Raw genomic sequence first — 121,896 nt, 5'->3', positions numbered from 1 at the left:
TTTATTTGCTGTTAATGAAAATACATAAAAATAATTGCTGTATAAAAGGTTTCTCGACCTGTCTAATCTACAATATATCCATGGAGGGGGGCAGGGTCACTTCTTAGGACATGCTCTCTCTGCCAGCTTGCTATAAGCATTCTGCACGTGTCGTGTCCCTTCAGCAGCCGATAGAAGGCGCTCTGCTAAGCGTCCTCTATGTGTTCTCTCCAGCAGCCGCCAGAGGGCGCTCCTGTAACGCAGCGCGGCAGTAGAGTGCTCAGTGCGCATGGCTTGTTGGGAACTTCCGGTGTAGAGAAAGATGGCGGCTTACAGGAGGAAACGTGGCTTTAATGCAGAGCCGTCTAAACCGGGCAAAAAGGCGAAATTGGGGGCGAGTGAGGAGGATGTGGCGGGGGAGGAGTACACAGTGCCGGCCCCGGTGTCAGAGGTGAGATTTGTAGGAGTGGGATCCAGCAGAGTGACTATCCTCAGCTCTCCATATCCTATCCTTGTCTGTGTGATTGGGGGGAGGGGGTCAGACTGGAGAATGACTTTTATAGTTACAGGGAAATTAGATCTTTTGGTAAAATGAATACATAGACACGTATTGCATTAGGAAAAGTATACATGTATTATTTCAGAGCATTAGATCTGTGATCAGGGGGGTGCAATGCTCAGGCTCCTGCAGACTATTCCTCCAGCCACAGGCTGTGAATAGGTACAGACCTTCTGTTCTGGTGCTGTGGTGGCGGATGGCATTTTTAGTTCTTTTCACAAATCCTGAATGAATAATGTAGCCGTGTGGAGTTCAAGTCTGATAGAAGAGAGAAGAAGAAACGACAGTGGCTGTGGACATGAGCTGGGCATGTTTGGACCGGGTCCACCAAGAAGCCGTTACGTATACTGGCCAATCTTCTGTGGCTGGAGCATTCCTGGCAGCTGTACATATACACCCCCTGTATACTTGTGGCTGCAGAGCAGGGGAATGTCCCAGCCACAGATGATTGGCCAGTACAGGTGACAGCATCCTGGTGGTCTCGCACACATGGGTTCAGGTCCTGATCCAAACCTGCCCAACCCATCACTGACTCTGACCATGTTTCATGTATACCCTAAATAAAATGAGTGTAACGTGAAACCTAGTCCGAAAGGTGGAGTTATCTTTTATAGAGGACCCGCTGTCCCTACACTATAAATCTGGCAGTAATCAATAGAGAGAAATAATAATCATTCTTCTCTATATCCTTGTGACTTTTTTTCTTCTTACCTATGTCTATCCTGCCTTTGTGCTTCCTGGGTCCCAGTTCACACACCACCCGTTTAAAGCAGAACTCAGGAATGGGACCTGGGACCCAGGAAGCACAGAGGCAGGATAGACATAGGTAAGAAGAAAAAAATCACAAGGATATAGAGAATGATTGTTATTTCTCTCTATTGATTACTGCCAGATTTATAGTGTAGGGACAGCGGGTCCTCTACAAAAAGTTGTGCCTTGGCCACATGCTCCAGCGGGCCTGTGCAGCCCCCCTGTACACCTAGATAGGAGGGGTGGCATATAGAGAAACCGACCCTCCCCCAATTCCCCCCTGCAGCCGCTGAAAGCCTGCTTCTCCTCCTCCCTCCCTCAGGCATTCAGTGGCTGCAGGAGGAAAATGGAGGGGATCGGTTTCTCTTTATGCCACCCCTACTATCCAGGTCCTGCTTTCCGTCCCCCCGCAGCGCTGCGGTCTCCCCCCCCCCCCCCCCCCCCCGGCTGCTGCAGGGGATGCTGTCAGGATGGAGAGCACTGGCCCCTTCATTTTCTGAATGAACAGAGTCAGTTATCACTGACTATTCATACCTGAAGCATAGTACAGTGTTTACTATACTTTAGATTGTGAATGAGAGGGAAGCTCTGTACAGAGCTATTACTGTCCATTCATTCTGTGCAGCTGAGGCTGCAAAGATGATTGAGAGATGTGTCCTCAATCTTTTTTCTCCTTCTCAATGGTGAAATATTTTTAGACCCCTGATATTTAACCAAAGCCCTCCTAAACAAAATTGTTTTTAAAAAAAAAAAAAAAGCTAAAATCCAATGGTAAAAAAAAATTCCGACACCAATGGCAGAACTACCAGGGTTGTAAAGGTCGCTCTAGCGACTGGGTCCTGGCGTTCCACCACTGGGCTCAGAGGGAAGGGCCCCAGCTGAGGATTGGGGGCCCCCTCATGGTTTCTTGCACTGGCGCTCTGAAAGTTCTACTTACAACTCTGGTGGAACTTCATCTCCCCCCGCTCTTTCTCTTCTCACAAGCTCAGTACACACTATAATAATATCAGATGAATGATCGTCCGGTTTTCCTCAATGCTTCCCAGCAGGTCGAAACCAAGAGTGGTACTAATTGTAAGATAACAGTACACGGTAAACAAAAATCATTAGCTCTGCTCACGTACGAGAAAGTGTTTGCCGCTTCGAAAATTTTGTTTGGAGAGTCTAAGTGGGATGTCGAAATGTGTGTACACACTATATGAATATCGAACCATTGTGTTTCGTACGGAATTTTACACCACTTTAGCATTGCAAAATGTTTTTTTCTCTGAGTGTACCTATTTCTGACAGGTACCCACTCTTCTTGCCAAGTCGCTTCATCTGCTCATGCGTAGTACAACACTACAGGCATCTGTTGGGGAAAAATAAACCCTTGGTATTTCAGGGAGAAGCTTTTTTTCCACCCAGCAATTTGAATTCTGGGCTTGCGAGAGCTTGCAGTTTAGGTATGGGACATCCCCAAAGGCATTGGTGACGTTCCCCTGCTATGCCATCACTGCCTTAAAGGAGATGTACAGCCAAAGCTGGTTTGGCTGTACATCTCCTATGGATCACCGGAGTATATTCGTTCTGCACTCCTGTGACCCCTTTTCAGCAGAGAGCGGGCTGATGTCTGCTCTCTGCTGACGTGACAGAAGTGGGCCCAAGCACCGTGTCATCAAGACAATGTAGGTCAGGATCCGCCAGGTGCCTTTACTGACATCCGGCTCAGTATCTCAGCGAGCCGCTGAGTCTGAGGCCGCTGCTCCCTGCTCCTCCACAGCTCAGCGCTCCAATGAGTGAGGAGGAGACAGAGCGGTGACTGAGAGTGAGCTGCTCTCTGCTCGGGGAGCTGTCAGAACCGAGCGATCGGCTGTGTTCCATTGCTCAGTTCTCGGTGCAGAGGTGCCAGGGGACAGATGCTGCATCCAACTAGGTAAGTATAAATTAAAATAAAAAAAAAAAAAAAAAAAACCTTCTCTTTTTTTAAAGGAAAACGGGAAGTGCAGAAGAAAAAAGATAAGTAAAGCAGAAAAACATTAAAAGTGTTAGGCGATTTTCACATCAACATCAGCTGAAAAGCAGATTCCTACATAACCAACTTTCTGATGAGCATAACACTAGAAAACAAGCATGCATGCACCTCAATCTAGATTAGTGGTTCTCAACTTTTGTCCTCAGGACCCGCTAACAGGCCAGATTTTAACTATCACCTTGGGGAGATGCAGACTAGAGTACTGCAATCGCTGAGCAGAAAAATATATCACCTGTGATGTATTTCAGTTATCTTGCAAACCTGGCCTGTTAGTGGGTCCCGAGGCCCGGAGTTGAGAACCACTGGTCTAGATGGAGGTCACTGTAATGTAACTCCCCCTGAAACTCCATCCCAACTTTACCTAGTGTATCCTCCCATCCCCAAGGAACCAACTTCAATGTTATCACAAAAACCAACACTTAGCCCTCCTAAAATGGATTGTATTATATCAGACATCTTTATCAATTAAGTAAATGTTATTATGTACCCCCAGGTTTACCCCATTTTGTGCTCTTTTCCTTTTTCCAAATTTTTTGCCTGGGCGTTTTATTATTATTATTATTATTATTATTCTTATAAAACATTTAATAAAAAGTAAAAAAAAAAAAAAAACTGAGTGTAACAGGGACATCCATGTAGTACATTAAAAAACTCTTTAATAATTTACTAGTCATCGCCCTCCCCTGAGCAATATCCTGCAATGCAGATGTCCAGTTAATGAATTCAATAATTGATCCTTTATAAAATCTAATAGTACATGTATTATTTTTTTTTCAGGGCAAATGGAAAAATAAGGAGAGGGTGTTGATATTTTCCTCGAGAGGCATCAACTTCCGCACCCGACATCTGATGCAAGACTTGAGAAAATTGATGCCACATTCTAAAGCGGGTGAGTGTATTTGATGGGTATACTTCAGCTAGAAGTGGCTCCTGTTGGAAAGACCTTCAGGACCGCTTACATTTGGCCACTCATAGGGATACATTGCAGTCTGTTTTTGACCCATGTAATCGCAGGTCGAAAATGCACTGATGGGGGCCACCTATGTGAACGGATATTGTATGGGAAAAATGGGAAGAGAGCCTGATCAAGTAACCTAGCAGTCACATGACCATCTGTCCTCCATTCACAAAGTTCTCTCTGCTGCATTAAGCAGAGAGAACTTCATAGGATACCGCATGTTACATAGTGCGGCCCACAATTTATGAATGGGTAGGCCGCGGTGTGCAGCTTTGCCTGTGTTTAGGGCCATAGCCCTGCTGATAGGTGAACCTTTGTGTCTATTTCAGATATGTTACATAATGAGACAGGTTTTACTTTAGAATTCCCCTGTTCCTTGGACAGTAACTGGGAAAGAGATTTTGTCCACAAGGGAAGAATGGATTGGCAGTTAGGCACTGCTTTTAAAAGGGCTAAATATTTAAAATTAATCTAGCTTATTAAAGCTCTAGAAAGATCTTATATTTACATTTTAAAGCCCCACTTTAGGCAAAATCTATCTTAAGTGTGGTAGGCATATGTACATATTATAAATCTTTGATCCATTTACTTTTGAAAAAGAATCCTCCTTGGCAGATAAAGATTGCTGCTGTGTTTTCAAGTCCAGAGGACCAGAAATTAGAGGGGTCTCTCTCATGTCAGGATGACCAGTCCCCCCCACTGCCCTTGCTTAGTTCCAGGGCTCCTAAGCTGATTTCATCTGGTCAACATGGATTACGCTGTGTGGGTATTATGGGCGATGTCAGAGTGCAGGATTAGTCCCAACAGACCTGCCTGGATACCATCCGCAGACCTGCCTGGATACCATCCGCAGACCTGCCTGGATACCATCCGCAGACCTGCCTGGATACCATCCGCAGACCTGCCTGGATACCATCCGCAGACCTGCCTGGATACCATCCGCAGACCTGCCTGGATACCATCCGCAGACCTGCCTGGATACCATCCGCAGACCTGCCTGGATACCATCCGCAGACCTGCCTGGATACCATCCGCAGACCTGCTCAACCAGGAGTTAACATCCAAATGCATGATGAGATGTGTGGCTTCCTTTGGGCCAAGCAGAGATTAAATGAGGCGCAGTACCACTGTATGCTGCCCAGGAAGACCATATTTAAAAGGGCTGAGTGAGAGGCAGTGTCACCCCCTTTTTTTTTTTTTACTTAATTACTACCAAAGATTCATTGTTGGCATCGGTGGGTATTTGCATAGAATATTTGTTGAAGTTATCCCAGAGTGGGGCTTTAAATCTTTTTTTTTTTTTTTTCCCATTTCACAGATACCAAAATGGACCGTAAAGACAAGCTGTTTGTTATAAATGAGGTATGTGGTATTATGTTGGACAATATAGCTCCAGAATGAGTGGTGTGCGTGTGCTGGGCTGGGTGCATTCATGTTACAGGGATTGTGTGTAGGAAACGTGAACCGGTTATACTAATGATGATGTTGCAAAAAAAGTGAAGTTGGTTAGGATGTGTATTCCCTGGCAGAAGATTAGGGCAGAGAGCAACACCCTACCCGAAGGTCCCTCTTGCATGAACCCTAGCACTAAACTTCCCTGTAACACAAACTGTCCCTTTAACCACTTAAGCCCCGGAGGATTTGGCTGCTAAAGGACCAGGGGTTTTTTTGCGCTTTTTTACTGCGTGACTTTAACAGACAATTGCGCGGTCGTGCGACGCTGTACCTAAACGAATTTGACGCCCTTTTTTTCCCACAAACAGAGCTTTCTTTTGGTGGTATTTGATCACCTGTGCGATTTTTTTGATCACGCGCTATAAACAAAAAAAGAGCGTAAATTTTGCAAAAATAACAATATTTTTCACATTTTTTTTATATGAAATTCCCCAAAAAAAAAAGTAAAAATCAAAATTTTTTAACATTTTTCGGCCAATTTGTTTTATGCTACCTATGTTTGGTAAAAAAAATCGCAAAAAGCGTATTTTGATTGGTTTGCGCAAAAGTTATCGCGTTTACTAACAAAGGGAAAGATTTTTGTCTTTTTTTTTTTTTTTAACGCGTAATGGCGGCGATCTGCGATTTTTTTTTTCGGTACTGCGACATTGCGGCGGACAGATCGGACCCTTGACTGACATTTTTGACACTTTTGGGGTTACCAGTGACATTACTACAGTAATCAGTGCTATACATATGCACTGTTACTGTAATAATGACACTGGCAGGGAAGGGGTTAACTTTATTGGACAGGGAGGGGTTAAGTGTGTCCTAGGGGCGTGATTCTAACTGTGTAGGGACATTCCTATTGGTGTAAAAGCAAAGATCAACCGTTCTACATAGTAGAACGGTCAGATCTCCACTTTTACACAGGGAGAACTGACAGGCAGCTTGTTTACACAAGCTGCTCTGTCTTTCTCCCTCCACAGGAGCGATCGCAGTGTGACTGGCGGACATCGAGTCCGTCGGTCACACGCACTGACTTGCCTGTGAACGAGCCGCGGCGGGCGCGCGCCCGCCCGCGATAGGCTCGCAAGTCAGTGACAGGCGAGTGACGTACCGATACGTCACTCTGCCTGGCCGGGGCTGACCGCCGCAGTATATAGTCGTGCGGCGGTCGGCAACCGGTTAAAGGGATAAGTGCTTTTTGTTTTTAAAAAAAAAAAAGCCCAGATCCTCCTCTTCTCTGTCCCTCTTCTGTGCTCCTGCCGAGTGCTCCGCAGCTTGCTATAGGGACTTCCAAGCCGCTGATGTGTCCATTCAGACAGGCCCCGCCCCATCCCCTCTCTCTCCTCATTGGCTACTGACTTTAAATGACAGCAGCGGGAGCCAGTGGCGCCTGGTGTTTGTCTCAGCCAATGAGGAGGGGGAGTCCTGGACAGCCGAGTCTCGTGTAACATCGCTGGATCGAGATGGGGCTCAGGTAAGTATTAGGGGGGCTGCTGCACACAGAATAAATGCATTAAGATGAAAAACCTTCTGCCTTTAGAACCACTCAAGCTAGACTGACCCAGCGATCTGTATGAATGCTCACCTCTCTTGCTCTGAGATTAAAAGATGCTGCCAAAAAAAGTCCAAGTGCTGGAAACTCCTACTATAACAAACTGACAACTGTTTAGCAGACATGTTAGTACTTGTATAGTCCTTTTCGAAGACAGGGTGCAGCAATAGGATTCCAACTTAGCCAAATGGTTTTATCAATGTATTTATCCAAGTGCAACTGTGTGATAAATGTAAAATTAATGTAATGGAACCCGGGAACGAGTACTGCTCATGATGAAACCACTGCGAATAGATTAGACTTCCTAATGGATTTTAGCAAAGCCACAGTTGCCTTAAATTACTGTTCAAAAGCTGTAGGACTAAATCGGTAAGCCATATATCCCCACTGGGAATAAAGGTGATGCTTTTTTTAACCTAAAAAAGGTTTTCTTGAAAGGATTTACTTTTAGAGAGAATGTCACTTTTTCTGTTAAAGCTGAACTCCAGCCATGAAAAATACTGACCTTTTTAGCAAGCTACTTGCTTACCGTGTGCCAAAATGCTCTCCTTTTTTACCATTTGTTTTTACACTATTTATTCCCCCCCCCAAACCAAGTTTTTTTTGTCCTTTTACCTCTTATTATCCAGGTAGCTAGACTTGGCACAAATGGACAAATGGCTGTCAGTCGTGTTTCCTCTTCTGTACTTTTACAGGAGGAGATCAGTGACATGCTTGCTGTGGATGGCTACTATTGCAGAGCACCAGGTCACAAGCTGCCCTCCTCAATTGATTACAATAGAGCAGCCCTGCGCTCTGCCAATACAAACCCATCATATTGGAGCTCTCCCGCTATGGTGCACCTGCACAGATCCTTTCTCTGGCACCATTGTATATTCTGAGGACGTTGCAAAGAATAAAAACATCCTTCAAAAGTAAAGCATTAACTGTATACATTTAAGAGCAGTTTTCATGTACCTGGAAAAAATAGGACCCCACAGTGGCAGGATCCCAGAGGTCAGCTTTAGAAGCATAGTATGGGCTTTTAAAAAAAAAATAAACCCACATACTCACCTCCCATGATGCAGCATTTGTCCCACATCAGCTCTATGACTGAGAACTGAGCAATCACATGACGGCTCATTGCTCAACTCTTGGTCAGTGGAGAGTAGTGACTGTTAAGCCCCGTACACATGTACCGATCGTCGTCATACAAACGTTCGTCTTTTGTCCCCGGGATGTCGATGTCTGTTGAAAAGTGCAAAGACTGCCCAAGAATTTTGTCCGCCGACTACAGCCGACTGCAGAAGTGATGTCATGTGATGGTTAACTTTCCCTGTGTTTTTTCTTTTCTGAGCATGCCCAGTCTTGCAATTCTGCGGTCTGTCGGCAGAATTCTGTACTGACTGGCGAACAATCGTCCGTTCTGGTGTCGGCATACAAATATTTTTATGTTTGCAAGAAAGACTCTTGTCCGCAGAATGTGCGCAGGCAGCTGTCGGAGGCACCATACTAACAAGCGTACAATCGGCAGATCTTTTTCGTCCGCAGACGTTTGTATGCCGACGATCGGTACGTGTGTACAGGCCTTTAGTCTCCGCTCCCTGCTCTGATCCTCCAGTGCTCACTGAAGCACTGGGCTTTGGAGTGAGTTGGCATAGCTGTCTGTCTCTCAGCAGCATACTGAGAGGTGGAGCCAGCTCTAAATTAAGCAGCCAGGTAGTGGATCCCGACAATATCCTTCCAGAGCCTGGAGTGCCTCTGCCTGTCAACTGATAGCGGGTAATAGCTTGCTATTGGCTGACTCTGGGTCACAGGAGAGAAAAAGTAAGTGTTCTGTGACCCACGAGTAATATGGCCAAAAAAGCTTTGGCAATACTTTTCTTTTAAGCACAAAGTTGGAGTGCCTCCTGATAGCCCACCATTCACCAGCAAGGTTTATTCCCCCTGAGCCTCTCTGTTGAAGCTCTTGTTTCATTGCAGTAATCAAGCAGGGCAGTGGTGTGGCCATGCTCAGCCTGAGCACCCAATCACCCTGTGCTGTGGAGCATCCAGTGACGTTATCGATTAAGCTCCCATTCTAAAGCTTATTTGTTGTGGACCTGTGCAGGCTGGAGATGGCAAGGGAGCACAGATGGAAGAATATACCATTCTGAATGGTCCAGCGATCATGCAGCACTTTTACTTTACCCTGAATAGGCAAGTGACAGTGTCCATTTAAATGTATTCATAGATTGGTGCAATTCTTTCCATTATTGCAGTTTGAATGTCTGGGGCTGGCAACTCGGTGAAGGCAGCATGTTGGCCATTAGCTGGCAAAGCCCCACCATGATGTATGCTAGAACTTGCAGTCCAATCCGGTGGTTTCTTAGTCCAAATGTAGAGTTTTGAAAGTACTTTTTTTTTACTTTCAAATGGGCAAGATGATCTGCAGATTATTCATATACAGATTGAATATACAATAAGGTGAATATTTCCTTTTACATGGACATTGTTTTCTATGCAGGTCTGTGAAATGAAAAACTGCAATAAATGTATATATTTTGAAGCAAAGAAAAAACAAGACCTTTACATGTGGTAAGTTGGCACTCTTGGATTTGTACACAATATTATTTTAAACCTCTATTTAGAAATATGTGAAGGGTTGGTATATTTTAGCAAAATAAAAAAGTAGTTTTATAGACTCTTGTTTGCAGAGGTCAAGAAATAATTTTGCAAATAGCAAGTGGGTTTGGATTCCTCATTGATGGACCAGGGCCCTGGACCTAACTACATGCATTGCACAAAGTGCCATGGGGATCACCCATTCAGAATCCAGTGCCTAAAGCAACATTACAGGCGGTCCCCACAATGTGGGGTCTTGGAACAGCTCTCAGGGTTATACCGAGGTTGCAACAATCCTAATTCACTGCTTCAGTTGTATTAGAACACACTGAGGAGGTTGATTCGATGAAATAATAAGCTAGGAAGAAGAGGTCCATTACCTTAGGGTGCTCGTAAAAAAAAACGAAGGACTCGTGAGGGGGAGGGGGGGTTATTGGAACGCCCAGGGAGCATGTCCTCAAAAGCTTGCTGGTGTCCAATCACCTAAAGGTATCAACCTATAACCCAAGGTCTATGAATCCTATACTATTTGATTAATATAAAATGTTTTTAACACATTCCCTATTTAAATTCTTGGTTATTTGAAAAGCATTTAACTTAATTTTTCTTTACTTTAGGGTAGCCAATTCCCCTGGGGGACCTTCTGCAAAGTTTCTGGTTCAAAACCGTGAGTGTTATATGTGCGGATAATCAATGTTTAACTATTTTGCTGCCAGAGCTGTTTTTACATCTTTTTTGGCAGGTGATTTTATGCGCTTGGGTGTAACTTTTTTCTTTTTTTTTTTTTTTTATCATAGGGAAATTTTTTTTTTTTTTTTTTTAATTTTCAGGTGACAGATTCCTGCATGTCTCCTCTGGTCTCCACTGAATGTATTACAATGCAGATCGAATTCCTAGCTGGGGAAAGTGACAGGGTGACTTGGAAGTGACATCATACATGGCGCTTTCCGGTTCACAGCATGAAGGGGAGAAGAGCGGACGTGTGTCCGCTCTTCTGTCTCCCCTACACCTGCCAAGTCAGTCCTGGGCCCGCAGTTGGGCAAGCGGAGCCCAAAATACATGGCAGGGCAACCCCCCCCCGCACTGTTAGGTCCGTATGATGTACAGACCTGGCAGCGAAAGGGTTAATTTTTTTTTTTTTTTTTTTTTTTTTTTTTTTTATTTTAAGGGTCCCTTATCTGGAAGCTGGCACACCAGTCCATGGATACAAATTATTCGTTTGTAAGTCCAGCAAAGTCCTCGGTTTCCCTTCATTTTTTTTCCCCTGTTCTTGGTCTTGGTATACATATTGATTGGTCTCTTCTATGTTTGAGAAGTTGGTTTTATGCAAATTAATGTTAGAAATCAGACAGCAGCTTTAGGAACATGCCGTGTTCTTCATACTGGTGCGTTGATATTTCCTAGAGACCGGCCTGACCATATTGTCATTGTTGTGTTTCATTGTTGCAGTTCACACACTGGCGGAGCTGAAGATGACTGGGAACTGCCTGAAAGGATCACGTCCTTTGCTCTCTTTTGATCCTGTGAGTATTTAAAATTACTATACTACACCTTATTGGCTGTTTGTTAATCCTGCCAATCGGGGCGGACGCTTCTCAGGGGGAAATCAGTCTGCAATAATACAGCCACTTTCATTGCAGTCAACGGAAATTTATCCTCTGGTTATTGGCTTTGACTGGCAAATTTTGTTTTCTGCAGTACCGTTCCATCGTTGCCATGCCCTGTTGGTTTTTCTTTTATCTATTTGGCATATTTTATTTTCCTGGCTTAATATTCATCTTTTCTTTTAATATGAGCTGAATTCTGATCAGATATAAGCTGTGGGGAGTCTGTTGACAAGTAGGAAGAAAGTCAGTTTTGTGTAAATCTTGTGCTTATCGTGAGATTAGCATCAGAGAGCCCGCTTTTATTCTTTGGCAGTAGTAGAAATTCTTCCTACATAGAGTGATATATCCAGCACTACACAAAAGGCAGCTTATAAATCGAAGCCACCCAGCTAGCTTTCCCTCCAGTTCTTCCGCTCAAATCAACCAGACGAGACTTCTCTGGCCCCAACCCTGCTGCTGGACTAACTTCTTTTTTTTGTTACTGCGTTAAAGTGACACTAAGCAATTTCCTTATTCTCCAAAAATAATTATGCAAATCAGATGCTTAATGGACCTATAATTGTTTTTCTTGAAGTTTTCTTCCTGTGCTTTTCTGCTTATTTGTAATGTCCTCTGGGCTTCTGAACTGATGTTAGTTGCGGCCAGGTGCACTTCTATATGCACCCTACGAATCCCATAGTGCATAGCTGCTATCGCATCCCATAGTGCATAGCTGCTAGTACATTTTGGGAGCAAACAAGGGTGGCCATCCACTTAGGTGGAATTCCCATCACAGCAACAATAAATTGGAAGAGGCTAAGAGCAATAAGCAGATACGGTTATGTGTGAAAAAATACTACCTGAATAACATTTTTTTATTTTTTTTATCTCAAAGTTGTATTAAACAGGTTGTGTAAGCTTTACAAAATGCACCACAGTAAAACCTAGTATTTTGGAATCCTAAATGCAACTCAGCAGTAAATGACCGAGTATAATGGTCAACCTACAAAAAAGAAAAAACAAAGAACATGTACATGGTAAATCGGATATACCCCATTGCCCATAAACGCCAGCACACCAGAAACATCATCCCCGGGCAATTATCAGGCGATCTATAATAAAGTTTACCAGTGTGTCCAGCCAGGGAGCCCACAGCTTATCAAATTTACCCAAGCTACCCCTATGCTAAAAAAAAATATTTTTTCTTCCAGTTGAAGGGTGTCTCCCTTTTGGGCTATCCATTCCTTCAGAGTGGGGGGGGGGGGGGGTGTCAGTGGAAGTCGTGTCGTGGTATTATCTCACAGGCCTGGAACAATGACCTAGCTTTGGCCTGTTTCGGGATATCACCTGGAATACATAGTCCTGGAACACCTGTTTTATAGTGATAACACCCTTCCAATATCGGTGTAGCGGACAGCGCCACACAGATCATATCTCACAGCGCACCCCCATCCCTGTCCCTGCTGCATGTAGTACACGTAGGACTTTCCCTCATGCCCATGTGAAACAGCCTTGCTGGTGTGTAGTGCACTCGCATATGCAAATAAAGCTGCGAGGGGCATTGAGCGACATTCAGGGAGCATTGTTTGACCGCTAAGAGAGCCTCCTCCCATTGCTCCTACGTCCTTCCACCTGGATATCACACTAATTGGGTGATCCCGTACAAAGCTGTTCAATAACCTAGAGTAACATTGAGACCACCTCAAACATGTAATTGAATATCTGGGTGGGTTATTGTCCATAGATCAGGCCCTCTTTGCTTTTACCACATGCTGGAGCTGTACATAAAACAATAGCATCTAATCAGAGAAAAAAACATCTCTTGTAAGTCTGAAAAAAAGCACAGCCTCCCATTGGCAAGAATATGGTGCAAATGAGTGACCATAAAGAGTTTCCATATTTTAGCTTAGCCAATTCTGGGATCTTCTTCTTCTTCCTTTTTTTTAAATGCCAGAGTTTAGTGTCACTTTAATTTCCTATTTTACCTGGTGCTAACATTTGGTACTTCATGTCTGGAGGTGACCTGTTGTATTCCTCAGTATTGAGTTAATGTTATGTTCCTTATTACTTTGCAGGCCTTTGATCGGGATCCGTACCTTGCTCTGTTGAAAGAGCTCTTTATACAGGTAATTAATTTTTATTTTTCACATTTAATTTTTATTTTTTGTTTGTATGAATTTTCTCTAGATAATTTCACCTGAATGGGAAAGGCCTGCTTATCCTCCTTCTACCCCCTCCTCTCTCCTCATTGTACACTTAGTCTAGTTTTCGTCTAGGCAAGCAGAGCAGAAGTTGGCACCTACTTTCCCCCCTCCCCCAACCTTCTGGGACATGTCACAGGTCCCAGGAGGCTGTGGGACCATTCAGCTAGTGCAGAGCATCTCCCACATGCACAGCGGGGATCAGACTGTGAGCCAGCAGGATGTCACAGCTGGTTTCCTACAGTCAGCATGGCGGTGCCAGGGACTCACTGACAAACTTGAAGCAAAGTTGAACTGGCCCAGTTGAAGACAGTGCTGGATCTCTGGGCTGGTGTCTGTTAAAAATTAGCATCTACAGTATTTTGTACACTATACATTTGTAGGAATGAGCAGTCACAGAATGATTGCTATTCTAAATGCTGCTATTGTAATAGGTTTGGGATAGATACCACAGCTACATTTATAATCCATTATGGTTTTATGCCCATTTCTGAATGCAGATTTTTGGAACCCCAAGATACCACCCAAAGAGTCAGCCATTTGTGGACCATGTATTCACATTCTCTGTAGCAGACAAGAGGATCTGGTTTAGAAATTTTCAGGTAAGTCTTCATTTCATTTTTCCACAAATAGAATTTGATGTCGGGGATTTGCTATGTTGAGAGGTGTAGCATGAACATCAATGTAGTACTTCTGTGAAGTTTAGGCTATTTAGTTATTAGTGGCCCACAAGACCAGGAAAAAAAAACCTTTGTACTCTATGACCAATCTCTAGGATGCTGTTACATTGTAATACTAGGGTTTAACAAATCTTGTTACATGACCGTTTTATGCATGTATCACTCCATATACAGCGCTGTGAAAAGTGTTAGCCCCTTACTGATTTTATTGTTTTGCATATTTGTAAACTCTGCATTCCTTATCGTGATTTTAATCTCATGTGATATGAAAATGTATTTGCAATCCTTGCACAGTATAATGTATACATAATCGTTGCTTGCTTAATGTTTGTTAGTAGTTTGTAAAAATGTGAATATCGGCCCCCAATAATATGTCGGTCCTACCACACACCAAGGAACTCTCATACATGGCATGCTGTGGATGGGGAGATGGCACACAGAGCGTGCTGTGAGTCACAGAGAAAGGAGCGCGTGTGCCAGTGACATAATCAAACTTTACGGGACTGATTGCAAGCAGATAAAACAGGCAGCGATCAATAGGTTCATTTATGAGAAGTGCAATGTGCTGGAGTTGCGTTGGAGAGTTTAGAACCACTTTAACCACTTAAAAGGTTGTAAACCTCAGGGGGAAAAAAAAACCTGAAAGATAAATGCATAATGAGCTAGTATGCATAGAACAAAGCCCCCGCAACGCCGTCCGCTCACCCATGACATGGCCGCCATGTTCAGCCATCGTCCTTCCGGGTTCGCGTCCTCCGGCCATTTGATTGGCCAGAGCCGCGATGACATCACTCCCATGCATGCGGGAGCAGCTGTTCATGGCACAGGGCTCTGAAGGAACGGCATGGGCAGCCATTCCTTCAGAGCGCATGAGTCAGTGATGTCACTAACTGCATTCAAAGTAAATATCTCCTAAACTGCATGTTTAGGAGATATTTACAGTACAGCTTTTTTCCTCTTAACCACTTCCCTACTGGCCTATTGTGGAATGACGTCCGCAAGGTGGCTCAGTTGGCGTCATATGACGTACAGCAGGATAAGCCGCTTGTGCGCGCCTCACTCTGACACACCGCATCGCCGATCTTGGTAACCAGGAAGTGCCGGAGTGGGCGCGAGCAGAGGAGAGCCGACCGGTGGCTCTCCTGACAGGGCAGTGTCTGCGCTGATAATCAGCACATTATCAGCTCAGCCCCCATCAGGGGTGCCAATCTGAAATCAATCAGTGGCCATCAGTAATGCCTGTCGGTGCCTCCTCCTCATTGCTGCATATCAGTGCCCATCGGTGAAGGAGAAAACAATTTTATAATGGAAACGAAAAAAGATTTTCGAAACTTTCGGTCTTTTTTTAATTTGTTTAGCAAAAAAATAAATTGAAAAAAAAAAAAACAGTGGTGATTAAATACCACCAAAAGAAAGCTCTATTTGTGGGGAAAAATAATTCTAAAAAAAAATGTTTGGGTGTTGCATGACTGTGCAATTGCCATTCAAAGTGTGACAGCACTAAAAGCTGAAAATTGGTCTGGGCAGGAAGGGAGTGAAAGTGCCCTGTATTGAAGTGGTTAATAATAAATTAATTTAAAAACTGCATTTTGCATTCACTGGGGATATCTTTGGGAATAGTAAAATTTGTTTGAATTGTTTAAGTGTGACAATTATGCAAAAATACTTTTTCACAGTATTGTATCTGTAGAATCCGGTCTGTATACCTTTTCACTTTCACTGTTCTTCTGTCACGATATTCTCGGAATTTACATTACTTTACTTTACTTTGGGAGGAATTGAAGAGAAACCTTTGTATTTGTCAAAGATTTATTAGATTGTTGGGTCCACTGTACTTTTTATGTTAGAGTGGAAAGGTTTTCTTTGAGAAATAAAGATCATCGTTACCTTTTTTAGATTATAGAAGAAGATGCATCTCTGGTAGAAATTGGACCTCGATTTGTACTGAACCTCATCAAGATTTTCCAGGGAAGTTTTGGAGGACCAACCTTGTATGAGAATCCTCACTACCAGTCTCCTAACATGGTAATTTTTCTATTATTTTGTCCTTGTCATGTCGCTGAGATATGTCAGTAAATATTTCTAGAATTTATCCAGAATATCAGCTTTGCTACATCAACATACTACTAGATAATTCTCAGTTTGTCTGATAAACCTATGTAGCCCATAGTCTGCATTTTTGCCAGCCCTCTGCACCCAACATAAATGGCATTAAAAAGCATTTGTAAACAAACTCTGCAAAAAAAAAAAAAAAAGCTGACTGTCCACCCCAATATCGCAGATCCGCTATAAGTCGCTGATTGCCGCCATTACTGGTAAAGAAAAAAAAAATCCCATAGTTTGTAGATGCTTATTTTTGTTTTTACCAAAAATATGTATTTATTGGCTTAAATTGATGAAGGAATTCGATTTTTTTTTTTTTTTTCAAAATCTTCTGTCTTTTTTTTTTTTTTGTTTATTGCACAGAAAATAACCACAGAGGGATTAAATACCACCAAAAGAAAGCTCTATTTGTGGGGAAAAAGAGCAAATTTTTTTTTTACAGCATCGCACGAATTCAGTTAAAGCAACAGCGTTGTATCACAAAAAAAAATGGCCTGGTCATGAAGGGGAGGGGGGGGGGTAAATCTTTTGGAAATCAAGTGGTTAAGACCCCTTTCAGACAGGACGGATCCCTCGCAGAGCAGGCAGATGACAGGTCGGTGTCCACTCCGCTATGCAGAGCAGACCTCTCGCTCTCCTCTATAGGGCGGTTGGAAGGAAACAGACTGCATGTCTGTTTCCCTCCAATTGTCATCCTATCCGCCAGACAGATGGTGAACATATCACCATCCATCTTTTGTTAGGGTCCTAGATCGAATCCCAGTGGACACTGCTGATATCTGCCGCCCCATAGAGATCAATAGGTGGCCCGATCAGGTCCGCCTAAAAAAACAGACAGACCAACCCGATCGGTCCACTGGTTTGAAAGGGGACATATGCTCACAGAAGTTCCTGCAGAGCTGGCAGCTTGAAGGAAAAGCTCACCTTTTTATAAAAAATAAAATAATAAATGCACATTTTTTGCAGGCAAAAAAAAGTGCATTTATTAATTTTACATTCTGTTGTCTCTGGGATAAGAGGTGAGGAAATCTCCCCTGTGGGGACACAGCAAAAAAAGAGATTTTAACCCTCTAAAATTCAATTTTTGGATTTATCTTTGTAGTGGTTGTTCCCTCATTGTGTTAATGTTTTTGTTTCAGCACCGGCGGATGATCCGGTTGGCCACAGCTGCCAAAGTCAAGGAAAAGCAGCAAGTGAAGGAACTGCAGAAACTGAAAATGTCGGAGAACAAGGAAACCATTTCAAAAGACCCCACGGAGGACGTCTTTCACATCCCAGCTGAGAAGAAGCCAGAGACCATTGAGACAAAACCACCTTTACCAAAACCACGTATTAAGCGGAAGGACAAGCAGTTCAAACGGCAGAGGATGGCTAAAAAACGTGTCTGAACTCTGGGGAGGGGTGCGCTTTCTATACAGGGCTTGTGTGCAAACTGTCTGTTTTATACAATAAAACAAAAAAAAATCTGTTCCAGACCCTCCATCTCAGTAGATTTGGATACCAGTCAGTAGAGGCTCTTGGAGCTGTTTTGGTTTAACTGAATATTTGCTTTGTTTTTGACTGGTGATATGCAGACCCATGGCTAGTGGCTTTCCCTCTATACTGACACTTATGGTCCATACACACTAAGATTTTCTGAAGACTTTTCCTTTAGATTTACCAAAACCAGATAATATAAAGGTTAAACCTAAACACTTTCAATTTGTATGCAATCTGGCAGGCCCTTGCACTACATAGAAAAGGTAAATCTGAAGGAAAAAGTCTTCAGAAAATCTTATAGTGTGTATGGCCCTTTAGGGCCAGTTCACACCACATGCAATCCAGTGCATTTTTTTCTGCCTCAAAAATGCATGGGAAGTAGGTTATATGGATTCCAATGGCATAGTTCACACCAGTGCTTGCAGTTCCAGGGAAAAAAAATTTCCTGCACTGGACTATACTGGAATGCACCAAAAGTGCCCTGGAACACAAATGTCCTTTAAAGTTAAGAAAAAAGAGGGGAAACAAATGCACTGGAACGCATCAAAAATGCACATGCAGAAAAGCATCTGAAACTTATCCGGACTTGGAGGATGCTTCACTTAATGCGGTAGTAAACTCTGTAAGAGAAAAAAGTTTCCACCTGCAAGGCAATGTCATATTATGCTTGTATGCAACGCATACTAACACAGTCTGAAAGACTTTGCTTCAAACCGAGCCCTCCAGCGCTGTTACCACAGCAGAGGCTTCCATGTTCACCCAGTCTTCCTTCCGGGTTTGGGGGCTCCAGATGTTTTATTGGCCAAGCCGCTTTGACGTCACTCCTGCATGTGGGAGTCTAGTATGTGTTCCTTCAGAATGCATGCGTCGGTGACATCACTGGCTACTGCTAGCTAGAATATCTACTAAACGGTGCACATTTAACCACTTAAGCCCCGGAGGATTTGGCTGCTCAAAGACCAGGGCCTATTTTGCGATTCGGCACTGTGTGACTTTAACGGACAATTGCACGGTCGTGCGATGCTGTCAAAATTAAATTGACATCCTTTTTTTCCCACAAACAGAGCTTTCTTTTGGTGGTATTTGATCACCTATGCGATTTTTACTTTTTGCGCTATAAACAAAAAAAAGAGCAACAATTTTGAAAATAATATTTTTTACATTTTTTTATATGAAGTTCTCAAAAAAAAAAAATTTAAAAATCAAAATTTTTTAACATTTTAAGCCAATTTGTTTTCTGCTACATATTTTTGGTAAAAAAAATCGCAATAAGCGGATTTTGATTGATTTGCGCAAAAGTTATTGCGTTTACTAACTACGCAAAAGATTTGTCTTTTTTTTTTTAACTAGTAATGGCGGCGATCTGCGATTTCACTTTTTTTTTTTTTTTTTTTTTCTTCGCGGGACTGCAACATTGCAGCGGACAGATCGGACCCCTGACTAACATTTTTGACACTTATGGGGGTATCAGTGACATTACTACAGTAATCAGTGCTATAAATATGCACTGTTACTGTGAAAATGACACTGGGAGGGAAGGGGTTAACTTAGTGATCAAGGGGTTAAGTGTGTCCCTAGAGGTGTGCTTCTGTCAAGGGGCGTGGCTTGTGATGTAACCACAGAGACATACAATCCTACATAGCAGGATCGTATGATCTCTGCAGTTACATCAGGGAGAATGACAGGAGGCTTTGTTTACATTAGCCGCCTGCCTTTCTCCCTCTCCAGCGGGAGATAGCGGGGGAACGAGCGGGGGCGGGAGCGCGCCTCCGGGGGCGCATGCTCGCCCCCTATAGGCTCGTGGGCGAGTGACGTACCAGGAGGGGCTGACCGCTGCAGTATATGTACTTGCAAGTGGTTAAAAGATATTCATTTTTCCTACAGGTAAGTTTACCTGTTCACAAAAATAACGTTTTCTACCACTTTAAGAATTTGATTGTTCCAGAGTTCTCATTGCCAGTTCCAGATACTTCTGAAGTGAAATTTCATTTTGATCTGTCCCCTTTGAGGGATCTCCCTCCCCACTTTAATTTTTGGATAGTTGGTGGAGCCATGCAAATCTTTTTTTTGGATGTTCATTTGGTGATCTACAGCCTAATATAAAACCGTTTATTCCAAATTGCATACAGCTGTTTCAGGCTAGTTAGCCTTCGTCAGTGCAGTGGATGAAAATCATGGCTTCTATAGGAAAGGATCTATGGGCCGACAAGACAGTACAATCAGACCAGGTTATGGTGGGGTGGGCCTAAAAGAACCAAAAAGCCACCAAAATAATCAGTGGAGTCTTCAGTGTTTTTATAATTTTTTATTTTGTTCAGTAAGTATTAAAGTCAACATTTGTGTGAAATATAAGTTATATTTCATATTTGCTAGGGATGCACTGTTATATCGGCCAAAAATAGGGTTAGCTAATAAAGGTGCCAATGATAGCCGAAACTAAATTTTATATTTATTTAAATTGATATTAATTAACAAGTCGATTATAATACAATTATATCTAAATATACACTGAACAAAATTATAAATACAACACTTTTTGTTTTTGCCCTCATTTTTCATGAGCTGAACTCAAAGATCGAAGACTTTTTCTATGTACACAAAAGGCCGATTTCTCTCAAATATTCACAAATCTGTCTAAATCTGTGTTAGGCTGGCCATACACTATACAATGTTCTTGTTCAACTTTCCTTTAGATTTACCAAATCCATGTAATATAGGGTCAAACCTAAACACCTTCAATTTGTACGCAATCAGGTAGGCCCTTGCACTAAATAGTTTAAGGCAAATCTAAAGGAAATTGAATAAGAAAATTGTATAGTGTATGGCCAGCCTAAGTGAGCATTTCTCCCTTCCCGAGATAATCCATCCACCTCACAGGGGTGGCATATCAAGATGCTGATTAGACAGCATGATTATTGCACAGGTGTGCCTTAGGTTGGCCACAATAAAAGGCCACTCTAAAATGTGCAGTTTTATCACACAGCACAATGCCACAGATGTTACAAGTTTTGAGGGAGCGTTGTTCTGTGTGTGTGTGTGTGTGTGTGTGTGTGTGTATATATATATATATATATATATACACACAATTTTTTTTTTTTTTTTTGGTTTTGGTCCAGAATTTTTATTTCAATGCACCCCTTATATTCGCAGGTGCTGTGCAATAAATAGAGCTTAACACCAGACACACCCTCTAGAGCAGGGCTGCTGTTGTAAAGCCATCATGTCCATTAAAAAGAAATAATGTGGCTGCCATTGCTGATCACCTGAAAATGCTAACTGCCTGGGTGTAATGCTAAACATTAGGCCTTAGTGCCCAAAGATAAGCAACCAGGAGAGTTCTCATTTGCACACTTAAGCCTCGTACACACGTACCGATCGTCGGCCGAACGATCGGCCATCTTTTGTCCAGGGCTGTCGTGTCTGTTGAAAACTGCAAAAGGCTGCAGACGAATTTTGTCGGCCAACAACAGCCGACTGCAGAAGTGATGCCATGTGATGGTTAACTTTCCTTGTCTTTTTTCTTTTCTGAGCATGCCCAGTCTTGCTAATCTGCTGTCTGTCGGCCGAAATCTGTACTGACTGGCGAACAATCGGCCGCTCTGGTGTTGGCCAACAAAAATTTTAATGCTTGCATGACAGATTCTCTTCGGCTGAAAATGCGCTGTCGGCTGTCGGAAGCATCATACTAACAAGCCTACAATCGGTTGTCGGCCGAATATTTACAGCCGACAATCGGTACGTGTGTATGGGGCATTAGTCTGGAATAATGACTCAAAGAGGTTGATTTACTAAAACTGGAGAGTGCAGAATCTGGTGAAGCTCTGCATAGAAACAAACCAGATTCCAGGTTTTATTGTCAAAGCATAATTAAACAAGCTGAAGGTCGCAGCTGATTGGCTACCTTGCTCAGCTGTGCCATAGTTTGCGCTCTCCAAATTTAATTAATCCCCCCCCCCCCCCCCCCCCAATATATTGATGTCAGAAGGTTCAGCATTAGAGCAAGTCGGCAGTGGCAGCCTTCTGTTTCCCAGCAGTTTTTCTTTAGGAAGCTGAACAGTTAAAACTCTTAGCAATTTCTATGCATCTCTGCGGTGAGTTCCCAGCTCTATGCTCCTGCTGTTTGAGTATCCAAGGTATAAAAAATGTCAGGGGCCGACTTCTCCATTATCCAGACGCAGCCAGGCAATTTTCATACTGGGAAGGGAAGGATTTGAGCAAAAATCTAATGAGGCTGGTGAGGTTGTTCTGAGCATCAAGATGTGAGCTTTCCATCTCCAGTCCAGCCTATATATTATGAGTCTAAAGTGTTACACACAGTGATGATCTGTAAGGATCAGTCCCCAACGGCTCCAGACCTGCAAGAATTAAATGAGGGTTAGAGCGTACTGCAATGACTTTTTGATTGGTGATTATGGACTGAACTTTTAAGCGCTTCCATAAGATAAAAGCAGGAGAACGGCTTCATACCACAGTTAGTGTAGTAAAGAAAGTGATAAAACTTACTTCTGTAATGCGCTTAGCAGGTTCTGAGTTTCTCTGCTTTTGCTGTGCTGAGACCCGAATGCTACCACCTGAATTTCTAAACACTGCAAGAAAATGGAGCTCATGATAATTAGATTGTCATAAACCAGGAGCTTATTACATAGTTAATCTGGCTGAAAAAAAAAAAAACTCAAGTCCATCTAATAGAGGGGAAAAATAAATTACACACACACACACACATATATATATATATATATATATACACACACACACACACCCACAGTTGATCCAGAGGAAGGCAAAAAAATAAACCCCCAGCAAAGCATGATCCAATTTTCTCCAGAGGGAGAAAAGTTCCTTCTGTATCCCCCAAAGGCAATCAGATATTCCCTGAATCAACTTTACCTATAAATATTAGTAGCCATTTATATTATGTACACCTAGGAAAGAATCCAGGCCTTTCTTAAAACAATCTACAGAGCTGGTCAGAACCAGCACTTGAGGGAGTCTATTCCATATTTTTACAGATCTTACTGTGAAGAAACCTTTCTGTATTTGGAGATAAAATCACTTTTCTTCCAGACGTAAAGAGTGTCCCCTTTTCCTCTGTGATGACCTTACAGTGAATAACTCAACACCAAGTTCACTATATGGACCCCTTATGTATTTATACATGGTGATCATATCCCTCCTTAATCTCCTCTTCTAAAGAGAGAATAAATTCGGTTCCTCTAATCTTTCCTCATAGCTGAGCTCCTCCATGCCTCTTATCAGTTTGGTTGCCCTTCTCTGTACTTTCTCCAGTTCCCGATATCCTTTTTGTGAACTGGTGCCCAAAACTGAACTGCATATTTCAGATGAGGTCTTACTAATGATTTGTACAGGGGCAAAATGATATCTCTCTCTCTGGAGTCCATGCCTCTCCAAATACAAGAATGGATTTTGCCTGCTTTGGAAACTGCAGCTTGGCATTGCATGCTATTATTAAGCTTAGGATCTACCAGAACACCCAGATCCTTCTCCACCATTGATTGCCCCAGTTGTACCCCCCTAGTATATATGATGCAAGCATATTATTTGCCCCCAAATGCATAACTTTACATTTATCAACATTAAACCTCATTTGCCACATAGTTGCCCAATTAAACAGTGCATTGAGGTCGTATTGTATATAGAAGACATCCTGTAAGGACGTTATTCGCACCATGTTTGTTAGGCTGTGTTTTTCTGCACACCACCGAGCATGTATGATGAGAATAATTGTTTTTTCATGTGCTCTGTTCACACCATACATTTGCAGTGGTCTGGCACAACTCTCAGTAAGTCAGAGCTCTTCTTCCAAAATGACCTAGAAGTATGAGCTTTGCTAATTGCAGAGTTATAGGTCTGATTTAGCAGGGGGTGTTGTGCTACTGCGGAGAGACCACTGCTTCCACACACAAATCAAGCCTACTTTCTACTGCAATGCTGGCAGTTGACAGACTTTTGTACTCCTGCTGGGAATGAATTCACAGACACTAGTTCCCTATCAGGTTCACTCCACTTTAATTAGCAGCAGGCAGTGGGCTGATCCTTAGCCAATAGACAGCCTGACTGCAAATATGCCACTCTGCCACACTGTGTACAGTGATAGGCACACTCTTCCTGTCTCTGTATGCCAAGTTAGAGTTGGTCTTTATTACTTCCAGTTTCATCATCAATGAACTGGAGGTAATTCTTTTTTTATTTGGGGCAAGAACTGCCTGAGTCTGCCACAGGAGTTGGTAAAATTAAAATGTGAGGTATGGACTTTTGAGTCTGGCGCTGGACATTTTAGAGGACCCTATAACTAGAAAACTGTCTGTAATATTTTATTGATATCCCTAGATAGTCTATAATGGTATAGCAGATAGATGACACAGAAATCAGCAAAGCTGGAACCAGAAATAGTGGTATCACCTGTGTGACAGTGCTAGGGATGATGATTTTATTTTACATATTTCCGTATCCAACATAATTCTTCTGGACTCTTAGAAAAACAAAAAGTTACCTTTTTCAGCAATCGGTAGCCCTTGGAAATGTTCCCTTCAGCCAGACATATGCTTCCCATAATGTTCAGCATCTCGGCCACAGTTTCGTTGTACTCTACCTCTAAGCCTACTGCCTTGTGTAACAGCTTGTACGCCTCCTAGTGGGGAACAATACACAATGCAAGACACCAGTCTCAGAAGGGGTCAACATTGAATTCTAAATCAGCCTTTAGACAATTTACTAGTCAGGTGACCAATCCAAGCATTCATAACAATAATATACCCAGATAATTCCAGTCTGTACAATGCTAGTGTTATCCTGGAAGCATTAAAGTAGAAGTTCAGCCTAAAATCTCTAATTTTACATGCAGCCAAAATCTAAAACTAACCTATCTAGCTGTGTAAAGCAAAAATTGCTATACATACCTTTTCTAAAGTAGATCTGGTTCTGTCCCACGCTGAGCTGTCAGCGTCGGCTTCTCTGTGTAGGCGGGTGCAGAAGAGGCAACCAGCAATGGAAGCCCCATAGTAAGTCCATCGGCGATATCACTTTCCAGGCATTATTGGCTGTCTCCTGCACATCCGCCGCTGGAAACCAGACTGGAGTGGCTTCAGAAAAGGTATGTATAGCTATCTTTGCTTTACGGGGCTAGACAGGTTAGTATTAGGTTGTGGCTGTAAGTAGATTTAGAGATTTTAGTATTAGGCTGAACTTCCAATTTAAAACTGAAGTAGAAAGTAAAATTTTCCAGGTATGGATATTTTATACATAGTTATATTGGGCCAGCTTGGACCAATTTAACTTTACATATACCATACCTGGCCAATGCCCCGGAAGCTGAAAATCACTGCAGTAGATAATGCTACTGAGCAGCTGGCCTGCTGCATTCTAAACACAGGAGGTCTGCCGCCTAGCTAGTGTGTCTTCAAAGAATGCTTCGCAATTTGTTTATAAATACAAAGTGTTCTGTGTTTGGATGGGGTGGAAAGGGTGATGTCATCGCCCTGCCTCTACACCTCGACCAATCAGAGAATTCTTTGCATTCACTTACAAAATGCAAAGCATTCTCTGAATGGCACCTGGGCTGAGCGACTGACTTCTTATGTTTGCAATACAGCCAGCCTCTCAGCACGGGACCCAGAAGCATGTGGAGATCAGAGGAGTAGTGGTAATTTCCAGCTTCCAGGGGCATTGACCCAGTATGCTATATACACAGTTACATCGGTCCAAGCTGGTCCAATGTAACTGTATAAAATATTCATACCTGGAATTTCTCTGTAATTTAAAGAGAACTCATCCCCAACTAGCCTTATGCAAGATTCTGAAAACTTCATCTCCAATATTTAGAACTTCACAATTTTGCCTATGAACGATTTCTATTTCCCCCTTATTTAAAGAGGTTGCAAACCTCAGAAAAAATTAATGTTGAAGAAATACCTGAAAGACAAAGGCATTATGAGCTAATATGCATCGCATACTAGCTCATTATCAAATACTTACCTTAGAGCGAAGCCCCCGCAATGCCGCCCGCTCACCGTAACACGGCAGACATTTTCAGCTGTCCTTCTTCCTGGTTCGCGTCCTCTGGCCATCTGATTACAAGCACGTGGGAGCCGCCGTTCACGGCACAGGGCTCTGGAGGAACGGCATTGGTGCCCGTTCCTTCAGAGCGAATGCGCCAATGACGTCATCGGCTGCAAGCAATGTGAATATCTCCTAAACGGTGAAAGTTTAGGAGATATTTACAGTACCTATAGGCAGTGGCGTAGCGTGGGGGGTGCAGGGGGGGCAGGCCGCACCGGGCGCAACATCTGGGGGGGCGCATCCGCAGTGTCACTCTGTCTGTCTGACTCTGACATACACAGTTCACACATTGTCTTCGGCTGCCTCCATCTTTAGGCTGGGATAAGTCCAGCGCGGCCGCCCTATGGCTGAAAATGGCGGGTCGGGGCGGGGCTGGACTGTGCCTCACCTATCCATTGGTGTAGGGTGGGGTGGCGTTGCAAGCCAAGCCTCGCCTATGCCATCTCACGCTGGTCATTCTGCATTGAAAGGGGGCACGCTGATCATTCTGCATTGAAAGGGGGCACGCTGGTCATTCTGCATTAAAAGGGGGCACGCTGGTCATTCTGCATTGAAAGGGCGCACAATGGTCTCTCTGCATTGAAAGGGGGCACGCTGGTCATTCTGCATTAAAAGGGGGCACGCTGGTCATTCTGCATTGAAAGGGGGCACGATGGTCATTCTGCATTGAAAGGGGGCACGATGGTCTCTCTGCATTGAAAGGGGGCACGCTGGTCACTCTGCATTGAAAGGGGGCACACTATACCTTGATTACTGAAGGCCCCTTTCACACTTTTGTGACTTCAAAGTCAGGTTAGGGGGTGCAAATTACTTGCCTTGCCCCGGGTGCTGACAACCCACGCTACGCCACTGCCTATAGGTAAGCCTTATTATAGGCTTACCTATAGGCAAAAGTCATTAAGGGGAGTTTACAACCTTTTTAAAGTATTCATTACACTTACCTCCATACTCCATATCCTTCTGAGCTATGGCTCTTCTACAAAGGCTAAATATCAAAAGACATTTTGCTGCCTGCTTTTGATTGGTGGCTGGGTCTAGGAGATTGCTGTGTTCAACAGACTTTTGGCCAATTAAGTTTTTTTTTAGGCTTGGAAAAGGAGACAAATCAACAGCCATTCAACTTCAATGGGTTGAATGTTTGGTGTACAGGAGAGGTCCCAGTAAGCAACCATGTTTTTTTTTTATTGGAAAATCCTGTTGCCAGACACATAGAGGCCCTTCACTAATGGGAAGTTCATTGTGTTGGAGACTCAGCTCACTCCTGTCACCATCTATAAACCTATGTGAGAGTCTAGGGTAAACGGATAAGAGTGGGGACATGTGTGCAGATGAGATGTAACAGTTGGAAACTACTGTAGAATATTCTGTATATTACTAAAAGTAATTAGGTCTGTCTTCTAATTTGAAAAGGTCTTCCCCAGAGGAAGTTTGAGGAGCTATTAGTAAGAATGGTCCCCAAAAGTGATATGTAGACCAGGAGAGGGGAAGACCTGTCCCCTGAGAACAGATACATACAGTGCATCTGAAAAGTATTCACAGCGCTTCATTTCTTCCACATTTTGTTATGTTACAGCCTTTTTCCAAAATGGATTAAAATATTTATCTTAAAATTCTACAAACAATACCCCATAATGACAATGTGAAAGAAGTTTGTTTGAAATCTTTGCAAATTTATTAAAAAAAGAAAAACTAAAAAAAAAAATCGCATGTACGGTACATAAGTATTCACAGCTTTTGCATTGACACTCAAAACTGAGCTCAGGTGCATCCTGTTTCCGCAGATCATCTTTGAGATGTTTCTAGAACTTGATTGAAGTCCACAGGTGGTAAATACAGTTGATTGGACATGATTTGGAAAGGCACACACCTGTCTAGATAAGGTTCCATAGTTAACAGTGCATGTCAGAACACAAACCAAGCCATTAAGTCCAAGGAATTGTCTGTAGACCTCCGAGACAGGATTGTATGGAGGCACAGATCTGGGGAAGGGTACAGAATTTTTTTTGCAGCATTGAAGGTCCCAAGAGGCACAGTGGGCCCCATCATCCATAAATGGAAGAAGTTTGAAACCACCAGGACTCTTCCTAGAGCAGGCTGCCCTGCCAAACTGAGCGATCGAGGGAGAAGGGCCTTAGGGAGATGACCCTGAAGAACCCGATGGTCACTGTGACAGAGCTCCACCATTTCTCTGTAGATAGAGGAGAACCTTCCAGAAGAACAACCATGTCTGCAGTACTCCACCAATCGGGGCTGCATGGTATTGTGGCTAGACGGAAGCCACTCCTCAGTAAAAGGCACATGACAGTCTGCCTTGAGTTTGCTAAAAGGCACCTAAAGAACTGTCAGACCATGAAAAACAAAATTCTCTGGTCTGATGAAACAAAGATTAAACTCTTTGGCCGGAATGGCAAGCGTCATGTCTGGAGGAAACCAGGCACTGCTCTTCACCTGACCAATAACATCCCTACAGTGAAACATGGCGGTGGCAGCATCATGCTGAGGGAATGTTTTTTAACGGCAGGTGCTGGGAGACTAGTCAGGATTGAGGGAAAGATGAATACAGCAATGTACAGAGACATCCTTGATGAAAACCTGCTCCAGAGCACTCTGGATCTCAGACAGGGGCGAAGGTTCATCTTCCAACAGGACAACAACCCTAAGCACACAGCCAAGATAACAAAGGAGTGGCTATAGGACAACTCTGTGAATGTCTTTGATTGGCCCAGACTTGAACCCGATTGAACCTCTCTGGTGAGATCTGAAAATGGCTGTGCACCGACGCTCCCCATCAAACTTAACCACTTTACCACCGGAAGATTTTGCTGTCTTACGTCTGGGCCACTTTTTGCGATTAGGCGCTGTGCGACTTTAACTGACAATTGCGCGGTCGTGCGACGTCATACCCAAACAAAATTTATGTCCTTTTTTTCCCACAAACAGAGCTTTCTTTTGGTGGTATTTGATCACCTGTGCGATTTTTTCTTTTTGCGCTATAAACAAAAAAAGAGCGTAAATTTTGAAAAAACAACAATATTTTTCACATTTTTTTATATGAAATTCCCCCCCAAAAAATGTAAAAATCAAAATTTTTTTAAATTTTTGGCCAATTTGTTTTCTGCTACCTATGTTTGGTAAAAAAATTCACAATAAGCGTATTTTGATTGGTTTGCGCAAAAGTTATTGCGTTTACTAACAAAGGGAAAGATTTCTGTCATTTTTGTTTTTTTTTTTTTTTAACGAGTAATGGCGGCGATCTGCGATTTTTTTTTGCGGGACTGCAACATTGCGGCGGACAGATCGGACCCTTGACTGACATTTTTGACACTTTTGGCGGTACCAGTGACATTACTGCAGTAATCAGTGCTATATATATGCACTGTTACTGTAAAAATGACACTGGCAGGGATGGGGTTAATTTTATTGGAGAGGGAGGGGTTAATGTATGCCTGGTGCTTACTGACGTGTGTGGGGGGAGGTGACTGAGTGACACAGGGACAGATCCAGGGTTCAGCTATGCTGAATCCTGCAATCTGACCCTGCCTGTCACTTAGGAGATCCGCCCGCTTTGTTTACACAAGCGGGCGGATCTCCACACTAGATCCCCGGCGATCGGGGAAGAGCAGCGGTGATCACCGCCGCTCCTCCCCTGGCCCGACTCCCGCTGTGACTGAATACAGCGGGAGCGAGCCTCCGGCGGCGCGCGCGCGCCGCCGAGAAGGGGGAGTGTCTGAGGAAGTAGTACTACGTCGTCAGACGATAACGAGCCACTCTGCCGCAGTAATATTACTGCAGGCAGACGTAAAGTGGTTAATAGAGCTTAAGACGTCCTGCAAAGAAGAATGGGAGAAACTGCCCAAAAATAGGTGTGCCAAGTTTGTAGCATCTTACTCAAAAAGACTTGAGGCTGTAATTGGTACCAAAGGTGCTTCACCAAAGTATTGAGCAAAGGCTGTGAATACTTATGTACATGTAAATGTTTTTTATTTTTAATAAATTTGCAGATTTCAAACAAACTTCTTTCACGATGTCATTATAGGGTATTGTTTGTTGAATTCTGAGGAAATTAATTAATTTAATCCATTTTGGAATAAGGCTGTAACATAACAAAATGTGGAAAAAGTGAAGCGCTATGAATACTTTCCAGATGCACTGTATATATGGAGACAGAGTCCTTGCAAAGGGGCCTCATCACTTGTCAATGACAGGTAATAAAAAGAAACCTCACCGGCTGCTCAATGTAGTCACCATGTGTACTGTACTTCACTCCTTGCACTGGCTACTGAATAAAGATCATGGCTGTATAGAGGGCTTCAATTAATTGTCAAGATGTTTTAACAAGTTGAAGTTAATTAGATGTGATTCACGTAAATAATGCAAAAACGAGGTCCTAGTAAAAAGATACCCAAATGTAGAATTACACATAGACCGGGTATGAAAAATATCTCTACTCATTGGCCTCTTCAGTTTTTTTTTTTTTAAGCCAGTCCTGGCATTGTGAGTTTGTAAAGTATAAATCCTCCCTCATCTCTTACTTGTGTGTTTCCAGTTTGTATGAGCCATTTGCTAAACGCCAAACAAGCGGTCAGTGTCTGCGGGTCATTAGGTCCCAGCACCGCCCGGTACACATTGAGACTCTCCATAAAATACTTTTCCACCATTTCTACAAAGACAAAAATACATCAAAAGAACAACTTATTAGCCAGGTTCAAATGTCTTACTGCAAGTAAGTGGGGAAACAAATATTTAATCTATCTCTCTGCTTATGTGAAAGCAAGCACTTTACAGATCTGTCACTTATGTGTAATGCCTGTCACACAGGGTTCAGCTTGTATAAGAGCAGTGTAAACAGCAAACTTTGACAAAGCATTTGCAGAACTTTCAGCAAGCTTTAGTGAATCTTTTAAAGTACCATTCAGCTCCAGTTTGTAAATGTTGAATACAGATCCCAATGGAAGTGCTGATTGCCACTTTAAGCAAGCTGCTAGCGCGCTTCAGCACTTCCTGAAGCTTGTTGAAAGCCTGCTAGTAGCTTGCTTAATGTGGCATTCAGCACTCCCATTAAGATTACAGTAAACCCCCCTCCATTGCGGGGGTTACGTTCCGGACCCAGCCGCGAAAAGTGAAATTCCGCGAAATAGAAAAACCCTATTAAAATGCATTGTAGGCATGATTTTTTTACTGTCACTGTACGTGTAAAAGCATTTTAAGGTCTTTAAACACACTTTTAAAACAATAGAAACTCATTTAAACACATAAAAGATACTTAGAGACAGAGCAAGAGCTATGAAAAACACAAAAATCTTTCATTTTTAATGATTTATATAGTAAAATAACATTACAAAAAAAACCGCGAATTACCGGGACCGCAAAAACTGAACCGCGATGTAGCGGGGGATTACTGTACCTGTGCCCCATCTCGATCCAGCGATGTTGCACAAGAGCCTCAAAGTCCGGGGACTCTCCCTCCTCATTGGCTGAGACAACAGCGGGGTCCCATTGGCTCCCGTTGCTGTCAAAGTCATTGAGCCAATGAGGAGAAAGAGGGGATGAGGCTGAGCCGTGGCTCTGTGTCTGAACAGCGGCTCGAGTGTTAAAAAATTACAGTTTAAGGTGCATGCTTCAGTATTTAGGCTACAAACAAGTACAATATGCAATCAGCAATGTGATTTAACCACTTCCCGCAAACTGACGTACCTGTACGTCGGCTTGAAGAAGTGGTTGTACCTGGGTGATGCCTGCAGCAAGAGGCATCACCCTGGTACCGTTTTTTAGAGCCCGCGGTCGGCTTTCTGATGATAACAACTGATGCGGCTCAGCAGCCGCTCGGGCGTTATCCCAGCGAGCGGGAGGGGAAGACGCCCCTCCCGCCGGCTTCGGCCGCTCTGACTGGGGCTCCTGTCCCACCATGAGACACCAGCAACCACCTGGCACGTCTTCCGGCTGGTTAGAGTCCCTAATGAAGCCGAATTCGGGTTTGATTGGGTCTCAGATCATGTAACCCGGAAGCAACGTCACAACATAATTTCCAGTTTACTCGACTGCCAACGGCGCCGATATAAAAAAAACTCTCATTATTCAAGAATGCAGATTTCGGCGTTTTGAATACTTTGAAGTGCAGTGGAGGGCTCTGGGGTCTTTTAGACCCCAGATCCCTCCATAAAGAGTACCTGTCACTACCTATTACTGTCACAAGGGATGTTTACATTCCTTGTGACAGCAATAAAAGTGATAAGATTTATTTATTTTTTTAAAAAACAGTGTTAAAAATAACAAATAAAAGAAAATAAATAGGAAAAAAGAAAAAAAATGTTTAAAGTGCCCCTGTCCCTGTGAGCGTGTGCACCAAAGAAAACACACAAGTAAGTCGCGCCCGCAAATGTAAACAGTGTTCAAATCACACATGTGAGGTATCCCTGCAATTGTCAGAGCGAGAGCAATTAAATTATTCTAGTAAAATACCTCCTCTGTAACTTTAAATTGGTAAATGTTAAAATTTTTTAAAGTGTCGCCTATAGAGATTTTTAAGTACCGAAATTTGTCGCCAATCCACAAGTGTGGGCAATTTTAAACCGTAACATGTTAGGTATCTATTTGAAATCATCTTTCACAATATAGAAAAAAATTGGGCTAACTTTACTGTTTATTTATTTTTTTTATTTAGTGAAGTGTATTTATTCCAAAAAAAGTGTGTTTGAAAGACCGCTGTGCAAATACAGCGTGACAAAAAAGATTGCAAGGACCGCCATTTTATTCTCCAGAGTCTTTGCTAAAAAAAAGTATATATATATGATGTTTAGGGGTTCTAAGTAATTTTCTAGCAAAAAATACTGATTTTAACTTGTAAACAACATGTGTCAGATATAGGCCTGGTCCTTAAAGCGGAGTTCCACCTGTTTTGGTGTTTATTAAAAGTCAGCAGCTACAAACAGTGTAGGTGCTGACTTTTAATAAACACACACTCCCCTGTCTCACGGTCAAGCGATGCGGCTGGCAGGAGTCTCGGATCCCTCCCTCTTTTCCCCGCGGGGGCCGGCATCTCTAGTGTGGGCACCCGGCTGTGACAGCTTGCGGCTTTACAGCCGGGTGCGCAATGCACATGCGTGAGTCGTACTGCGTGTCCTGAGTGGACGGGCAATCTTCTGGGACCTGTGATGTGTCCCAGAAGATTGCAGGGAGGGAGGGGGAGAGGAGAACTTCCGCTCTAGCTGCCAGGGATTTAACCACTTCCCACAAACTCACATACCTGTACGTCGGCTTGAAGAAGTGATTGTACCGGGGTGATGCCTGCATGCGGGATGGACGCCCCCCCCCCCCCCCCTGCCGGCTAACCGGTGGTTAAATCCTGTTCCACTAGGGGACCCGAGCGGAAGTGGGTACCTGTCAAATCTATGTACCCACTCCCCTCCAAAAAAATGACATGCCAAATGTGGTATGTCAGGGGGTCAGGAGGCCTTAAAGCGGAAGTTCCATTTTTGGGTGGAACTCCACTTTAAGTGGGTAAGGTAAATATTAAGGCAAAAAACATTTCTTATTTTATTTTCATTATAGTAAGTAAGTAGTTCAGGACAGGACTCAGGAGGGTAGGACATTTGAATTGGCGGCACACACACAAAAAATTGGCTCTCACAGTGACACTGACAGCAGTGTGCAGCAGCACAGATGATGATGACGCCTCACCGACACGACACGTCCCCTCCTGAGTCACAGTGACAGTCTTTCCACACCAGGTGGTCCCTTCAGTCTACTCCAGTTCAAACAACACTGAGAGTCCCGCTCCCGGCATGCCTTGCTCCCATCCCGCTGACCCGCACACGAGGCTCCAGCCTCCTACCTCGGCCCTCTTGGACCATATTATATGACCCGCTCAGGCACCGCCTCCACCAAACCTGCCACCCGCCGGCACCCGTAGCAGGTACTTTGATGGTCTTGGCCAGCTCTAGACTTATTATGTGGTGGCCCAACCCACTCTGCATCTCACTTGTCCTCGCCCTGAGTGCGGGGCAGGCAGGGGTCGGTGAGAGCCGGTGACTGTCCTTGTAAGCAAAGAATGTTTCTGTGATTACAAGTGACAGTGGGTCGGATTCAGCCTGCGGGCCTTGTGTTTAACACATGTGCTCCAGGGTAAAAAGGTTGAGAAAGGTTGATCTACATTAAATTGGAATGTTTCCCTGGGTTTTCTTCTCAATATCTCAGTAAGCAGGTCTAATAGTCTGTAGCATATATAAAACAGATCTCACCATTGTAGTCGGAGTTCCCCGGTGCTGCATATGCTTTAGCCAATAACAGAGCAGTCTGCGCAGACTCCACACTGAGGGGTTTATATATCGACTGACAGATAGAATGAGCCTGGAAGATAAAAGAACAATGTCACTGCACGGAATTAATATTCTATTTTTGCCTTTAAACATTTCAGCCCCGGAAGGTTTACCCCCCTTCTTGACCAGACCATTTTTTGCAATACGGCACTGCGTTACTTTAACACATACATAAGGGGTCCATATACTGAACTTGGTGTTAAGTTATCCAATTTAAGGTCATCACAGAAGACAAGGGGGCACTCTTTACGTCGAGAGGAAAACAGATTTAGTCTCCAAAAATGGAAAGGTTTCTTCACAGTAAGAGCTGTGAAAATGTAGAATAGACTCCCTCCAGAGGTGGTTCTGGCCAGCTCAATAGATTCCATTAAAAAAGGCCTGGATTCTTTCCTGGGTGTAAGTAATATAACTGGGTACTAATATTTATAAGTTGATCCAGGGAATATCCGATTGCCTCTCGGGGTATCAGGAAGGGATTTTTTCCCCCTGCTGTAGCAAATTGGATCATGCTTTGCTGGGGTTTTTCGCCTTCCTCTGGATCAACTGCGGGTATAGGATTGTATATATGGGATTGTATGGTTGTGTTTTCAATACTGGTTTTTGTTTTTATTGGTTGAGCCTGATGGACTTGTGAGTCTTTTTTCAACCTAACTATGTAACTGATAATTGCGCAGGTGTGCGACGCTGTACCCAAATAAAATTGATGTCCTTTTTTTTAACCACAAATAGAGCTTTCTTTTGGTGGTATTTGATCACCACTGCGGTTTTTATTTTTTGCTTTCTGCTATAAAACATATCCAATACAAAAAGTTTAAAAAAATCAAATATCCTTAGCAATTTAGGCCAATATGTATTCTGCTATAAATTTTTGGTAAAACAAATCCCAATAAGCGTATATTGATTGGTTTGCACAAAAGTTGCGTCTACAAACTATGGGATATATTTATTGGATTTTTATTTATTTATTTTTTACTAGTAATGATCAGCGATTATTAGCAGGACTGCGACATTGCGGCGGACAAATCTGACTGTAAGTGACACTTTTTGGGGACCAGTGACACTAATACAGTGATCAGTGCTAAATAATATGCACGGTCATTGTACTAATACCACTGGCAGGAAAGGGGTTGATTCGCCCATGCAATCAGTGTGGCTGAGTTTGTGTCGCACAGACTTTGCGTGTGATTGTAGGAGCGGTGCGCTCCGAGTCGCATGCGGTGTCTGTCATCGCATAAGTGTGGACTGGCATTTAATGTTTGTTTTCCTATGGGACACCTTCCTTGATCCTTGATCGACTTGAACACACCACCCCTCCCCTGGTGTTATGTATTGATGTTAATTGCAATTAAGTATGCACCGCCCCTAGTTTTAGGAGCAGTTTTCACATTATAGAAGATTGATTTTATTGTAAATGTACATGCTATGAGGAAGGTGTAAAGCCGAAACGCGTCAGAATTTGTCATGTTGTCACCGCTATCCATGTTAGAATAAAGCATTTTACTTGGAAGAAGACTTTTCGTGTGCCGGCTTTATTCATATAACATCTGGCGGTATGATTGTTTCTGATTTTAGGTGCTGAAAGCGGTACCATTATTTTGCATGTAATTCTTAAGGACGAGCAGCCCAAACCAACTATTTACATATGATTTTTTTTTTACTGTGCGTTCTTCTTTATAACATCAAAATCATAAATTATAATATAATAAATAACTATAAATAAGTTAAGTATGTGTATACGTGTATATATGTGTGTGTGTGTGTGTATATATATATATATATATATATATATATACACAAACCCAATTTCAAAAAAGTTGGGACACTGTACAAATTGTGAGTAAAAAAGGAATGGACTAATTTAAAAATCTCATAAACTTATATTTTGTTCACAATATAATATAGATAACATATCAAATGTTGAAAGTGAGACATTTTGAAATGTCATGCCAAATATTGGCACATTTTGGATTTCATGAGAGCTACACATTCCAAAAAATTTGGGACGGGTAGCAATAAGAGGCCGGAAAAGTTAAATGTACATATATGGTAGCGCTGGAGGACCAATTTGCAACTTATTAGGTCAATTGGCAACATGATTGGGTATAAAAAGAGCCTCTCAGAGTGGCAGTGTCTCTCAGAAGTCAAGATGGGCAGAGGATCACCAATTCCCCCAATGCTGCGGCGAAAAATAGTGGATCAATATCAGAAAGGTGTTTCTCAGAGAAAAATTGCAAAGAGTTTGGAGTTATCATCATGTACAGTGCAAAATATCATCCAAAGATTCCGAGAATCTGGAACAATCTCTGTGCGTAAGGGTCAAGGCCGAAAAACCATACTGGATGGCGGTGATCTTCGGGCCCTTAGCCGGCATTGCATCACATACAGGAATGCTAATGTAATGGAAATCACAACATGGGCTCAGGAATACTTCCAGAAAACATTGTCGGTGAACACAGTCCACCAGGCCATTCGCCGCTGCCGGCTAAAACTCGATAGGCCAAAAAAGAAGCCAAATCTAAACATGATCCAGAAGCGCAGGCATTTTCTCTGGGCCAAGGCTCATTTAAAATGGTCTGTGGCAAAGTGGAAAACTTCTGTGGTCAGACCAATTTAAAATGTGAAGTTCTTTTTGGAAAACTGGGACGCCATGTCATCCGGACTAAGGAGGACAAGGACAACCCAAGTTGTTATCAGCGCTCAGTTCAGAAGCCTGCATCTCTGATGGTATGGGGTTGCATGAGTGCGTGTGGCATGGGCAGCTTACACATCTGGAAAGGCACCATCAATGCTGAAAGGTATATCCAAGTTCTAGAACAACATATGCTCCCATCCAGACATCGTCTCTTTCAGGGAAGACCTTGCATTTTACAACATGACAATGCCAGACCACATGCTGCATCAATTACAACATCATGGCTGCGTAGAAGAAGGATCCGGGTACTGAAATGGCCAGCCTGCAGTCCAGACCCATAGAATATATGTGGCGCATCATAAAGAGGAAGATGTGACAAAGAAGACCTAAGACAGTTGAGCAACTATAAGCCTGTATTAGACAAGAATGGGACAACATTCCTATTCCTAAACTTCAGCAACTTGTCTCCTCAGTCCCCAGACGTTTGCAGACTGTTATAAAAAGAAGAGGGGATGCCACACAGTGGTAAACATGGCCTTGTCCCAACTTTTTTGAGATGTGTTGATGCCATGAAATTTAAAATCAACTTATTTTCCCTTAAAATTATACATTTTCTCAGTTTAAACATTTGATATGTCATCTATGTTGTATTCTGAATAAAATATTGAAATTTGAGACTTCCACATCATTGCATTCTGTTTTTATACACAATTTGTACAGTGTCCGAACTTTTTTGGAATCGGGTTTGTATATATATATATATATATATATATATATACACACACATATATAACTAAATGTCAATTTATTTTATTTAGTAATATAATCCAATAGGATTACAATATATCAGTGTGTTTGTGTGTTTTACTTTTTGAATTTGCCGCCGGTTCCACCCCCCTGCGACGCGAGGGAACGGAAGCCGGGGCACACAGCATCAGGCGGAAGATCCGTCCGCCGTACACTGCCGGAATACATTGCCGGATCCCGGGGACGAGGTAAGTAACCTCTTCCAGAATCCAGCGATGCTCCCTGGCGGTACCTTAAGTGTGGCTCGGGGTTACCGCTAATGCCACTGAAATTCCACCCCGAGCCACACTCAGGAATACCGCCAGGGAGGTTAAACAAAATGACTTGTGATTTTTCTCTCAGTAATATCCATAGTAAAGATCAAAGGACAAAAAAAGAGAAAGGAGATGGACAGGAGATGGACAGCACATACAAGTAAGAGAGTAAAAGAAATAAAGCAAACCAAATTACTCAAACAGCTATACAACCCACACACTCACTCTATCGGAAATTGTAGGCGTGCTGCTCTCCTCAGATGGGAAAACTCCAAATACTAAAAGCAAAAAAGAAAGGAGGCACAAACACCTAGTGCATTACCCTTTGACACCTTTGGAAAATTTATTATAATGCCCAAAACATACTCACAAACATGAAGAGTAAAATCGCATAAAACAAATCCACCTCAATGTGGAAAATCACATGTCCCTGTGCTAGGACCGCTGACGTGTTTCAGGAGACACGCTCCCTTCCTCAGAGCTCTTCATGTTTGTGAGTATGTTTTTGGCATTATAATACATTTTCCAAAGGTGTCAAAGTTTAATGCACTAGGTGTTTGCACCTTCTTTCTTTTTTGCTTAAACCAAATTACTACTAGAAGGCAGTCTGAGGAATATCTACCTTCACCGAGGTCAGTGATGGCGAACCTTGGCACCCCAACTGTTTTGGAACTACATTTCTCATGATGCTCATGTACTCTGCAGTGTAGTTGAGCATCATGGGAAATGTAGTTCCAAAACATCTGGGGTGCCAAGGTTCGCCATCACTGACCTAGGTAAAGCACTTACTGTAGGTAACGAAAACACTGACTACTGTATATAGGGGCTCAGAGGGCCACTCAACAAGTGCCAAAGGGCTGTATATGGCCCTCCGGCTGCAGATTGGGCACTGGGGCTTTAACCCTTTGCCTGTTCTATCCAAATCTAAAAGAAAAAATAACTGTGCTGGGGTTTGCCCTTACATTGACATGACTATTACAAACCCACCTGCAGTAGGTGTTGAATGGCCTGGTCGTGTTTCTTCCTCTTCTGCTCCGTTTTGGCCATATCCCGGTAAATGGCGATAAGCTCAGAAGAGCTGTCCCCTTCACAAGACACAACAAGCTCCGCACTCCGCTCAAAGTAATTCATGGCGGAACTAAATTTGTTCTGGAGCATGCAAGCCCTGCAATATAATGATTGAAAGAAACATAGCGAACATTATATAATAATCATACCAGAACAAGCTAAAAGCATAGATGGGAGCTGTTTTACTTGTCTAAAAAATTCTGTCTATCCAGTCCTGAGATTTTCACAGCAGTACCACACAGTACAGCCCAGTCTGGCAGTGCAGGAGGTCTGATTTTTCTCTGCTGCAGTTAAAGTGAATGGAAACGGTCAACTTGTAAATCTACCCATTTAGTTTAACATAGAAATGAAAGACAAAACATTTGTGTATAGATATAATGAGAAGATTATAAATAAATTTTTCCCCTTTTTTATAAGTGATCGCATTTCCTCTGTTCTCAGTTGCATAAGAGCTGGGGGAGGAGAAGCAGCAGCACACTGATCTACCCAGTGAATGGCTGTGTAGCATGGGCCTGTCAGGACAAATCCATAGCTGTCCCTGATTTTGAGGGACTGTCCCTGATTTGCAACAAAGTCCCTCTGTCCCTCTTTTCTCCTTATTTGTCCCTCATTTGGGTCTGATCTATATAGTTGTATATAAAATGCATTTTTATCTTTCATAAAAGTGTTTCCCATTCTAAATTGCTGCATTTCTAAATTGCAAAAGCCAGTATAAAGGAATAGCAGTGGTAATAAAAACATTTGTGGGTTTAACTAGTTTTTTTGTATAATTCTTCTATAAGGGGGCGTGGCAGGGGCGTGTCCTATGCCTACACACTTTTGATTATAGATGTTCCTTGTTCCCATCACAAAAAGTTGTGAGGTATGCAAGTCTGATCATTAAAGGAGAGCAGGCTGAGTTTCCAGCACAGCTAGAGAACTGACCACGGTGTGTTTTCCTGCTTAGTGTGGTCAGTATCTAATAGGAAAGCAGAGGGACTGGCAGGAACACCAGGGATTTCACATAAAGGAAGCAATACAAAAAGAACCAGATACTTTCTCATCCAAGTACTGTACATGGTACAACAGGCATATATCAGGAATATGAAATGTTGGGGTAACAAATGCTTTAAGTAACACTTAGTTCACATGTTCCCCCCCACCAAAAAAAAAAAAAAAAAACATTGAGCACTTATCTGCATGCTCACTCACTCACCTGAATTGCCCCTCCTCTCCGTGCAAATCCACACCCTGCTGAAATCCCTCCTCCCAGCACAAAACTTTGCACCCCCCCCATTCCCCCACAACTCAAATCCTCTATCTCCCCATTTGCCCCAGCACAAATCCTCCCAAAAAAATTTCTCCCTCCTAGCACAGATCCTCTACCCCTTAAATTTCCCCTCCAAGCACAAATCGTCCGCTCTCACTCCAAATCCCCCCCCCCTTCCAGCATAAATTCCCCTCCCCAATCCCCCATTCCCCCATCCTAGCATATTTCCCCCCTCCCCCCAAATTTCCCCTCCTAGCACAAATCCCTCCCCCCCCCAAAAAAAATATTTCCCCTCCAGCATATTACTTTTGTAGCACAAATCCCCCCTCCTAGCACAAATCCTCTTCCCCCATCCCCCCCTCCCAACATAAATCCCCCAAAAACACCACTACTAGCACACCTTCCTAAAAATGCCCTCCTAGAACCATTTTTACTACCGCCGCTCCCTTCTCAACACAAATCCCCTCCCTCCAATCTCCTTGAGGTTCCCCCCCCCCCACCTCACATGATACCATAGTGCCCAGGGCAGCCACCCCTTGTCCCAGCTTTGATATCAACCTTCCTAATGCCAAGGCAATGTCTTTCTCCGATATTTTCCCAATAACAGAGTTTTTTTCCTGAAGCTCTTCTAGCTCCTCCACGATTTTCTCCACCTTCTGTAAGCTGGTGTACGCCTCGCTGCCAGTGTGACTGTTCAGGAAATAATCTTTATATGCACAATAATTACACATTTCCGTTATAATATCATACAAAAATTACCAATGAAAAGAATAATCTCTTTAATAGGAACATTTAGTGAATTTCTACTGAGTTTTTAGGGCGGCCATTCACAGTGCAATTAAATTGGGATTTAAAAAAAGGCCGAAATGGAAATTGATCAAGCAAAGCAAAAAATTGCACAGCCGAGCGATAAGTGATAGATAGTGATGGCTTCAATTGACACAAATTGATCAGTTGTAGAAAAAAATGATTGTACCTAATCAATCGATGGTGTTTTTTGCATCTTAAACGTATATTGATCATAAGCAGTTCACAAGGGCATGAAAAGAAAACTAACTTGAGTCAATTAAAACCTTATCTATCAGTTGCTCATCGCTTGGTCATGCCCTTTTTTTGTCATGCTTGATCGATATCCGTTTTGACAATTTTGTTAAATTTGGATGTCAGTTGTTCAGTCTTATCGCACCGTGTATGACCACTATTACTTTGTTTATCTCAGGGCTCTTCCATACCAGTGGCCGTGTGTTATGCTGCATATAACACATGCCCGCTAATGTGTGTTACAAAGGGACGGTATGATGCAGGCCAGTCAAGTTCCTTTGCTTGTTACTGCCTGTTACCGGCTCTCCTATTTGCTATTCGGGAAGTGCCCCAGCCCTCCACTGGGTTTTCACCTTTTTAGTTGGTATATGGGCAGAGACCTCGTGGATTGCTTGACTTTGTTAAAGAGGAATGGGAAAGTGAACCTATTCAGCATAAGAGTGTTTTTGAATATGTCTCCCAAATGTAGGAAAGGATCATAAGTGTGATGCCACCGGTCAAGGAATATTTGCAAAATGCCCAGGAGGTATATAATAGGTCCGCTAAAATAAGGCACTTCCAAGTGGGGGATCGAGTGGCGTTACTGATTTCCACTGTGGGATGTAAGTTCTTGGCCAGATGGCAAGGTCCCTTTGAAATTGTGGAAAAAATGGGGGGAAGTAAATTATAAAGTCCACCAACCAGGCAAGAGGAAGCTGTATCAGATATATCACGTAAACTTGTTAAAACCCTGGACGGACAGGGAACCGGTGACCTCCCTGACTGGTGCAAGACTTGAGCCTCAGGTTGGGGTGGAAAGTTTCCAGGAAGCAAATACCCTGTCTAAAATCCAAAGTTAGAAAACAAGGGAGTTCCTGCAGAGAAATAAAGAACAATTTTCAGACTTGCCAGGTCTTACTAATGTCATCGAGCATGATATTATCACAGAAGCAGTAGTCAAAGTTTGTGTCCGACCTTACCATATCCCAGAGGCTCAGAGAAAGGCCATTTCAGAGGAAGTGAAGAAGATGTTAGACCTGGAGATTATTGAAGAATCACAGAGTGAGTGGTCAAGTCCAATTGTGTTGGTACCGAAGCCCAACGGGACTCTGCGGTTCTGCAATGATTTTCTGAAACTTAATGAAGTTTCAAGATTTGACGCCTACCCCATTCCCCGGGTAGATGAGCTTATTGAGAGACTAGGTCCAGCCAGGTATATTACTACATTAGACCTTACTAAGGGGTATTGGAAAATCGCCCTGACTAAGGCTGCTAGAGAGAAAACTGCTTTTTCTACCCCAGAGTGGAGTTTTCAGTACAAAACAAACTGCCCCAGCCACGTTCCAGCAAGCAATTGGATAATATTTTACAACCTCACTGAGACTATGCCCCTGTATATTTCGACGACATAGGAATGTTTAGTAGAGACTGGGAATCACACTTGCCCAAGTCCAGGCAGTGCTGGACTCCCTTTGGAAGGAGGGGTTCACAGTGAATCCTGAAACATGTGCATAGGGAATGGAGGAGGTGAAATATCTGGGGTATATCGTAGGTAGAGGGCTCGTAAAACCTCAGGTCAACAAGGTAGAGGCGATACAGAACTGGCTTTGCCCCCTCACAAAGAAGCAGGTACGTGTATTCCTGGGCATGGTGGGATACTACAGGAGGTTTGTACCCAACTTTGCCACTTTTGGAGCTTCGTTGACCGATCTGACTAAGGGTCAGAAGTCGGTCATGGCTGAGTGGAATGCAGATGCTGAAAATACTTTTCTGGAGCTCAAGTCAGCACCGTGCCAACACCCTGTACTAATAGCACCAAACTTTTCAACAGAATTCATTGTCCAGACTGATGCTTCAGATGTGGGGTTAGGAGCAGTCCTGTCACAGGTTGTTCATGGTGAGGAGCACCCGGTAGTTTTCCTTAATAGTAAGTTGACAGCAGCGGAGAAAAACTATGCTATAGTTGAGCGAGAGTGTCTAGCCATTAAGTGGGCCTTAGAGTCCCTCAGGTATTATCTCTTGGGGAGGTAATTTAGGCTGATTTCGGACCATGCTCCTTTAACCACTTTACCACCGGAGGATTTTGCTGTCTTACGTCCAGGCCACTTTTTGTGATTCGGCACTGTGCGACTTTAACTGACAATTGCGCGGTCGTGCGATGCCGTACCCAAACTAAATTTACGTCCTTTTTTTTCCACAAACAGAGCTTTTCTTTTGTATTTGATCACCTGTGTGATTTTTACTTTTTGCGCTATAAACAAAAAAAGAGCGTAAATTTTGAAAAAATAACAATATTTTTCACATATTTTTATATGAAATTCCCCCCCAAAAAAATTTAAAAATCAAAATTTTTTAAAATATTTGGCCAATTTGTTTTCTGCTACATATGTTTGGTAAAAAAATCACAAAAAGAGTATTTTGATTGGTTTGCGCAAAAGTTATTGCGTTTATTAACTAAGGGAAAGATTTCTGTCATTTTTGGTGTTTTTTTTTTTAAACGAGTAATGGCGGCGATCTGCGATTTTTTTTGCGGGACTGCGACATTGCAGCGGACAGATCGGACCCTTGACTGACATTTTTGACACTTTTGGGGGTACCAGTGACATTACTACAGTAATCAGTGCTATAAATATGCACTGTTACTGTAAAAATGACACTGGCAGGGAAGGGGTTAATTTTATTGGAGAGGGAGGGGTTAATGTATGCCTGGTGCTTACTGACGTGTGTGGGGGGAGGTGACTGAGTGACACAGGGACAGATCACAGGTTCAGCTATGCTGAACCCTGCAATCTGTCACTGTCTGTCACTTAGGAGATCCGCCCGCTTTGTTTAGCGGATCTCCAGACTCGATTCCCCGACGATCGGGGAAGAGCAGCGCTCCTCCCCTGGCCCGACTCCCGCTGTGACTGAATACAGCGGGAGCGAGCCTCCGGCGGCGCGCGTGCGCCGCCCACAAGGGAAGGAGTCCAACGACGTAGGTCTACATTGCTGGACGGGAACGAGCCACTTTGCCGCAGTAGAGCTCCAGTGAGCGGTTGGCAAGTGGTTAACGTGGATGAGACAAGGTATTGTTCATTGTCCAGACTGATGCTTCAGATGTGGGGTTAGGAGAAGTCCTGTCACAGGTTGTTCATGGTGAGGAGCACCCGGTAGTTTTCCTCAGTAGGAAGTTGACAGCAGCGGAGAAAAACTATGCTACAGTTGAGCAAGAGTGTCTAGCCATTAAGTGGGCCTTTAGAGTCCCTCAGGTATTATCTCTTGGGGAGGAAATTTAGGCTGATTTTGGACCATGCTCCTTTAACGTGGTTGAGACAAGGTAAAGGGACTAATGCGGGGATTAACCATTTGTAGTGGAGCACAGGTCCAGGAGACAGCATCAAAATTCAGATGCCCTCTCACAAGCCCATTGTCTTAGCTCCACTGTAGCCTCCACCTCCTTGGCAATGGGGCAGAGAGGGGGGAGATATGTACAGGACGCCGAGGCTGGGTACTGGAAGGACGCTATATTTTCCCTCTGTATGAACTGTGGTCTCTTTAAGGGAACAAAAGGGTTAGCTCACTGGTCAGAGGAAGTGGGTTTAAAAAAAGACAGGAAGTTGTAGGTGTGGTGAAGAGGAGTATGGAGGAGACTGTGGATGGTGGATTATTGTACAGCTGTGAGGGTGCATGTTAGTATCCTTCCTGCAAACCTGTTGGCAGGGGAAGTTACCGTCTCCAAATGTTGGGGACTGTTTAACTGAAACAGCAGTTCTGCACTCTTCAAGTTGGTGAGACTGTTATCCTTTGTTTTTTTTGCTGCTGTGAAGCTATTTAAGTTAATAAACGTTCCTTTGATAGCAATGCCTGTGTTCTGCGATCCAGCTGATTTTATGAACATTGCAATATATATATATGTATATATATATATATATATATATATATATATATATAGATATTTAGATATTTATATATATACAACAAGGAGTGTTCAAGTCAAACTGGGACTTCAAGGAGTGAAGGAGGAATTTGCATTTATCTTTTCACATACTCCCCTACTACATTTATACAGTTATCCCAGCGTTTACCTCATAATAATGCCAATGCCTGGAAAGCTTCGGCATAGAAAGATTTGTCAGTTCGCCTGAACCATCGTTGGACAGCCTGCTTCATTTGTGTTCACTGTTCCTACAGAAACATTAGTCTCTTGTACAATTTCACGATAGGTTATGTGTTGATTATCCAGGATTAGGTGTTGCAGGCGCTGAATCTTCACAGGAATGACTGCTGTGGGCTTGGAACCACTACACCTGGGATCATCACTGATGGACATACGGCCATCTTTGAAAATTTTACACCATTCATATACCTTACTGCAGATGAGCGTTTCATCACCGTACTGTGCTTGAAGTCTTCTGTAGGTATCCATGGGCTTTACGCCTTCATTCACAAGAAACTTTATCGCCACACACTGTTCCATGCACACACTAACACTGTTGACTGTCACAGTCTCTGGACTGGCCTGCGACATGTGCGCAACCTATCAGTAATAGGACATACTTGCCACTGACTACTGCATGTAGTACCACCACGCTAGCATCCCTTTTTATACCTCTAAATTTAAAAGTCCCGGTTTGACTTGAAGGCCCCTCGTAATATCATCACACTTCTGATCTCAGTATAAAAGGATATTTGTTTTGCAGCAGGTGCGCCATGCCCAGTGTATAGTAAATAGTCACTAGAGTTCCTAGGATTCCTCTTTTTTCCTCCAAAGATTTCGTCATGTCGACGCCACCAAGTAGGATGTTTTTGGCTGATTCGGCATGTTGTTTGGCCTGAGCAGCTAGCCCTACAAAAAAAATAAAATAAATCAGACACAAACAAGATGCCATTCAATTGATACTTCCAGTTAGTGTATTGGCCAACATTATTTTGTAGAAAGATGGACACTGAAACATGGGTCATCACTGAGGGCCTATTCACACCATGCATTGTGTTATCGTAAGTTATGGAAGTTCATTTACTGCGCTGTGTTGTGATGCTGGCACACTGCTTACTACTGTAGTTGCGTTCCTAAATGAATGGTATGTTAGCATGTTTTAACCTCTTGCCGACCGCCCACAGTACATATACTGCGGCAAGGCGGCCGCTCTGTGCCAGATCTTGTACCTAGTATGTAATCTGACACTTCCCGGTCTGGGGTGCACACGCGTGCCACCGGCGACCCATTCCTGCTGTGATCACACACAGTGAGAGCTGATCTGCAGGTACCACAGACTTAATGTCTGCCCGCACCCACTGTTCATTCGTTGTACAGGCAGAACGGCAGTCTGCCTATGTAAACAGAGCAGATTGTCGTTCTACCAGAAGGGAAGGTAAAGCAGGAACACAGATCCATGCCTTCCCCTCGTCAAAGCACCTCCCACACAGTGAGAACGCACAGTCCAGGAACACAGTTAACCCTATGATCGCCCCCGATGTTAACCCCTTCCCAGTCAGTGCCATTAGTACAGTGACAGTGCATATTTTTAGCACTGATCACTGTATTAGTGTCACTGGTTGCTGAAAAGTATCAAAAGTGTTAGTTAGGTGTCCGATTTTTCCACCACAATATCGCAGTCCTGCTATAAGTTGCTGATGGCCACCATTACTAGCAAAAAAAAAAAAAGAAAAATATCCCATAGTTTGTAGATGCTATAACTTTTGCAAAAGCCAATCAATATACGCTTATTGGGATTTTTTTTTTTACCAAAAATACTGTATATAGCAGAATACATATTAGCCTAAATTGATGTAGAAATTTGATGTTTCAAATTTTTTTTATTGAAAAAGGAATACCCTCCTTGTTTAGAGGACTATTGGAAGTGGCAGTACAGACAAGTAAGCTCCAATCTAATACAGAAAAATATTTACAAATCTTTATTACATCAAAAATGAACCACTTAAATGAGAAGCATGGGGTTTGGGGTTATTGCATATTTATACTTGCCTAGTTGGATGCTGCATCTGTCCCCCGGCGCCTCTACACTGAGAACCGAGCGATCGAACACTGCCGCTTGGTTCTGACAGCTCCCCAAGCAGAGAGCTGCTGACTGTCAGTCACCACTCTCTGCTCTGCCCCCTCCTCCCTCACTGGAGCGATGGGCGGTGGAGGGATGGGGATTTGGCGGATCCTGACTCCGTGGTCGTGATGACGCGGAGCCTGGACCGACTACTGTGACCACTTCAGCCCGTTCTCTGCTGAAAACGGGTCACAGGAGTGCAAAACCAACTGCACTCTTGTGATCCATAGGAGATGTAGAGCCAAATGAGCTTTGGCTGAACTTCTCCTTTAAGGACTGGAAGGATTTACCCCCTTAATGACCAGGCCATTTTTTTGCAATTTGGCACTGCACCCCTTTAACTGGTAATTGCGCAGTCATGCAATGCTGTACCAAAACAAAATTTATGTCCTTTTTTCCCACAAATTTGGTTGTATTTGATCACCACTGGGATTTTTATTTTTTGCGATATAAACAAAAAAAGACAGAAAATTTTGGGGAAAAAATTATATTTTCTACTTTTCCTTATAAAAAATATCCAATAAACGAAATTTTTGTCATACATTTAGGCCAAAATGTATTTAGCTACATGTCTTTGGTAAAAAAAAATCTTAATAAGCGTATATTTATTGGTTTGCGCAAAAGTTATAGCGTCTACAAACTATGGTGTATGTGCTGGAATTTACACAGCTATTACTTTCTGACTGCCTATCTCATTTCTTGAAGTACTAAAATGGCAGGGCAGTACAACCCCCCCCCCCCCCAAATTACCTCTTTTTAGGAAGTAGACACCCAAAGGAATTTTCTGAGAGGCATGTTGAGCTCATTGAACATTTAATTTTTGTCACAAGTGTTTTTTTTTACATAAAGTGGTTATTGAAATGATATATTGCTCACACATGCCATGGATATATGTGGAATAACACCCTAAAATACATTCTGCTGCAAGGACATTACACGTGTGAGACTTTTTGGAAAACTAGTCATGTACGGGTGCCGAAAACCAATCACCGCTTTTGGATTTCAAAGGGCGTAAATTTCTCATTTCACTTCCCCACTACCTATCAAAGTTTCGGAGGCCCTGAAATGCCAAAATAGCACAACCCCCTCCTCCAAATGACCCCTTTTTGAAAAGTAGACACCCCAAGCTATTTGTTGAGAGACATGTTGAGTCCATGGAATATTTTATGTTTTGCCACAACTAACCAAACTAAGCATGCAGTAACTATCCTATTGAATAGTTACTGCATGTGCCCAAAGAATGAGGTCAGCTGACCACCCGAATATACTAAACGACCAGGGTCCGGTCTCCCTCTCCTATACTGGGTGGCTCATGGATCTGTGACACTACTTCAGGTAGTGCTTTTCCCAAATTTACCTTCATTACAATTTTTATATTATATAAGTTCATTCTCATGATGTATATTTTCATTCTTAGACACACAAACTTACATTCAAGCTCCTGATGAGTGGACGGAGGTCCACGAAACACGTCGAGCCTACAAATTGCTCAAACATACCATTGTAATGTGACATATTTCAATTCATGAACACACAGAGATTATGATGTCTTATTGTATCCATTTTTTTTGAGAGATCCTGGTTTGATCCTAGAAATGATGTATGTGTATTTTTTGTTGATTCAATATGTACTATGCAATTCATTGTATACTATATCTCTGTATGTGTTCATGTTACCAATATTTTTATGTGTACAGTTATTTATTCAATAAATTCTTTATGTCTAGTTTACCTCACTTAAAGTCCCACACTCTTGTTCTTATCCTTGTTTATATATACATATAGGGATGGAGGAAACTAGACAATACGTGTGGCAAATCATAGACAAATTTCTCTATTTTCTGCATATAATTTGGGTGGAAGACACCCGCCTTTTTGTCTATATGTTTGCCACATCCCCCCTTTTTTTAGGGAGATCTTTTATTATACATAGTCTAATTATTTCTATTATATTTTTATCAATTTTTCTCCATATCATTATAGTGTATGATTTCAACTGATCGAGCCTCCTTTACATCCAGTCTGGAGAGGGCTCCTTTGGAGTCGCTCTGGGCCTCCTCACCCGGGGCTGCGATGGTCGGCCGGCCACCTCCCTCTCTCACCCGTCTCTGCCTAGGCATCCGGGCCGGAGACGGGGTATCACGCCCTCCATCGGCGCCATGCTTGGTGTGCTTGGTACGTGGCGCCTACCGGCGTCACGTTGCCATGCCTACACTCTCTCCTTCTGACGCCAGGGGCGGCCCGCTCCTACCCATTTCTGGTCTGAGTGACCGGATGTGGGAGTTACCATGGCAGTCCATATATACTGACGTCAGCATGGCGCTGGCGTGGATTCACTCGCGCACCTCGGGACTAGCAGCTTGGATTGGATCAGCAATCTCTTCCATTTTTTATGTTTTGGTAATCTTATTATCACTACTTCACTCTATCTACTTGCTTTACCCCTCTTTCACGGTTTGTTGTTACTTGGGTACCGTTTTCACTAAGTACATGCCTAGTTGGCGCCATTCACTATTGCACCTTATTTTCATCTTTATTTTCACCACTATACTTTTCTTTTCTTCAACACTCACTCCTTTCATTGGGGAGATATTTTCTCTTTTTCTTACTTCCCCCCTTGGTCACCCCTAGGGTCTTCATTAACTTTCACAGGCACTTCATCACATTACCAACTGGTCCCTTTCAATTTGATACTATCCTGGTGTTTTTTCTGCCCTGGCACTTTCTCTGAGTCCACTTTTTTGAGCATATATATTTCTATAACTATTATACATTTTTTGAGATGGAGGTTTTCCATTTATATTTTTTCCTTTTTTGATATATATACAATTTCAGACTCCATTGTGGTCCCAGTGTGCCCTCACTGCTTCTCTCTCTCTAAAGTATCATTCTGAAGCTCTCAAAGCCGCATTCCACCCTGCCTATGGCCCCTTTTTCTATGCAGCCCTGATGTGCTGGAGATCATCCATGCCTCAGCCCCGGGTCAGGCGTCCCCTGGAGTTGCTCCGGTCTCCCTCTCCTATACTGGGTGGCTCATGGATCTGTGACACTACTTCAGGTAGTGCTTTTCCCACATTACCCTTCATTACAATTTTTTATATTATATAAGTTCATTCTCATTATGTATATTTTCATTCTTAGACACACAAACTTACATTCAAGCTCCTGATGAGTGGACGGAGGTCCACGAAACGCATCGAGCCTACAAATTGCTCAAACATACCATTGTAATGTGACATATTTCAATTCGTGAACACACAGAGATTATGATGTCTTATTGTATCCATTTTTTCTTGAGAGATCCTGGTTTGATCCTAGAAATGATGTATGTGTATTTTTTGTTGATTCAATATGTACTATGCAATTCATTGTATACTATATCTCTGTATGTGTTCATGTTACCAATATTTTTATGTGTACAGTTATTTATTCAATAAATTCTTTATGTCTAGTTTACCTTACTTAAAGTCCCACACTCTTGTTCTTATCCTTGTTTATATATACATATAGGGATGGAGGAAACTAGACAATACGTGTGGCAAATCATAGACAAATTTCTCTATTTTCAGGGTATTTGATCAATGGATTTTTTCTTCCCTGATGGCACGGGCATATTCCAAGATGACAATGTCAGGATTCATCAGGCTCAAATTGTGAAAGAGTGGTTCAGGGAGCTTGAGACATCATTTTCACACATGGATTGGCCACCACAGAGTCCAGAACTTAACCTCACAACCCTTGATAACGTCCTATTGGAAGAAACGCGCTGATGGCTTGGCTGTTGAACGCCAGGTGCTGAAGGATGGAGGTTTATCTGAGTCGGTAATTCCTACTCTGTTGAAAGCTAGGAAATCTACTTCTAGGAAGATCTACCATCGTACGTAGAAGATGTACATTGCGTGGTGTGAGTCTCTTGGCATTCATCCTCGCTCCGTCACGGTGGCTTGGATCTTGACCTTCCTTCGGGGGGGGGGGGGGGTAGTTGTTGAACAGAAATTGGCCTTGAGTACCATCAAGGGCCAGATATCGGCTTTGGCAGTCTTCTTCCAATGACCTTTGGCCACACACTCCCTGGTGCGTACCTTTCTTTCAGGGTGTCCGACATTGGTTCCTCCAGTGCGGGCTCCGTTGCCGCCTTGGGATCTCAATTTGGTGTTTTCAGTTCTCCAGAAGCCTCCCTTTGAGAATCTTCAGGAGATTCCCCTGCTTACGCTGTCCCAGAAGGTGGCCTTTTTAGTGGCTGTCACCTCTGCGCCCAGGGTGTCGGAACTGGCGGCTTAATCCTGTTGTTCACCTTACCTGGTGATTTATAGGGATAAGGTGGTTCTTCGCCCCTGTCTGTCATTCCTTCCAAAGGTTGTCTCTGTTTTTCATTTGAATGAAGACATTGTGTTGCCTTCCCTGTGTCCCAAGCCTAAACATCCAAAGGATATTGCATATGGTGGATGTGGTCCGGGCAATTAGGGTGTACCTGGCAGCTACGGAGTCTTTTAGGAAGTCAGCCTCTCTATTTGTTCTCACGGATGGACCTCGTAAAGGGTTGTCAGCTCCCTCTGTGACCATTTCCAGATGGATTGTGATTCAGGCCTATTCTATCAGGGGTCATGTTCCTCCTTTACCTGTCGAGGCGCACTCTACTAGGGCGCTTAGTACCTCCTAGGCTTTCCGTCATCAGGCGTCAGTGACGCAGGTTTGCAAGGCAACCACCTGGTCATCAGTGCACACAAAGTTCTATAAAATTGATGTTTTGGCATCTGCGGATGCTTCTTTTGGCTGCAAGGTTTTGCAGGCTGCTGTTTAAGAGGATCTGATCCTCTTTGGGGCTGTATTATTTTTTTTCAGGTGGGCTCCAGTTGGTTTGGTTGAGCTCCTGTTTACCTGGTTGGCTATAGTTTAGATTGGGATTTTCTTTTTCGCTGTTCCCACCCCTTGTGTTTTACACTGCTTTGAGACCTCCCAAATGGACCCTTTAAAGCCGGAGGGTGTAAGTAACGTTTGACGTCGCTCCGGTCCTCCAAGGGCATAGAGTCAAGCGGGGGTCATCTTGCCCTCACTCGACTTTCTGCCCATCCGCACAGAGAATTGGATCATTTTCCCTGCTACCAATGGCTCCTGTAAGCATGGAAATTGACCAGGAAGTAGCGGGAGGGGGAACCTTCTCTGCCGACCATAAAAAGTGATCCCGCGGCGAAGCCGCCACTGGGACCACTTTTATGTTAAAGTGGACCCCCCACCATTTAAAAATAAAATATACTGGGGTTATGGTAGCTATCTGCTGCCATAACCCCAGTATTTAACATCAAAGTAGTGATGTAAAAACATGGTGGGCGGTCCGGAAGTCATTAAAAGTAACGCAGTGCCGTATCGCAAAAAATCGCCTGGTCATGAAGGGGGGGGGGTAAATCTTTTGGAGGTCAAGTGGTTAAAGTATTATGCAGTAAAACATGCATTTCACAGTGTGTCACCACAATGCACAGATATAACTGGGCCCCAAAGGGTATTTGATTGATGAACTACACTCCTGCAAGACCGTGTGAGTGTATATACGCTGCTCAAAAAAATTAAAGGAACACTTTTTACTCAGAGTATAGCATCAAGTCAATTAAAATCCTGGGATATTAATCAGGTCAGTTAGGTAGCAGAAGGGGTTGTTAATCCAAAACAGGAGTGGTATTACAGCTGGAGGCAACTGACCTTTTTTTCCCTACTCATCTTTTCTAAATGTTTTTCACTAGTTTTGCATTTGACTAGGGTCATTGTCACTACTGGTAGCATGAAGTGATACCTGGACCCTCCAGAGGTTGCAACTCCTCCAGGATGGCACATCAATTTGTGCCATTGCCAGAAGGTTTTCTGTGTCTCCCAGCACAGTCTCAAGAGCATGAAGGAGATTCCAGGAGACAGGCTGTTACTCTAGGAGAGCTGGACAGGGCCACAGAAGGTCCTTACCTTAACCCATCAGCAGGACCGGTATCTGCTCTTTTGTACAAGGAACAGGATGAGCACTGCCAGAGCCCTACAAAATAACCTCCAGCAGACCACTGGTGTGAATGTTTCTAACCAATCAGAAACAGACTTCATGAGGGTGGCCTGAGGGCCCAACGTCCTCTAGTGGGCCCTGAGCTCACTACCCAGCACTGTGGAGCTTGATTGGCATTTGCCATTGAACACCAGAATTGGGAGGTCCACCACTGCCCCCTGTGCTTTTCACAGATGAGAGCAGGTTCACCCTGAGCACATGTGACAGACATGAAAGGGTCTGGCATACCTGCCAACTGTCCCGTTTTTGCCGGGACAATACCGGCAGATAGGAGCCTGTCCCATTTTCCTTGTCCTGACCTGTTAATCAGGCTGCCCGTTACCGTTTAAAAAAAAAAAATTTTTTTTTCTTGTATTTTGTTCCACAGTGTCGCTCTCACCCCAGCTGGGAGTTGTAGTTCTGGCAGCAGGTTGTCTCTTCCCCTCTCCCGGTGCTCCCCTCCCCCTCTCACCCTCTCTCGGTGCCCGCTCACTCTTCCCGCCTGTTGCAAATTTAATGCGTCACCGGAGGCAGGGCGTCAGCATGGTGCACTTTCCGAAATCTGCCAGCAGGGGGAGGCAGAGCACCTTCCGACAAGCTGGAGGCCTCACATTCCTCCACGGCCTCTGTGCCTGTGGTCTGGAACCCAGCGCCATCTTTTGGCAAAGTGAGGGTATGACTATTACCTTATTTTCCTTTGTTTAAAAAAAAAAAAAAAAGTTACAGAGAAAGTTACAAGAGAAAAGTAACAAAGGAAGAGGAGCTGTTATGCTGGAGATGCATGATATGCTGTTCTCATACTGACCCTTCCTTCTCTACATGGCATGCAATATTATTACATTATTATTATTACTACTATTAACCACTTTAGCCCCAGCCCTATTTCGGACACTTTTTGTTCACAAGTTAAAACCAGTATTTTTTCCTAGAAAACTACTTAGAACCCCCAAACATTATATATATTTTTTTAGCAAAGACTCTGGAGAATAAAATGTCGGTCATTGCAAAATTTTTTGTCACGCGGTATTTGCGCAGCGGTCTTTAAAACGCCATTTTTTTGGAAAAAATTTGAAAAATCACATTTCACTGCATTTAAAAAATACTAAACAGTAAAGTTAGCCCATTTTTTTTGTATATTGTGAAAGATGATGTCACGCCGAGTAAATAGATACCAAACATGTTACGGTTTAAAATTGCGCCCCCCCGTGGGATGGCGACAAACTACGGTCAATAGAGATCTCAATCTGCGACGCTTTAAATTTATTTAACGGTTACCAGTTTAGAGTTAGAGTGTAGCTCTTTTTTTTTAATTATTGCCCACGCTCTGGCGATCGCGGCGATACCTCACATGTGTGGTTTGAACAGCGATTTCATTTGCGGCTCGACTTGCGTATACGTTTTTTTTTGTGCGCGAGCTAACGGTGACGGGGACGGCTAAATTTTTTTTTTTTTTTTTTTTCCTATTTATTTTTTCTTTTTTTTTAAACTTTATTACAGGTTTTTAAAAAAAAAAAAATCTGATCACTTTTATTGCTGTCACAAGCAATGTAAACATCCCTGGTGACAGCAATATGTCGTGACAGGTACTCTTTATGGAGGGATCGAGGGTCTAAAAGACCCTCGACCCCTCCACTACACTTCCCTGTATGCAAAACGCCGAAAACGGCATTTTTGCATACAGCCGTTTTTCAAATCTGCCGCCTTTTGCAGCACAGTAACCCGGACGTGACGTCATGGACGCCGCCTCCGGGTTACGTCATCGGAGACCCGATCGATGCCGTTTCCGGCATTCATCGGGACTCCATCCAGCCGGCGGACGTGCCGGCTGGGTGCTCGGGGCTCCCGGTGGGACGGTAGCCCCGAGCAAAGCCGCGGAAGGCGGCGGGAGGGGGGGGACGTCCCCTCCCGCCCCCCCGGGTAACGATCGAGCGGCTCCCGAGCCGCATCGATCGTTACCGACGGAAAGCCGACCGTCGGCTTCAAACAACGGTACCGGGATGATGCCTCTAGCTAGAGGCATCATCCCGGTATAACCCCGCAAAGTCTGATGACGTAGAGGTTACGTGACTGGTAGTAAAGTGGTTAATAATGTTTTTTATAGATATAATTTTTTTAGCTCTAGATAAATGTATGTACACATCCATGTATGTGTGTATGTATAATATATATATATATATATATATATATATATATATATATATATTATGTGTTTATGTATAATATATATAATATATATATATATCTCAAAAAAATGAAGGGAACACTTTGAAAACAGACCTCAATCCTCAATGGGGAAAATCTCATGCTGGATATCTATACTGATATGGACTCAGTAATGTGTTTGGATGATATGGACTGGGTAATGTGTTAGGATCTATACTGGTGTGGACTGGGTAATGTGTTAGGATCTATACTGGTATGGACTGGGTAATGTGTTAGGATCTATACTGGTATGGACTGGGTAATGTGTTAGGATCTATACTGGTGTGGACTGGGTAATGTGTTAGGATCTATACTGGTATGGACTGGGTAATGCGTTATGATTTATACTGGTATGGGCTGGGTAATGTGTTAGGATGGTATGGACTGGGTAATGTGTTAGGATCTATACTGGTATGGGCTGGGTAATGTGTTAGGATGGTATGGACTGGGTAATGTGTTTGGATCTATACTGGTATGGGCTGGGTAATGTGTTAGGATGGTATGGACTGGGTAATGTGTTAGGATCTATACTGGTATGGACTGGGTAATGTGTTAGGATGGTATGGACTGGGTAATGTGTTAGGATCTATATTGGTATGGACTGGGTAATGTGTTAGGATCTATACTGGTATGGACTGGGTAATGTGTTAGGATGGTATGGACTGGGTAATGTGTTAGGATCTATACTGGTATGGACTGGGAATGTGTTAGGATGGTATGGACTGGGTAATGTGTTAGGATCTATACTGGTATGGACTGGGTAATGTGTTAGGATCTATACTGGTATGGACTGGGTAATGTGTTAGGATGGTATGGACTGGGTAATGTGTTAGGATCTATACTGGTATGGACTGGGTAATGTGTTAGGATGGTATGGACTGGGTAATGTGTTAGGATCTATATTGGTATGGACTGGGTAATGTGTTAGGATCTATACTGGTATGGACTGGGTAATGTGTTAGGATCTATACTGGTATGGACTGGGTAATGTGTTAGGATCTATACTGGTATGGACTGGGTAATGTGTTAGGAAAGAAAGGATGCCACATTCTTTTATGTAAATTAAAATTATCACCCTACATAGGGCTGAATTTCAAGACAGGTGAATAAAGTGTGAAATGTGCTCAGGTGTGACCATACAAAAAATGTAATATTTAAATATAAATAAAGTGCGAGGTGTAAATAAGTACAATAAAACCTAATTATACCAGATAGTAGAATCCTACTTATTTACACCTTGCACTTTATTTATATTTACATATTCCATTTTTTGTATGGTCACACCTGAGCACATTTGACACTTTAGAATTGCAGGGAATTGTGATGAGAATTTTAAACTTTAGGCAGAAGTAGTGCAGCTGAATGGGAGAATTATTCCAACTCTGCTATTTTGGCCTTAAGTTTTCAATTCCCTTTTCAATTTCCTGTAATTCTCTCTTTATGAAGTAGACCTTATAATCTGATAAGTAGGCGGAGATTAATTATGTGGAGTGGGCGGAGCTTTAGAGAAGTGGGTGTGGTAAGTAATTGATAGCTGTGCTGCAAAGTGTCCCTGGAAATTTTTTTCAAATGTTGGCAACTATGGTCTGGAGAAGGTGTGGAGAACATTATACTGCCTGTAACATCGGGGTCAGTGATGATCTGGGGAGGCATATCCATGGAAGGACACACAGACCTCTCCAGGCTAGATAATGGCACCCTGACTACCATTAGGTATTGGGATGAAATCCTTGGACCCATTGTCAGACCCTACTCTGATGCAGTGGTTCCTCCTTGTGCACGACAAATGCCCGGCCTCATGTGGCTAAAGTATACAGCCAGTTCCTGGAAGATGAAGGAATTGATACCATTGAATGGTCCCCACGCTCGCCTGACCTAAATCCAATAAAACCCCTGGGACATTATGTTTCAGTCCATCCGATGCCACCAGGTTGCACCTCAGTCTGTTCAGGAGCTCAATAATGCCCAGGTCCAGATCTGGGAGGAAATACCCCAGGACACCATCCATCGTCTCATCCATAGCTCACCTCTGCACCCTTCTCTCACAGATTATCTCTGCAGCCACCTCTTAGCCCTTCCCCCACAACAGCTAAACTCTCCATCTCTCCATGCAGCTGTATCAGCTCTGACCCCTTCTCCCCCACTGACCTCACCTGTGTACAAACAGACCCCGCCATCTGCTCACCTCCCGGTCTCAGCCCTCCACACAGTCAAATTCCTCCACTGAACAGCAGCAGGAGAGGCAGTGAGATCGTCCAGCAGGGGGCGTCTGTATTTGAACCACCAGGCTGTTTCTCAGCCAGCATGGGATGCCCTGTCTACATTAATCCGGCCCTGAATCTGGGGACAAAACCAGGGACAGACTTGGGCCAGGGACAGTGTCCTCAATCCGAGGACTGTCCCTGGAAACCGGTGACATCTGGTCACCCTATTTTAGAAGGTTTCTATTACACGACTGTAATACAGACCTGGCTGTCATTTTAACAGCTGCTGGGATTTGCTGATGACGGGGAAAAAGAGGAACAGCGAGTAACATGACAGCAAGTGTCACTAACCTGGGCTAAGACAAACTCCCCATCCCTCCCTACCAGCACCCCGCTACAGCACCCCTTCCACCCCGTATTATGCTGTGCCCAAGGCGGCTCCCTCATCCACCTACGGGTCATCCCAGCCCTATTGGTAAGCACAATAAATATGCAGTATTTACTAAAATGTACTTTTACAATTTTGTTTAATAGAGTACCTCTGTATGTAAGGTAGCAATGAGCAAGGTTGGCGAAAGCCTCAGCAAGTCTCCAATGGCAGTCCCCATAGATAATTCTGCTCAATGCCACACATCTGATTAACTCTTTGTGAGCTGTAAGAAGCTATAAAAAAAAAAGCTGTTAGCGTTGTATGTAAGGCAATAGTAATCAAGACAAAAATTCAGACATTACTAAAGAAAATCTATCATGAGAGAAAAGTGAGAGGTGCCATTGCTAACCTCCTCTAACAATTATAGGCGCCTGGCTGTCATGCTGACTCTCTGGCTTCAATAGCCTGTGGGCAACGGTATATTCAGGAACTCTAGTCTTAAAGCAAAGATACAGCACTGACAATGACCAACAATCCTAAAACAGATCTACGCAGTTTAAAATATTTAGCAGTTGGATCACTTTTCAGAGGCATTTGACAGGTAGTGAGAAGGCGATATGTCAGCCAACATACAATACATTATAGAAAGTTCATACCGCATTTGAAAACCATACAGATGCTAAATGCTCTGGGTATATTTAGTATATTCAACTACAACAAATGACTTCAGATAGTTAGGGCTCATGAACACGCATGGAAGGGGGCTGTACAGCGTGCATGAGCATCCAGAATCTGCATAAAAACTTCCCTGGGACCCACGTCTGCTGCATACAGCCACCCATAGACAGCAATTACAAGACGCGGCTGTACATTGGAACGCGCCAATATTTTCCTAAAGCATGCGCACATTTGTATGCCCCATACACTGACAGATTACCCATACAGCATCTACACCCCCACCCTCTTCAGCTGTGCTGCTTGATTGATCTTTGCTTTGTAAGCTCTCATGAGCTGGGCCCTCCTATCCCTTTTGTCTTGAATTGCATTCTAACTGTACTGTCTCCCTTTACTTCTACTACTACTTAATTCTGTGCAAACTTTTGGTACTATAAAAATCCGGTATAATTCTAATCATAATGCAAACATGCAAAAAGGACCAAACAAAATTCGGTAAATATGACTTTTCTTCGCCACCACTAGTAGGCGCCACCTGAGACAGAATTCCCAGTAGAAAAAGCCAGCATATACACCGATCAGCCATAACTCTATAGCCACCCACATAATATTGACTAGGTTCCCTTTTTGCCTCCAAAACAGCCTCTTTAGCTGCTAAACCAGCCCTGACCCATCGAGGCATTGATGTCACTAGACCTCTAAAGGTACGCTGTGGTATCCGGCAACAAGCAATCAGTAGCAGATCCTTTAAGTCCTGTAAGTTATGAGGTGGGGCCTCCATGCATTGGATTTGTTTTTCCAGCACATCCCACAGATGCTTGATTGGATTGAGATCTAGAGAATTTAGAGGCCAAGTCAACACTTTAAACTCATTGTTGTGTTCCTCAAACCATTCTTGAACCATTTTTGCAGTGGGACAGGGTGCATTATTCTGCTGAAAGAGACCACGGCCAGCAGGGAATAGCATTTCCATGGAGTGGTGTACTTATTCAGCAACAATGTTTAGGTAGGTGGTATGTGTCATCCACATGAAATGCAGGAGCCAAAGTTTCCCAGCAGAACTTTGTCCAAAGCATTGTACTGTCTGCCCTTGCTGTCTCTCCTTCTTCCCATACTGCACCCTAGTGCCATCTCTTCCCCAGGTAAGCAACGCATATGCACCTGGCCATTCACATGATGTAAAAGAAAATGAAAAAGGTAGCATGAAAGCATGTGGTACAACCAAACAGATCAAGCCACCTTCTTCCATTGCTCCGTGTTCCAGTTCTGATGCTCACATGCCCATTGTAGGCACTATTGGCTGTGGACATGGGTCAGCGATGCGATGATCATTTTTTTCTGCTTTTAACACATAATCTTCAGGAACAACATGTTTACTTGCAGCCTAATATACAGGGCTGTCTTTAACGCAGGGCAAAAGGGGCAGCTGCCCTGGGTCCAGTCATTTGTTGTGGGGCCCACACTGCCCCCAAATAGTTGATAAGTGGATTCAAGAGGGCCCAAGAAAATGTTGTATTGCTGCAAAGTGGCTCGATTCCGTCCAGCGACGTAGACCTACGTCACTGGACTCCTCCCCTTCTGGGCGGCGCTCACGCGCCGCCGGAGGCTCGCTACCACTGTGTTCAGTCACAGCGGGAGTCGGGCCAGGGGAGGAGTAGCGGCGATCGCCGCCACTCTTTTCCGATCGTCGGGGAATCGAGTCTGGAGATCCGCCCGCTTGTGTAAACAAAGCGGGCGGATCTCCTAAGTGACAAACAGAGACAGATTGCAGGGTTCAGCATAGCTGAACATGCGATCTGTCCCTGTGTCACTCAGTCACCTCCCCCCACACACGTTAGTAAGCACCAGGCATACATTAACCCCTTCCTCGCCAATAAAATTAACCCCTTCCCTGCCAGTGTCATTTTTACAGTAACAGTGCATATGTATAGCACTGATTACTGCAGTAATGTCACTGGTACCCCCAAAAGTGTCAAAAATGTCAGTCAAGGGTCCGATCTGTCCGCCGCAATGTCGCAGTCCCGCAAAAAAAATCGCAGATCGCCGCCATTACTTGTTACAAAAAAAAACACCAAAAATGACAAAAATCTTTCCCTTAGTTAGTAAACGCAATAACTTTTGCGCAAACCAATCAAAATACGCTAATTGTGATTTTTTTTTTACCAAACATAGGTAGCAGAAAACAAATTGGCCAAAAATTTAAAAAATTTTTGATTTTTACATTTTTTTTGGGGGGGGGGGGGGGGAGAATTTCATATAAAAAAATGTGAAAAATATTGTTATTTTTTCAAAATGTACTCTTTTTTTTTGTTTATAGCGCAAAAAGTAAAAATCGCATAGGTGATCAAATACCACCAAAAGAAAGCTCTGTTTGTGGGGAAAAATGGACGTAAATTTAGTTTGGGTACGGCGTCACACGACCGCGCAATTGTCAGTTAAAGTCGCACAGCGCCGAATCGCCAAAAGTGGCCTGGACGTAAGACAGCAAAATCCTCTGGTGGTAAAGTGGTTAAAGACGGTCCTGCTAATATATCCCCCCCACTTCCAAATGCCATTGTAACATGATTATCAATGTTATTCACTTTACTTGTCAGTGGTCATAAAATCATGGCTGATCGGTGTAAAGTACAAAAGTACTGTATTGGTCACATAATACAGTGCAACACAAATAATGGTCACCTTCTCACCTTATTGTCTTTGATGAACTGCTCCACCCTCATTTTGGCTTTGGTTAATTTATCCAGAGGGAATGAATGGCCTTTTGGTGGATGGGAATCATTTCTGTCTGTGTCCTGAGATCGCTCGGTGTAGCCCAATAGACTGCCTTCTGTCTCCTCTGCGTCCTGGGCCCTGCTGGCTGTCTTTGGAGTTCTGTAGAACACAGTAAATACTAGAGACTCACTGAGAAACAGAAAAGTCCTGTATTATTATTAATATCATTAACCATGTATGACATATTCCGTGGCTCCAAATTACCTGTTTTCTAGGACCTGTGCAACCATAAAGACATAGGTGTGCGCAGCCTATTGCATTAGAGTGTGCACTCCAAAGCTCAAACATACATGCGTGTATGTGTGTGTATGTATGTATGTATATATATATATATATATATATATATATATATATATATATATGGCAGTAGGGCAATAGACAGTGTCGGTAGAGCAACAGACGATTTCAGTAGGGCAGAGGTTTATGTCAGTAGTTTATTTTTTATATTTTTATATTATTTTTTTTATAATTTTATTAATTTTGCAATCATTTTTATTATTGTTTGTTTTTGTTTTTTTTACAGTATTTTTTAGGAGCCCCATTTAGTGAAATATTTAGGCTTTGGTGAAATATCACCACTGATGTCTCACTTTTGAGAGAGAGAAAGGACCAAAGACAGAATTTCCCCAGTCCTTTTCTCTGCAGCCAAGCTGCAGGGGGAACCTACTCAGACCAGGGTGATTAGGGTGTTTTTCGTCCGATCGGCCGATTTTCGGCTTGTTAGTATGATGCTTCCGACAACCGACTCCGACTTTTCGGCAGAAAAAAATCTGGTGTGCAAGCTATAAAATTTTTGTTGGCCGTCAACACAACGGCCGATTTTCGGTCAGTCAGTACAGATTTCGGCAGACAAAAATCTGATGAGCAAGACTGGGCATGCTCAGAGAAGAAAAAACACACGGAAAGTAAACCAGCACATGACATCACTTCTGAAGTAGATTTTTGTTGGCCGAGAAAATTCGTGTGCAGTCTAGGCACATTCCAACCAACAAAACACAACTTGGACAAAAGTCGGACGATCGGTCGGCCGATAATTGTTGCGTGTGTACGAGGCATAAGTTTGATGAGTGTGGAGTAACCCAAGAGGCCTGGACTGAGCCCTGACCTTAACTGTATTGAACACCAACCCTATTAAACACCTTCGGGATCATTGGCATCAATTGGCACACCAGTGGTCAGCCAGGACTTCTCGTCCAGCATCAGCACCTGACCTTACATGTGCTGTTTTGGCTGCAAAAGCACAAATTCCAAAAGACACACTCCAAAGTCTTGTGAAAGGTCTTCCCCGAAGAAGGGAGGTACAGTAACTCCATTTCAATGTCCATGGTTTTGCAATGTGATATTCAACTACCTCATACCAGTGTGATGGTCGGATATCCACATACTTTGGGTTATATAGCGTGTATGTATATAGTATATATATATATCTTCACCCACAGGTTACACAGCAATGAAAGAACTTACGTGCATTGGGATCCAGGCTCTGAATATGTGGAGACGGTGGGGATATGGATGGGGACTGGCAACATGTTCCAAAGCAGCTCTACTACCTGTAATAAAGACACCGATTGTCTGCTATGTATATTAACTTTTATTTTCCACCATCTGACATTTCAGTAAATACTGGCAATACAGGCATGTCAGCAAAACAACCAATGTTTAGGGCCCGAGAGGATCACTTTAAAGTAAAAACATAAAGAATGTTGTGTAATGAATAAAGGAGTATAAAATGGGGGTACATTATGGAGGACAGAGTGAAGAATGATGGGGGTACATTGTGGAGGACAGAGTGGGAAATTACGGGGGATCATTGTGAAGAACAGAGTGGGAAATTACGGGGGTACATTGTGGAGGACAGAGTGGGGAATGATGGGGGTACATTGTGGAGGACAGAGTGGGGAATGATTGGGGTACATTGTGGAGGACAGAGTGGGGAATGATGGGGGTACATTGTGGAGGACAGAGTGTGAAATTACGGGGGTACATTGTGGAGGACAGAGTGGGAAATTACGGGGGTACATTGTGGAGGACAGAGTGAGGAATGATGGGGGTACATTGTGGAGGACAGAGTGAGGAATGATGGGGGTACATTGTGGAGGACAGAGTGAAGAATGATGGGGGTACATTGTGGAGGACAGAGTGGGGAATGATGGGGGTACATTGTGAAGGACAGAGTGGGGAATGATGGGGGTACATTGTGGAGGACAGAGTGTGAAATTACGGGGGTACATTGTGGAGGACAGAGTGGGAAATTACAGGGGTACATTGTGGAGGACAGAGTGAGGAATGATGGGGGTACATTGTGGAGGACAGAGTGGGAAATTACAGGGGATCATTGTGGAGGACAGAGTGGGAAATGATGGGGGTACATTGTGGAGGACAGAGTGGGAATGATGGGGGTACATTGTGGAAGACAGAATCAGGAATGATGGGGGTACATTGTGGAGGACAGAATCGTGAATGATGGGGGTACATTGTGGAGGACAGAGTAAGGAATGATGGGGGTACATTGTGGAGGACAGAGTGGGGAATGATGTGGGCACATTGTGGAGGGAAGAATGGGGAATGATGGGGGCACATTGCGGAGGACAGAGTGGGGAATGATGGGGGTACATTGTGGAGGACAGAGTGGGGAATGATGGGGGTACATTGTGGAGGACAGAGTAAGGAATGATGGGGGTACATTGTGGAGGGAAGAATGGGGAATGATGGGGGCACATTGTGGAGGACAGAGTGGGGAATGATGGGGGTACATTGTGGAGGACAGAGTAAGGAATGATGGGGGTACATTGTGGAGGACAGAGTGGGGAATGATGGGGGCACATTGTGGAGGGAAGAATGGGGAATGATGGGGGCACATTGTGGAGGACAGAGTGGGGAATGATGGGGGTACATTGTGGAGGACAGAGTAAGGAATGATGGGGGTACATTGTGGAGGACAGAGTAAGGAATGATGGGGGTACATTGTGGAGGACAGAGTGGGGAATGATGGGGGCACATTGTGGAGGGAAGAATGGGGAATGATGGGGGCACATTGTGGAGGACAGAGTAAGGAATGATGGGGGTACATTGTGGAGGACAGAGTGGGGAATGAGGGGGGTACATTGTGGAGGACAGAGTGGAGAATGATGGGGGTACATTGTGGAGGACAGAGTGAGGAATGATGGGGGTACATTGTGGAGGACAGAGTAAGGAATGATGGGGGTACATTGTGAAGGACAGAGTGGGGAATGATGGGAGTACATTGTGGAGGACAGAGTGGGGAATGATGGGGGTACATTGTGGAGGACAGTGTGGGGAATGATGAGGGTACATTGTGGAGGACAGATTTGGGAATGATGGGGGTACATTGTGGAGGACAGAGTGGAGAATGATGGGGGTACATTGTGGAGGACAGAGTGGGGAATGATGGGAGTACATTGTGGAGGACAGTGTGGGGAATGATGGGGGTACATTGTGGAGGACAGAGTGAGGAATGATGGGGGTACATTGTGGAGGACAGAGTGAGGAATGATGGGGGTACATTGTGGAGGACAGAGTAAGGAATGATGAGGGTACATTGTGGAGGAAAGTGTGGGGAATTATGGGGGTACATTGTGGAGGACAGAGTGGGGAATGATGGGGGTACATTGTGGAGGACAGAGTGGGGAATGATGGGAGTACATTGTGGAGGACAGTGTGGGGAATGATGGGGGTACATTGTGGAGGACAGAGTGAGGAATGATGGGGGTACATTGTGGAGGACAGAGTAAGGAATGATGGGGATACATTGTGGAGGACAGAGTGAGGAATGATGGGGGTACATTGTGGAGGACAGAGTAAGGAATGATGGGGGTACATTGTGGAGGACAGAGTGGGGAATGATGGGGGTACATTGTGGAGGACAGAGTGGGGAATGATGGGGGTACATTGTGGAGGACAGAGTGGGGAATGATGGGGGTACATTGTGGAGGACAGAGTGAGGAATGATGGGGGTACATTGTGGAGGACAGAGTGAGGAATGATGGGGGTACATTGTGGAGGACAGAGTGAGGAATGATGGGGGTACATTGTGGAGGACAGAGTAAGGAATGATGGGGGTACATTGTGGAGGACAGAGTGGGGAATGATGGGGGTACATTGTGGAGGACAGAGTGGGGAATGATGGGGGTACATTGTGGAGGGAAGAATGGGGAATGATGGGGGCACATTGCGGAGGACAGAGTGAGGAATGATGGGGGTACATTGTGGAGGACAGAGTGAGGAATGATGGGGGTACATTGTGGAGGACAGAGTAAGGAATGATGGGGGTACATTGTGGAGGACAGAGTGGGGAATGATGGGGGTACATTGTGGAGGACAGAGTGAGGAATGATGGGGGTACATTGTGGAGGACAGAGTGAGGAATGAGGGGGGTACATTGTGGAGGACAGAGTGGGGAATGATGGGGGTACATTGTGGAGGACAGAGTGGGGAATGATGGGGGTACATTGTGGAGGACAGAGTAAGGAATGATGGGGGTACATTGTGGAGGACAGAGTGGGGAATGATGGGGGTGCATTGTGGAGGACAGAGTGGGGAATGATGGGGGTACATTGTGGAGGACAGAGTGAGGAATGATGGGGGTACATTGTGGAGGACAGAGTGAGGAATGATGGGAGTACATTGCAGAGAAAAGAGTGGGGAATGATGGGGGTACATTGTGGAGGACAGAGTGAGGAATGATGGGGGTACATTGTGGAGGACAGAGTGAGGAATGATGGGGGTACATTGTGGAGGACAGAGTGAGGAATGATGGGGGTACATTGTGGAGGACAGAGTGAGGAATGATGGGAGTACATTGCAGAGAAAAGAGTGGGGAATGATGGGGGCACATTGCAGAGAAAAGAGTGGGGAATGATGGGGGTACATTGTGGAGGACAGAGTGGGGAATGATGGGGGTACATTGTGGAGGACAGAGTGAGGAATGATGGGGGTACATTGTGGAGGACAGAGTGGGGAATGATGGGGGTACACTGTGGAGGACAGAGTAAGGAATGATGGGGGTACATTGTGGAGGACAGAGTGGGGAATGATGGGGGTACATTGTGGAGGACAGAGTGAGGAATGATGGGGGTACATTGTGAAGGACAGAGTGAGGAATGATAGGGGTACATTGTGGAGGACAGAGTGAGGAATGATGGGGGTACATTGTGGAGGACAGAGTGGGGAATGATGGGGGTACATTGTGAAGGACAGAGTGAGGAATGATGGGGGTACATTGTGGAGGACAGAGTGGGGAATGATGGGGGTACATTGTGGAGGACAGAGTGGGGAATGATGGGGGTACATTGTGGAGGACAGAGTGGGGAATGATGGGGGTACATTGTGGAGGACAGAGTGGGGAATGATGGGGGTACATTGTGGAGGACAGAGTGGGGAATGATGGGGGCACATTGTGGAGGGAAGAATGGGGAATGATGGGGGCACATTGCGGAGGACAGAGTGAGGAATGATGGGGGTACATTGTGGAGGACAGAGTGAGGAATGATGGGGTACATTGTGGAGGACAGAGTAAGGAATGATGGGGGTACATTGTGGAGGACAGAGTGAGGAATGATGGGGGTACATTGTGGAGGACAGAGTGGGGAATGATGGGGGTACATTGTGGAGGACAGAGTAAGGAATGATGGGGGTACATTGTGGAGGACAGAGTGGGGAATGATGGGGGTACATTGTGGAGGACAGAGTGAGGAATGATGGGGGTACATTGTGAAGGACAGAGTGAGGAATGATAGGGGTACATTGTGGAGGACAGAGTGAGGAATGATGGGGGTACATTGTGGAGGACAGAGTGGGGAATGATGGGGGTACATTGTGAAGGACAGAGTGAGGAATGATGGGGGTACATTGTGGAGGACAGAGTGGGGAATGATGGGGGTACATTGTGGAGGACAGAGTGGGGAATGATGGGGGTACATTGTGGAGGACAGAGTGGGGAATGATGGGGGTACATTGTGGAGGACAGAGTGAGGAATGATGGGGGTACATTGTGGAGGACAGAGTAAGGAATGATGGGGGTACATTGTGGAGGACAGAGTGGGGAATGATGGGGGTACATTGTGGAGGACAGAGTGGGGAATGATGGGGGTACATTGTGGAGGACAGAGTGGGGAATGATGGGGGTACATTGTGGAGGACAGAGTGAGGAATGATGGGGGTACATTGTGGAGGACAGAGTGAGGAATGATGGGGGTACATTGTGGAGGACAGAGTGAGGAATGATGGGGGTACATTGTGGAGGACAAAGTGAGGAATGATGGGGGTACATTGTGGAGGACAGAGTGAGGAATGATGGGGGTACATTGTGGAGGACAGAGTGGGGAATGATGGGGGTACATTGTGGAGGACAGAGTGAGGAATGATGGGGGTACATTGTGGAGGACAGAGTGAGGAATGATGGGGGTACATTGTGGAGGACAGAGTGGGGAATGATGGGGGTACATTGTGGAGGACAGAGTGGGGAATGATGGGGGTACATTGTGGAGGACAGAGTGGGGAATGATGGGGGTACATTGTGGAGGACAGAGTGGGGAATGATGGGGGTACATTGTGGAGGACAGAGTGGGGAATGATGGGGGTACATTGTGGAGGACAGAGTGGGGAATGATGGGGGCACATTGTGGAGGACAGAGTGAGGAATGATGGGGGTACATTGCAGAGAAAAGAGTGGGGAATGATGAGGGGAGTCCACTCAGATGGCAGTGCTCTGCTCTGTTCAGCAGGGAATCAGAGAATGTGAGCTGATCTCCTGCTGAATTGAAGCTGGATGTGATAGATGTCAGTTTTCTCATGTTTTTTGTCAGTAGTATGACAGCAGACTGTGGAAGAACCCATGGTGGTTCTAAGGGTGGCTGGATGTAGATGGTCTTGTGTCCATTTAGCTCAGGCTACCTCTGATCTCTCATGTTTAGGTGCAGGAAAAATGGAAAAGGATGGAGTCCTTTTTTTGTTTTTCTTTTTCCGGAACTGGAATCAGAGGAATACATAGTTTGAATCACAGCCAGTTCAGCAGTTCACGTATGCGGTCCGGTTTCGGTGCTGAGTTCAGTGCGGTTTCCGTTCAGCCATTCAGTTGCGAATTTGACACCTAAATCACCTCTGAACCAGACTGAGAATGCAAAGGACCCTTTTTTTTAATTTGTGCCGCAACTATCCCACATATATATGAACTGGCTGCAGTTCAAAACACATCCCATTCAAGTATACGCTTAAGATTTGCCAAAACTATATGTAGCACCCACCTAGGTAGATGCTAGAAGAGAGAGTATAGTTTTTGTATTTTTCTGCTTACTAGAGAGATTGCCAGGTAAATTTATATTGCTCTGCCTACCAGAGAGCAGGATCTGTTAGTGAGATCTGCACATGGTGCTCAGGTGCAGCTCAGTTTGTCTGAAGTGTTTTACACTGGACCAATAGGGAAGCATATAGGACAGTGGAAGGAAACCTGACAAATGATTGCACAGGCATTTAGTACAGCCCTGGTGATTGGCTGATGAAAGTGCCTTGGTGCATGCTGGGATACTGTATAAATGTGCTCGGGGTCTATCAGCTGGAGAGCGGGGTCCTGGAGGGAGGGGGTGGCCGCCCCTCCTCTGTAGAAGCTGCCATGCACCCTCAGGTGGTCAACCTGAGGGCCTAAGGAGTTAGAGAGGAACTGAACCCAGATGTCCTACAGAGCTGACTGGAAGGAAGACATCGGAGAGGGTCTAATTCTGCCTACAGTGAGTACAGATCTGTGTCCTGAGAGGGCCACCCCTTCTGCTAGAAGAGTCAGTGGACGGGTGTCAGTCAAGGGGTTGCTAGAGAGTGTCCTGAAGATAATGAAGTTGCATCAAGCCTGCTGCTAGAGAGAGCAAGAGGACTTTATGCTTCCATACAAGTGGCAGTATGGTCAAAGCAGTGTGTCTGCTTCCACAAATAACCTGGTGAGGCCAAGTGACAGTTGTCCTTATCTACTGTGAATAGTTCTGTTGGAGTATCCTATTATTCCTTTCTCCCATCCAAGTTCCACAATAAATACCAAAAAGCAAAACCCCTGGACTGTTTATTGAGTAATGAGCCATTGGGAGTAAGGATGGATGAGTGAACTGTCCCCAAGTGACTTGTCTGCAGGTAATCAGAGGAGACCCAAGAAGTCATCGCACAGCAAGCCCTACGGGGACGGGGCTACATATATAATAGGAGGACAAACCTAAGCAACCCATTCAACTTGTATCAAATCTGGCAGACCTTTAAAATACATACTTGATGATAGATTTAATCACTTCCCGAAAACCGACGTATCTGTACGTTGGCTTGAAGAAGTGGTTGTAGGGGGGTGATATGCAGCTGCAGGCATCAAACTGGTACTGTTTTTTAGAGCCGGCAGTCGGCTTTCTGATGATAACAACTGATGCGGCTCAGCAGCCATTCGGCCGTTATCCCAGCGAGCGGGAGGGAACATTCCCCCCCCCCTCCCGCCGCCTTTCGCCACTCTGCCCATCCCACCGGAAACCCAAGTAACCAGCCGATACGGATTCGGGTCTCCGATCATGTAACGTCACAGTGTCACTTCCGGTTTACTTGGCTGCAACGGCGCCGATTTAAAAAAATTTACAGTATTCAAAATTGCAGATTTTGGTGTTTTGAATACTTTTAAGTGCATTGGGGATGTTTGGGATCCTTTAGACCCCCGATCCCTCCATAAAGAGTAGCTGTCACTGCCTATTACTGTCACAAGGGATGTTTACATTCCTTGTGACAGCAATAAAAGTAATCAATTTATTTTATTTTTTTTCTTTAAGGAACATTGTTAAAAAAAAAGAAAAAAATTTAAAGCGCCCACATCCCCGTGAGCTCGCGCACCAAAGAAAACGCATTGCGCCTGCAAATGTAAACGGTGTTCAAATCACGCATGTGAGGTATCGACGCGATCGTCAGAGCGAGAGCAATAATTCTAGCAAAAGACCTCCTTTGTTACTCTAAAGTGGTAACTGTTAAAAATTTTTTTAAATCGTCACCTATGGAGATTTTTAAGTACCGTAGTTTGTCGCCATTCCACGGGTGTGCGCAATTTTAAACCATAACATGTTTGGTATCTGTTTACTCGGCATGACATCATCTTTCACAATATACAAAAAAATTGGGCTAACTTTACTGCTTTTTTTTTTTTTTTAATTCAGTGAAGTGTATTTTTTCCCAAAAAATCGAAAGACCGCCTTTTTTCTTCTCCAGAGTCTTTGCTAAAAATATATATAATGTTTGGGGGTTCTAAGTAATTTTCTAGCAAAAAATACAGATTTTACCTGGAAATAACAAGTGTCAGAAATAGGCCTGGTCCTTGTACAATCAGATTGTACAGTATATGGTCAGTGGATGAACCAAATAAAAATGAGATGACATATAAGCAGTATAAGTGTTAACATGAACACATATATGAAGGGAAATGTTTAGAAATAAACATAGGACAGAAAAGCCCAAGGTGATAAATTAATAATTGAATTGCGTTCATATGATATCTGTGTATAGAAACAATACGGAGTGAAGGGCGCCTTTCCTTGTCACCGGCAACACGGTGGTAATGTCATAATCTGACCAGTAGTGCTGTCAGTATCAGGAAAGGCAGGGACATGCTGGGACTTGTAGTTCCACAGGCTGCCCATGTGTTGGATTTGTATTCACCTCCTTCTCCAGCTCCCTCTCCTCCTCGGTGATCAGCTTCTCCTGAATTCACTTCCCATCCACACCGGCTCTTCTGTTTACACTGTACACCATGCTGTTACCATAGCCACAGAAAGCTTCCACAACTGTCATGGCAACCTAGGCAGGGCTCTACCATCGCTATGCATTGAGGGAGGAAGGACAGCTTTTTCTTCTCTTGTAAAATGAGAACTTCTTTAGAATCCTCTCTGCGGCACCGACTTTATTCCCATGACCTGTCATATAGTGCGGAGATCCTAAATAACCACTTAAGGACCAGGCCTATTTCTGACACTTGTTGTTTACAAGTAAAAATCAGCAATTTTTGCCAGAAAATTACTTAGAACCCCCAAACATTATATCTATATATATAGATATATATATTTTTTTTTTAGCAAAGACTCTGGGGAATAAAATTGCGGTCGTTGCAATATTTTTTGTCAAACGGAATTTTTGCACGCAGCGGTCTTTCAAATGCAATTTTTTGGGAAAAGATACATTTCAAAACTAAAAAGTAAAGTTAGCCCAATTTTTTTTCTATAAATTTGAAAGATAATGTTACGCCGAATAGATACCCAACATGTCATGCTGCAAAATTGCGCACGCTGTTGATATGGCGACAAACATTAGTACTTAAAAATCTCCATAGGTGATGCTTTGAAAATTTCTACAGGTTACCAGTTTAGAGTTACAGAGCAGATCTAGGGTAGAATTATTGCTCTCACTCTGATGATCGCGGTGATACCTCACATGTGTGGTTTGAACACCGTTTACATATGTGGGGCACGACCTGCGTATGCGTTTGCTTCTGCGCGCAAGCTTGGAGGGACGGGGCGATTTACAATTTTTTTTTTTTACTTATTTTACCTTTTATTTTTACACTGTCCCTTTAAAAAAATGTTTCTGATCGCTTTTATTCCTATTACAAGGAATGTAAACATCCCTTTTAATAGAAATAAGGAAAAAAGGTCCTCTTTAATGTGGGATCTGGAGTCAAAAAGACCTCACATCTCACATCTACACTAAAAAGCAAAAAAAGTCATTTTTTTCATCATTTAGGGCCGTTGGGAGTAAGCAACGTATGACATCACTCCGGTCCTCCAAGGCCATAGAGTTGAGTAGGGGCCAGCTTGCCCTCACTTGACTTCCTCCCTAGAAGCACCCCCACCCCAAAGTACCTTGTCCCAATGTTGATGGGGACAGGGGCCTCTTCCCCCCCAACCCTGGGCCGTGGTTGTGGGGATCTGTGGGCAGAGGGCTTATCAGAATCTGGAAGCCCTCTTTAACAAGGGGACCCCCAGATCCCAGCCCCCCATGTGAATGAGTCTGCTCAAGACACCCTTCACCACCGCTGACCTAAAATAAAAAGCTCTGCTCACAGGCAGACAGGATGGAGCTTTTGGTGCAGGCAGATCTTTTTTTTCTTTTTTCGGGTCAGCGGTGGTTGGGGACAAGGGGTGGGGGGGCATGTGGCTTGGTATGATTCAGGAGGAGGGAGGTGCTTGCTCGTCCCCTCCTGTTCCTGACCTGCTGGGATGCATGCTCAGATAAGGGACGGGATAAGGGTATGGGTTTTTGGGAGACCCCACGCCATTTTTTTTTTTTTACATTTTGACGTCGGGTTCACCTCAGAATCAATACCAGACGCAAAGGGCCTAGTATGAATTGGGGGGGCCCCACACTGTTTTTTCGATGATTTTACCTATTGCGTGCAATGCTTGTTTTTACATTTCAGCAGTCAGTTGGGAAGCCCGCTGACAGCTAATGACTCATTGGTTGTAAAGGACGTGGCAGCCTGCTTCCCACCGCGTTCCGTAACAACCAGCTAAAATGCACACTGTACTAATGCGCTGCAATTGTGCTGCAACCGCATGCCAGTGCAGTTGAGACACGTTGCCATAGACTTGAATAGGAGGTGTTGAAAGGCTTCTCACAGTGCCCCCTTACATCAGGTGTCCCTATTACACTGCCCCCTTACATCAGGTGTCCCTATTACACTGCCCCCTTACATTAGGTGTCCCTATAACAGTGCCTCCTTACATCAGGTGTCCCTATTACAGTGCCCCCTTACATCAGGTGTCCCTATTACAGTGCCCCCTTACATTAGGTGTCCCTATAACAGTGCCCCCTTACATTAGATGTCCCTATTACAGTGCCCCCTTACATTAGGTGTCCCTATAACAGTGCCCCCTTACATCAGGTGTCCCTATAACAGTGCCCCCTTACATCAGGTGTCCCTATTACAGTGCCCCCTTACATCAGGTGTCCCTATTACAGTGCCCCCTTACATTAGGTGTCCCTATAACAGTGCCCCCTTACATTAGGTGTCACTATTACACTGCCCCCTTACATCAGGTGTCCCTATTACAGTGCCCCCTTACATCAGGTGTCCCTATTACACTGCCCCCTTACATCAGGTGTCCCTATTACACTGCCCCCTTACATCAGGTGTCCCTATTACACTGCCCCCTTACATCAGGTGTCCCTATTACAGTGCCCCCTTACATCAGGTGTCCCTATTACAGTGCCCCCTTACATTAGGTGTCCCTATAACAGTGCCCCCTTACATTAGGTGTCACTATTACACTGCCCCCTTACATCAGGTGTCCCTATTACAGTGCCCCCTTACATCAGGTGTCCCTATTACACTGCCCCCTTACATCAGGTGTCCCTATTACACTGCCCCCTTACATCAGGTGTCCCTATTACACTGCCCCCTTACATCAGGTGTCCCTATAACAGTGCCCCCTTACATCAGGTGTCCCTTTTACACTGCCCCCTTACATCAGGTGTCCCTATTACAGTGCCCCCTTACATCAGGTGTCCCTATTACACTGCCCCCTTACATCAGGTGTCCCTATTACAGTGCCCCCTTACATCAGGTGTCCCTATTACAGTGCCCCCTTACATCAGGTGTCCCTATTACACTGCCCCCTTACATCAGGTGTCACTATTACACTGCCCCCTTACATCAGGTGTCCCTATTACACTGCCCCCTTACATCAGGTGTCCCTATTACAGTGCCCCCTTACATCAGGTGTCCCTATTACAGTGCCCCCTTACATCAGGTGTCCCTATCACAGTGCCCCCTTACATCAGGTGTCCCTATCACAGTGCCTCCTTACATCAGGTGTCCCAATCACAGTGCCCCCTTACATCAAGTGTCCCCTATTACACTGCCCCCTTACATCAGGTGTCCCTATTACAGTGCCCCCTTACATCAGGTGTCCCTATTACAGTGCCCCCTTACATTAGGTGTCACTATTACACTGCCCCCTTACATCAGGTGTCCCTATTACAGTGCCCCCTTACATCAGGTGTCACTATTACACTGCCCCCTTACATCAGGTGTCCCTATTGCAGTGCCCCCTTACATTAGGTGTCACTATTACACTGCCCCCTTACATCAGGTGTCCCTATTACAGTGCCCCCTTACATTAGGTGTCCCTATTACAGTGCCCCCTTACATCAGGTGTCCCTATTACACTGCCCCCTTACATCAGGTGCCCCTATTACACTGCCCCCTTACATCAGGTGTCCCTATTACAGTGGCCCCTTACATTAGGTGTCCCTATAACAGTGCCCCCTTACATCAGGTGTCCCTATTACAGTGCCCCTTTACATCAGGTGTCCCTATCACAGTGCCCCCTTACATTCGGTGTCCCTATCACAGTGCCCCCTTACATCAAGTGTCCCCTATTACACTGCCCCCTTTCATCAGGTGTCCCTATCACAGTGCCCCCTTACATCAGGTGTCCCTATCACAGTGCCCCCTTACATCAGGTGTCCCTATCGCAGTGCCCCCTTACATTAGGTGTCCCTATTACACTGCCTCCTTACATTAGGTGTCCCTATTACAGTGCCCCCTTACATCAGGTGTCCCTATTACACTGCCCCCTTACATCAGGTGTCCCTATCACAGTGCCCCCTTACATCAGGTGTCCCCTTACATCAGCTGTCCCGATTACACTGCCGCCTTACATCAGGTGTCCCTATTACACTTCCCCCTTACATCAGGTGTCCCTATCACAGTGCCCCCTTACATCAGGTGTCCCTATTACACTGCCCCCTTACATCAGGTGTCCCTATTACAGTGCCCCCCTTACATCAGGTGTCCCTATTACACTGCCCCCTTACATCAGGTGTCCCTATAACAGTGCCCCCTTACATCAGGTGTCCCTATTACACTGCCCCCTTACATCAGGTGTCCCTATAACAGTGCCCCCTTACATCAGGTGTCCCTATAACAGTGCCCCCTTACATCAGGTGTCCCTATTACACTGCCCCCTTACATCAGGTGTCCCTTTTACAGTGCCACCTTACATCAGGTGTCCCTATCACAGTGCCCCCTTACATTAGGTGTCCCTATTACAGTGCCCCCTTACATCAGGTGTCCCTATAACAGTGCCCCCTTACATCAGGTGTCCCTATCACAGTGCCCCCTTACATCAGGTGTCCCTATAACAAGGGCTCTTTACTTTTTAGCACCAGGCAGGCAGATGTGGAGCAGGTTGCAGGTTTGAATGGAGGAAGTTCTACTATCTATCCTCCTGTGAAGCTGGGGGTAGGGCACACATGACAACATTGGTTTTAGGATGCCACAGCACGTAGCAACCAATGACAGCAGAGGAGAGACTCTGGTGCAATAGTTGATTTATTTTTGTTATTAAGGCTGATTTACTGTGGCAATTTACTTTATGCATGTTTTTGTGATATCGTCTGGGGGGGGGGGGGGGGGGTTATGTTTTTAGAAATATATTTCAATAATATTTATTTTATGTATTTTTGGTCCAGTATATGTATGGTTGCTTATATAAACTTTGTAGGTGGAATTTACTAAGAACTTATTTGTACATTTCTGGGATCATTAATATAGTGACATCTAGTGGCCAAAATAGAGAAGGCAGAGGTTTTGTTGTATACTGTCGATAGGATTAATACCCCAGGGAGAGAGCGTAGACTAGGGGTTTTATGCAGCATAAGTAGAGCGTGTACTCCACTCCTAATGAAATAATTTGCTAGCGCAACGTGTTGAGTGGGCAGAAACACGCTAAGGTCATCATGCAAACCAAAAGTTCCATTGCCACAGAGTTTGGCGGTGAGCAGGTTAGCTGAGTACAATACATGGAGCTGGTGTAGCACTTTACAATGCGAAAATCATTTTTAAATGCGTTTAAAATGACTCTCACATTGAACTGGCCGATGCTGCCCGACATTCGGTCCATGTGAACTAGGCTTTAGAGACTAGGGTCATTAAAGGCTGGGGTCATTGGTGGCTAGGATCACTATAACACTCTAGGGTCATTAGAGTCTAAGGTCACTATTAGAGTCATGATAGAATCTAGGGTCACAATTAGAGACTAGGGTCATTAGAGTCTAGGGTCACTATAAGAGTCTAGGGTAATAAAAAACTAGGGTCAAAAATAGAGACTAGGGTCATTAGAATCTAGGGTCACAATTAGAGACTAGGGTCATTAGAATCTAGGGTCACTATTAGAGACTAGGGCCATTAGAATCTAGGGTCACTATTAGAGACTGGGGTCATTGGAGGCTAGGGTCACTATTAGAAACTAGGTTTATTAGAGTCTATGGTAACTATTAGAGACTAGAGTAATTCGAGTCTAGGGTCAATATTAGAGACTAGAGTCATTCGAGTCTAGGGTCACTATTAGAGACTTGGGTCATTAGAGTTTAGAGTCATTATTAGAGACTAGGGTCATTATTTTTTAGGGTCACTATTAGAGACTGGGGTCGTTAGAGGCTAGGGTCACTATTAGAGACTAGAGTCATTCGAGTCTAGGGTCACTATTAGAGACTGGGGTCGTTAGAGGCTAGGGTCACTATTAGAGACTAGAGTCATTTGAGTCTAGAGTCACTATTAGACTTGCGTCATTAGAGTTTAGAGTCATTATTAGAGACTAGGGTCATTATATTCTAGGGTCACTATTAGAGACTGGGGTTGTTAGAGGCTAGGGTCACTATTAGAGACTAGAGTCATTTGAGTCTAGGGTCACTATTAGAGACTAGAGTCATTCGAGTCTAGAGTCACTATTAGACTTGGGTCATTAGAGTCTAGAGTCATTAGAGGCTAGGGTCACTATTAGATACTAGGGTCATTAGAGGCTAGGGTCACTATTAGACACTAGGGTCATTATAGTCTAGGGTCACTATTAGAGACTGGGGTCATTGGAGGCTAGGGTCACTATTAGAGACTAGAGTCATTTGAATCTAGAGTCACTATTAGACAGACTTGGGTCATTAGAGTCTAGGGTCATTAGAGGCTAGGGTCACTATTAGACACTAGGGTCATTAGAGGCTAGGGTCACTATTAGACACTAGGGTCATTATAGTCTAGGGTCACTATTAGAGACTGGGGTCATTGGAGGCTAGGGTCACTATTAGAGACTAGGGTCTTTATAGTCTAGGGTCACTATTAGAGACTAGGGTCATTAGAGACTAGGGTCACTATTAGAGACTAGAGTCATTAGAGGCTAAGGTCACTATTAAAGACTAGGGTCATTAGAGGCTAAGGTCATTATTAAAGACTAGGGTCATTAGAGGCTAGGGTCATCAGAAAATAGGATCATCAGATCAGAGACTAGTGTTGTATCAAGCAGGCTTCAAACAGCATTAAAATGTCACCCCTCAAAGTGAACCTGACCTGGCCCAAGGTAGCACCAGTGCTGAAGTGTTGGAACCTTGTGGTGCTGGAAATAAAATCTGTGTTAGTGTTCTTATAAATCTCTGTGCAGCTCCTTGCACAGAAAAACTGTTCAAGGGCCTTTGACTTGCCCACATATAGAGCCCCAATCTTCCTGATGCAAAACCACATCACTGGTTACTCAATTGTAGGGCTTGGTCTGAAGAATAGGTTATTATCATTTGGGCAGAAATTGAGATTCATGGGCAGGCTGGACATAGGATCCAAGGGGCTCCCCAGAAATTGACTTGAAGACTAACATATGTACTTACAGGCATCACAAGGTCTCTGCACTTCAGGACTGTCCTTATATTAGGAACAGTTTAAACCAAGCCAGGTTTATTTGAAGACTTTCTCTGATACTAAGATCTAGCCCCACATACAATTCCCATCCCTGTACTGTTTCCCCAACATCCACGGTCACATATGGTGAAGTGAGAACCTTGTTTAATGCTATGGAGGTTTCTTCTTATGGGAGAGGAGATTATCACCTTGTCTTTGCATGTAGTTTACCAACTCCATAAATGCACAGTAAATAGAACAGAAACATATGGATATAGAATTAATATGGAATTTAAGAAGTGCTTTCATTTGTGTGTGGAGTGCTTTGTGAGATACAGAACACTCAATACAATTTCTAATACATGTCCCATGATGTATTGACATTTGTCTTTGCAACTTTTTTTGATGATCTTTATTTTCAAGTGTTCCATTTGTTCTAGTTTGTTTGTTATCATGGAGAGGGACAACAATTCTGATATAATTACTACATAAAAATATACATAAATATTTTCTGATGCCTAAAACAAAATAGAAAATAATCAAGAACTACATATTTTTAATATAAAATATTTTTTTAAAGTAACAATTCATAATAATATTACTGCATAATAAACTAAATGACTAGCCCTTATCTAGCATGGTCATGGTATAGTGGGTTACAGGCTGTCCTGAATACAGGGTACAAAATCTAATGGAGGATGCATAGAAAAATTGGTGCAGAAAGGTACTGCAACCACTAGTAACCAGTCAAATTCCTTGTGTTATTTTAGGTGTGTTTTGCATGAATCTATCAAGCTCTGTGTTATGTTATGCCTCCACTATCTACTACCAATCTGTAGAAGGAGAATGGTTCATACATTCTTTCAACAGCCATTGGAAATAGATCATGTCATCCTTCATCAATTGACATATTGGCTGTTTAGAAGTTTTTCAGATTTATCAAATAACCAGAGATAATCAGTCTATATAGGGGAGGTCGAATGACAAAATCCAAATTTTGATCTGTAGAAGAATTTTCAAGCATGCTAAAAATTCTTGTGACCAAGCTTGAATATTTTTTTTCCATATAATCCTGTGAATGTTCCACTAAAGTACTAAAATGCAGTAATCCAGTGGATTGTCCAAACAAAAATGGAGAATTCTCTTTGGCAGATAAAAATGGATATAAATTTTTATACCTGAGCTCAGCCAGTCACAGCCATTCCAGGACCTGTGGAGGGTAGACTTACCGGGGTCCAGAAAAGCTGGAAAGAAAAGCCAGGAGCTCAAACTTTTACCTACTCCACCAAAAGTGGAAATAACAGCTTCTTGCCAAGAGCAAGTCTGATAACATTGGTGTTGTCTGCCATCTTGTAGCTAGATACAGTTAGTGCACCATACACATCTTTAATATTAAGGTGTCTTGGGAGGCAGTGGAAGTGGACTGGGTCTGCAGGCTATTAGAATAGAAGTATGGAACCTGGCAAAACTAACTTAGGTTTAAAAAGGCAAACCTGGGGGTGGTCATTCTCATGCTTACTTTCTAATTGTCCACTGACCCAAAACAATCAGACAACTCCTAACCATCAAGCCTCTTCCAGTCAATGATGCTCTAAGCAGCAAAGCAAAGATGAGGATAGAAGCCCAGAGCTTGTTCCTTCACAAGCTAGCAAAGGCAGCTCCATGTTTTAAAGTTGCAAGGCTTTGCTTTGGTATCACTAGCAGAAGTAGGTGGCCTAGGGCAGTGGTCCTCAACTCCGGTCCTCAGGGCCCACTAACAGGCCAGATTTTAAGTATTACCTTGGGGAGATGCAGACTAGAGTACTGCAATCACTGAGCAGCAAATGATATCACCTGGGATGTATTTCAGTTATCTTGCAAATCTGGCCTGTTAGTGGGCCCTGTAGGCCAGGGTTGAGGACCACTGGCCTAGGGTATACCAAAAGCAGATGGAGAGAATGTATCTTCCAACTAGTACAGAAATGTCATGGAACACCCAGGAAGGCACTTCAATCAGTGGCGAGGTAAAGGAAAATCAACAACTCTCAAGTAGAAGAAATGGAATGAAATATGAATATAACCAATGGAGCTGGACTGGTTACACAAGGTTACAGGTTATAGGGCAGTAATCTACATTAATGTTCCCACAATCTATCAATCTGCTACAAAACAAGATTACTAATTCAAGACAAAGCAGCATTTCATTGCATTCTCTACTTGAAGGAGTTCCTGGTCGACTACTATATAAGCTTGCTAACAGTCCCCCGAAAAATGTTGATTGGAAACGATGGTTCTTTATCAAAAAATATAAAATACATAATTTTCTGATACAGAAGAACTGATTCATCTGGTATCCAGCATAGATAGATCGCAATGTAATACTAGGAGGCAGTGTTGTAGCGAGTGTTTGTCCCCGGGTGTCACATCTTCTGAGACTGGCTCTTACACATGGTCAGGATCTGTTTTAGCACTTTCTGTACATCTTCATCCATTTGGCCCTAAGGGGAAAAAATAGGAGAAGCATTGTAAAGCAAATCTGAAAGCATGAGTGTTGAATGTGCTATTCACACACCACCCTCCCTGCTTCCTGCTATCAGATCCTGTACCCCCACTGCTAAGCCTAGTTTCTTAAAATCTTGGTGTCATAGCTAGGTGGATGATAACATTGTCATCCCCCCATACCTAGAAGACCAAGTTCCTTACAGCAAATGAGGAGATGGTGAGGGATTGTAGATCAGTGAGCATTCCTTGCTGAGGAGGTGCGCTTTCATGAGATGCTGTCACTCTAGTCTGGTTGGAAATTTGACAATATCTCCATAACCCCTAAACACAACATGCCTTATCTCTGATAGATAAGGCTCTGCGTTCATCCCCTTAAAGAGGTTGTAAACTCAGTTACATTTTTTTTTTTTACAAGCTGAAAGAGAAACACATAATGAGCTAGTATGCATCGCATACTAGCTCATTATGAAATACTTACCTTAGAACGAGCCCCCGCCATGCCGCCCGCTTACCTCTATGACGGGCGACATGTCCAGTCGCCCGTCTTTCGGGATCGCGGCATCCGGCCATCTGATTGTCAAGAGCCGCGGTGACGTCACTCCCGCGCACGCGCGCGAGAGCCGACGGTCACGGCACGGGGCTTTGAAGGAACGGCACCAGCGGCCGTTCCTTCAGAGCACATGCGCCAGTGACGTCACTGGTTGCATGTAAGGTAAATATCTCCTAAACGGTACATGTTTAGGAGATATTTACAGTACCTATCATAGGCTTACCTATAGGTAGAAGTGTCAGAGGAGGGTTTACTTCCTCTTTAAGTAGGTATTTTTTGTAAGACATGAGAAAGAATTCCCTCAATCCAGGATATGCCATCCATCCATAAAGCATGGCAATCTTGTGTCTGTGTTGGCAAGCAGGTACACCCATCTATTGTCTGGAGAAGTCTGGCCAGAGTGGTCTTCATGGAAAGTTTGCAGCAAAAATGCCATACCTCCAATGTAGAAACAAGGCTAAGTGACTCAACTATACACGAAAACATAGGAACTGGGGGTGCAGAAAATGGCAGCAGGTGCTCTGGACTAATGAGTCAAAATGTGAAATATTTGGCTGTAGCAGGAGGCAGTTTGTTGGTGAAGGGCTGGAGAAAGGTACAATAATAAGTGTCTGCAGGCAACCGTGAAGAATGGTTTGGGGCTGTATGCCTGCAAATGGAGTTGGAGATTTGATCAGGATCAATGGTGTCCTCAATGCTGAGAAATACAGGCAGAAACGTATCCACCATGCCATACCATCAGGGAGGAGTGTGATTGGCCCCAAATATATTCTGAAGCAGGACAATAACCCCAAACATACAGCCAATGTCATTAAGAACTATCTTCAGTGTAATGAAGAACAAATCTGATTTATTTTTATGAGAAGCCAAAGGAGTGGCTGTGGCTATAGTTTACTTGGATTATGCCAAAGCATTTGACGCAGTTTCCCACACAGGGCTAATGTCTAAGGTAAAGTCTACAAACTTGGGAAGATACGTTTGTAAATGGGTAGAAAACAGGCTAACAGGTTGTATTCAGTAATGATTAATGAGTCACACTCTGAATGGTCTAAGGTTATCAGTGGTGTACCCCAAGGTTCAGTGTTCGGACCCTTACTTTTTAATATCTTTATAAATGATATCGGGTCTGGGATTAAAAGTATAATTTCAGTGTTTGCAGATGGCACCAAGCTATACAGTAGAATAAAGTCATTACAATTATAATTGGGCAACTACAGTTTGTGGCAAATGAGGTTTAATGTTGATAAATGTAAAGCTATGCACTTGGAGGCTAAAAACATGCATGCATCATACATACTAGGGGGAGAATAGCTGAAGGAGTCAATGGCATGGAAAGTTTGTTGTTCGTGTATTCGTGTATTAAAAGAGGTATGGACTGCAGAGAGAGATATCATTTTGCCCCTGTACAAATCATTAGTAAGTGCCGGGTCGAATTCGCAGCCTGTTCCCGCATCGCAAGCGCACCCTTGGCAGTTCACACTGCCATATGCGATACGCTGGGGGTGTCAATGAAATGTTAACGACACCCCCAGTTTGATCGCATATTGCAGTGCGATCTGACAGTTTGCACAGGATCGGATCGCACAAGTGTGAACCACTGTGCGTTCCGATCCTGATGCGGCTGAAAAAATGCCTCATGTGCGACTTTTGTGCGGGTGCAGTGCGAATTTAGCCATACAAAGTGTATGGTTGAATTCGCACTGCACATCCGATCGCATGTAATGAAGGAGCAGTGCGCTCCGATATTACATGCGATTGCCGCACACGCACAAGTGTGACCCGGCACTAAGACCTCATCTGAAATATGCAGTTCAGTTTTGGGCATCAGTTCTCATAAAGGATATCGGGGAACTGGAGAAAGTGCAGAGAAGAGCAACCAAACTGATAAGAGGCATGGAAGAGCTCAGCTATGAATAAAGATTAGAGGAACTGAATGTATTCTCTGTTAAGAAGAGGAGATTAGGGCCCCTTTCACACTTGTCTGACTTGTCCTGTGAATTGGGACTGCAAAGTCACATGACAAGTCGTACCCCATGATTTCCAGTGAGTACCGTTCATTTCTGTGCGACTTCATAACAGACCCTGCCCTACTTTGGTCAAAATGTGAAGCGACTTGAAGGCCATAGACCTCAATATTACAAAGGCATTGCTTCAAGTCGCGTAGCAAAGTCGCAGTACTATCAGGTCACACAAGTGTGAATAGGGGCCGGGGGGGGGGGGGGAATATGATCAACATGTATTAATACATAAGGGGTCCATATAGTCAACTTGGTGTTGAGTTATTCATTTTAAGGTCATCACAGAGGACAAGGGGGCACTCTTTACATCTAGAGGAAAAGAGATTTCATCTCCAAATACGGAAAGATTTCTTCACAGTAAGAGCTGTGAAAATGTGATACAGACTCCCTCAAGAGCTGGTTCTGGCCAGCTCAGTAGATTGTTTTTAAAAAAGGCCTGGATTCTTTCCTAAATGCACATTATATAATGGGATATTATTTTTACAGGTGATAACACCAGGGGTAGTTGATCCAGGTAATATCTGATGCCCTGGGGATCAGGAAATCATTCTTTCCCCCACTGGAGTGAATTGGATGATGCTTTTGTGTTTATTTATTTCTGTTTCTTTGTATTTGCTTTCCTCTGGATCAACTATGGGTATAGTATTGTGTATATGGGGGTTTTCAATATCTTTTCTTGTTGGTTGAGCTAGATGGACTAGAGTCTTTTGTTAACCTTGCTAACTTTGTAACTATGTAAGATGTCCTGGAAGTGATGGTTTGACCCCCACAAAGCCCTGATCTCAACATCATGGAGTCTGTCTGAGATTACATGAAGAGACAGAAGGATCTGGGGCAGCCTACATCCACAGGAGATCTGTGGTCAGTTCTCCAAGATGTCTCAAACAACCTACCTGCCAAATTCCTTCACAAACTGTGTGTAAGTGTACCTAGAAGAATTGATGCTGTTTTAGTTACATAGTAGTTGAGGTTGAATAAAGACAAGAGTCCATCCAGTTCAACCTGTGTATGTGTGTGTGGACGTACTCATTTCACATACCCCTGAATGTTTTAATCTTGGAGATGTACGTCCAAGAGTCTTATAAAAGTAGCCATACTCCCCACAGTTACTACCACTTGTGGTAGAGAATTCCACAATCTTATTGCCCTTACTGTAAAAAAAACCCCTGCGTAGCCTGAGGTTAAATCGCTTCTCCTCTAATCGCATTGTATGGCCTCGTGTCCTCTTACATTCCTTGTGACTGAATCGTTTTTTTTCTATGCTGAGATCACCGTTGAAGTATTTGTAAATCGCTATCATGTCCCCTCTCAGTCGTCTCTTTTCCAGGGAGAATATATCAAGTGCTCTTAATATTTAAGGTCCTCCAATCCCCTACTTAGCTTAGTTGCCCTTCTCTGGACTCTCTCCAGTTCCAGCACATCCCTTCTGAGGACTGGAGACCAGAACTGGACAGAATACTCCAGGTGTGGCCGAACCAGAGTTTTATAAAGTGGTAGGATTATAGTTTTATCTCTGGAATTCATCCCTTCCTTATGCATGCTAATATTCTGCCGGCTTTGGCAGCTGCAGCTTGACATTGCATGGTATTGCTTTGTCTATCTTCTACCAAGACTCCCAGATCTTTCTCCATTTTTGATTCCCCCAGGGTTCCCCCCCTAACGTGTATTGTGCTTTTATGTTTTTAGTCCCCAAGTGCAAAACCTTACACTTCTCCACATTAAACCTCATTTGCCACGTAGTTGCCCACTCTGTTTTTTTGTGCAGGTCATTCTGTAAGATATCTACATCATGTTGGGAAGTTATTGCCCTGCTTAATTTTGTATCATCTGCAAAAACTGAGATTGAGCTAACAATCCCGTCCTCAATGCTATTTATGAATACATTGAACAAAATTGGTCCCAGGACTGAGCCTTGGGGGACCCAACTTATCACTCCAGACCAGTCTGAGCACGCGTTATTTATTACCACCTTTTGGACACGCCCCTTTAACCAGTTTTCTATCCAAGAGCAAACCTTGTGGTCGATGCCTGCAGACCTTATTTTGAAGGCAAAGGGTGGTCACACCAAATATTGATTTGAATTTCTCTTTTGTTCATTTACTTTCCATTTTGCTAATTGACAAAAATAAACAATTAACACTTTTATTTCTGAAAGCATTCTTTATTTACAGCATTTTTCACATCAGACTAACTTTTGCACAGTACTGTATATTTTACAGATAACCTGATAAGGAATACCAGTGTTCCAAAATCCTTACCTGAACTGCATACAGCAAGTGCATTCTGTAAACGGACACAATCTCTTGGTGTTGTTTCTTGGTCTCCTACAGCAAAAAATATAGAAATAAATAGATAAATAAGAATAAAAGCCAGTGTGTGAATTTGCAGCTAAACTAACGATATAGTCAGTGCTGTACATCGCTGCACTGGGTGTAGATACAGAGCCCACGTTTACTGTATATATTTTATGTAAGCAAGCTTTAAAAAATTAATAAAAGTTTTAGAAGACATATTGATAAAGACAGTAATTCACTGCTGGGACCTTGTCCGGTCCGGTCTCTCAATGTAGTTGCAAGGAGTGCTGCATTGGCATTGGCTGCACATTCAGCTCCATGCAAATGTGAAACTTTAGCTGAAAATGTATTGACGGTCATTTGCCTCCTCCTTCCACCATAGATTCATGATCTAATAAAAACGAATCCTCAGGCAGAATGCTTTTGAAAGGTTTAAAAATGGCCATCAACTTGTTTAGCTTCAAACTGCATTTTACCAGTGCCATCTCAAGAGCATTAAAGGGCCCCGGGCAGGTGCTTACCACCTGCTAAGTTCAGCGGCGGGATGCACACGGGAATCGGGACTAATGCTTGGCTGGGGCTGGGCAGGTGGGCCCCTCGGGCAAGTGGGGCCCCCGGGCAACTGCCCGGCATGCCCATTCGGTAAGATGGCCCTGCATTTTACCAGGCTACGGTTAACCTTAAAAATGATAAATGGTTGATTTAAACATTTTTGTTAAGGGCCTCTTCAGACATTTATATTACCACAACGTAGGACACTTTTTGTAACGCCATTTATTTAGAATAGCATTCCAATGTACAACTACACTGCCTGTCTCTATGCATAAAATTACAGCTGGTCTTAAGTACTTCCAGTTTTCTTATCTATGAAATGGAGGTAATTATTTTAGAATTTGGTGTAGTATTAGTACTAAGTGGCGCTATTACTAACTACATGAATCTGCCGCATGAGGTGGTAAATGTTACATAGGTACATAGTAAGGTTGAAAAAAGACACCAGTCCATCCAGTTCAACCTATGATGTGTGTGTGAATAGTACATTGTATACCCCTATATGTTGTAGTCGATAAGGTGCATATCTAATAGTTTTTTGAAAAAACTGTTTAATCGTTGGGTTCCGCTTGAATCTTTAGGGCTAGCTAGTTCATACCACATGCGTTCCAGTGCTTTTTTCTGCATTCAAAATGCATAGAAAGTAGGTTACATAGTTTCCCCCAGTACTTTCGGTTCCAGAACAAAAAAATGGAACGCTCCAAAAACCGGAATGCAGAAACTCATCCAGAACAAATCTGGAGGACATTTTTGTGGTGTGAACCAGCCCTTAGGCTGGCAGCAGATCGGTCTCTACAAATTCGGCACAGTGATGAAAAAAAAGAGAGCAACTGAGCATGTGCAGAGCAGGGTGAGGTCAAGTATTGCTTTATTTTAAACAGTATAGACACTTACTTATTTTTATTGTTTTACATACAAGGTGGTATCAAAAAGTTTCAAGACTAGTTTTATAACACGCCAACAGATGGCAGCACCAGGCTGCACCCACAGTCACAGGGAGCACCGAACTTCATAAGTCAGTGTGCTAAAAGACATCGCCCTGTGTACATCGGGAGCTGTGCAACTGGTGCTATTCTCACCACGTGTGTTACCGTGTCTGCGATTTCATCACGGACAGCAAGTTAGAAGAAAGAGCAAATGTGAAAATCCGGATGCTCCACAGAGACAATGCACCGTAACCGAGCTCTCCTCACACGTGAGTTTATCGCAGAAAACAACATGATCTCACTTCACACACCATTGCGGAGATCCAGAACGAATAGCAGAAGGTGCTTGACACGCTTTGAAAAGAAGACTTCCAGGAGACATTCCAGAAGTGGCAGGAAAGCTGGGAGCGCTGTATTTCTGTGGAAGGGGACTGGTTTGAAAGTGATGGTGTATAAACGTAGATAAAGTACTTTCTTGTAAACAGAGCTAGTCTCTAAATTTTTTGATACCACCATGTAGCTATAACTGCAAAAGCCTGAAGTCATTTATTAGGACTTTATATCCATATACAATCGGTTTTCTTGGGACACTGCAAGCCCCTTTTTAACCCCTTCCCGCCACCCACCTCCGGGCCCTTTAACCTCCCTGGCAGTATGATTATGTCAGGAATTCTGTACCAAAAGCGGTAACATTTTTTTCATGGAAATTTGGCGTTATGTATTATAGGCCTACAATTCTTAGTAATTACTGACTTAAACCTGACCAAAGCAAGACTCTAGTAGACATCCCAGATGTGATAAATTTGAAACACACGCATGAATTATAATCTAATCAATAATATAATTTTATTATATAATATATATATATATATATATATATAAAAAGGAGGTGATACAATGTAATCTCAAATTATATATAATAAATTTATATATATATATATATATATATATATATATATATATATATATATATATATATATATATATATATATATATATATATATATATATGTATTATATATATGTGTTTGTGTTGTTGCAACTTTTGAATTTCACTCCCAGTTCTGCTCCCATGCACCATTGCTGCTGCAGGGAACGGAACCAGGAAGTCATCAGAGCGACGGACGAGCGGCGGGGATCTCGGCGGCGATCACAGCAATGGGAGATCATCGCTGGATCGCCAGGAGAAGGTAAGGAACACCGCTGCACGCTCTACACATCTACCCCGAGCGTGACTCGGGGATACCGATCCTAGCATGAAAAATCCACCCAAGTCACGCTCGGGGATACCGCTAAGGGAGTTAAGGGTTCTAAACGCCGGGAGGCAGAGGCGGGCATTTGGGTCATGTGACTGCTGTGATTGGCTGTCACAGTGTTCACATGATTGGAAAGCTCTAAACGCCGGGAGGCAGAGGCGGGCATTTGGGTCATGTGACTGCTGTAATTGGCTGTCACAGCGTTCACATGATCGGAAAGCTCCAGATTGCTAGTATGCATTGGGAGCTTTCTGTTAACCGCCGGCTACCATGCTGGGAGCGCGCAGTGAGTGCTCTCTCAGCACAGTAGGTGGTATACACAGAGCCGCATATATGAGGCCGCTCGGCACAAAGGCTCACATGCCGAGAGGCCGCATATGTGCGTGAAGAGGTTAAGATAAACAGTGCCATGCCATTTTAGAGCTCTTTAAGATCAGATGATTAAAGTGGAACTTTACCCATAACAATTTGATAAAGAAGAATGTTTTTTTTTTAGCAAAGAACATTCATTCCACATTAATAATTATGCTACCAAAATGAGTGCGTACTGTAAATTGCCTCCAGCATTGCTCCTGTTTCTTCTTGGCAGAAGCTGCCATTTTGCTGAAGTCCAGAGCCCTTGAGCAGCAGTAAATCTTTAGGCTGTCAGCAGATCGGCCTCCAATGGCTCTGATTTGCCGAGAATCAAGAGCAACTGAGCCTGTGCAGAGCAAGATAAGACTATGCCTTTCTGGGTTTTAAACAGTATAGGCACTTATTGTTAATATTTTACATAGATTTACCTGCAAAAGAAGCCAGCCTGTTGTGATCTAGCAGGACCTAATTTTCTGACTAATGTTTCAGTAAAGTAATCTTATTTACTGATAACTTAAAAAAAGTATAAAGACTTCTGTAGCCAAAACCCATATAGATGTTATGACTGTCATCTCTATATATGGAGTTTGCTCATAGCTGTTGTTATTTTTTTCTTATTATTAATGAGAACTGAAGGAGGAATAATGAAAAAGCCACCAGAAGTTCGTCAGCTGTGATGAAGGTTTAGGCATGCAGACATGACGTCAGGATTCTAGAACTATAAAAGGAGACCAACATTTATGTTGCACCTAATATATTCTTATTAGTCTAAATAGACTGAAATCAACATTCTGTATTTATGTTCTGTTACAAGAAATTGGAGAATTGTTGGTCATGAAATTTGGCTTCCTACATAAGGGGGGACTGAAAAGCAACTGACTTAAAAGGAGAACCTCATTTTTAAAGAAAACCTGTCACAAGCCTGTGCAATTCAATCTGCATGCATAGGCAGAGGATACCTTTAGGAGTTTATAGCTGGTACCTGGAGATGCCTGCAAGTATATTTCTGTGCTCCAGCACCCTGGGAATCTCCAAACCAAACAGAAGCTGCATTCCTGAAGTTGGTGCAATGTCCTCCCACCTACTGCCAGGAAGGGGATAATACAGAGGTAGAAGAGGCTTCATGGTGTGACGGTGGGGAGAACACAGTGACCATCAGAGCCTCTTCCACCTCTGGGCCAGCTAGCTGTCTATTGTGCCCTGCTGGACCAGTTTTTTTCTTTTTTTATTATTATTTTTATCAATTTTGCATATAATGTTACAGACAATGTCTGCACAGCAAACAGCCGCAGTGCAGTAATTGACAAAAAAACAAAACATACAACCAAATATACATGTGACCATACAAAAACACTCCCCATCCCGGTGGGAGATTAAGGATATATACCCACCCCACCTGCAAACATCACGGTATATCAAAGGCAAACTTCACACAATTGTTTCATTTTTCCCATCACGTATTCACAGATAGTGAGCCGGGGCAGATCCTACCATCTACTCACTCAATTTGTTACAAAAAAAATACAGTGTTTCTCCGAAAATAAGACCTACCCTGAAAATAAGACCTACTGTTATTTTCGGGGAGGGCTGCAATATAAGCCCTACCCCAAATATAAGCCCTAGTTTAAAATGTTTGTAGAATCCTAGAATCCACTCTATTACTGTTTTATATAATGTCCAATGTGTGTGTTTTTGTATTATAATTGTGTCAAATACCTTCGGTACAGCACCGCTTGGCGCTCAGCTGATCTCCCGCTGCTCTCCTTCTCTTCTCCCAGCTGTCAGCGGGGGATTTCAGCCCCTCCCCTCTGCAGTGCTCAGAGCAGGTCACGGAAGCGCTGAGCAGGGCTCAAACAAAGGTATTTGGCACAATTATAATACAGGAACCCACACATTGGACATTATATAATACTAAGAGAAGAGAGCACCAGGGGGTCATGGAATGGCAGAGCGGCACTGTAACGAAGGTATTTGGCACAATTATAATACAAGAACCCACACATTGTACATTATATAATACAAAGAGAAGAGAGCTCCAGGGGGTCACAGAATGGCCGAGCGGCGCTGTAATGAAGGTATTTGGCACAATTACAATACAGGAACACACACATTGGACATTATATAATACTAATAATAGAGTGGATTCTCGGATTTTACAAACACTTTTACTTGGCTCACACAGGGGATTCCTGAAAGGCAGGTAGGGAGAGGGGGGGGGAGACAGCACATTACACGATAAGACCTACCCCGAAAATAAGCCCTACTGTGTTTTTTGATGCCAAAATTAATATGAGACCTGGGCCTATTTTCAGGGAAACACGGTAATCACAGCAAATAGGTGGTTAGTCCGAAACCGCGAGAGGGGACTCAACCCATCCTCCCCATAGTTTCTCAAAATCCTGCAGTGCTCCTCTATTTGTGTAGGTTGCCTTATAAAAAGATAGGGCTCTATTTACCAAAGCTTGCGCCCCTGTTGTCTTCCAGGAAAGTATAATAAGTTTCCTGGCCTGCTTGACCAGTTTGACATTAAAATGTTTGTACTAGAAACATAATTGCAGTACCTTTATAAAGAGAACAATGTGCAGAATAAAATTTGGACGTTGAATGAGTTATAAACTCCCTTCTCATTCAGTTTTCTAAAACTGTACCAACCAAAAAGTGGACCAAAAACGTGACCACCCTAGGGCCATTTCTGCACTCTGCAAAACCAACCACTGTATTTGCAAGCATATAACTGGGGTGAGGATGCACACGACATCTTTTGGTGTCAGTTGGGAGACCAAGAGTAAGGGCTTGTTCACACCAGCAATTGAGCTGTGTTTTTACTGCCACCCAGGGTTTTTTTCTCAGAAAAAAGGTGCAGGAACTCAACCACGACCCCCCCCCCCAAATCCCCCTCCCAAAACTGGTCAAAATTTCACTAACAGTGGGAGGGTCTTAAAGGGGCATCAAATACCAGTAGTGCATTATGTACAGAGTGAAGAGTTCGGTGGGGTTACACATAGAGTGCAGAGTTCAGGGGTGTGCTACGTGCAGAGTTCAGGAGTGTGCTACGTATACAATGCAGAGTTCATGGGTGCACTACACACAGAGTGCAGAGTTCAGGGGTGTGCTACGTGCAGCGTTCAACAGTATGCTACGTATACAGTGCAGAGTTCAGGGGTGTGCTACACACAGAGTGCAGAGTTCAGGGGTGTGCTACGTGCAGCGTTCAACAGTATGCTACGCATACAGTGCAGAGTTCAGGGGTGTGCTACACACAGAGTGCAGAGTTCAACAGTATGCTACGTATACAGTGCAGAGTTCAGAGGTGGGCTACACACAGAGTGCAGAGTTCAGGGGTGTGCTACACACAGAGTTCAGTCTTCTTCCACAGCTGCTTGGCTCTGCATCCCCCATCCACATCTCACTTTTACCTCTCTTCTTCTCTAGTACCTCCCCTCACACTGTAGATGGCTTCGCCTCTCTCACTTGCAAGAAGATCATTCAGTGCGGCTGTCAGAATTCACACTGCACTCCAGGCACCGGCATCTCCTTTGTCCCCATACTGCACTTGGAAAACACAGGAAGCCAGACCTCTGTGTTTACAAGTGATAGTGAGCAGGGAGCAGAGGACCTGAGCCAAAGGTGGTGGAACTGAGTTCCACCAAGTTCCAGCTGAAAAAAAAGCCCTGCTGATGCCCCCCCCCCATCAACCGCTCCCCCTTTAGCTGAGATGCAGAAGTGCGGGGTGTACACATGCTGTGGGCACAATTACTTTGCAGCTGCCACAGAAATAGGGATGTTCTGAAAGCCTGTTACAACTGTGTGCAATGCAAGCGGTAGTGGTGCGCTAGTGTGGGGTTCAAAGGGTTAAAATAGGCAATAAGTCGTTAAATGGTCTGTGAAGACTAATCAAAGCACATGTGAACGAACGCTAATACAAAATGACAGTGATTTAACCCATTAAATATTTTTGGAATGACCCTTTAAATATATTGGAGAAATGTAAGTAAATGTTGGAGCGATGTACTTACCACCAACTGGTTCTGCAGTTGTTTGACCTGCTGCTGTAATGATTCCAGCTGCTGGCTCTGTCGCTTAGGAGTGCTTGTGGTAAATGACAGCTGCGATAGGCTGTTCAGTGCTTCTTTCAGTTTGTTCACCTCCTTTGTCAGCTCATTAATCTGTAAGATCAGATGTGTATCGATTAGCAGTACATTCATTAACAAGTTAAATGTATAATTAGGAGCTGAACCCCTCAGGCCCATCTTACACTAGCCGTGCGGATCCGACTTCCATGCGACTTTAATGCACGGGATCCGATTTTGAGCTGACTTTGAGATGGGGGAGACTTGGGTCTTGAGGGGAAACCCTAAGCCAAAATAAAAAAAAACAACAACCCTGGGCTGTGGTTGTGGGGGTGTGCGGGCAGGGGGCTTATCAGAATCTCAAAGCCCCCTTTAAGAAAGGGGGCCCCCAGATTACAGCCCCCCCCATGTGAAGTGTAAGAAAAGTAGGGGGAAGTTTTTAAAAAGTCCTTTATTAAAAATGAATAATGTCCCCCATGGTAGCTCCAATGTCAATTACGATATCCACCGCTGCCAACCCTAAGAAGATAAAAAAGAAACGCTCCTCCACCGACGCTGGCTCCCACTGTTCTGTCAGATCCTGTGTCTGCCAGTTCTTATATAACTATGGGGCATGGCTATCTAGTGGCATTACTTGGAGACCCCACCCCTTGTGACGTCACAAACCCATTACGCCCAGGGTGATGACATAAAAAAGAGTGGGTTCTACCATGGGGACATTATTCGTTTTTAATAAAGGACCTGTCAAAAACTGCCTCCTGTTTTTATTACACTACACTGTTTTTTTTTGGGTGAATGGGTAGGGGTACCATATACCCCATACTCATTTACATGGGCGGGACCAGGATCTGGGGGCCCTATTTCTTAAAGGGGGCTATTGATTCCAATAAGCCCCCTGCCCGCACACACCCACAACCACAGGTTAGGGGGAAGAGACCCTTGTCCCATCAACAGCAACCCCCCCCCCCCACACAGACTATGTTGTGGCCTGGTATGGTTCCAGGCTGCATGTTCAGATAAGAGTCTGGTATGGATTTAGGGGGGACCCCATGCCATCCTCTATTCAAATTTTGGTGTGGGATTTTATCACGCCATTTATTTTCTTTCAATAAATTTTGCATTACTAACATTGCCTCTGAGCACATGTTGCATGTCAGAAGTTGGATCAGTTAAGATGCTGATCCGACTTGGATGCAACTTATATTAAATTCAATGGGCTAAAATCAGACCCAAGTCGGACCAAAGTAGTGCAGGAACCTTTTTTAAAGTCAGACCATTACAAATCGGACCAGTTACAGTAAGACAGCTCTTATAGGGAAACATTGGTTTTTACATGTTATTCTGTCAAAGTCTAAACACTTGTCCCACTAGTGTGAACAAGCCTAAATATGTTTCTCAGTGTGGATCTGTAGGGATTTCTTCTTTCAGAACCCTCAATATTAAACTGTCCACCTTGTTACAAAGTAGCTCCAGGGCTGCTACGGTGCTCTGAGCTGCTCTGTCTCTTTCTGGGCTATGTAGTGGACCTTCAGAAGCACATTGCTGAGGTTTCCCACTGTCTATATCAACTGTCAAAAGTTTGCCATTTCCAGAATGGCAAAGATGAAGATACAACAATTATTACCAAGGAAGTGTCTTAGCAGGCAGAATATGCAAGAGAATAATACAAATGGTATAACAGCGGGTAGTATGAACAGGAGAGGAGTGTGAAGGGTATGATAATGGGCAGTATGAATAGGAGAGGAGTGTGAAGGGTATGACAATGGGCAGTATGAATAGGAGAGGAGTGTGAAGGGTATGATAATGGGCAGTATGAATAGGAGAGGAGTGTGAAGGGTATGACAATGGGCAGTATGAATAGGAGAGGAGTGTGAAGGGTATGACAATGGGCAGTATGAATAGGAGAGGAGTGTGAAGGGTATGACAATGGGCAGTATGAATAGGAGAGGAGTGTGAAGGGTATGACAATGGGCAGTATGAATAGGAGAGGAGTGTAAAGGGTATGACAATGGGCAGTATGAATAGGAGAGGAGTGTGAAGGGTAGGACAATGGGCAGTATGAATAGGAGAGGAGTGTGAAGGGTATGACAATGGGCAGTATGAATAGGAGAGGAGTGTGAAGGGTATGACAATGGGCAGTATGAATAGGAGAGGAGTGTGAAGGGTATGACAATGGGTAGTATGAACAGGAGAGGAGTGTGAAGGGTATGACAATGGGCAGTATGAATAGGAGAGGAGTGTGAAGGGTATGACAATGGGCAGTATGAATAAGAGGAGTGTGAAGGGTATGACAATGGGCAGTATGAATAAGAGGAGTGTGAAGGGTATGACAATGGGCAGTATGAATAAGAGGAGTGTGAAGGGTATGACAATGGGCAGTATGAATAGGAGAGGAGTGTGAAGGGTATGACAATGGGCAGTATGAATAGGAGAGGAGTGTGAAGGGTATGACAATGGGCAGTATGAATAAGAGGAGTGTGAAGGGTATGACAATGAGCAATATCAATAGGAGAGGAGTGCGGAGGGTATGACAACGGGCAGTATGAATAGGAGAGGAGTGTGAAGGGTATGACAATGGGCAGTATGAATAGGAGAGGAGTGTGAAGGGTATGACAATGGGCAGTATGAATAGGAGAGGAGTGTGAAGGGTATGACAATGGGCAGTATGAATAGGAGAGGAGTGTGAAGGGTATGACAATGGGTAGTATGAATAGGAGAGGAGTGTGAAGGGTATGACAACGGGCAGTATGAATAGGAGAGGAGTGCGGAGGGTATGACAACGGGCAGTATGAATAGGAGAGGAGTGTGAAGGGTATGACAATGGGCAGTACGTGCAGCAAAGGAGTGCAGAGGGTAGGCCAGCAGACAGTATGCAGGAGAGGAGTGTGGAGGGTATAACAGTGAGAAGTATGTAAAAGAGAAAAGTTTTGGGGGTATTACAGAGGAAAATATGTACAGGAGAGAAGTGTGGGAAACTTAGGCTGCTTTCACACTTCTCAGTTGCAAAAACACAGAAAAACACATATGCGTTTTTGCTGCATTTCCGGTGCATTTTTTACCTGTGAAAAAAGGACATGTGACTCAAGAAAACACACTAAGAACATAACTGCAAGTTTGTTCTTGATTCATTTTCCATTTAGTCAGTGAGCTGGACAAAAAAAACAAACAAAAACAGATTCCTCCATCCATACAAAGGAATCCCTCCAGCCAGGACATTGTATTCTGACTCACGGATATCAGAATACGCTGATCTGACATTAAGATGGGTGGCTGTAGAGTAACACAGACCATTCTCATACTGACTTTGAAAAATAAGTACCATGGTTATAGGTAGGTTAGCTATATTTCGGTTTTAGATACCTGTAGAGGTGCACACAAATATATTAAGGTTTGGTTCTACTTATGTGCAGTGACCTGCGTTTTTTCTGCACTGGATAAACTCAGGTCACTGATACCGCACATAGAAACCTTTTCTATGTGCCCCATTAACACCACAATACTGGTATGATGTGCGGTTCGGTGAGCTAAGGAAAAAAATGCGGCATGCCTACATTTTTCTGCAGTGCGGTGGATGGCACCACATGTCACCCTACAGCAGCATAATGTACTGCACTGCTGTCTGCCGGAGCAGAACTGTCACTAGCCTGCACAGCAAAACAATTGGGGTTATTTACTAAAACTGGAGCATGCAAAATCTGGTGCAACTCTACACAGAAACCAATTAGCTTCCCAGGTTTTTATTGTCAAAGTCGAATTGAACAAGCTGATTGGCTATAATACACAGATTCTGCACCACATTCTTACCGTGTGGGCTAGTGTGAGCGTAGCCTAAAGCCAGCCATAGATGAATAAAATTTTGGCCTGTGCAGCAGGGACAAGCAGAGATTCGATCCATCTATGAGCAGGCTGGTTGTACCCAAGTGGATCCATCGATCGACTTGGGTACAACCAGCCTGTCAGATTTTTTACATGCGATTACTGCCGGTGGCTCTAGCCGCTAGCAGTAATTAATGTATTCTGCCAGCTGGGAAGGTTCCTGCACCCGACCCATCACCAGCAGAACACAATAGCACAGTGGGAGCGATTCCCCTATCAACAATGACTGTGTTCATAGGGGAATCAAACGATTTTCTTTCCTGCCACCCGTAGTGGAAGGAAAGAAAATCGCATAATCTATCTGCTGCTTTAAGATAAAACATTACTAACCCCTTCACACTCCCTCTTCCCATTGTACATCACACTCTACAATGGAACAATGGAACTCTGTCCCAATTATCCATAACAGTTACAGGATATATCAATATATAATATTATGACCAAAACAATACTACCAAGGAACTGCAGCCAAAAATCCGACCACAACATCGCAGTGGCCAGTTTAGGTATTAATGGTGAAATGTTCATAAAAAATGCTATGCTTCTATTTAAATCAAGAAAATGTTTTCGCTTTTCACAAATTCACCATGGAAGGAATAGAACCTTTGTCAAAGTGTTAAAGTGGAAGATAAGGCTAACTCTAACTATTCTTCAAAATGCCCTCTTCCCCCCTCCTCCTAACATTACTTCATACCCTGTATAAATAAATCTGTGTACTTACCTATTTTTAATCCACTCTGGTCTGGTCACATGATCCTGCAGCTCGGGCTCCCCTGTGTCAGTGAGCAGCTGCAAGGGAGAGGAGGGAGCGCCGACAATGACCGGAGCATGGGAGCCAATGGGTGATGTCAAGGCTCCGGCAATTCACAGCCATTGTTGAGCGCTGTAAAACAAACACAAAGAAAGGGCGCACCAGCCTAGCGCATTATCCTCAGCAAGCTTTTTAATAACAATTGTTTAAGATTGTTTAATTGTCCAAAGAACAGCATCAAATGGAAAAGTCCAATGTCTCATGTAGATGGAGGGCTGACGCGTTTCCTCAGCCCCACGCGTCAACCCTCCGTCTACATGAGACATTGGACTTTTCCATTTGATGCTGTTCTTTGGAATTGATATGCTGATCTACCACGCATGTTTGTGAGTAGTTGATTTTAAACAATTGTTATTAAAAAGCTTGCTGAGGATAATGCGCTAGGCTGGTGCGGCCTTTCTTTGTGTTTGTTTTACAGTGTTTTTTGACCACCCCGGTCGTAGGGGGCAGCAAGGCTTTGCCATACGGGATGCCAAGTGTGGGTTCCTAGATTGAAGGCCTGAGGACCTGGTTTTGAGTGCAGGAGCAGGGTGCTTTGCTGGAAGGAATGGGGTTGGATGTCAGTGTGTGGGGGAATAGAGGTTCTCATGGGGGCACTGTGGGAGCTCTCAGGGGGTCTGGGGTTGAGAGCTACAGTGGTCCAATATGTGAGGTTAGATGGCACTATGAAAGCTTGGAAGCACTGTGGGAGGCTGGTAGGCCTGCAGGTGGTGGAATACCTGTGAGGAGGAAGGCTGCGGCCCGGCGATGGGCCATGACCCGCCGGTGGTTGACAACCATTGATCCAAGCAATAACATGTTCACAGTAGATTTTACAACAGATTTCTGTAGAAAAATTGGAAGTCAATAATGACCAGATCATCCTTCTATCTTAAATCATATAGGGGAGACTCTGTGCTCTTACTTTTATACTAAACACTAGTAGCTGTGATAACTATCAGTGTAAATGCTGTATTATATTCCACAATGTGCCCAGCCCTCCTTTACCTATAAATTTAAACAAGAAAAAATCCTTTGCCAATACACTTAAATATCCACTAATTCATTTAATCAACCAAAATTAGGTTAAAACAAAAAATAACAAAAGTACAACAGTGAATAAAGAAATACTGTAGTCTTATAATCTCTGCACATATATTCTGTGATCTCTAAAAGCTAAACTCCAGGAAACTTGACAATTCTAACTGCTTGTTTAGGTCTAGGGTTTAAAGGTTTAGGCAAGCCACAGATGATTCGATTTTCCTTCCTGCAACCTGTGAAAATCGCTAAATTGCCCCAGCAACACAGAATCCCTTCCGCAATGCTATTGTTTTCTGCCGGGGGGGGGGGGGGGGTCAGGGAGCCCTCCTTACTGGCAGAACAGAAGAATTACTGCTAGCAGCTATAGCCACAGGCAACAATCACATGCCAAAAATCTGATTGACAGCCAATTGACAGATCGACTTCAGTTGAACAAGTCTTCCCAAACATGGGTCGAATCTCAGCCGATACCTGCTGAATCGGGCAAGGTTCGATCCATCTATGGCCGGCTTTACTTCTCTTACTTCTTTACTTCTCTGCACTGATAGACCAGTCCCCGCAGCAACTTCTCCCCAATGCTACAGTGGTCTAAGGTCCTGACATCTTCAAGGTCAATTGCCCTGTACACAACTTTCAGCAGCCGATGCCGACATTTTAAAAAAAAAAAGGGGACAAATACCAAAATTAATTTTTATCGTCCGTCCCCAGCATGACCAATTTTAGTTTAATGTGTATGCAGTACGCCTGCGAAAAATCAGATACAAAAGACCGCGCATGATCTGAAGTTGCTGACAACCCGGAAGTCTAGGAACAAATGTCTCATTTTGTGAACATTATGCACTGTCAACTAAAAACGGTAATGAAGGCTGAGCAAGAGAGAAAAATCGGACGATATTCCGTCCGATTTTCGTCAAGTGTGTACGGGCCTTAAGCCTAGTGATCCTTTTCAACGTCGACAGAAGAGGTGATGGAGGGGGGGCAACTGCTATCCTGTCCAGGGCCCTATTATGCCTCAATCTTTTGCAAGAATGACTTTAAAAACTTCAGGTACTTTCAAAAGGCCGTAAAATGTGCGTAAACTCTTTAAAAGGGCTGAACAATGCACAATACCACATAACCAAGATATGAACTAGCACTATTATAACAACTGCTAACCCTTTTACGTTGTACATGCAATGATATGTAATAAAATGCCCGTGTTACAATGAATAGGTTTGAATGGGCCTTAAACATTCTACAAATCCTAACAGGAATTCTGGAGTCACTTCATTATAGTTCACTCTATAGAAAGGGTTACCAACCTTCTTATCTTTGTCTTCCTCTGCTTTTGAAGTATTTTCAGAAAGCTTCTTCATTTCCACCAGATCTTCCTGAACTTTTTCATATTTCATACAAAGTTCATCAATTTCCTGTTCTTTTAATTTAAGTTGGCCTTCCAGTACTTCCTTTTTCTCCTTTAACTGCGTAATGTCCCTTTGAGCCTGTCCATTGTCTACAGAAAACTTGTCTTTTTCCTTCAATAAATCACTTACTTGTGAAGACAACATGCTTATTTCATCTTCTAAAGAAACTTGCCTTTCTGCCAATAGCCTTTTAGTTACAGCTGATTCCTGGACAGAGACCTTCTCTTGCTGCAATTCACCTTCCAAGCCCTTCATTCTGGACTCTTGAGAAGCAAGCTGCTCCATCAGTCCATTCTTCTCCACCTCCATGTTTTCTATCTGCATCTTCAAATCTTCAATAACTCTCTCAAGCTCTGAATGTGGTGGGTCTTCCTTTTCCTTGTCCAATTGCTGCTTCAACTCACACAGTTCCTCTAATATTCTGGCATGCTGAGATGCTAGATCGACCAGGTCATTCTCTACTTTCTCTTTGCTTTCTTCAACCTCTTGCACAAGCTTCAAATGCTCATCTTTATGAATGAAGTCAGATGAGATATGATTGGAAGCTTGTCTTGTCTTTTCTAGTTCTGTTTGGGCTTCACTGTACAGCAAAGACAACTCACTCACTTGTTTGGTCAACTCATCTATCATAGTAGACCTATCTTCTTCTTCATGCCCATTCTCCAAAGTAATAGACTCCTTGTGACAGTCCAACTCTTTCCTTAATTTTTGTATTTCTTCTAGAAGCTCTTCTTGCTTATTTTTAAGTTCAGCATTCTCTACATTTAACTTTTCTATGACTGCGCAGTAAGACTTCTCCATCTCCTCTTGTCTTTCTATGGGCACCAAATTGACAATTCTTTGAGTTACGATATCTATTTGATGTCGTAAGTCGTTCATCTCATTTTCTTTCCTTTCACTTTCAGCTAGAACGTCCTGATACTCTCTCTTTAGCGCTTCAAACTCTTCCAGAACCATGGCGTTGTCCTCATTTGATTTTGAACTTTCTTCTTCTTCAAATTCTTGGTCAACCCTTGACATCCTCTGAAGATTTGGCTTTAGTGTTGTGTCATCGTTTCGTTCGTTGAGCGATCCCTGAGGCTGAATGTCTGTATCAGAAGGTGCTTCTGAAGTTTCTGTACTAAAAGATGTGCGGCAGCCTGCAGATATTGACTGGATATTCATTTCCAGGTCCTTCCTTATGGTTTCCGATTCCTCAAGTTTTATCTGCATTTCTTCTATCGTTTCTTCAAGCTGCTTGACTTTCAGTTCATATTTTGTCACTTCTGGTTGGGATTCGTAGGAAATGTCAGAGTTGTCGGAAATAACGGCTGGTGACTTTGCGTCTTTATCTTTGGCAATAGATAACTCCGCTTGGGTAGAATGAAACGAATCATAACTAATATCTGTTATAGCTTCAACATTGGCTTTTTCCTGCAAAAAAAAAGGACAGACATTGTAGACAACCCATGTTAAAAGTAAAAGAACAATAATTTTATTAAAAAAAAACAAAACAGCAGTTCAAATTCAAAAATATACTCTACTTGCAATGCAATGGGAGAGCAGGTATCATGTACAAGAAAGAAGGTGGAGAGAAGGAAAACTACAACAAATTAAATATGTAAACCCAACATTTCATATTCCTGATATGTGCCTGCTGTACCATGTACAGGCATACCCCACTCACTTTACGTACACTCGCAAGTACGGACACAGCCTGGTCAGCTTGGTATGGCACTACTCCCAGTTTTCAACATTGGCGTCTATGGGAAATTTTGGTCAGCTTGACATGGCACTGCTCCCAAACCATAAGTGACAGGGATACCAAACTTAGGGAGCACCGAGAGGGGACCCAGGACTACAACATATCCCAGCTTGCCTAGGTAATCTACCATGTGTGACAGGAAGTCAGGTAAATCTGTGGGTGTTGTCACAGACAGGAGATACATTTCCACCTTGTTTAGAAAATTCACCAATTACTATAGGGTGTCGGCTGCAGAGGTAGCTAGAAAGGTGTAAGGACGTTGAAAAGGCTTCAGCTGTTCAGGATGAGGCAATTAAGGCCTCTATAAGTTATCCAGAGGATGACTACTGATTGCTGCCTCCTGAGGCGATGTGCGCTGAGGAGAGCAGTCAGCTGAAGACTTCTCAAGGTGAGGTCATGGACTTTTTCTGTGTGAAAGGAAAACCAATGGACTATTGATTGTCTGCTGTATGACCAGCAGTGTCTGCCCAGCAGTAGGTTGGGACAGACTCCCTAGGTAGGTTCCTGTGTGTGAAGGTAGATGCCCACAGTGGCCAGGGTTTATTTTATTTTATGTTTGTTTTGAATTATGCTGTTTTTGAGGCTTGCACTTGTGTGAAGAAAATTGCAAGAATAAACCATAGACTGTTGTTTTCAACTACTCCTCGGCTATCTCTCTGTGTAACGAACCCCCCCAAGGGGGTCATCCACACCCACCACCGAGCTAATCCCTCACACATGTCATAGTCCTGGATCCCCTTAACATGCTCCCCAAGTTTGGTATCCTTGTCACTTATGGTCTGGGAGCAGTGCCATGTCAAGCTGACCAAGATTTCCTATGGAGCTAGTGTATTTACATGCATTGAGAAATAAAAAGGTATTGCTTCACTTTAAGTACATTTTCGTTTTACATACATGCTCTGGTCCCATTGTGTACTTAAAAGTGGGGTATGCCTGTACTTGTATGAGAGAGTCTCCTATTTTCTTTGTATTGCTTCCTTTGTGTGAAATCCCTGGTGTTCCAGCCAGTCCCTCTGCTTTCGTATAAAAAACTGTCCACGCTAAAAAGTAGAACACAGCGTTGCCAGTTCTGTGGCTATGCTGGGAACTCAGCCTGCTCTCCTCTAATTATCAGATTTCTGCTGACAGGCCTCCTGCACAACCATTCACTGGGAAGGTCACTGTGCTGCTGTTTCTCTTCCCCTAGCCTTCTGAGCTCCTTATGCAGCTGAGAACAGGGGTAATGTGTGTACTTATAAAAAAGGGGTTGCCTTCCATTTCTATTTTAAATGTAATGGGTTGTTTTACATAGTAAGTGTTTACATATACTTTAATACAATTTGAACTTCCAGTGGATTTAAAGGGTCACTATAGCAGAAAAGACTGTGTTTTTGTAACTGAATTTGGTTATCACCTGTAATGATAGTATTCAGCATATACATTTCTTTTCCTTAATCCTTTATTTAAAAATATCAGACAAGAAGCCAGTAATATCACAAAGACAGAAATACAGATTCTCAAAGGTATCACCAATCGGAGAAGTAATAAGGAATCAAAATACATGACTGAACGTTATGTGCGTCCAAACTTTACATTTGGTGAGATTGTGGTAATGATTATACAAAAAGAAAATCAGATGCAGACCAATGATTACAAGGTACAAACTTCAAGATGAAATACGATGTAAATCTCCCAATGTGGAGTGTAAATGTGGTTGTACTATATAGATGGGAATGAAAAATTCTGCATTGGTGGATGGAATGTAGTGTGTGACATAAGTATACTCTCCATGGGACAGACAGCATTGTAAAGTGGTAGTAAATTCTTAGTATAACCACTTTTGGACCGGAAGATTTTCCCCCTTAATGACCAGGCCATTTTTTGCGATTCGGCACGGCATTACTTTAACAGACAATTGCGCGGTCGTGCAACGCTGTACCCAAATAAAATTAATGTCCTTTTTTTCCCACAAATAGAGCTTTCTTTTGGTGGTATTTGATCACCTCTGCGATTTTTATTTTTTTGCGCTATAAACAAAAATAGAGCGACAATTCTGAAAAAAAAAAAACAATATTTTTCACATTCTGCTATATGACATTCCCAAAATAAAAAATAAAAAATCTATTTTTTTCATCCTTTTAGGCCAACTTGTATTCTGCTACATATTTTTGGTAAAAAAAAAATCGCAATAACGATATTTTGATTGGTTTGCGCTAAAGGTATCGCGTCTACTAACTAGGGAAGAGATTTATGTCATTTTTATTTAATTTTTTACTAGTAATGGCGGCGATCTGCGACATTGCATCAGACAGATCGGATCCCTAACTGACATTTTTGACACTTTTGGGGGGGATCAGTGACATTACTACAGTAATCAGTGCTAAAAATATGCACTGTTACTGTAATAATGACACTGGCAGGGAAGGAAATTTTGATTGTACAAACCTGTAACTTGTCTTGCAGTTCCTTGTTTAGCAATGTCAGAGAAGCCACTTTTGCTTGCAGTAGTGAAAGAGTATCTTGCTGTTCCACCTCTGAACTCACATCTAGAAGACTGTCTTCCCCTGTAATCAGTGGATATTTATACAATTAAATATGCTGCTGAAAAAATACATTTCAGTTTATTATAAATATATTCAAGTAGAAGGTGACGACTAACACGCCTTGGTGATAGGTAAAGAGACTGTTAACTTGTCCATGCAGGGCACAATGACCTTTGGGTTGAATTACTATAGCAGCCTATAATGGTCACTCAGCCTATTGAACGCAGTTAAAGCGGAGTTCCAGCCATTTACTCACCTGTCCAACGGTCCAGCGATGCGGCCGCCGGAAGCCTCGATCCTCTCCCTCGGCGCCGGCATCACTGCTGTGGGCACCCAGCTGTTACAGTTTGCGGCTTCACAGCCGGGTACCCACTGCGCATGCGCGAGTCGCGCTGCGCGCCGTGATTGGCCGGCAATCTTCTGGGACCTCTGACGTGTCCCAGAAGATTGCAGGGAGGGAGGGGGAGAGGAGAACTTCCGCTCAGGGCGCCGCGGCGCTCCGAGCGGAAGTGGGAGCGGGTACCTGTCAAAATTAGGTACCCGCTCCCCCCCCCAAAAAATGACATGCCAAATGTGGCATGTCGGGGGGTCAGGACTCCCTAAAGCGGAAGTTCCACTTTTGGGTGGAACTCCGCTTTAAGCTACGGTAACTTTGAATACTCAAGTGAAATTTCACAAAATGAGATTTTACCTTGCACATGATTGGATAATTGAAATGAATGCAGTTTCGCTTTATTCTGCAAGCTAAGTGAACATTCCATTAGGCTTTAGGATATTAACCTCATTTCCACCTCATCAGTGCCCATCAGTGCAGCCTATCAGTGCCCATCAGTGCAGCCTATCAGTGCCCACCAGTGCCACCTCATCAGTGCCCATCAGTGCAGCCTATCAGTGCCCATCAGTGCCACCTCATCAGTGCCCATCAGTGCAGCCTATCAGTGCCCATCAGTGCCACCTCATCAGCACACGTCAGTGAAGGAGAAAAATGACTTATTTTCAAAATGTACCCACTGTTACTCATCCTACCAGCCCTGCTTCACCAATACTTCCTCCAAAGCATCTGGCAACATTACTCGGTATAAAGGAGAATGTGACCCCCCTCCCCTGTGATAGTGCTCAGGGGGGTCTAGCAGCAAACTCCTAGGACCAAGGAGAGTCAAAAGAGTAGCAACAGGGGCCCTTGTAAGGTAAGTATAGGGTGGGTCAAGGGAAACCTTAGCAGAGACACTGTTACTCTGTCTTGTATAGACACACTGGGGGGGGGGGGGGATTTACTACAACTGGTGCACACAGAATCTGGTACAGCTGTGCAGAGTAACCAATCAGCTTACAGGTTTTAGCCCCCGTTCACATCGGGCCGATTTGACATGTCAAATCACATGCCAAATCAGAGCCTATTGATGGCAACAGCACCGTCCGCAAAGCCGGCGTCGCACCGATTCCCAAAAGTGGTTCCTGCACTACTTTTGGTAACTTGGGGGGTGATTTCAATATACATCTGTGCATGAACCCACAGATATCTCTCAAATCACCCCCGAACTCGCACTGAAATGCCGGTTTGAAATCGTGCGAGTTCACCTGCATGCACTGTGAACCTAGGCTTATTGTCAAAGCTTAATTGAACAAGCTGAAGTTAGAAGCTGATTGGTTACTATGCACAGCTGCACCACTTTTAGTAAATCCCCCCATTGACAGTGTATCTTTAACTTGTATATTTACAGTGCAGAACCAACAATTCAGTAAAACATTTTAAAAAATTCACCCTGGCAGTAAGGCCCTCTCACATTGCAAGGGTTAAATGCTATTATGTCCAGGGGTGCACAGAAAGGGAATAAACACTCACCTTTCTTTTGGCTCCAGCAGGGTCCCAGCACTGTGACTGGTCCCCCCCCCCCCCCCCCCCAGCTTGCTCTGGTTGCACTCCAGCCTCCTCAGAGTACAATTCAAGGCCAGTTCACACCAGAGAAACACAGTCCGGATGCATTCCAGGGACGTCTTTATTACTGATTGGACCCTGGACAAATATTTTCTTCGACCCTCTCAAATCCACTTATCAACTATTTGCAGGCAGTGCGGGCTCAAGGGGCAGCTGCTTTGGGCCCCACAACAATGATTGGGCTCAGGGCAGCTGCCCCTTTTGCCCTGTGGTAAAGATGGCCCTGCTCTCATCTGATTCCCCCATAGAGAGCAGCGGGGCTCTGACATCTCCCTCTCTGCACACAGAGCGGGGAGGGAGCTGTCACCCGGCCTGCTCAGCAGGGATCTGTGTATCGATCCCCCGCTGAGCAGCACGGATCCGCCTACGGAGGCGGATCCGTGTGAAAGAAGCCTAAAATCCCTGCATCTATAGACCTCCATGATCTAACACTGACCTATCTAGATGTAAAAGGAAAGGTATGGTGGCACTGCCTAAAGGTAAAATATATGTGCAAAGAAAAAAACCATATGTGCAACAATGTATAATAAGATAGCATATGCATAAAGTGTTAAATGTGATCAGGTATGACCACACAAAAAACTATAAATAAATATAAAGTGCAAAGATCTAATGAGTGCAACAAAGCCTAATTATAATGCCTACTAAATGCAATTATTACAACATTAATAATTAATATGTGCATGTTGTGTCTGAATCCGATGCAAATTCGGCCATACAATCTGTATACAATCTGTATGGCTGAATTTGCATCGCACAGACATCGCATGTGATTTGCAGAGCAGTGTGCTGCGAATCTCACATGCAATGTCTGTCATCACTATAGTGTGAGCCGGGACTGACTTCCTGTTTGGTTATGGGACAGGAAGTGAAGGGAAATCTCCGCAATGGGACACAGATGACAATAATAAACATTACAGGGATTATAACCCTCCTGTACTCTATCCAAAATGAAAAAAAAAAAACATTTTGCCTATAGTTCTATTATAAAGCGGTAGTAAGCCGCCAGCTTTTTTTCTATAAACCTGCAAGGCAAAGTTATTATGTGCTAGCATGCATCTCATACTAGCACATTATGTAAAACTTACCTTAAAACACAGCCTTCCAGCGGAGAGTTGTCACCACTGACAGGGCTTCCTTCTTCACCTGTTCTCCCTTCCTGGTTGTTGGGCTCCGGTCCTTCGATTGGACGAGCCAAGATAACATTGCTCTTGCGCATGCGTGTGGGAGCCGCTGTTCATGGCCCCTGAAGGAATGGCCACAGGTATGCCATGCACGGGTGACGTCACCAGCGGCTTCACAAGTAAATATCTCCTAAACAGTGCAAGTTTAGGAGATATTTTCTGTACCCATACATTAGGGCTCTTTCACACAGTCCGCCTCCGTAGGCGGATCTGTGCTGCTCAGCGGGGATCGATCCGCTGAGCCGGCGGATGACAGCTCCATCTCCGCTTGCAGTGCGGAGAGGGAGGTGTCACAGCCCCCGCTGCTCTCTATGCGGGATCGGATGAGAGCGGACCGCCTGTCCGCTCTCATCCGATCCGATCCAATCCCTGAACGGATGGAAAAATAGGGTTTCCATCCGTCCAGATTTCACGGACAGGATCGGATACGGATGGCAGCAGAGGTGTCTCCGCTGACACCTGCTGCCCCATAGAGCTGCATGGAGGATCCGATCAGATCCGCCTTAAAAACTGACAGGCGGATCTGATCGGATCGCCCCTGTGAAAGAGCCCTTATAGGCTTACCTATAGGTAAGAATTAACCAGGGGAGTTTAACACTATAGAGATATCAGACATCGCATGTGATTCAGAGCGCACTGCTCTGCTAATCACATGTGATGTCTTTGCGATGCAAATTCAGCCATTCAGATTTTATGTCTGAATTCACATCGGATTCGGACACAACACGCACAGGACCCTTTTTTGGGTCCGCACCAGAAATGGATTGCATGGTTATTTCCACCTATGTGATGCGATTCATGTCCGAACTGACAGTTCGCACTGCGATATGTAATCTTATCTGGGGGTGTCATTAACTTTGTATTGGCACCCCCAGCGATTCGCATATAAACTGCCTGCAATTTGAATGCGATGTGGGAACCCGCAGTGGATTCGCAGGCTTCCCGCATCGCATATATGTGAACCGGCACTGACAGTTATAAGTAAAAACTGACAATGAACGGTTTGTATTTGTATACGTTTGGACTGTTAAATATTCCATTGATAGTGTTTTGTTACATCTCTTTTTTAAAGTGAAAACATTTTACCCGTTGATCCTGATAGAAATCTTTTAAGCTCATTTCTTCCTGTGCTCCCTGTATTTGCTGACCATTTCTATTGGTGAACTAAAGAGCTCTTTTCAACTATGTCTCTATCGCCCCCTGAAAAGTGATTCAGAGTGGATCACTTTTTAGACATTCAGTAGGTGAGACTACTGAATCCCGAATGGCAATTGTTTTTTGGCTGTTTTTTTTTTTTTTCCCAACCAAAGGGCTATTTTGCATGGAAATACTGCACTACAACTGCTATCCAATCGTTAGTGGCACAGTCCTATGGGTTTTAACGCCTGCCAGACTGGACATGCCAAGTAAAGTTGCCACACCGCAATGCAAAGCATCGCATCCGCAGCAATGTGTACTCACTGGAGTGGACAACATTTTTGTTTGGAGGTGGGTGGTCAGGGGCGATAAAAATGCAGGTCAACTTGCCTATTTTTACTGCCCATGTGAAAAAGGCCTTAGGCTCCATTTACACCTGAGTGTATTGTTTTCAGGCTTTTTTGGACTTTTTTCAGGCGTTTTTTTTTTTTTTGGGGGGGGGGGGTTTCAGGCGTTTTTTTTTTGGGGCTTTTTTTCAGGCGTTTTTTTTTTTTTTTGGGAGGGGGGGGGGGCTTTTTTCAGGCGTTTTTTTTTTTGGGGGGCTTTTTTCAGGCGTTTTTTGCAGGTGTTTGGATTAAGGCATTGACATCTAACAAAAACAGTTGTAATCTGCCAAAAAAGAAGCTCATGTACTTTTTTGACCTTCAGGCATTTTGCTTCAGGCGACAAAACGCTCAGATGTGAACAGGGGCCATTGAAATGAATAGGATTTTACTTGTTGGGTGTTTTGTGACTTCAGAGATGAGCATTTTACGAGCTGAAAAACGCTCAGGTGTGAACAGGGCCTTATAGAAAAGAGGGGAGGGGGAGGTTTTCTGTAGTCCTAACCAACTGCTTGTCCTAGGGAGTTGAGAAGTCGTGGAGGAAAAAAAATAGAAAATAAAGAAAAATAATATAGGGTATACAATTGCGTCACGTCATATTGTTTGCAATATGGCTACCTGGAGTTCTTCTGTACACGGAATATATACAGAACTCCCCCCCAAAAACATCATCTCCAGCTTGTGTGATTGGCTCACTGATTTCCCCAGAAGTCTGCCTAAGATACAAGTCAGATTTCTGGCATCCCCTGCAACAAAAATGTCATTTTTGGTGAGATACTCCTAATGGGAACACAGCTAAAGGGATGCAGGCCCAGCAGATTTCCACATTAGATCTCTGCAGGTGCACAGCTGATTGATAATTATGAAACCACTCCCATGAGACCCACTCAGCACAGAGGAACAAACAGGGATTTCTTCAGAATAACAAAAGGTAGGAATCTGCAACAAAGTTTGTTAAAATCCCTGCAAAGTACAGAGATCACCCAGAGGGGAATGTTCTTTTCTCAACAAAAGTGGAGTTACGCTTTAAGAAAAGAAGGGCTTATCAGTCCTTAGTTTTGCTCAGAGATAGCCGGGAACAATGATCACTGACATCATATGCAGACAGAATAGAAAGAAAAGTTTTTTTTAAATGGTGTTTCTCTTTAACCCTTTCGCTGCCTGGTCTGTACGTCGTACGTACCTGACAGCGGAGGGTTTCACAGACAATCCTGTGGCAGCAGCCACCAAGACTGTGTGTAGAACTGACAGGCAGACTCTTAATATAGGTCTTTTAGACCCCGCATGTCTCAGTAAAGAGAACCTGTCACCTAAAAATCATCACATAAGGAACTTTTTGTCCCCTTTGTGATGAAAAAAAAAAGTTAAATGAAATAAATAAATAGCAAAAAAATGAAGTTACACCAAAGCACATAACCCCCTCAAAAAAATGTTGAGTCCCCCCACATATACACACGTATGAACATAAACGCATGTATCGGGCACCTACGTGTGGAAACGTCCTTTGCGACACATACACAGCGCACGCTGGAGTGAGAGCAATAATTCTAGCACTAGACCTCCTCCGTAACACTAAACTGATACCTATAGTGGGGCTTTTGAAGCCTATAGAAAAAAAAGGGTCTGAAGTTTGTCGCCATCTCACAGCGCACCCAAATTTTAAGGTTTGACATGTTAGGTATCTATTTACTCAGCACAACCTCGTCTTCTATATTTTAACAAAAAATTTGGCTAATTTATTGCTTTTGTTTGCCCTATAGTTCACTTTAGTGTGTTTTTTTTACTGAAATTTAGCATTTTCTAGACCTGTGTGACATGAAAAATTGGAACTACAGTACCACTATTTTATTCTCTAGGGTGTCTGCTTTCAGAAAATATATACTGTTTGGGGGTTTTACATCAACTTCAGGGCTAAAATTATTTTTTAAACATGTGTGCATGAAATGCAAAAAGGGCTCTGGCAGTGAAAAGGTTAAGGTGCTCATATACAAAAGGATTATTCCAGCAAATTAGACTATTTTAGAACTAATCTGCCAACAATCTGCTTTCTGACCACCCATAATTACTATGAAGTGTGCAGGATGGTAAAATTAGTCAGTCAGTGCATATTTAAATGTGTGCAGCCTTTGCATGAATGATTTTTATCACTTTACCTATCTGCTATAGATTAATTCCGTCCTTGCATGGATCAAAGCAGGGACTGACCGAATTATGATCCATGCATGGCCAGGCTGATTGTACCCAAGTCGATGCAAGCTGGGTTTAACTTTTTCTACATACGATTACTGGCAGCGGCTATAGCCCCCAGCAGTATTCATTGTATTCTGCCAGACAGGAAGGCTCCCTGCGCCCCCTGCTGGCAGTATAAAATAGCGATGTAGGAGGCATTCTCTCAAAAACACTGAATGTGTTGAAGGAGGAATTGAGCGATTTTTTTCCCCTTCCATCTGTGGTGGAAGGAAAGAAAATTGAGTCATCTATGGCCTGTCTAAGTCATGCAACCTATAATTTTACCTGTACTGTCACTCAGTCTGTCTCCGAATTCTCTCCTGAAAGGCGTATTTTCATCCTGCAGGAAGAAAAAAAAAAAATCAACTGAATGCCTAATTTATATATAAAAATAAAACAGCTAAACAGTCAGTAAGCAGCAAGATAAATCCATGAGGGATCGGTTTAAGGCTCCATGCACACAGGGCGTCATAAAAACGTGCTCCAAAGCTGTTTACTTGATGCCGGGAAACAGCAGCTGTAAAAACGTGCTTTCAGTAGCTTTTTCCATTAGCGTTATTGCACGTTTGGCCACAGTAGCTGTTAGCAGCGTTTTTTCTGCCTCCATTCAAAATCAATGGTTCCCTATGGAACCTGGGGGAGGGGGACCCCACGCCGTTTTTTTCCCCATTTTGGCGTGGAGTTCCCCCTCAAGATTCTCACAGCGCAAGTCGCGCCGCAAGTCGGATCATCCTGATCCGACTTGCGGTGCGACTTCCATTCAAATCAATAGGCTCCCATAGGGAACCATTGATTTTGAATGGAAGAAAAAAAAACGTATAACGTGGCTTAACGCACGTTAAGCCATGTTATTCAGCCTTTAGCAGCGTCAGACGTTTTTACAGCTTGACGCTGCAGCTCCAGAACGCACAGTTCCTGGGTTTTTTTTGGAGCTGTAAAACGCCTATGCCACTTGGAGCTCCTAAAAGCTCTATATGTGCATGAGGCCATAGAATAACATGGATGGGCGTTCTGCAGCTGCAAAAAAAAAAAAACGTCTGACGCTGCTAACAGCAGCTCCAAAAACGTCCAGTGTGCATGAGGCCTAAAGCTGAACTTCAGGTAAACAGCTAAATGCACTGATGAATTACAAGCAGTTAAGTCCATATATATTTGGACACAGGCACAATTTTAGTATTTTTCAGGTATTTACAAAGACATATTCCAGCTATAGTTACATAATGGATATGGGCTGAAAGTGCACACTCTCACAATTAATTTAAGAGTACGTACATCCAAATTGGAGGAAGGGTTTAGGAATTACAGCTCTTAAGAATAGACATCCCCCTTTTTCAAGGGACCAAAAGTCATTGGACAATTAAATCAAAAGCATTTTCTTGACTAGGTGTGGGCTACTCCATCGTTATTTCTCCATCAATTAGGCCCCTTTCACATGGGCTTTCTGATCCGATCCGTCTGTCAGTTTTTCAGGACCTGATCGGATGCTCCATGCACCTCTACGGATGCTCCATGCACCTCTATGGAGCAGTGGATGTCAGCGGTGACATGTCCGCTGATACCTGCTGCTATCCGATCCGATCCTGTCCGTGAAATCCAGACGGATGGAAACCCTATTTTCCATCCCTCTGGGGGATCGGATGAAAACGGACAGGCGGCCTGTTTACATCCGATCTCCCATAGCGGACAGCGTGGATCTGACATCTCCGTCCTTGCAAAGTAAGCGGAGACAGACCTGTCATCCGCCTGCTCAGCAGGGATCGGCGGATCGATCCCCACTATGCAAAACGGAGCGGAAAGCCCAGGTGGAAGGACCCATAAGCAGGTAAAAGGTCTGGATTTGATTTGTACAGATAAGAAAATCGTAAGTAAAATTTAGTCTGACGAACGATCTGCCGATTTTCGGATAGTTAGTATGGTGCTTTCGACAGCCGATTACGAATTTTTGTACAACAAAAACTGTATGTGCAGGATATAAAATTTTTATCGTACGTGAACAAAATGTTCGATTTACGTTTAATTAGTACAGTTTTTTCCATCCCAAAAAAAACGTAAAAGCAAGACTAGGCATGCTCAGAAATGAAAGAATACATACAAAAAATTCAACACATGACATCACTTCTGAAGTTGAATTCTGTTGTACGAGAATTTCGTATGAAAGTAACCTCTTCACTTTCAATGTGAGACCAGCATGCAACAAAAAATGGACGAAAATTTGTCTGACAATCTGATCGTGTGTACGAGGCTTTAGTGTGGTATTTGCATTTGGAATCTATTGCTGTGAACCTACATCATGTGTTCAAAGGAGATGTCCATGCAGGTGAAACAGGCAATTGTAAAGCGTAAAAAACAAAAAAAATCCATCAGAGAGATAGCAGAAACATCAGGAGTGGCCAAATCAACAGGTTGGTACATTCTGAGGAAAGAAGAACGCACTGGTGAGCTCAACAACATAAAAAGGCCTGGACGTCCATGGAAAACAACAGTGGTGGATGATCGCGGGGTCCTTTCTATGGTAAAGAAAAACCCATTCACAACATCCAGACAAGTGAAGGACTCTCATTACCAAATGATTATTGATTAAGCACAATTGCACTGTGTGAAACGGGTCTACCTGGGCTGGTGGGTGTTTTGTTGTGCCACCTTGGATATCTTAATAAAGGCAATTGGAACTCCAGTGATGTGTGGCCAATTCTTCTTATCTTGATACCCAGATGAAGGACATCATTCATATCCTGGGTATCGTTATACCAATTAAAGTGTACCATGAGAGACCAATACTAACAGTCGGTAAATAATTAAGAAAGAAGAAATAACAAAAGAAAAGAAAAAGAAAGAAGGAAAAAAAGGAAAAGAGGGGGAATAAACATCTTGAGTTGTAAAACCAAAGAGCAAAACCAGGTAAAACCAAGCCAAGTAGTATCAGGGTTGCCTACGCCTAAAACTAGATTAAGGCCTTTAATTCTGACAGGGATTAAAGTGTGGGCCTAGGGGGGATGCTACTAAATCCACAAAGGATACAATTAAGTATCAGGGATCTCCTTGGAGTAGCACATCCATCCCAACCAAATATCACGGAAACGTTCCAACTGGTCCCTAACAGTAAACATCCAGTGTTCAGCCTTCATGATATAGGTAACTTCTCGCTTCTATTCAGTTAGACAGGTGGCCTGTTCACAGTACCTTGGGATCAGGCATTTAGCAGCATTAAACAAAGAGGGAGTTACACTCTTTTTGTATCGCTAACTGAGGACCAAACAAAAATTTTGTTTGCTTTTATGATCAATTTTGGACCGCATGGAGCTTGCTGAATGAAAACTTCATGGTTAGAAATTATTTCGCTCGAGAAAAATCTTTCATTCTGTTCTTTCGAACTTTCTCGTCACTGCAGTCGAAAATTAATGTTGATTTGACACCACTAATCATAATGAAATCAAAAGAATTGCTCCAGCTAGAAACAGAAACAATTGACTCAAGCTTGCTGGAGCAAAAAGATTATAAGGGTTTTTCCAATCTCCATATAGAAAAAGTTGGAAAAGTGGTTGCAAGGGGAAATTATTTCAGGCCTTAGGAACTTTAAAGGATCCTAGACTGGAAAAAGCACTAGTAGAAGCCACTGGCTGATCCTCTAGTTTCAGAGTCCTGTGCACCGTATCATTACGAGCTGAAACTCTGTCTTTAAACTTGGGAGTAACACGTGGACTGTGACTTCTCAATCAGTAAGGGACTGGAGTGACTCAGATTCTCAGAAAGAGTCCTTGCGGCTGCTGACCCCAAAGCCACTAGTTAATCAAATAAATAATTTGTGAGAGAAGTCTTGGATGAGTGTAGTAAACACCTCAGCCAAATGGGCAGAGGATCCAGCCATACCCAACGGATCCAATGAGGACTCCAATGATGAAACCGACTTTAACAGCAGAGGTCAATATGTCTCCAAGCTGTAGATGTTGGCACCATCAGTAGGCACATTGAAAGCTTCCACTAAGCCATTAGTGGAGTGTACGCTGGGAGCACCCAATACAGTGGGGCTGTCCCCTTCATGTCTAGAATCAGATGCAAGGCTCAGAGTAGGAAGAAAGGCCTTGGGTATTAGCAAAACCCAGACAAATGGTAGCAGATGAGGATTGAATGACCATTAAACCCTCCTGTGGTAGAAACTGGCAAGAGCAGGTGATTTAAAAGTGCCCAGTGGCCTATGTAAATGAGGTAGCTCTCAATGTTTGGGCCAACTAGCCTACTCACTAAATAAGTCAAGGTAAGTACTGAGGCAATGGTAGTGGCTCTGGACCTGGAAAGTGCTCCACAGCCAATTATTACCAGTACAGAGTCTGCTAATCATCCAACTCGGAATCCAATACCTGAAGGTCACTTTCAGGCAACCCCTGCAACATCCAGTCCAGTAGGGTATGTATGTAGTGCTCCAAATACCAGGCTAAGGATAACTGCGCTGGATAGTTAAAATCAGAGAGACAAACTCTAGCAGTGATGCAGAGAAGAATTTTGATGGAAGAAAAAATACTGAAGAGTAACAAAAAAACACTTAATAAAATAGTTTAAAGTATAACTAAAAGAAAAACTTTTTTTGGGTTTTGGATAGAGTGGAGAGGGATTAGAACACTTGTCTTTTTTTATTGCTTTCTGTGCCCCTGTTACAGAGATGAACCCTCTATATTTGTCCTGTTTACCATTTTAATTGAAAGTGAAAGAAAAAGAAAATCCCAAATTTTGGGTTGTCCCCAGAAAAGTAACGCAGGGCAAATCTTCCCATGGGAACACTGGTTCTGGTGATCTGGGGGTCCCCAAGGAAGTCCCTTACTTTGCAGGGATTTCCTTTCACTTCCTGTTTGGCTATGGGACAGGAAATTAAAGCGGAGTTCCGGCCACAAAATCAACATAATCGATTTTGTGGCCATCCGCTTCCTATTTGTCACCTGAAAAAGAAATGGATAGTTATGATTTTTTTTTTTACTTACCTTGTTATTGTAGAAAAATATACTCACCTTTCTTCCACTTCCTCCCTCGGCGGCCCCGGCCTGCGCCGTCACTTCCGGTTTGCAATGATTCCTGGGAGCTGAACGTCATCGCTCCCAGGAATCAATGCGCCTGCACCGGTCCCGCTCGTCACTTCCGGTGCGACGCCACATTCCCTGCTAAACAGCTTCTGGGCATGCCCAGAAGTTGTGGAGGAATGCAGCGTCGCACCAGAAGTGACGAGCGGGGCCGGTGCAGGCGCATTCTGGGAGAAGAGGACACGGAAAAGGACGCAGAAGAGGACGCGCTGGTTTCAGCTGCCCACATCTGAGATGGCAACGCTGGAGAAGAAATTTTAAAGGTAAGTATTTCTTCTTGCAGGTAAGTGCGATCCGGGACAGTACAGAGGCTATCCATTGTACTGGAATGTACTAGCCCTGATTGTCCCGGGGGTATTTTTATTGATAAAAATTTTTCGTGGCCGGAACTCCGCTTTAATATAAATTTATGCAATGGGATACAGATGGCAAAAAAAAAAAAATCTGACAAGGGTTATAACCCTTCCGTGCTCTATCCAAAATGAAAAAAAATGTTTTGCCTATAGTTCTTCTTTAATCTTCAAGAAAAAGAAAATCTCCATTCTCTTAGGACAATAGCAGAAAGACTAAGGCCTGCTGATAGCAGGAGGGGTTATTCTGGGCAGGTCTACAGTTTTTTGCTTGCCAGGGTCCTATCCACCTGTAGGCAACAGCATAATCCGAGGTTCCTCTGTCCCTCAATGGAGGAAAAGAAAGAAAAGCATCCATTGATCTGATGTACTGTATACCAACATTACTATACTTATCACTCAGTATTACCTTGCTGCCCTTTTCTGTGAAGAAGACTTCTCCTTTGGCTGAGAGCGGAGTTGATGTTGAGGATACTGGAGAGGACATGTCACTGAGCTGTAATGACAGGAAAACAAATGTGGGTGTTTATTGTATAATGTGTGGGGCTGATATGGGATCTTAATGAACCCAAAGACCTCACCAGTACCCTCTCCTATCAAGTTTCATTATTAGAATACTGTCATCTCTTTGCTCCATCTGCTAGTTAGTTCTGTGTTGACCACAAGGGTCAGAGGTTTCTCCATACATAGAATTGCAGAGATCCCCAAAACCACTGAAAATCCACCAGTCGGGACATTTAAAGTCAGGGTAATGGGATAATTATACAACAAAGAAAAAGTTTGATCAAACGAAATGACAGAGCTGTTTTTTTATGTAAAAAGTGATACATAGTGGAGGGAATGGACATATCTTCTATGTTTCTTGAGTATAGTCTGGATATGGGTCTCTTTTATGCAGTATATATCCTCCAGAACATACTTTACATCTTATACTAAGAATATCTCTGATTTATTAAACTAACTCAAATACAAAAGATATCCAGACAGCATATGTTATTAGGCATTTATCCATAGCCTGGAACCAATGTAAAAGTAAGATCTTCCAATTCAATCTGAACATAACTGTTCATTAACTGCAGACACCCGGTTAGTCTTCAAGGTTTCCTCTCACACACTATGGGCTTCATTACAGAAAGGATCTGATCTAAGAAACGTCTCTGTTTGATCTGCCAAACATCCATTACTGTTGGTGACAAAAGATTGGGTTGGCACTCAGAGAGACAGATGGGAATTCTGGATACATTGATGTTAACATCAAGGAACTGTGATAAGTATCATTACTTCTATGAAAACATTACAAACTATTCGCTGATCAACAGATAAATGGTCATTTTATCGCACTGTATATTTTTTAATCACAGAACACTTTATGAAGAGCATATTATCTAGAAGGTGAAGCTACATACTTTACATATTTTTGAGACATGAACTCAAAATGAACATTTGATAACTTATATGGAATATCTGGAAATATTAATGGTGCCTCAGCAGTACTCTGAAAGACTTACCTTTTGTCTTAAATTCCTCTTGAAACCTAGTAGTTGCACTTACTGGTATGTGAGTGTGCCCAGTCACTTATAGTTGTGGGATCTAAGAAACTGATGACTGTGACTGCTGTAGTCACAAGCTTACAATGCCTTAAAAAATTATTCATACCCCTTGCAATTTTCCACATTTTGTCATTTTACAACCAAAAAAGTAAATGAATTTTATTGGGATTTTATGTGATAGACCAACGCAAAGTGGCACATAATTGTGAAGTGGAAGGAGAATAATAAATGGTTTTCCAATTTTGTTTTACAAATAAATATCTGAAAAGTGTGGCGTGCATTTGTATTCAGCCCCCCCAGGAATACTTTGTAGAACCACCTTTCACTGCAATTACAGCTGCAAGTCTTTTTGGGGATGTCTCTACCAGCTTTGCACATCTAGAGAGGGACATTTGTACCCATTCTTCTTTGCAGAATATCTCAAGCTCTGTCAGATTGGATGGAGAGCGTCTGTGAACAGCAATTTTCAAGTCTTGCCTCAGATTCTCAATTGGATTTAGTTCTGGACTTTGACTGGACCCTTCTAACACATGAATATACTTTGATCTAAACCATTTCAGCGTAGCTCTGGCTGTATGTTTAGGGTCGTTGCCCTGCTGGAAGGTGAACCTTCACCCAGTCTCAAGTCTTTTGCAGACTCTAACAGGTTTTCTTCTAAGATTGCCCTGTATTTGGCTCCATCTATCTTTCCATCAACTCTGACCAGCTTTCCTGTCCCTGCTGAAAGCATCCCTATAATATGATGCTGCCACCACCATGTTTCACGGTGGGGATGGCGTGTTCAGGGTGATGTGCAGTGTTAATTTTCTGCCACACATAGTGTTTTGCTTTTAGTCCAAAAAGATCAGTTTTGGTCTCATGTGACCAGAGAACCTTCTTCAACATGTTTGCTTTGTCCCCCACATGGCTTCTTGCAAACTGCAAATGGGACTTCTCTTGGCTTTCTTTCAACAATGGCTTTCTTCTTGCCTCTCTTCCACAAAGGCCAGATTTGTGGAGTGCACAACTAATATTTGTCCTGTGGACAGATTCTCCCACCTGAGCTGTGGATCTCTGCAACTCCTCCAGAGTTACCATGGGCCTCTTGGCTGCTTCTCTGATTAATGCTCTCCTTGCCTGGCCTGTCAGTTTAGGTAGACGGCCATGTATTGGTAGGTTTGCAGTTGTGCCATACTTTTTCCATTTTCAGATGATGGATTGAGCAGTGCTCAGTGAGATGTTGAAACATTGGGGTATTTTTTATAACCTAACCCTGCTTTAAACTTCTCTACAACGTTATCCCTGACCCGTATGGTGGTTTCCTTGGCCTTCATGATGCTGTTTGTTCACTAAAGTTCTCTACCAAACCTCTGAGGGCTTCACAGAACAGTTGTATTTATACTGAAAAATAAATTACACACAGGCGGACTCTATTTTCTAATTAGCGCGGCACAGTGGTGTAGTGGTTAGCACTTTCACCTAGCAGCAAGAGGGTCGCTGGTTCGAATCCCAACCACGACACTACCTGCCTGGAGTTTGCATGTTCTCCCTGTGCCTGCGTGGGTTTCCTCCGGGTACTCTGGTTTCCTCCCACACTCCAAAGACATGCTGGTAGGTTAATTGGATCCTGTATAAAATTGGCATTACTATGTGTATGTATGAATGTGAGTTAGGGACCTTAGGATGTAAGCTCCTTGAGGGCAGGGACTGATGTGAATGTGCAATGTATATGTAAAGCGCTGCGTAAATTAACAGCGCTATATAAGTACCTGAAATAATAAAATAAATTAGGTGACTTCTGAAGGCAATTAGTTCCACTAGATTTTAGGGGTATCAGAGTAAAGGGCGCTGAATACAAATGCACGCCACACTTTTCACATATTTATTTGTAAAATATTTTAAAAACCATTTATCATTTTCCTTCCACTTCACAATTATGTGCCACTTTGTGTTGGTCTATCACATAAAATCCCAATAAATACATTTCCGTTTTTAGTTGTAACATGACAATATGTGGAAGATTTTAAGGGGTATGAATATTTTTTCAAGGCACTTTAGAAAAGAGATTTAATGATGTCCTGCTTGCTGGAGAGGAAGCTGTACCTGATGACCTGCAAACATGAATCTCCCTGCTTTCGCATCTTCCTGCATTCATTTTGTGGATCTGATTCCTGAACCTCTCCTGCTGTTTCTTGAATTTCCCCAGCAGTCATCAGATCACCAGTCACCAGAGGGACATGAGGAAGCAAAGCTCTGCCTATACCAAGATAACAAGTCACTTCCATGCAGTTCACACAGGGTAACTACAGGGAATACTGGTGACTAGTCATTTCTTCTCTGGCTGTCTTTTTATGCACAATCTCTACATTACAGGCCCCATTTCGTATTTTAGAAAATGCCTATAGTATTATAAATGGCTTTGATGCAAACTGCACTACAGAGTGAAAGCAGTATTAATCCCAGAAGCAAACCTGTTTTATATTGCAGCTTACCAATTCTAAGATGTGATGGCTTCATTAAATTTCTTTTTTTAGGCTTTCTTTCTTCGGTGTTCATCTGGTAAACCAGCCAGCAAGTCTGTTTTTCACAGTCTTTTCAGCTCTCCAGCAGAATGTATCAGTTTACATGGATGAGACAAACCACTTATCACTGGCAGGGGCGATTAGAATGATCATCTTTTATTTATTCATGCTAAACCTTTATAAAAGTGTAAGCTGGAGTTTTGCATCCATTTGTTAGGGTATCTAATCTGCTAATACATTTAACACCACCCTCCCTTGAGACGGACTATGATGCTGTCTGCTGTGCCCCCTGTAGTCAGTCCTCCAGAGTGGTATCTCTGGCCAGATCACCAGGTGAAAACAGAGGGGGAAAAAAAGTAAAAGAAAAGAAAACTAATGCAGCCACCACATCTAATGGTTGGTAAGCTGCAATAATAGATTTTTGGGTTTAATACCGTTTTTAAGTCACATGAAAATAGAAAAAAGTCCCATAAAGATCTTTTAAGAAACATAAGACAGAAGATGCTCATTTTTTGTATTACCTGTACAGGGCTGATAGGAGGAGGCGGAGCTTTGCGCTTTTTGGGAGTTCCACTTCTTTCTGAGCTTAATCTATTCGCTTGATCATGCTGAAAGTTTCATAGGCCAGAAAAAGTGAGCTGTTAGTTGGGTTAGTGGAAACTGAGCAAGACTATAAAGTTCTAGAACTATGGCGAGAAATACTACTGATTGCTAGTGCAGAGTAAAGATATCACAAGGAATAGTAACCTCAAACAGATGTAGTAAAGCTACTCTATGTTCATCTCAAAAGTAAAAAAACAAAAAGAGAGTATTGGGGCGCAATGAAAGCATGCAACTCTGATAATCATCGCTCTACATGCAGAAATGTCCAGAAGGGGTTAAATTTAGATGCAATCACCAATTGTAGACATTATACTGATGCATCAAAGATTAAAGCCCAACTCTGGGCTATTTTCTTTAAGGCTTCCTTGGAGGTGGGAGCAATAGTTGTCTGCTCTCTGCTGCTGTCCCCTGCAGTAAAGCTTTCCCACCACTAGATGTCCTCAGTTTTCTGGACTAAATGAACTAAATGACATCCAACATTATTCAACCCAAAAGACTGAGGATATACTGTAAGAGCAGGGTGTCATGTGCCCGCCCCTGAGGGGCATCAGCATAGCACTTTGCATTCACATACAATAAGGCAGAGAGTGGCACTGACATCATCACATCAGATCACTTTTTGCATTATTGAGGGCTGCCCAGTACTGGGAGAGGAAGAAGACACTGCAAGTCACATGATCAGCCCAAAGACTTCTGTCCATATCTGTTTCACACCACCTTTTCTTTTTGACAGTATGAAGTATTCCAAAGCCAAAGAAATAACTGCCACTGATAAACTAGCTCACAGACCAGTATCTAAAGGTCCTATGTG

The 121,896-nt window shown here is 43.5% G+C and overlaps 3 protein-coding genes across 4 annotated transcripts in view; 1 reads left to right on the top strand and 2 right to left on the bottom strand.

Moving 5' to 3' along the window:
- Positions 1-283: 283 nt before the first annotated feature.
- Positions 284-18,014, top strand: BRIX1 (biogenesis of ribosomes BRX1). Its single transcript, XM_082243797.1, has 10 exons — positions 284-430; positions 4,080-4,191; positions 5,579-5,622; positions 9,741-9,811; positions 10,456-10,505; positions 11,288-11,361; positions 13,500-13,550; positions 14,126-14,227; positions 16,202-16,330; positions 17,548-18,014. Exons 1-10 carry the CDS (start codon positions 302-304, stop codon positions 17,794-17,796), a joined length of 1,011 nt encoding a protein of 336 aa, XP_082099923.1. The 5' UTR covers positions 284-301; the 3' UTR covers positions 17,797-18,014.
- A 4,372-nt stretch (positions 18,015-22,386) lies between these two features.
- On the bottom strand, positions 22,387-63,135 carry TTC23L (tetratricopeptide repeat domain 23 like; the record flags this gene model as incomplete). The annotated part of the gene is made up of 10 exons (XM_082262557.1): positions 63,053-63,135; positions 61,504-61,687; positions 58,311-58,434; positions 45,950-46,133; positions 40,847-40,966; positions 38,959-39,136; positions 34,201-34,309; positions 30,496-30,623; positions 24,399-24,536; positions 22,387-22,473 (listed from the first exon to the last, which is right to left on the bottom strand). Exons 1-10 carry the CDS (start codon positions 63,115-63,117, stop codon positions 22,387-22,389), a joined length of 1,317 nt encoding a protein of 438 aa, XP_082118683.1. The 5' UTR covers positions 63,118-63,135.
- Positions 63,136-80,346: 17,211 nt separating this feature from the next.
- The window catches only part of RAI14 (retinoic acid induced 14), a 309,495-nt gene continuing 267,945 nt past the window's right edge, over positions 80,347-121,896 (bottom strand). Inside the window, exons 11-18 of one of the 2 annotated variants that reach the window (XM_082244058.1) lie at positions 121,004-121,090; positions 116,841-116,927; positions 111,301-111,355; positions 104,049-104,167; positions 99,779-101,293; positions 92,717-92,866; positions 85,577-85,642; positions 80,347-80,746 (exon numbers count right to left, since the gene is read on the bottom strand). In XM_082244058.1, coding sequence (XP_082100184.1) covers positions 80,669-80,746; positions 85,577-85,642; positions 92,717-92,866; positions 99,779-101,293; positions 104,049-104,167; positions 111,301-111,355; positions 116,841-116,927; positions 121,004-121,090 — 2,157 coding nt within the window. In that variant the 3' untranslated portion in view covers positions 80,347-80,668. The remainder of the gene's footprint in view (positions 80,747-85,576; positions 85,643-92,716; positions 92,867-99,778; positions 101,294-104,048; positions 104,168-111,300; positions 111,356-116,840; positions 116,928-121,003; positions 121,091-121,896) is intronic. The other variant, XM_082244059.1, reaches the window with a different exon arrangement.

The sequence above is a fragment of the Pelophylax lessonae genome, assembly GCF_965119305.1.
Source record: "Pelophylax lessonae genome assembly, chromosome: 1".
NCBI classification, from domain to species: domain Eukaryota; kingdom Metazoa; phylum Chordata; class Amphibia; order Anura; family Ranidae; genus Pelophylax; species Pelophylax lessonae.
The sequence above is the reverse complement of the archived record's forward strand: the minus strand, read 5'-3'. Positions and strand labels throughout refer to the sequence as shown.

What these genes read in the sequence shown, in the direction of transcription:
- BRIX1 (XM_082243797.1), top strand. Translation starts at nt 302, where the DNA reads ATGGCGGCTTACAGGAGGAAACGTGGCTTTAATGCAGAGCCGTCTAAA. An exon ending in TGCCGGCCCCGGTGTCAGAG is followed by an intron (nt 431 to 4,079) that starts GTGAGATTTGTA and finishes TTTTTTTTTCAG; the next exon opens with GGCAAATGGAAAAATAAGGA. An exon ending in TCTGGTTTAGAAATTTTCAG is followed by an intron (nt 14,228 to 16,201) that starts GTAAGTCTTCAT and finishes TACCTTTTTTAG; the next exon opens with ATTATAGAAGAAGATGCATC.